We start from the raw sequence: 110,756 nt of genomic DNA on the forward strand, positions 1-110,756 counted from the left end.
AATCTTATATACTTTCAAAAACAGACTCGGTACTCAACTGTGACAATGGTATCATTGACGAGATCAAGATGATAACGCACGACTTGAGCAAGTAGTTCATGATGTCCGATGGTTTTACTGAAACCAGAACGGAATTCACAGTAAATGAGCACACGCTGGACTGTATCACACCGTAGAGCATGGGCAAGTAATCTTTAAAATAACAATATACATTATGTAACTGACATACAGACCCTTGTCATTGGATTGGTGGAACTTACTTCACGTGACATTCACTATTACTCCCATCCGCACAGGCGATCAAAAAGACCTATATTCGCCCATGGGAATAGCATTTCCCATTCAACAGTTAGGATCATCCTTGTTCCCAATGTTTTTGAGCAGTACAGCGCCGCCGCGCCGCTGCTAAAACAAAGCAGCACCTGTGCAAAAAGTTGTGATCCGATTTGTGCATTGTTGCTTCGCCTCGTGAGATGGAACAGTCCAAATTTTACCTTGCGATAATATTCCTCCCATTCCACTCTGAGCCACTCAATATTTGTATACTGAAGACTTGTGCCATTGTTGAATGGGGCCCAATTTCATAGAGCTGCTTAGCACACGAATTTGCTTAGCATGACATTTCTTCCTTGATAAAAACAAGTTACCAACCAAGTTTCCATATGTTGCATATTGCTTGTTACTGGTTAGCCTTGTCCAAGGCTCTCTACGCAAGCCCCGGCCCGCTCTGAATTCACGAACAGCATTAAATACTATACCGCACGGCACATAACAGTACTTGATACCGTGGGGTCGAAGCATGGCTTTTCGAGGTATCAACGAGGTTACAAGACAAGGTATCTTCCGGTCTTGTTTAGTAACCTCGTTGATACCTCAAAAACCCATGCTTCGACCCCACGGTATCAAGTAGTGTTATGTGCCGTGCGGTATAGTATCTATGCTGTTCGTGAATTCAGAGCGGGCCGATGCTTCATAGCTGTTGTTTGCTTATCCGGAAAATCAGGTGGAAATTTGGTTGGTAATCCTGTTTTTATCAAGGAAGAAATTTCACGTTAAGCAATTTTTTGTGCTTAGCAGCTCTATGATATCGGGCCCTGGTGGTATTCGGTCATTTTAGGATATCCTCAGCTGGTAAATCACCAACTACTGTCTACAATTCACACCGGGCCTTTGTTGTCGTTCTTGCCGCCACTCAATTCTCCTTAAACAAAATGTTTAGTTGTATAAATATACAAATTATATAGGCTATATTCTGTACCGCCGAACTAATTTTAAAGGCAGTGGACACTATTGGTAATTACTCAAAACAGTTATTGGTGACGAGTAATGGGGAGAGGTTGATGGTATAACACATTGTGAGAAACGGTTCCCTCTGAAGTGCCATAGTTTTCGAGAAAGAAGTAATTTTTCACGAATTTGATTTCGAGACCTCAGATTTAGAACTTGAGGTCTCGAAATCAAGCATCTAAACGCACACAACTTCGTGCGACAAGGGTTATTATTGAGCTCAAAATTTCACAGGTTTGTTAGGTTTATGCATAGGTATGTTGAGATACACCAACTGTGAAGACTAGTCTTTGACAATTACCAATAGTGTCCATTGTCTTTAAGCATGCCTACAAACAATTTCAATCAATCAATTAATCAATCATGAACAAATTATGTAGCACCTAAATCAAAGGTGTGCTCAAAGGCGAAGACGATGAACAAGAAGCAAAATACGCACCATTAAATATATGCCCAGAAAACACTGCTTGGCACCCAGGTAGGCCCACTCCGACCAACACCGCAACTTCTTGCAATGGCCTTTGAGAAGTTTATGTCACATTATATTTTGCAGATCGAAGTCACCGTCAGCTTTTCCGGGTAATGGGGTTGGGTTAACTATGCTCCGGGTAAATCACCAATCACGGGCAGTCAAAGATGTAATGTTTATGCGAAGTAATGGCGGATACTGCGCCTCGTATGTCATGTTTGGGCATCTCTCTTGTCCAAGCTCCGCCCACATTTCGAGAAACGTGACAACTAACTGTTTACCGATTTGTTTTTGAAAGTGTTCAAAGCTCTCATAACCCATCCTTATCGCGAAATGGGCACCAGGACAGTCAAGCCTGGAGCCATTGTGGTAGACGGCAACTCTTGATTTTGAAAGTTGGAAACCATCATCAAAACGCCAGAGTTTGGACTGTTTGACGTGTATCAGAATCGCAAGGTCAAAGGTAGGCCTATGTGTAACTATCGATGAAGAGTGTCAAAATAGTTATTGGTGGTTAATCTAGACTAGTTCAAGTTGACATTTCAGCTGAGTCTAAAAAGCAGGAAGATAAATACTATTTTTTAACATCAATTTTGAAGGCTTATAATGATTGCTTAATAAGACCTGAACAAGTTTGACATTACCGTTAAAGACACTGGTGATGATCCCTTGTTACATGTTTTACTGACATAGCATCTTTTAACAATTTCCATTTTAGACCAACTTCCTCAATATCCATTATATATGTAGATCTTTAACATTCACCTTTGCCCTCATTCCACAGAAGATCATACACAATGATTTCAATTTGTTTGAAAAACTCACACGTTTCCCCTGCCCGATAACAAGCCATAGGTTTTTTGGGGGACATTAGAGTTGGCATGTCATCGCGGCAGCATGGGTATAAAGACGCGAAGTATACAAATTGTGACAAACTTTCAATAAAATACATCTGCTATGTTTCCTCTAATTGTTTCTTTTTCTCCATGTTCGGAAATTACTTTTAAATCTCCTGACCCTTTTGAGACCCCGGATTTTTGCCTGAAAAAAAAAATACCATCCGCAAATTTAGAGTCAGCGTCCCAAAGTTTAATCCATCAACGTCATCAGGGATATGCCTACTTGGATCTGGATTTATTTGCAAGTTTGCTTCTAAGTTTTTTCCTCTCGTGTCGAGCCTTGCCTTAGTTTTTTGTTAACAAATTCCCATTTACCTCGTACATCTGGGATTATAGAAAACCTAGGTCTACTCCATTAATGTATTCCACCTTCTATGTATTATTTTCAATTACATTGAAATATGAGTTGTTCAAATTCCAGTGGACAAACCTTTTCCGGGATCTTTAGACCAGCTAAAGGCAAGTAACATAGCAGCATAGACAGTTCTTATGGCATAGATATTGATATTGATGTTGATGTTTTCCGCAATGATCTGGTTGTGTTACTCTCCGACTTTGATATGACTTCTACCGGTCTCGACTCTTGTGTGCAAAATTATGAGGTTATCCTTAGTAGTCTTTTGAAGAAGCATGCACCAGCTCGCACTAGATCTGTTCGTTTGAGACCTCATAGTCCTTGGTTTAATGATGCTATAAAGACTGCTAGAAAGCTGCGCAGAGTTCATGAGAGAAAATGGAGGCACTCAAGACTTGAGATTGATAGACAGTTGTATTGTAATCAAAGACAAAGGGTTAATGAATTAATTAATGTAGCTAAGATTGAATATTACTCCTCTCAAATTACAGATTGTTCAGGAGATCAGAAGAAACTATTTAAAGTTGTTGATGGGTTACTAAATCAAACAAAGGAAAAGCCTGTATTACCCAGTAGTGTATCAGATGCGGTTCTGGCAGATAGTTTTTCTAACCATTTCAGCAACAAAATTGTTAATATTCGTAGTATTTTCCCTGTAGCAACTAGTTCTACTATATTGCAGACTAACCATTTACCTGTGTGTGCTCGTGTAACAAAAATTTCCCAGTGTGAATCTGCTACTGTGACTGAGATTATAGCATTAATCAGTAGTTCTCCTTCTAAATCATGTGAACTGGACCCCATACCTACACATCTTCTTAAAAGGTGTATTAATGTTCTAGCACCTCTTATTACTACTATTGTGAACAAGTCCTTTGAGCAAGGTAATTTTCCAGACAGTCTTAAGACTGCTTACATTCGTCCCCTAATCAAGAAGCCAGGTTTAGATATTGAGACTTTTTCTAACTACAGACCGGTGGCTAATTTGAAGTTTGTTGGCAAAACCATTGAGCGCATAGTTGCCTCCGAATTGAATACTGTTATCTCTGACTCTGGCCTTGCTGATAAATTTTAATCAGCACTCAGGTCCAAGCATAGCACTGAATCGGCACTATTGCGGGTGCAAAATGACATTTTATGTGCTATGGATGAAGGCCATGTGACTGCCCTGATTCTGTTTGATTTAAGTGCGGCTTTTGACACCGTGGATCACACTATTTTGCTCAAGAGACTACGTGATATTATTGGTTTACAGGACAATGCCCTTAAATGGTGCCAATCATATTTGCAAAACAGACCACAACATGTACGCATTGGCAATTCCACATCGGACCCATTTGTTCATGATTTTTCAGACCCTCAGGGGTCGGTTCTTGGACCGCTGTGGTTCACGGTGTACTCCTACCCAGTTCATAGCATCATCCTGAAACACAAACTGAACTATCATGTATATGCTGATGACACTCAGTTGTATTTCTCTTTTAAACCATCCAAACATTTTGCTGATGAGAGCATCAGTCGTATTGAAACGTGTGTTGGTGAAATTCGTGTTTGGATGCAAGACAATTTCCTTAAACTTAATGATAACAAGACTGAGTTTATGATACTTGGTTCACGCCAACAACTCTCTAAAGTTACTATTCCCCATATGAATATAAGTGACTCCGAAGTAACCGCTGTTACCAAAGCTCGTAATCTCGGTGTGATCTTCGACTCTTCCATGACACTTAATTTACATACTTCTAGTATTGCACGTTTTACAACATTTCACATTCGTAATATAGGCAAAGTGAGGAAATATTTAACACAAAAAGCAACTGAGCAAATAGTCCACTCTGTCGTCGTTTCCAGACTTGACATGTGTAACTCACTTCTATATGGTCGTCCTAATACTCAAATTGAACGACTTATTCAGAGCGTATTCAGAACTATGCTGCTCGTGTTATCACCTTAAATAAAAAGTCCTGTCATATAACTCCGATTTTGAAAGAATTACACTGGTTACCCGTAAGCAGTAGAGTTAAGTATAAACTTCTGCTTTTTGTGTATAAATCACTCACCAACAATGCCCCTGCATATATTGATGATCTACTCAAACCATACAATCCTCCTCGCAAACTCCGGTCTTACAATTCTAGTCTCCTTATTGAGCCCATATCCAATCATTCATGGGGAGACCGATCTTTCTCACATGCTGCCCCACGCCTATTGAACAAATTGCCAGCACTAGTAAAATCATCTGTTTCTTTAATACAATTTAAGAAAAACCTTTAGACACATCTTTTCAACCAAGTATTTGATTTCTACCCTTCGATGTTTTCTTTGATATTGCATTTGTATTGTATTTCTCTTCAACATGTTCTGGATTTCTTCTTAGCTTAGGCTTACGTTTCAATTTTGGTTATTGTACATGTAAATATTATTCTTTGTACTTAGTGCCGTGAGCACTTTGATGGATTTGTGCGCTTTATAAGTTCTCATTATTATTATTATTATTATTATAGATTTTGTACGACTAAATGTATCAACTCAAATGTTTCAACAAAATCTAGCCTATTTTGAACCAGATGGTTATTTTGCAATGCTTTGCTTCTCCAGATGTTTATCTCAAACATCTTGATTACATTAATGTTTGGCTTCTGAAGCTATTTTTGTAGACCTGTTTATCAGAACATTGGTTTTTGGTGTGCCTCGAATTCGTTTTAGGGTCTGGGAAAAAAACAAACATAATGTTTAGCTTTACTTTTTTCCCCCAACAAATCTACAGTGCCCTGAGGTCAAATACCATGGCTGCATGCCAAAAACCGTGCTTGTATCTTTAAAGTCACAATTCCCTCAAACAATTGCCCATCTGCTCCGCTGAAAGTATGTACAAATACTGTAGCATTCTTTTCAGTTTGTGGTACAATCCACTAAACTTGTCTTAAACTATTTCCGTGACGTCAGTCTATTGTTGAAAATGTAGATTAGTTTTTACGAATCTACACTTCGTTACGAATCTACTCTTAAGTGTAGATTCGTAACATAATTTACAGTTGAGTGTAGATTCATTACAAGCTTTAGTAAATAGTTCAACTTGAAAATTACTGTCTTTCCAAACTGAAAGATAGCATGAAGTGAAACATAACTGAAAATATGTTATCTTTCAATTTACAAAAAAATTTTCCAGTCGAGAAAAATCACTTTAGTATCACATGTTTGTTTAGCTGAGGAAACTGACGTTGTACTCGATAATGTTGCAAGCACTTAAGTATGCCTGCTAATATTTTTTGTAAAATAGTTGTAAAATGTGACCAACCGTCGTTTGACAACGTATACGACATTAGATAGAAATTAGGTAGGCGTGTTGTTACCATCGAGAAATCCAATTCACTGAAACTGTTACATAACCAATGGGGGAACTAGTTTAAGTCGGAGAATAGACTATAAAGTGTAGATACGTGATAACAATGTACTCGCCTTCTGCTCGTACATTCCATTCACGAATCTACACTTTCTCGTACATTCTCCTTAACAGAATTTATAAGAATGTATCTATGGGAACCGTTCTAACAACAGCGTGTACTCGTTTTTGTTTGGACCATTGTGCACAGTTCTTTAATTAGTAGGCTACGAAAAGAGCACTTGCAAGCGACGTAGGCCTACATATTTTCCACGCTCGGGACACAGCAAGGCATCGATCATGTACTTCGTAATGTGTTTAATTATGGTGTGTGTACCTGTGTAAACCCATTCCAGAAGGAATGTAAGATGCTAGGAAAAGTATTATATTTGTTATTTGATTGGAACTAAATTATTATGGTCGGAGGAGTGTCAAAATAGTTATTGGTGGAAAATCTAGACTAGTTCAAGTTGACATCTCAACTGGGTCTAAATAGCTGGAAGTTAAATACTATTTTTAACACCAATGTTGATGGCTTAAAATGATTGCTTAATAAGACCTGAACAAGTTTGACATTGCCGGTAAAGTCACTGGTGATGACCCCTTTTTACATGTCTGTGTTTCCAATTTAAATTGAAACAATATTTCACAGTTTCTGCTACTTTTTTGGAAGTGAACGACGCCTTTTTTCAAAATTGTATACAATAATTATTATGCACTCACAAAGACAAACATTGTGAAAAGAAACTTGGCATGGATAACAGGGCAGTACCTGAGCTATAATCAAACAGAAAACATCCTCTTTGTTATGCACCTATTGTACTCGAGTTAATTATAATATTTTCTAATTCGTAATAATATCAACTAAAATTAAGAAGGACAATCAAATTCGGCCTTTACTTGAATAAGTTTACTTTAAAGACAGTGGACACTTTCGGTAAACAGTATTGTCCAAGTCCACACTTCGTGTATCACAACTTATTATAAAATAACAAACCTGTGAAAATTTAGGCTCGATCGGTCATCGGAGTGGGTAGAAAATAACGGGAAAACCCACCCTTTGTTTCCGCACGTTACGCCGTATCATGACATGTGTTTAAAATAAATCCGTAATTCTCGCTTTCGAGAATTGATATTATTTCAATGTTTTCTCAAAAAGTAAAGCATCCCATAGAATAATATTTAAAGAGAAGTCTTTCACCATTACCTTCTGTAAACCCTGTAAACTATTTGTAAATCTGTGATCTTTTTTTCTGTACCGAAAGTGTCCAATGGCTTTAAAGAATTGTCTCTCCTATCAGTTTGTGTTAATTCAATACGAAAAACCCAGATGTTTAGCTGGAAGCTTCAAACTGAAGGAGCAATATCTCTATTCATAATGTTCATCTTAGATAATCTAACATAAGTTATTAGGCAATCAATATCAAACTCAACTAAACTATCCCCGTACCTAACTACCCAGATAGAGCGAGGAGTATTCGTTTTCCCAGCCATCCTACATAAGCTCTAACTGTTCCGAGCTGTTTGGTGTACACTGCACAAACATCGGATTTGAAATATTGTTGTTGTTTTTTTGTGTGTGAAAGGACTTGCTCCAGTAAAACTTGTTTCCAACTATGAGCTCATCAGAAAGACTGTATATGAGAACATACATTTCCATGTTACAGCTTCCCCTCAGAGTTCGCATCCGAGGGTGAACTGAGAGAAGTCCTCCCCTTTTCAGAGAAAGGTTACCCCTCTGTTTACCCATGTATCAAATGGAAAAATCCTTCGATCCCAAGGAACCCGTCACTGACCTGAGTAACAAAACTTAGGGTTAGTGAACTCGTTGCATGACCATTCCAGACGCACTGTGAGTTAACTTTAACCTAATCAGGTGTCATCAAATCATAATAAGAGTTTAAAAACATCTTTGTAAAACTTAGCGGAAGTACTTTTCCATTCTCTCACATAGACACAGTTCATTATACAGGGGGACACTAAATATCTCAGCTTTAAAGACACTGGACACTATTGGTAGTTGTTAAAGACTAGTCTTCACAGTTAGTGTATCTCGACATATGCATAACGTAACAAACTTGTGAAAATTTATGCTCAATCGGTCGTCAAAGTTGCGAGATATTAATGAAAGAAAAAAACACACCCTTGTCGCATGAAGTTGCGTGCTTTCAGATGCTTAATCTGAGGTGTCGAAATCAAATTCGTGGAAAATTACTTCTTTCTCAAAAACTACGTCACTTCAGAGGGAGCTGTTTCTCTCACTCGTAATCAAGAAAGGTTTTATGATAATAATTATTTTGAGCAATTACCAATAGTTTCCACTGCCTTTAAGGGGTGCAATGAAAATAAAACCAACAAGGACTTTCAAAGTGCTTAACAATGTCCATTTTAGACCAACTTCTTCACTACCCATTGTATATGTAGACACTTTAACAATAACCTTTGCCCTCATTCCACAGAAGATCATACACAATGATTTCAACTTCAACCCTTACCCTAATCCTAGCGCATAAATCACGAGGTTCCCCCCCCCATAACAAGTCATAGGGTTTTTCTGGACATTAGTGTTGGCATGTCATCGCGTCAGCATGGGTACAAGACGCGAAGTATACAAACTGTGACAAACTTTCAATAAAATACATCTGCTATGTTTCCTCTAATTGTTTCTTTTTCTCCATGTTCAGAAATTATTTTTGCCTGAAAAACAAAACACCATCCGCAAATTTAATCAACGTCATCAGGGGTATGCCTGCTTGGATCTGGATTTATTTGCAAGTTTGCTTCTAAGTTTTTACCTCTCGTGTCGAGCCTTGCCTTAGTTTTTTGTTAACAAATTCCCATTTACCTCGTACATCTGGGATTATAGAAAATCTAGGTCTACTCCATTAATGTATTCCACCTTCTATGTATTATTTTCAATTACATTGAAATATGAGTTGTTCAAATTCCAGTGGCCGAACCTTTTCCGGGATCTTTAGACCAGCTAATTGGCAAGTAACGTAGCAGCATAGACAGTTCTTATGGCATAGATTTTGTACGATTAAATGTTTCAACTCAAATGTTTGAACAAAATCTAGCCTATTTTAAACCAGATGGTTATTTTGCTTCCTGGATAGAGTTGTTTACTTTGCGATGCTTTGCTTCTCCAGATGTTTATCTCAAACAACTTGATGACATTAATGTTTGGATTCTGAAGCTATTTTTGTAGACCGGTTAATGAAAACATGGGTGTTTGGTGTGCCTCGAATTCGTTTAGGGTCTGGGAAAAAAAACACATAATGTTTAGCTTTACAGTACCCTAAAGTCAAATACCATGGCTGCATGCCAAATACCATGCTTAAAGGCACAATTCCCTCAAACAATTGCCCATCTGCCCCGCTGAAAGTATGTACTGTAGCATTCCTTTCAGTTTGTAGTACAATCCACTTTCTTAAACTTGTCAGAATTTATAACAATGGCTCTATAAAAACCGTTCTAACAACAGCGTGTACTACCTCATTTTTGTTTGGACCTTTGTACACGGTACTTGGCTACGAGAAGAGCACTTGCAAGCAAGCCTACATATTTTCCAAACTCGGGACGCAGCAAGGCATCGAACAGTACTTCGCAATGTTTTTAATTCTGGTGTGTGTACCTGTGTAAATCTACTCATTCCAGAAGGTATGTAAGATACTATAATAAGTAAGATACCTTCGTTTGATTGGAATTCAAATAATGTTAAGTTTCTTAAAGGCAGTGGACACTATTGGCAATTACTCAAAATAATTATTATCATAAAACTTTTCTTGATTACGAGTAATTGGGAGATTTTGATAGTATAAAAACAGTTCCCTCTGAAGTGACGTAGTTTTCGAGAACGAAGTAATTTTCCACGAATTTGATTTCAAGACCTCAGATTTAGAATATGAGGTCTCGAAATCAACCATCTGAAAGCACACAACTTCGTGTGACCATGGTGTGACAAGGGTGTTTTTTCTTTCATTAATATCTCGCAACTTCGACGACCGATTGAGCTCAAAATTTCACAGGTTTGTTATTTCATATATATGTTGAGAGAGAGTATTCTTTGACAATTACCAATAGTGTCCAGTGTCTTTAAGGATCCTTTTTTTTATGTTTAAGGTTTTGTTTCTTTCTTCGTATTTTACATTTTCCGAAATTAAGTAAAAATAAAGACACTAATATAACCAGGGCACATTATCTAAGGGTTAACAACTCGAACTTATCGTGTACATGCTGTAAGACCAAGCCACACTGTAGCGTTAACGAAAACGATACCGATAACAACACATTCTATTGGTTGAAATGCTCCACGCAGAATACGCACACGCTCATTCAACCAATCGAGGGCGTGTAAAGTTAACAGTCTCGTTATCGAGGCCCGTGTGACCGGGTCTTTAGCTTTAAGGGTAACAGTACAAAAGGAAAACACATAAATCATGATCAAAACAAACAGTAGAGGATGTAAGTGCGGTATAATAATAACACGGACACGGCTCTTGCAGTGCCAATAATAGAGCTTATGTAAACTAAGTTGGTGAGCCAAAACTAATGCTCTTGGAACGCCCACAAGTTTAAGTACATTGCCAAAAAATGCAGGCAAGAGCAACAACTTATTGTGCGCTTCGATGAGTCGTAAATTGATTTCGTCAACCTAAGAATGTCAAAGGGAAGTCTAAAATGCTTTTAAATGGACTAAAAATTACTGAAACCGATTAGAAGAATGGAACATTGTGTTCACATTATAAAACGAAATTGAATGCATAAATATGCACATATTGACTGGCATAAGTCGGTAACTAGTGTGTACGTCTATTCCCCCGAGGGACTTTGAGTGACCAGAAGAGTGACCTATTTCCCGAGGCCAAAGGCCGAGGGAAATAGGTCGCTTTTCTGGTCATTCACAGGCCCGAGGGGAATAGACATCCCGCAAACGCGCGCGGGCGATCACTAGACTATAATTATAAGTTCATCCCACGGGACCGTGTTTCAGCCAACCAGAGTATAGAACAAGCAAGAGGTGTGTTATAATAAAATTAAGGCTAGTCCTAAACTAGGACGTGTAACTCGTCCTAACTCGAGGTAAGACTAGTCTAAACTCTTTCTTAAATCCATCCCTGGTGAACTAGGCTACTACTTTAATATGATGTTGGTACTCAATAATGAATTGTCTCTCTCTAAATTTGTTTGTTTATTTTACCGTTTATCTACTGTGAGTGTTTGAAAATTTTGAGCACATGCAGATTGTTCAAGGAAAGGCGAACGTAAAGAGGCTTATCGGTTTGATGAGAAAATGTTTACCTGAGGTGTTTTATTACAGTTTTGAGCCCGATTTCACAGAGCAGCTTAACGGTAAGCAAATTTTCGTGCTAACTGCATCAAACAAATTGCTTAGGTGTGAACGTATTTTAAATGTTTGCCAAAAAGAAACGGCAATTCTTGCGCGTTCGCCATGGATTTGTATTGTTACGTCATTCGTTTTCGTTCTGTAAGCGCCGAAAAGTTGTCATGCTTACAGTAGCAGCGCTATGAAATGGAAGTCGCAAAGTTAACACACAATCGGCCGTTAAAGGCAGTGGACACTATTGGTTGTTACTCAAAATATTAATAAGCAAAAAATCTTACTTGGTAACAAGTAATGGGGAGAGGTTGATGATATAAAACATTGTGAGAAACAGCTCACTCTAAAGTAACGTAGTTTTCGAGAAAGAAGTAGTTTTACACGAATTTGATTTCGAGACCTCAGAATGAGATGAGGTCTCGAAATCAACTTGAATCTGTAACACACAACTTCGTGTGAAAGGATGTTTTTTTCTTCCATTATTATCACACAACTTCGACGACCAATTGAGTTCAATGTTTTCACAGGTTTGTTATTTTATGAGTTTGTTGAGATACACTAAGTCAGAAGACTGGTCTTTGACAATTACCAGTAGTGTCCAGTGTCTTTAGGCAGCTCTATGAAATAGGGTTATGGTGAGAAAACCAGGCCTCAGGACGATCTGGATTGAACCAGTCACAACAAAACCATCTGTGTTATCGGTCGTAAGGATAACAAAAACAGACACAAAAAGCCCGGAAAACGCGGATCTGAAGTTGGTATAAGTGCAACTGAACCATGTTTTGGTTAATATAAAAAAAGTGAGAAACACGCGTGACAGGGCAAGCGGACACACATTATACAAACTTTGTTATTTAGGGAAAAGGGGAAGACCCGAAAATTTCCAGTTTCGTTCAAGTCTAATAAAACGGATGCACCTAAAGGAACATTCCAGAATTGTTTTTTGCTAACACTGCCAGCAACTGTTTTTTGCTAACAAAACAGTTGCTGGCAGTGTAAGCACTTTATGTGATCCATCACATACATAAACTGACAAACCTGTAGAGGCTTGAGATCGATCGGCCATCTGGGTCACGATAGAATAGTGAAAAAAACTATTACAAATAAAAATTTTGCATTGCATCGATGCCAAAATAAAAATGAACAAAACGCTCACTGAGCGATTAACTCCAAACGCGAAGTTGGATTATTTATTTCTCATCAAATATGACATTTCAGACAGAAGTATTTCAAGGGATGTATTAAACTATCATCATCATTAGACCGTGAAAGTTTAATGTAATTATGTGATCTTCACGATTTTTGTTTCTTACCAATTCTGTAACGTTCCTTTAAAATCCTTTTTTTTTTTTTATCTTTTTTTACGAAAAAGATTCACGAACAAGATTGACCAAACAATAAATTGGACAGAGTGCTTAATGAATTTGAATGACTCAAAACAAAATTGAACTATTAATTTAAAACGCAGTAACAACAGTAGGCAAAACAGCTTTAATTCGAACGCATGAAAATGAAATTGGCTGCTCATCATTTCCGAGTTTACGAGAAAAGTACATTATATCTGGGGTTTATTGAAGTTTGAGACAATTGTGCTACCTAAGTCTTTGCAAAAATGTAAAACATAATGGTGTGTCGGTTTCTTCCGTTTAAAAGATACCAAATGAACAATTGTTAAAATTGTTAAAACATTTTTAGAAGCATTTTTCGTTAATTTTGCTCTTTTGGGATTCGAGGCAAATTTGTGTGTATCTACTTGCCAGGTAGAGTTTGTTCTTGGAGAACTATCTTTCTTTATTCTGCTAGCGCGGAGTAGATTTATCGGATGTTCGGGAGACTCGGTTCTGAAAAGAACTGTCTTGCTTTAAAACTACTACCTGCACAAAGGGTATAGGAAATAGACTGGGACTGCTACTTTACTGAACTACCACGGAGTTAATTTTTAAATTGGTCTCAACATCGACCAGCTTGCTCTACTCATCGTCAGGAGACTGACTCTTCCCCAAACTTACGCATTTTTGAAAGGAAAGTTGAACGATTCTGCTCCATAAAATATCCTTTCTGGGCTTAGAAGGGGCGTCCCTCTTTCATGTGCCATCGTTTTTTTGTTTTTTTTTCTCTTTTTGCAGATAGTGACAGACATTTGATCAGCCCATCACAGGCCAAGTGCTGGCCAAGCAGCCAGCAGTATGACTTCTCCGTCATACGGCAAGCTGTCCAACTGCACTTTGATGAAGATCTGGCTGGTCTTCATCTTGAGCGTTGGAATATTCACCCTGGAACCGGGGCTAGCCAGTTTCATCCGGTTCAAGGCGGACACAGAATACGTCTACAACTTCCAGTCATCAACCGAACTGAAAACTTTTGAAAAACTCCTTGCCGAATGTAAGGTAATGATTTCATAAATTCAAATTCCAAGCTAAAGACACTACAGTCTCTGACAAATTAAAATATTAATACTAACTGGAAAACTATAATATAAACTGGAATAAATGAACTGTAATCTTTTCAACGTCTATGCTCTTACGTTTGATGTCCCAACTAACTCGCCATGTTGTACTGTTCATGAAGATTGGTTTTTTGGTGGTGAAAAGTCCTGATACTGAAGTTGGATTTCAACAAATCTACCTACGCGTTCACTCGGGTGCCATTACTAGCAGTAACAACAGAGGTAATTGTTATCATTTTTTTGGCATGCTTCCATTTTGAAGGCTCTGGGCACTTATGGTAACTCCTCAAAGTTAGCATACAAACTTTGGCGACGAGCAAAGGGGAGCTGTCGATAACATATTGTGAGAAACGGCTCCTTCTGGTGTAACGTAGTTTTCAGGAAAGAGGTAATTTTTCAATTCAATAATAAAACACTTGCTGAAGCCTTTTAATATGCATCTAAAAGGCGCACAGCTTCTCCTGTTATTACGATGACCAAATTTGGCCAACATTTTCACCGGTCTGTTATTTGATGCATGTTGGGGTACACCAAGTGAGAATACTTGTATTTAAGAAAAACGGGACTGAAACGCAATTAAAGTGAACAAAAAAAACAGTGACGACGAAGCTTCTCCCATTGTTGAGTTGAATGCATAACATAAAGTTCTTTCATGAAGTAGAAAGGCCGAACGGGGGAACAGATAAAATGATAAAGGATACTGTGTCAGCAAAATATATTATGAAGAATGTTAATGTTATTTGAGTGAAAAATTACCCCACTCAAAAACTACGTTACTTGGGAGGGAGTCGTTTCTCACAATACTTTACACTATCCACAGCTCTCCACTGCTCGTTACAGCAAAGTGTTTTATTGCCAACAATTATTTACAGTAATCACAAATTGTTGTTTAGTGTTACCAGTGCCTTTAAGAAAAACACGGAAAAACGAAACTAATTCAAATTTGGGGGGTCTGCAGGATAGTGCAATGAGCCCCCTGGTGATTATTAAATGAACATTGCAAAATTGTTGGCAGTGTAAGCACTTTATGTAACCCACCATATGCATAAACTGACAAACCTGTAGAAGTTTAAGATCGATCGGCCATCTGGGTCACGCGAGAATAGTGAAAACCGATTACAAAGTTTGCATTGCATCGATGCCAAAATAAAAATGAATAAAACGCTCACTGGGCGCTCACTGAGCGATAAACTCCAAACGCGAAAGTAGACCATTTATTTCTCATCAAATATGACATTTCAAACAGAAATATTTCAAGGGATGTTTCTACTATCATCATCACTAGACTGTATAAGATTTATGTAAATCTGTGATCTTCACGATTTTGGTTTTCTTACCCACTCTGTAGCGTTCCTTTAAATATTACCACCAGGCTTCCGTCTAATCCAAGGTCATTAGATCGATAAACAAACCTGCTTGAACGACCAGCTTGAATACCCGGTTGACAAAATTTCCGTGTTAGTTTCTATTTTTGTACAAAGTAAATGGGTTTGACCCTGAACTTGGAGCATTATTTTAGCTTCATGATTCCTATGTTATTTTTTAGCGAAGCCTTGTAGAGTCTGTTGTACAGAAAAAGTGGAGTTTGCTTCATTGCCAATGTTTTACCCATCAACCCTTTTTTCCCATTAAATGTTTGTTGGTATTTCTTTGGTTTTTCATTATACCCTTAAAGGCAGTGGACACTATTGGTAATTGTCAAAGACTAGCCTCCACAGTTGGTGTATCTCAACATATGCATAAAATAACAAACATGTGAAAACTTCAGCTCAATCGGTCATCGAAGTTGCGAGATATTAATGAAAGAAAAAAACACCCTTGTCACACGAAGTTGTGTGCGTTTAGATGGTTGATTTCGAGACCTCAAGTTCTAAATCCGAGGTCTCGAAATCAAATTCGTGGAAAATCACTTCTTTCTCGAAAACTATGGCACTTCAGAGGGAGCCGTTTCTCACAATGTTTGTTACCATCAACCTCTCCCCATTACTCGTCACCAAGAAAGGTTTTATGCTAATAATTATTTTGAGGTAATTACCAATAGTGTCCACTGCCTTTAATACACATAGTTTAAACATTTTTTTTTTCCAGATTAGAGAAAGTTGTCAAATGCGAACTAAATTTCTCACTTAATTCGTGGTCTTTCCGTTTTAGTTCTTTTGAAAGAGGAGCACGACTATGATGGATGGTAAGTTTGTCATCGAGAGGTTATCAACAACAAAATTATTGGAGCAATGATTTCCATCACTCACAACTGCATAGTTTTTAATCATAAATAGGCTGTCATTTCTTTCATTAAAGCATTCGTCTTCATCTTTTAAAGGCAGTGAACATTAGTGGTAATTGTCAAAGACTAGCCTTCTCAGTTGGTGTATCTCAACATATGCATAAAATAACAAACCTGTGAAAACTCAATCGGTCATCGAAGTTGCAAAATAATAATGAAAGCAAAAAACACCCCCTGTCACACGAAGTTGTGTGCGTTTAGATGGTTTCTCACAATGTTTTATACCATCAACCTCTCCCTGTTACTCGTCACCAAGAAAGGTTTTTATGCTAATAATTTTTTTGAGTAATTACCAATAGTGTCCACTGCCTTTAATATGATTTTTACAACAATATCATTCCTTAATCCATCGTCACTTTGTAAAAGCACCAGCTCACATTATTTTCCTATAAGACCGTTACATTCTTGATTCCCTAAAATTTGCAGTACTTCTTATAATTAATTTGTATTAGAATTAAGTAAAACCTTTTTTTTTACATGACGAAAAAATAACTACTGCCCCTTGCTTACTTACTTTGCCCCTTGCAAAGTTATGCAAAGTTAGGACGTGTCTAGGGGGCAGTGGGTGGTCCAAACAGTGTTTTTTTTTTTTTTTTTTTTTTTTTTAAGAAATGGACAACACTGTTTTGACAGTGAAGTGTAAGTTGACAAACTTCAAAATCTTCTTCAAATTTAGCAAGGGACCTCAGCGAAATTGCTGTCTTGTGCAAAGGGCCTGGAAGCCGAGTAAGGCTGAAATGATACCCAATGTATTGCTTTAAGTGAAAAGTAGGTCTTTAGGAAATATAAAAAAGGAAATATTATTTGTTTTTACTCGTCTGATGGGAAACGGGATGAAAGGGTGAATAAATCTGACGCTAAATTTACCAGTGGACCAAAATTGAAGAGTTGAAGCGTAACTTCTTTATTTCCGAGATCTAGCTTTCGTATTGTCTCCAGTGTATCTATGACAACAATGTATGAGGGTCATCGTTCTTTATCATTTAGACGTCAACAACTTTGGGACTTTCCCCTCTATTGTTTGTCTCAACATGGAAAAAGAATTGGGAACGGGAAATGAGATTACAATGCCCACCGCTTCCCGTGGGGATGTTTTGATTGCCCATTTTTCCTCAAGTGGTGCATCCCAGCATGTTCATAATAACAACCATGTAACCATGTAAAGTTTAAGCTCCATTGGTCATCGAACTTGACAGAAAAGTAGATTAATTTGTGTTCGTTTCTTACAATGTTTTATAGAAGGTCCTACTAACAAACCTTAAACCTAATACAGGGTACAGACTGAACAAAGAATTCCCTTGTAGGTCCATTCTTCCATTGTGTAAAATACCACTTAAAGGGCCTTTCATCTGTTTTTGTATTAATATTTTTACATAAAGATAGGAAGAACAAAGTTGAACTATGTTTGGCAACGTCAACCACTGCAAAACCTCTGTGTGTTATGTTATTACCATTTATTAAAATGTGTCTCTTTGAAAGGTTTTCATTCGAAATCAGCGAAAATGGAACGATTGGTCACGTGCGCTACCCGCGTGGTGAGAGTGAGCACGTGTTAGTTACCAAGAAGGGTATGGCGAGCCTATTGGCTGCAAATCTGCAGCATCCTCCCGATGACGAGGTATGCAATAATTTTATAATCTTATTGTTTTCCAGAATGTTACATTGCAACACTGCAACACATACAGCCGAATTTGTTACAAAAGTGATTCATGAAAGATAATAATAGTAAAACAGCGATCGCCTTGTTGCTCCCGCTGTCGTAGCCGGGCCATCAGTCGCAATGGATTTAGCTCTGATGTTTTTGATCAGCAGACTTCGGGTTCAAGTCCAGGTCTTTGTTCGTCTTTTGAGCAACCTACGTTGCTCTTCTTGGAGTGGTACTTAAAGACAGTCGTCTCGTAATGTGAAAGATAACACAATTACATTTATCGCATGCTAAGAGAAGGACGTTTCAAACAGTGGCTGCTTAATGCACCGCAGCAGCTTGTAATGTTTACAATGTATGACATAATGGGTTCCATAACTGAAAAACCTGGGCCCAATTTCATAGAACTGCTCAGCAAAAAAAAAAAAAAAATACTTACCAGAATAAGTTTACCAGCTAAATTACAATTCGACATGTACAATTATATAACTAGTATAACTGGTTTTGCTTAGCAGACACATCTAAAGCAATATTTTCTTCTTAAGCAGCTCTATGAAATTGGTCCAATAGTGATATTGATCTTTGAAACGCCTGTAGATCAAGCGCTGTATAAAAACTTATTATTGCAATTTTTTTGTGTATTGAACATGTACTCAGAATGATGGACCTGGTGAGTGGAGCTACGATTGCAACGAGACGGGTCACGAGGGTCATCATGAATCGTCATACAATGCCCGGATGTCAACGGGTAATGATGGCATCATCGTCTTCACCAAAACCAGACGAACACACCCGATACAATACGGGAAATCCAAACATCAAAAGGTAAGACAGTGTGACGTTTGACAGGGCAGAGCTGTTTATTGAGGGTGTTGCGGCATGGAGGGACCAGTTTTCTTTGGCCACGTGGCTGTTGGACGCCATTTTGTCTCCAGATAAAGCACAACCCAATGGACAGACTGTTCTGGCACCCCGTGTTCGCTCATGCGTTTCTTTGGGAACAAAATGGCTTCTAATCGCAAATTGTCGCAACTCTACCAATATACGGCTATGTGACAGGCATATGAAGGGCGACTTCTGTCGATCTTCAAAATAAGAAAAACAAATCCTTGCGTGGTTAAATAAAAAAAATAATGGCACAGCAGTTGTTGTTTTGTGGTGTTTGTTTCAACTCAACTGCTCAACACGTTGCAAATCTTTATCGAGACCTACAAGATAAATCAAAACTACGACAACAACGAATCACTTAGAAAATGTGTGAACATTGTTGGTCCTCCTTACGATGACTAGAGCAAGCTAGGAACTGACTCCGCGGTAGTGTAGTTAATTACGATCCTATAAGCTAAAGTAGTACTCCCAGCCATGTTACCACACCTTCCGCCCGGGTAGTAGTTAAAAAGCAGGACAATTATTTTCAGAACTGAGAAGTCTCCCGAACATCCGATAAATCTACTCCGCCGTAGTAGAATAACGCAAGACAGTTCTCTATAAAAAGAACCGACTCCACCTGGCAAGTTTATACACACATAGTGTAACTGCAAACCAAATAATTTTTATTGTTGGTATAGTTGCTTCACTGTGTTAATGTTTTTGGTTTTACAGGAGATTCATTACCACCCCGGTATGAAGCTACCGACACTCGTCAAGATTCTGGATCACTACGAAGCACCAAGAGAATCAACAAAAGAGTAAGTAACTTTAAAGATATGTATGCACAAATCTAAAAACTTTTAGGTTTTGTTGTATAACCACCACCTACTGCAAGTAAAACAGAAGCAAAAGCTGACTCGACGGTCTTGCAGATGAATGACGAAACACTACTCTAACCAATCGTGAACGCACATACGCAAGGTCACCCCCATTTGCGGATTAAAAATAGGGTCGATTTCACAAAGAACTTGGGAACAGCATTAATTTAAGACCATTTATAGGATACATTAAACACTTCGGGCAAGCCATAAGATAGGACGCTCGTCCTTAGTCTAGATAAAGACTATAGACTTAAAGACACTGGACACTATTGGTAATTATCAAATACCAGTCTTCCCTTGGTGTATCTCTACATATGCATAACATAACAAACCTGTAAAAATTTGAGCTCAATCGGTTGTCGAAATTGCGAGATAATAATGAAAGAAAAACACCCTTGTCACACGAAGTTGTGCGCTTTCATATGCTTGATTGCGAGACCTCAAATTCTAAATCTGAGGTCTCGAAATCAAATTCGTGGAGAATTGCTTCTTTCTCGAAAACTACATCACTTCAGAGGGATCCGTTTCTCACAATGTTTCAAACTATCAACCTCTCCTCATCACTCGTTACCAAGAAAGGTTTTATGCTAATAATTATTTTGAGTAATTACCATAGTGTCCACTGCCTTTAACTCTTTGTGAAATCCACCAGTCTTCTCTTATTCTCTTTACTGGAGATTTACCTTGTTGGGTCTAACAAAGCTTACCTTTCAAGGCTCATTGTTTCATGTGTAAAATTCCCTAAAGGGCAACCCCTTAATGAGCTCTGGGGAAAGTCACCTAAGTTCTCCCAATATTTGGACTTTTTTTTTTTTAGCGACGTATCCTTTGGCTTTTGGCTTGAAAACAAAGTGAGGGCTTACACCTGTCCCCCGTGTCATTTTCCCGGATTAATTTGTTTACATTCTCGTTGTTAATGCATAAGTTTCGTTATAATTGAATCGCTGCTTTTTCTGTTTTCAGGTTTCACGATCAATTTAAAGAGAATACAGTCGACGAAGGGTTCGGTAAGTTTTTACAATTTTTGTTCTAAATCTTTTGTTATTAACCATAAAAAAATTAGGCTGAAATTAAGTATTAAACTGTGCCTTTTGTCCATGTTTTTTTTTTCTATGGTTGAATAATTTGACACCACTTTTGCGGTTTGATTTAAATACATCTTGCCAATTGTCTTTGTTATAGACCTTCCAGCGATGCAAACTGTTTCAGATGGGCAGCTGACATTCGTGCGTGAGATATACTCCCCTTCTCTGGCTCCGCCCACGAATGGAGATCTTGTGACTGATACGATTCACACAAATAAGGTAAATATTGTGCAGTCATCCTAAATAAAAAATTGTACGATTTCATCTGATTTCTGCCAACACTTCCAAACTGATGTTAACATGCTGTGAACCTCTTAATAAAAGACAAATTTGTAATTAATATATATGCTTAAGACACTCGACACTATTGGTAATTTTTAAAGAGACCAGTCTTCTCGCTTGGTGTATCTCAACATATGCACAAAACAAAAACCTTTGAAAGTTTGAACTCAATTTGTCGTCGAAGTTGCGAGATAATAATGGAAGAAAAAACACACTTGTCACACGAAGTTGTGTGCTTTCAGATGCTTGAATTCGAGACCTCAAAATGAAATTAAATTCAAATATTTTAGTGAGAAATAACTTCTTTCTCGGAAACGACATTACTACAGAGGGAGCCGTTTCTCACAAGGTTTTACACTACCAACATCTCGCTAACAAGTAAGTTTTTATGCTTTGAGCATTTACCAATAGTATCCAGGGCCTTTAAAGTCGGCCTTGAAATTAAACAAAAAGCCTGAAACCATTTCAAGACATAAGTATCATAAGCCATACAGACATTAGAAGACAGAAATAAACTTATGCAAAGGGGACATTTGTCAATTGGCTGCATTTGCAAACCATTGTTCTCAATAAAGTGGTTTCAAAAAAAAAATCGCACTATATCTATTTTTTATGAAAATACAAATAATAGGAACATTTAAGAATTTTTTTTTTTTTTTTTTTGCAAACAAAGCAGAGGCTGGCAGTGTAAGTACTTTATTTAATCAATCATACATCAAAGTGACAAACCTTTAGATCGATCGGCCATCTGGCTCACGAGAAAATAGTGGGGAAATAAAACCGATTGCAATTTTTGCAAGACATCGATTTAAAAAAATCGCGCAATGGGCGATGAACTCCAAACGGGAATTATTTTTGGCTGTTTCTCATCAAATATGACATTTCAGACAGAATGGGAGACTTTCTGGGACGATAGAGGGTAGCAGACTTACCGGGTAAATCCATTGTTCTCAGAATTATGCGCATGTTCAGAACTACGTAACCAATGGAAATTTACCCGGTATGTCTGCTGCCACCTAGCGTTGGAAAGCCTCCTATTATTTTAAGGGATGGTTCTACTCTCATCATCATTAGACCTCCTAAGTTTCGTGTAAATCTGTGATCCTTCTTTTTATACTATGTTCATTTCAATGCTGCTTGTATGGTATCAACTATGTGGATAAACATTAGCCGAATTTTCAAGTTGTTTTGCCCATTTGAATTGTCGTTTTTTATTTTTTTATTTTGTGTTGCTGCAGTTTCCAGACGGCCATTCACTGATTGATGACATTACAACACTGAAGGACATGGTGTCTGGTAACTTGACTTGCATGAGGAACGCGCCACTTGAAGGTAGGCAAACTGTTATAGCTACTTCTATTCCATTTAAAATCATGTGGGCTCGATCTAAAGGGAATGTACACATTTGGTAATTACTCAAAACAAATGTTAACTTAAAACTGACTTGGTAACGAGCATTGGAGAGCTGTTGATAGTATAGCACATTGTGAGAAACGGCTCCCTCTGAAGTGACAAAGTTTTTGAGAAAGAGGTAATTTCTCACTAAAATATTAAAAGACTTCTAGCCAGAAGTCTTTTATTCCTAACTATGTTTGGTATTAACATAATGAAATTCTCTAAAACCAAACCTCTATTATTTAAAGGCATAACAGCCGCAAACCTATCTAACATTATATTATTTCGCAAAGAAACTCCTTCTTGGCAGAAAGCTGATTTGTGAATTATTTGTGATTTTAGTTGATGGAAGTCTGCACCTATATGCTCCCTTGGTTCAAAAGAGACTCATTACATTGTTATAAGGACAAGGTAATCTTTTAAGAAAATTACATCACAATGCAGATGTTTTCAAGCAGGCATCGTTGTGATCAACATGTCCTTAAAGGATTTGTGTACTTTTTCAAAATGTCCATAGATTTTTACATTAAACTTACAGGGTTTGAAGATGATGATAGTGGAAAGCTGTAGGTTTTGAAAAAATGAGTAAAACAATGTCATCAAAATACGTGTGTAAATGCTTAAAATAATGTTCGTCTCATGATTTATATGACATTGTTTTACTCATTTCCCAAAAACTTCAGCACCTCAGCACGTAATATTTTCAGGGAAACTTTCTGCTATCATTATCTTCAAACTGTGTAAGTTTAGTGTAAATCTGTGGACATTGTGTTACTTGTCCTTTAATATAACAATTATTATTATTAATTATTATTGTTTTAATCATACTTAAAGGTTACAGGGTAGCCACATCAGTGTCAAAACAGTGTTTTCCCTGGGGCCAGTTAGCAAAAAAAGACAACCCAATGACTCCGTTAAGACCCCAGTAGACTACATAAAAGGTAGTTTAGGTAGTGTACAAAATTAGTCTATGTCTTTTCAACCACACGCTAACCAAAGTGATAACGTTCTATGGCAGGGTCACACGAGCGGAGTCATTGCTACCAGGACCTCGTACACACCCTGATGTATAACATCGATGAACGGAAACTTGCTGAGATTGTCAAACCTTTGTATCAACTCCCACTCTCCAGGTATTTGCATTATAGCCTACTATCTAAACTTAATACAATGGGAGTCTTTTGGGACGCTTGGTGGCAGCAGACGTACTATGTAAAATCCGTTGTTCTCGGTAATGTTCTCAGAACTATGTAAACAATAGAAATTTACCTGGTAATTGTCTGCTGCCACCTAGCGTTCCAAAGTCTTCAAATTCAAGCATCTGAACGCCCACAACTTGTGCAACTTCGACAACCAATTGAGTTCAAATTTTCACAGGTGTGTTATTTTATGCATAATGTTGAGATACACCAAGTGAGAAGACCGCCTTTGACCAAAGGTGTCCAGTGCCTTTAAGTCTGAAAAAGCCATTTTTGTTCCCTTATTATAGACGCCATCGTGACAAGGAAGACAGGCTCAATATGTTAGATGCTGTAACCGCGTTGGAAACCGACTTCTCACAGTCTCTCCTGGCTGATCTCATCCTCCTGTCTCCAAAACCAAATAAAGACCTTGTGGAGAGACTACTCATTGCGTCTTCTGGATTCACTCGAGCTATATCAAAGGTATAGTAGCTTCATGTCGTAGTCTGTTTTCAAGGCGACTTGTGTATCTTTCAGACCATTAGCAGTGAACTGCTTTAAGACCATTAGCGGCGTAGTTTGTTTTCAAGGCTACGAAAGCTCTTTAGGATAGACCAGCAGGAGCCTCTGGGCAAGACCCGTTTCTTTTAGACAATAGTTCGGGCCCTGGCATCGTTTCCCCTTTGGTGAATTACTCTTGCTGCATCTTTTAATGTGTTTTGTGGTTCAGGGTACCAACAACACATGAACATTGATGAAACTTGAGTTTGGTCAATAACGCCTTTTGTATCCACTTACTTTGTTCCCTTGATTCATCTTCATTTCTCCACAGCATTATCTGGAAACCTTGGAAGATATTGTGTTCAACCCTCAACGTTTTCCAGGTGAGCCACTATTGTTCATTCATATTTACATCAATACTTAACTTGTACCCTATATACTTTCTCCAGATGGAGAACCACATAAACAATACAAATTAATTCATATATTACGCATGTCTAATGTAACCATTATATAGCTGTTCATAATTTGGCTCCGGTATATCTCCAAGACCTCATAGCCCTTCGTTCTTCTTCACTTTCATCAGCTACCCGACACCTTCGCTCTTTTTCAATCGCTCATTTCCAGCTTTCCCCGGGACCCCGCACCATGACACGCTATGGCGATCGGGCCTTTTCAGTCATAGCTCAAACACTCTGGAACAAGCTACCCACCCACATTCAAGCAGCTCCTTCATTTGACATTTTTAAATTTCAACTTTGGGGAACACGTTGGAACACGTTGCCTTGGATCGGTCGAGTTGGTCTTTGAAAAGCGTTCTGTAACCGTTTGTTATAAAATGCATATGGTCAGAAAGATATTGTAAAAGTAGAATACAATGATCTACACAATTATGCCTCGAAATTGCGTGGATTTCTTTTTACCTTGTTGACTTACACGGTCGGCCATTTATGGGAGTCAAAATGTGACTCCCTTAAATGGCCGACCGTGATAGTTCGCGACGTAAAAGGAAAACCGTGACATTTTGAGTGATACTTGTGTGGATCAGTACATTCTACTTTTAAAACAACTTTCTAACCATATGCATTTTGTAACAAACGGTTTCAAACGCTTTTAATAGACCAACTCGTCCGATCCAAGGCAACGTGTTCCTTTAAAAACCCATCTGTTTTGTCAATCTGGTTATAGCGCTTAGAAACATCCGTATTTAGCGCTCTATAAATGTAGTAACTGTTATTGTTTATTATTATATAAAGGCAGAGTCATAGATTGGTATGCTCATAAACGAGTGACCGTAACTTACTGGTTGAGACAAGCACTGTAGATGATGGCTTCAAGCCATGAAAATTTAGACTTCAAAACTGCTCAGGAAAGACCATCTGAGACTCATTTCATTTTGATTCGTTTCAGAGCCATTACGTCACTCAGAGACACAGCGAGTTGCTATGATGGTACTCGGTGCCTTAGCTGGTAACCTGTGGACTGCTGGATACAAATCCCAAGCCGAGGCGATCGTTGTGAAGATTGAGGACAAACTTGGTGTTCACGGTAGGTTTTTGTTAAGATGATCTTCCCGTCAAGGGAAAAATCAAGCTGGCGACAGCCAATTACTCTCTCAAACAAACAAACAAACAAACAAACAATCAAACAAACAAACAAACAAACAAACAAACAAACAAACAAACAAACAAACACTTATTTAACGTATTGTGCACGGTATAGTTTTTGTAAAAAGGAAAAGCCGAGTTAATTTTAAAATGTTCTTGCATACTAAAACACCTTAAACGGCACCCTCTGAAGTGCCATAGTTTTCGAGGAAGAAGTAGTTTTCCACGAACTTGATTTTGAGACCTCAGATTTAGAACTTGAGGTCTCGAAATCAACCATCTAAACTCATACAACTTCGTGTGACAAGGGTGTTTTTTTCTTTCATTATTACTTCGCAATTACGATGACCGATTGAGCTCAAATTTTCACAGGTTTGTTATTTTAGGCGTATGTGTTGAGATACACCAACTGTAAAGGCTAGTCTTTGACAATTACCAATAGTGTCCACTGCCTTTAAATTAATCATGGTGTCATCATCAGTCGTTATTTGATTCACCAGATCCATGGAGCTACAGTAAAACTGTTACAACTCTTTCCGAGGATGAACTGGACGAACTCCATCACAACACGGTAGCGTGTATTGAAGCTCTCGGCAATGCTGCCCTCCATCGTTCCTTTGCTCACATCCAAAGTTATACCAACTCGTCCACCACCCATCCTCTGCTGAAAAGAGCTGGTTTACACTCTATGAGAGACTACCACCACGACAAGGTAAGTAAGCTTTATATAATCTTCGTCGTGACACCATTTCCCCCATAGTATGAACTTTACTGGTTCTTTCTCATATCTTAAAAACTCTGATCATGAATTTGTTTGTCTCAGTATTTCAAGCACGATGTTTTCGGTATCCTTTTTTATCAGGCTGCAGGTATCCTCCTCAAGTCAGCACTGGATGAAGATGAAGACGAACATGTTCGATATGAGGCATCATTGCTTTACAAAGATCATCCAAACGGTGTCTACAAACATGCCTCAAAGTTTGTCAATCCAGAGGAGTAAGTAATATTTATCATTACTCTGATAAAAACATCAATACTTTATAAAGCCAGTGGACACTATAGGTAAATACTCAAAATAATTATTAGCATAAAACCTTACTTGGTGACGAGTAATGGGGAGAGGTTAATGGTATAAAACATTGTGAGAAACGGCTCCCTCTGAAGTGACATAGTTTTCGAGGAAGAAGTAATTTTCCAAGAATTTGATTTCGAGAACTCAGATTAAGAATTTGAGGTATCGAAATCAACCATCTAAAAGCACACAACTTCGTGTGACAAGGTTTTTTTTTCTTTCTTTATTATCTCACAACTTCGACTACCAATCGAGCTCAAATTTTCAAAGGTGAGAAGACTGGTCGTTGACAATATTACCATGGTGTCCAGTGTCTTTTAATACCTTGTTTAGGCTGTTCCGACCCGTTGAAGAAAAATCTCCTGGGAAATCTGGAAATTAAAGTGACATGGATTGGTATCTTCATGCAAACTTTCCTAGATACATGGGCTCCACCAACTCGTCCGAGTTGATGTCCACCGAGGGAGCGAGTTCCCCGTCCAGACGGCGAGTACGGCGTGGATTCTGGGAGGGGTTGCATTTTAAGTTGCCCAGCCCAGCATTCCAGTGGAAGAAGCTTATTGGGAGCCCTAAGACAGGTGCATTGTTTGGTTTAACTATCAGAAATGAGCTCGACATCAAAATAGGTGAGACCTAAATAATAATCCAGTCTTTCCATTATTGTATGTGTTGTTAAGTGTCCACTGCCTTTAAAATTTATGAATTTAGCTTTTAGGATCGTAAATAACTGTACTACCGCGGAGTCCGTTCTTAAATTTGTCTCATCGTTTCGACTAGCTTGCTCTAGTCATCGTCAGGAGACTGCAAAGCTTTTTGACGGCGCGTTTTTTTTCAAGATGGTTTTGTATCATGATTTCTTTATTTTTGTTTAAATGCCTTAGAAACTGTTTTGTCGTTGCAATCAAACTTATGGTAGGGTTACCGTTAGGTTATTTTAATTGCTTTGTTTTTATCCCATTTGTACCGGAGGTTTCCTATCATAAACATTGGTCAAGCAATACAGTTTTAAGAACCCAACATTTCAAATGTTGTTTCAATGTTGTTTTCAGCTCCCCTCAGTGGCCATCTTCGTTTAGACATTCTGGACGAGACTTATGCAACGGTGATAGTTGGTCTTGTGGATGAGAAACTGGATATCGCAAGAGCACGCTTCTGTTTCAACGGGCACATTGAGTACAATTTGAATATTCTACAGGTAAAAAGCCTACACATTGGTACAACCAAATGTTCAGTTTGCAGAGAAGACTAATGAATGTTTTTTTTGGTGGGGGGGGGGGGGTCGGGGTGGGGCTGGGGGCGGTCACAAGGGGAACATCATGTTGCAACTGTCACTTGTCAATTGTAAATTTCTTTTCGCAACATACTGGAAATCCTGGATTTCAAAATCAGGGACAATTTTGTTACTTTTCAAGACGCCTAAAAAAAGTCCATTGTGGTGGACTTAATAAACAGAAGTTTCAGATGTTACAAATCCGTCACTGGTGACACGTTGAAATTGTTCCTGTATAATTAGTACGCAATTGTTTTTGCAATTTTCCAATTAGGAGTTTGGGGTTGAACGCATCAAAGACCTAGTGAAACTCTATGATTTAATCATCGGGCAAGTTGTTGGAAACATCGTGAGGGCGGTAGACATCGTTGTTGACCTCTTCAATGGAGATACCAGTATCAACAAACTTTTTGATGACTTCGTTGAGGCACTTGAAAATATCCCGAGCCGCATCAGTGTAAGTGTGTTCCAAAATAAACTAAAGGAGAAAGTATAGCTGTCATCTCGTTCAAGCTCATTATCGTTTTTTGTATACCTTTTTAAAGGATTTGGGTACATTTTTCAAAATGTCCACAGATTCACATTAAACTTACAGGGTTTGAAGATAATGATAGTGGAAAGCTTCCCTTCAAATATTACTTACTGAGCTGCTGTAGTTTTTGAGAAATCAGTTAACAATGTCATGAAAATACGTTTTTAAATGGCTTAAATAATTTTCGTCTCATGAGACGAAAATTATTTTCATGACATTGTTTTTCTCATTTACCAAAAATTACAGCACCTCAGCACGTAATATTTTCAGGGAAGCTTTCTACTATCATTATCTTCAAACTGTGTAAGTTTAGTGTAAATCTGTGGACATTGTGTTTTATGTCCTACAAAAGTTACATAGACCATTTAAACGGTATAACAACATTCTAACATAGAGAGATTTGATAGCCCCCATAAAGGGTTGGCAGTGTGCCCAGTAGTCCTTTATCACGTTGATACCATCTCGGTCATGTTCCCTGTTTCCAATAACAATAATGAATGCTAACATTAATTGCACATGGCACCAGACTATTATTTCGTCCAGCCTCAGTTTGGTTTACAATGAGTTGGAATGGAGTAAAATCAAGATGACCACACCGCGATAAAGGTCTTTTGTGACCTGGGGGGGGGGGTTGATGTGTTTTGGATGACATTGGGCCCTAAGAAAATTGGTCCAGTTTGTTGAGAGGTGTAGGGACATTTTTCAAGATTGATGCTCGGGTGTTTGGAAAACACTCTGGTGTAGTGGTATTTTGACTTGGAGGAGGAATAACTCCACGGGCCCAGGGACTCCCTATATCAACTTGAGCAGGGGATTCAAGTTCAAGAGTCAATGTATAATTTTCCATGTTAGTGTCTTTAATCTACATTTCTTGTTGTAATGTCCAGGGTATGCGATCGGTGGCTGCCAATGCTGTTGCTAGACTCTCGCAGTTTGATCCGGATCAACTCCCGCCCTCAATCCGTGGCGTGATCAAAGTGGTCAACGATGCAGCTCAATTATTCAGTGATATAAAGACAGACGTCATGGAGTTCTACCAGGTAAGGTGGTCCTATTATAATAACAACTTTTATTTAATTTTAATTTTGAATTTGTTTTTGAAAAGAAATACCTGTGAGGTCAATAATAGTTATTTACTTCACTTTAATCCCTTTTTGTGTTAAAGACAAATTAGCAGTACACAGGGATTTAAACATTTCTTCCAAGTTTCTATACCTTCACAGCTGGAAAAAGAAATAAACGAGGATTGCAATTCTACACTTCCGCAAAAAAAAAAAAAAAAAAAAATTATAATAATAATAATAATAATAAAAATACACCGGCGACAGAAAGACAGTTAAGTGAGTGCCACCAAGCTAGTGCGTGCCGTAAAGAGGTTATTTTCATAGAGGGCAGTCAACATTCAAAGTACGAAAGGACAAGAAAATGAGACTCCTTTCTTTTCCAACGTAACTTTAAGCAAGTTTTACTGCCGGCCCTGTACCAAATATAACTAAATTTAACAATATCTGTTTTGAGACAAAAAATTAAAGTTGATTTCCATTGTTCTCTTCTATATATTTTACCACCAGGCTATCAGTGAGGCTATCACTGTGACCTTACCCTGGGCAGCCGAACAAATTATGCGGTCCATAACCAGTATTTCTAATACCATCGGAGATTTACTTAAGTCACCACTGAAGGCTATTGGAGACATATTTAAGGGAGTTATCAAGTGAGTCTTGAAAATCAATGTATTCAGCAAATCAACTTTCCCGGAAAGATATATACACTTGGATATATAGTACTCTGATAACGCAAAACACTAAGAACGGATCATGTTTTTAGGCACAGTGGTCGTGTTGGCGTAGTGGTATCTTGTCCTCGACCTCCACATCTAGGACCCCGGTTCGAATCCCGCCATGACTGCGACGGCTTTCCCTAAAGTAATTCTCTGGAGTTTCCTTTCGCATCTTAAACTGAAACGTTGCCTATTCTCTCCTTTTGGGTAATTGGCTAATACAGTGATTATTTAAGGTTTTTTTTTAACCCACACAGCGATGGATGTGTGCTAGCATTGTATACTCAGTACTTTCCTCATCGTCCTGTGAAATAAAATCACAGGCATATTACTCGGGTGTGAGTAAGTTCCCTTCGTGTAAAGAGTCCTTGGCTTTACAACCGGAATAAATTAAATGAAAAAGAAAATAATATGTTGATTCAATGCCACCCCCCTCTCTCTCGCTCTTTGAAAAAAAAATAAGCATAATATGACATAGCACGAGTTCCGAAACAATACAGCTTGTGTTTTTACCCATAAACTCGCGTTAAAAATACTTTAGTGAATTTATTCTTGAGTCCTGTAAAAAAAAAAAAAAACAGGTATTACCCATATTGAATACAAACCCCTGACCCCTGACCCCTGTCATTCTAGAGCAAATGTCATGCCACTTGACTACCGAGCTTGCCCTGTATCAAAGTGGCCAAGGAAATTGTTTTGCCTATCTGAATACGTTTTTCTTTTTTGAACAGTATCAAAACAGCCGTTGATGCAATAGTTGAGGCTAAGAAAGAGGTGGAGAGAGCAAGCTTCTTCAATGAGGGTATGTTAAAGAGAGGCTAATGATCAGCCGAGGATAACAGTTTGTATAACACCCCCTTACAAATATTCTGCCTTTTCATTGGTTTAGAGCGCGTCACATGATATGTCTCAGCTTTACTAGACGGTGGCCGTGTGACAGTGCATCGTTTGCCGGGTGATAGTGCATCGCTTGTCGTGTGATAGTCCAACGACTATCACTTGGTGTGCGGTACCCAGACGTCTTTTTACCGAACTCGAACCCAATCAGTTGTGCATCTGTGTATCTGAAACGCGCGTACGAACGTTAAGTGTACGAGGATGATAAATAGTATGTTGGGATGTTATATAACAAATTATTGACTGCTTTTACTCGTGCTATAATGGTTTTGCGCCTGGGGAAAATAGAACGCTCCGGGGAACACCTCGGGAGTCGTAGTTTTAACCATAGCACTCGAAGCAGTCAATATTTGTATACAATCACATGTTGTAAACTTAATGTGTTTCATTTTGCATTATTTGTTGCTGTGTGACATTTTCATTGAAAAGGTCAAAGACCGTACTGGTTTGATCTACCCAAAGTCATTGGCGACATGATCGAAGAATTGGCCATGCATCTTGGAAACATCAAGAGAGATCTCAAAGTGTGGGTTGATGAGGTTCAGAGTGCTGATGATCCCATCAAGAAGCTGACTGGGGGCGCCCTTGACTCGGTAAGATAAATTTCGAATGTAAAACTTGTAGAACAATGGTGTACTTGCTTGGTCTTTCAATAGACCTGTATTAATCATTGTAAACACAATACACATCGTATGATGACACCAATAGTTTGAATTCTCAATTCATATTAGGTCAGAGGTTGGCCTCAGGTTGGTTACGTTGGTTCGAGTTGGTTTGAGTAGAAATAACACCTTTAATAAAAGTGACATTTTTTAAAGCGCCATTACCGCAAGCGGCGCTCGTGGCACTACTGTACCACAAAAAAACACACCAATAAGCAAAGAAAGTATTATCACATAACTGGAAAATAGAGTAAAGAAAATACTTCTTTATGAAGATGAGGTTTTAGGCTGTTCTTGAATACGCCAAAATAGTTTGAAAGTGTCACAGTTTCACGCAGGGAGTTCCAAAGCCTCGGTGCTGCGCTCCGCAACTAACAAGCTTGCAACATGATAACAGTAAATATAAAGAAGAAATAATATAGTTTTTTTCTGAAATATTCATTTGAATCTTCGGGAATTGATTTGATTGCAAAACCACAGCACACCCTGAGGACTCAAGTAAAGGCAGAGATCGAGTCAATCTTGATGGATCTGATGGAACCATTTGAACCAATCAAAGAACTCCTGGCTCCATTCTTTGAGATCTACGACCTCGTCTTTAACAGCATCAAGGCAGTCAAGAAGGCTTACCAGACTCTCAAAGATTCGTAAGTTTGTGTGTGGTATCACCTTCTCTGTAAAGACTCTTAAAGGCAATGGACACTATTGGTAACTGTCAAAGACTAGCCTTCACAGTTGGTGTATCTCAACATATGCATAAAATAACAAACCTGTGAAAATTTGAGCTCAATCGGTCACCGAAGTTGCGAGATAATAATGAAAGGAGAAAACACCCTTGTCACACGAAGTTGTGTGCGTTTAGATGGTTGATTTCGAGACCTCAAGTTCTAAACTTGAGGTCTCGAAATCAAATTCGTGGAAAATTACTTCTTTCTCCAAAACTATGGCATTTCAGAGGGAGCTCTTTCTCGCAATGTGTTATACCACCAACCTTTCCCCATAACTTGTCACCAAGAAAGGTTTTATGCTAATAATTATTTTGAGTAATTACCAACTGCCCTCAAAAGTAAATTAAAAAGGAACGTTACGGAATTGGTAAGAAAAAAAATCGTGAAGATCACAGATTTACATTAAAAATCGTGAAGATCACAGATTTACATTAAACTTACACGGTCGAAAGATGATGATAGTGGAAAGTATCCCTTGAAATATTTCTGCCAGAAAAGTCATATTTGATGCGAAATAAATAACCTAGTTTCGCATTTGGAGTTTATCGCTCAGGGAGTGTTTTATTCATTTTTATTTTTGCATCAAATGTCATGCAAAATGTGTAATCGGTTTTTCACCATTTTCTTGTGATCCAGATGGCCGATCGATCCCAAACTTCTACAGGTTTGTCAGTTTTTGTATAATATGGTGAATTACATAACAAAAAAGTTGTGCTTACACTGCCAGCAACTGTTAGCAAAACCAATTCTGTAGTGTTCCTTTAAATCATGCCTCAGACGAATTGTTAATATCAGTCAATGAAATATGTATTTATTCGCAACGTTTCAGGACGGTCGTTATAGTAAACTGAAAAATTGGTTTAAGAGGGGAGTATGTTTGTACTCTTTACAATGTGTACACTAGTTTGATTCGATACCAAAGACACTTTACTAGAGTGGGACTCGAACCAACGACCTCTAGCTAGCCCTATACGGCGGTCTCGGGGTGAATTTGATCTTGGAAAGAGCACAAAGACACTTTACTAGAGTGGGACTCGAACCAACGACCTCTAGCTAGCCATATACGGCGGTCTCCCTAATGTCAATATGTTTATTCGGGGTGAATTTGAACTTGGAAAGAGCACCAAAATATTAAATTCAACTGGTACATACTTTTTACTTCGAGGTTTCATATTCTGTTTAGATACCAGAAGTCCCTATCTCTTGTAATGAAGCTATTCGGTCCGAAAGCCCACGAGGAGTTTCCGAGGAAGTACCGTTCACCGGGGTCCGGAGAGTGCGCCTCGGGTGGGTTCTATCCAACTGACTCGGCTGGATACTACGAGGATCAGGGCGTCGATCTGGAGATGCCTCAAGGAGCAAAGGTTGGTCAGTCACAATCTTTCAAATTGTAAAATAAATTTTGTTTGATTAATGACAACTTAACTAGTTTATGAATTAAAACACAATTATATAGGTGTTATTTGAACAACCTATGATGTTGATTTTGACAACGCCCATTGTGTTAATTTTAATACCCCAGTTTTTGCAGTTTACCAACTGAGCTATCCAGCTACATGTTGTGTTTTATAGTTTGTAAGTTTTTTAGTTCGGGGTGCCGGTCAAAAAGAAAACCATTCAACCTGTCACTACTGCAAATAGCCAGATATCACACATCACACCCAAAGTAAATGAAAACTTTACTCTTATTTTGAACAAAATAGTTTAATTGGAAACGAAAGCATTTTGGAATCGAAATAAGGTTTCATCATTAAAGACCGACTTTGTGGCCAGAATTTGTTTTGATGATTTCAAAAAGAATCTCTTCCGAACTTGGTTTGAGATGAACTAAATACAGTTTCCAACATCTAACCATACTTTCCAGTTCAAATCTTCGTCTTTATTGATGTGTTTTGTAGTTGGTGGCGCCCTTTTCTGGTGAGATCTACAGAACCCTCGGGAAGCCAAACCAGGTCACCCTTGAAGCGAAAGGAGGTTCATTCCGAGACATTAAGATATTCATTGATAACATTATACCCAACAACACACTATCAGAAACGCAATCAACGAGTGTAAGTACTAAGCTATGTTAACTATTCCTTGCATTTTGCCAGACACACGAAGGCATAAAGGCAACTTTAAGGCGTTGGTTACAATTAACAGTTATTTCGGGGACAGTTGTCACCTGCTCCTAGGGCTGAAACATGGTTTACCCCTTTACAGTCCATCTACGGATGTAGGCTTGGGTAACATCCATCAGAAGCCTGGCTTATAGAGCAGAAAGCACTACCTCCCCAACTTTTACGAAGCAATCACTGTTAAGTGTCTTGCTCAAGGACGGGGTCACGACCGGGACTCGAACCTACACTCTGCTTAGAGTTTAATCAATTAATGCTCTTAACCGCTAAGCCATGACACGCCACAAAGATCTACAAATTGTTCCATTCCCGATGTTTTTAGATTATGTGATTAGAAATAGGACATATGCAGGCTGGGGATACCCCCCCCCCCCCCACCACCCAAGTTTTAGCGATCATTAAGGGGATTTTGGCAATGGCAAGGAGGGTAAACATTACGAGAAAGAAAAACATATACTAAAAATTTGCTATTATGTTTGAATTCGTGTAAAAATCTGAGCAAATCAAACCATTTCCCTCTCAATAGAGTCCCATCATTTCAAATAACTATTCGGTGTATTTCCTGACACAGGTTATTGCCGGTACTGAGATTGGCAGAGTAGGAAGTGCCACAGCGTGTGCACCACCTAACTACATTCATTTATCAATGACGAAAAACAAACCAGACCGTCTAGCTTCAATTCTAGACAGTGCTCTTAACGACGACCCGACCGCTACGGACTTAGCAGCAAAAAAAGGTTACGTCGATCCCAGTAACTACCTGGCTAAACGACCATTGAAGATACCGAAATGGATACAAGAATGTGACGATTACAAACTAGTTTGGATGGTAGGGATCTTTCAGTAGGATTAAAAACTTTCCAGAAGACGATCAGAGCAAACTGATCGAAACTTCGAGTTGAAACCAACGGTTCTTTTTCAGAACCACCCCAACTCATAAATTACTATACTATTACTATTGCCAATGATCTTATTAAAATAACTTCTACTCTTTTTCTAGTCTTGATTTCACTAAAAAAGAGGCTGTTCTTAACAACAAATGCTAACAACATTTCTTTCGGAGTTATACTGTAACAATGTCACAACAAAAAGGCATACATTCCAAAATCATAACTCTGGCTTTGTACAACGGAGAGCTCCGTAACTACATTGTTTCCCTTCAAAAACAAAAACAGGGCAAAACTGTGAAGGCAGGATCTTTACTTGGAAGCAACAATAGGGAGGGTGAAATGATAGACACGAGTCCAAATCTGGGAGCTCCCCCATCAACCTCAACAGAAATGCCCGATCCAGCGAAGCAACCGCCCCCACGGCATTCAGCTCTTGGACAGGCTGTCACACCGAGTAAGACATGACATTCATCACCCGTTCTTGACAATATCAGTAAAATCGGTTTATTTGTCAGTCATCTCAAAGCGCTTATCAATTTATTTTTAAAGGTACGGTATACTCTTGGTAATTATCACATACTAATGATACATGACATAACAAATCTGTGAAACTTAGTGATCAAGTGATCATCGAACTTACAAGTTAACAATAAGAAAACAAAAGAACAAAAAACACCCGTGCTGTATAACATTGTTTGCCCTGAGATAAATTGATTTGAATTTTCTTTTCCATTTTCTGTCAGGTAGTCGGGATGAAACCCAAGAGGCCCTCGGCCTTCCACAGCCCAAAATCGGCTCTGGATCACCCTTCAAGAATTTCACTCTTCGGAACCTGAAGATAAGCTCCATCTTAGCATTTGCCCGCAAGCTCCATCTGGAGGATACAGCAGACGAACTGCTTAAAGTTGTCAAGACGATAGTCGTAAGTTTAACTGGAAACAAAATGAAAATATAAAAGTTACTCCTATTGTTATGACCCTTCCATGTTTTTTTTAATCAAACAAACCACAAAAATCCTCTATAAACATGTTTGATATAAAAAGACCCTAAAGGTCTAATGATTCAACACACATTATCAAGGCTGTAATAGTTGTTTAATCAATTTGCAAGTCGGATAAATATTTATTTGGTTTTCCATTAATTAGAAACTTGTGAGCGACAAGCCGTGTGTTCTTCCCGAGTCTATGACCAACGATGCTTTAAGGATTGAGCTTCAACAGAGAGGTCTGAGCTCACAAGGAGAGAGGAAGATGCTCCTCAAGCGATACAAAGAACCCGAAGACCGTAAATGTTTATGACTTTCAAATTGAACAGAAGTGATAACAGGACACTTATATCCTTTGAGCGGAAGAGAACATGGACCTTGGGGCTGGGATATATCCGTCTGTTATCACCCTAACTAACATTTGATCTTCATTTTTGTTTTTTTATTTTTTTGTTTTACAAGACTTATACATATTTGTTTTTAAATGCACCAGACCCTATACACAATACACCAAATAAACAAGAACTTTTAGTTTTTCTTTAAAACATTTTGTTTATAATTGAGATGAATTCAAAACAGTGTGAACCGTGAAAAAAAGGAGTAATTTTTGTACCGCCGAGTTATGGCTTGATACTATCTTAAGTGGTTAGCGTGCACAATAGAACAATCCTTAATTATGTGTTTAAGTGAAACAACACTCTTTTTTCACCCCGCCACAGGTTGTCCTCTACTTCAGGTCTCCCTACCTAAGAATGTATACTGTAAGATTGATGAGAGCTGCCTGGGTGTAGAATGTTGTATGAACATTAAACTCTTCATGGTGTCTCTGGCTTTCAAGGCATTCATGAGATTTGATCCCAGTGAGTTTCAGTTCATCATTGGTGTCAACTCGTGGAACTACACTGTTCAAATCCTGACGGCAGAGTGGGGTAAGTGGGAGTAATGGACCTGTTATATGCACGTGACGTCATTTTAAAAGTGCGTCCTCGTCAGGATTCGGCTGAAGCCCTGAGCACTAACGCGAAACACACACGCAATTGTCAAAGTGTTGTGTTGAAAGAAATCATTTAACAATATTACAGTTTTTGCATTTATTTTACTTTTTGACCCAAAGTGTTGATGTTTTTTTTTTTACCGAAAAGGTATTTATGAATGGGAATCAAAGTGTGTTGAATCGGTTTTCAACCAGTGGTTTTAACCCGCCGAGGCCTGGTTCCTGATAATTTACCTCGACTTCGTCTCGGTAAAATTATCAAGAACCAGGCCTCGTTGGGATTAAACCACTAGTTGAAAATCTCTTCACAACACATTGATTCCCTTATTAATATTAAGCTTGTGAACTTTGACAAAGCTTCGACTTGATAACGTAGCTTTGAAATTGCTAACAGCTCTTTCTAAAAGTGTGACTGCATTTTCTGCAGGTACCAAGTCTCACCATAGAACAGTGTTAATTTTGTATTTGGTGATTATTCAGGGAAACAATGGGAGGTTCCAGTCCCCTTTGATGTACCTTTTGTTGATGACATGAAACTTCATCTTAGGTAAGTATTTCTCGTAAAGTTAAATATGGTAAATGATTCAGCATAATAATAAAAGCTGTGTTAAACTTAAAGGAGCACGTTGCCTTGGATCGGTCGAGTTGGTCTTTGAAAAGCGTTTGTAACCGTTTGTTATAAAATGCATATGATTAGAAAGATATTTTAAAAAGGACAATATAATGATCCACACAAGTATCACTCGAAATTGCGTGGTTTTCCTTTTACCTCGTCGACTAATACGGTCGGCCATTTATGGGAGTCAAATTTTGAATGGCCGACCTTGTTAGTTCGCAAAGTTAAAGGAAAACCACGCAATTCCGAGGCAAATTTGTGTGGAACTTTCTACTTTTAAATCACCTTTCTAACCATATGCATTTTACAAACGGTTACAAACGCTTTTCAAAGACCAACTCGACCGATTCAATGCAACGTGTTCCTTTAAGCTATTTTTGATTGTACTGACTGTAAGTGACGTGGCCTTGCCTCTAAAATCTCGTATGTTTTGCACCAGAAACGAGTTTTGCACACTATACATGAATAGCAATTTTTCATTGTAATCAATTGAAGGTTCAGCGTTGAAAAGACAAGAACTCAACTTCTTGTCAGCATGAGCGTGGGTTTCTGCCCTGAGAGTGGGGACGCAGAGTGCCTGGAATTCCTCGATGTGCTTCAAGATTCCGCTGTACCACTTCCCATCTACAACCCTGATGGCACATTCACTTGGCCAGAAAGTAGGTCACATTAAATCATGATTCTAATACACTCTCGAACGTTTGTCTCAGTGGTGTAAAGCATTTATGAAACTGTTGCTGTTTGAACGAAACAATAGGCCTAGTTGTGAGATACATTTCGTAAAATAGTATGAATTGAACCCATAGGAGAGATGCAAGCTTTCTTAAACTCATCTCACATCTCTTCAAGACGATATCCCCTTTCTCAAGGGTTGACTTTCAGTAAGTCGAGAAAATTTACTCTCAAATGAAACATAGTTGCAGGATATTTTCGAAAATAGTATTGTATCTCGTCCGGAAGATACCACTTTTCCCAATTTCCCTAAGTAGTTTTCTATTACGCTTTATCTTCTCCAACTCGCCATCGATTTCCGTATTCAGTAATACTGGGACGCGTTGACTTGGGTCGGGTGAGCTGGTCTATGAAAAGCGTTTGGAAACATTTGTAAAATGCAAATGGATATAAAGTTGTTTTAAAAGTAGAATATAACGATCCACACAAATATGCCTCGAAAATGCACAGCTTCTTTATGCGTTGTGATCTAACACGGCACGCAAATGTGTAGTATAGAGTCCACACTTTTACACTTCACAAAATGGCCAACCGTGTAGTACGCGAAGTGTCTATTTAACGTGTCCCTTTAACTATTGATAAAACAGAACTGCTGAAGCTGTTTGTTTCTGTAATCCTCTTTTAGTTGACGTCGAGGAGTATTTCAGCCGTGGCAAGTTGAAGAAGTTTGTCAAAAAAACTGGAGAGGAGTTTCTTCGGGCAGGAACAGATGCAGCGATTGATTATGTTCTGAGAGAGATTGGCTTGGACAGAGTATGTTTTGTACTGCTTTCATATGTCTTCATAAATTCCTTGTGTTATGGGTTCAGATGTTTTTACCACCCTCAACCCTGCCAATGAAATTTTCTGCTTATTTGGGGCAAGAGAATAGTAGAACCTTCATGCATAATCATCATCATCCTTCGTCCTTGGACGGAATAGTAGAATCAGATTTGATGAAGTGGTGTCAGGTTGCTTTGTCCCTCATTAGTTGTTGGGTCTCGTTTGGACTGAGATTTGTGTATTTGGTGATGGTTCTGTGTAGCTCATTTTCCTCCTGCCGCAGTTTGGATGTCCGCCAACATTACAGGAACACTTGTGCTTGGTTTTGCCAAATTTGAATAATAGGAAACCTGTGCATCTTTCTTTTCCCCGTTTGTTAAAACAGAAACTTCTGGATGGAAAAGAACCTCGTCCAACACCAGCCAGTTTGAGCGACCCTCAGCTCATCGGTGCACTTGAAGGCAGGAATCTGAAAACAACAGGAAGTAGAGCTGAGAAAGAAAATAGGCTCTCTCGGGATGAACGTAGTAAGTTTGAAAAAGATGCAACCTTTCACAAGAGGGTTAATCACTTTTGTTGGTAACAGGTCTTCATGGGAGAAATTAAAGTTAGGTCAGATGTTTTTTTTTTTTTTTTTTTTTTTTGGGGGGTATACATTTTAACATATTTTTCTCCACGCAGGTTGTGAAACATTTACTCTACCAGCATTCTCCGGAAAGGTCGCCGAGATTGCCTACTGCTCAATCAGTGAGAACTGCCTCCGTATTGACTGCTGTCTAGAACTGAACATCAAAGTTTTAAAGTTCAAGTTCAGCCGCTCCTTCGAAGCATTCATTGACGTCAATGCGTGTGATTTCTCGATTACAATTGCCTTTCAGCATTTGCGGTACACCAAGTTGCTGTTGAGTTACGATTGGGGTGAGTGTTTATAAAAAGTACTGAGTAAAGTAGCTTTAGAGAAAATGTTTAGATTTGGATCAAGTGCAGCCATTTTTTCTTTATCAAGAAGATCATCACTGAAGGATGGAACACATTGTTGTGTAACTTGCTCGGTGGCCGGACACAGTCATTGTTATATTAGCTAAAATGACAGCAGAGGCAAACAAAAAGAGGTACCAATAGGCCGAGCCATCAGAAGAACTAAATTTTCAAAGTGTAACATTGGTATAATTTGGGTAAGCAATGTTGTTATAAAGGATTTGAGGCATTGCATGGTGAGGTATCAATATTTGGTTTGCGGTAACACCATGCGTGTATCTACTTGCCAGGTAGAGTTTGTTCTTAGTCTTTCTTTAGTCAACTACCGCGGAGTAGATTTATCGGACGTTCGGGAGACTTCTCAGTTCTTGCTCTAGCTTGCTGTAGTCATCGTCAGGTGACTAAAGCTAGCTAGTCGAAACGTTGAGACCAATTCAGAAACTGACTCAGTGACAGTGCATGTAATTACAATCCTTTAAAGATGCTATGTCAGATTTTTGGCCGATTTGACCCCAAAATGTTGATTTTAAATTCAAAAGGTATTTTGTTGGGGGTCGAGAAAGTTACAAGCTTTCATTTGAGCGATTGCTCGAAAAAGTCCGCCAATCATTAGTGAAATAAAGTGCTCAAAATTAGTTTTTGTCGAGATCCCGACAATATATCACATGACCAATTCTTATGTGTTTTATAAGAAACGTTGTAAATTTGTTTCATGGTTCCTGACCATTAAAAGTTAAAGGTTAAACTTGTTTCGTAAGAGCGGGTGATACTCTTTGAAATACCATTCACTCAAAAAAAAAACCCTGTTTTTTTATAGTTTGGGGCCAAAACTCTGACATAGCATCTTTAACCTAAAGTAGTAGAGAGAATTGATATAAGTACATACAGGGGCATTGCTTGGTAACATACAGCACAGGATAGATTGAGATGGAGAAGTGATAAAGAGGCTTTCCTCCTGCAGTGGAGTGAAACAGAATAGACGATGAGTAGTCCCAGCCAATTTTGTATTCCTTCCGCCCGGGTACTAGTCACAAAGCAGGACAGTTCGTTTGAGAAGCCTCCCGAACATCTGATAAATCTACTCCGCGTTTTCTTTTTTAATATAATAAAGAAAAACAGTTCGCTAGGAACACACTCTACCTGGCAAGTAGATACACATTTAGGGTGCTACCGCAAAACCAAAAATTAATATACAATGATATTGTGTTTTCTTTCAGGCGATGTGAAGCAACAGCAGATCGGACCATTTACACTGAGATACACAATCGATAAACTGGATGATGCAAAGCAGCTCAAGATTGACTTCGGAGCATCGGTTTGCCCCATCAACGGGGAGGAGTGCATCTTTGACATTGACATCATTCAGGACTACAGAGTGCCGATTCCATTCTGCAACTCCGACTTTTCACTTTCTCTGCCAGGTATGCATATAACTTTAATTATGGCATTATTGGTAAGGGTTCCCTACTTAATAAAAGTTTAACATTGTACCATGAGTTAAGAACCGAGTTTTAGGCGAAACAATGAAACCGTAAAATCCTAATAAATAAGTACCTGCAAACAAAATTTGCTATAAATCTAAATTCAAACACAAAAAAACCTTATATAGAATTACCAGACTAGTCAAAAGTGAGTTGAAATTAACAACTTTCATATTTGTTTCTTTTTTAATTGATATTGAGCCCAAAAAAATTTCTATCAGGTGCTTACAATTGTTTTGATTTTGTGTTTGTTTTGATACGCAGGGAAGAATAGCCTGACTGATTTTATTACTCAAGTTGGTCGAAATGCCGGTCAGCAAGCCATCAACATTCTCCTACAGTTTATTGGTCTGAGAGATAAGATTGACGATGGACCCTGTGCCTCCACAACTCAGGATGGTATGAACAAACAATCAAGTTTTCCATTTAAGGGTGGTTTTAAACACAATGTGCCAATTTTCTACGTAAGTTCACGTATTAGTTATGTATTTGTTTCTTTGGTTTTCTCCTTTTTCAACATTTTGTTCACAGTTTCCTTTCTATAGTTGAAAAGAAAGTTTAATGGTTCCTGAGCTTATATCTGTGTTCATTGTAAACCTTGCATTTGCATTTACGAATATTTTCAGTATTGCAACTTGCAATACAACTTATAAATGAATCAAAAAAGTACTTCTTAAATATTATTAGAATTATTTTTTTATAAAATAAAAACATAACGAAAAAATATATAACATAAACAAATAAATACTTTGTTTTGAACCAGTCTCATTCAATACTCGTTATTTTTTCAGTGTGCACTGACGTAACTCTCCCTCGTCTTCCAAGCACATTGACCTGTGACCTTTACGATCGCTGCCTCGGTGTGCGATGCTGTGTTGATCTGGATCTTCAAATCACTGTGTTATCAAGTAATGTATGGCTGGAACTTGATCCATGCGAGTTTTCACTATCCATGGGATTTGGAAAGTGGTCCATAACCTTCAAGATATTCGACTACCACTGGGGTGAGTATTTTGTAGCTAGTCATTATTATCAACAGATCAGTACAGGGGTTCTCTTCAGGGGGTTTATGCAAAGTTGAGTTGGGTGCATACAGATGCAAGTTTTGGCAAGGTTTAATTAAAGAGAAACCACTCAGAGAAATAATATCAAGTGAACAATACATGACTGACAATTAGAGAGAAAATAACATTGTTGGTAATTTGACCTTGGTATTGCAACTATTTGTATTAAGACGTGGTTTCTCTATGATACAAATTGACTCAAATAATGCCATTTCGAAACTAAGATGAATGGATAAACAAAGTATATCATTCGTTTATTATTGTTATCAGGCACCCAAGAGGAGCTAAAGATCGGCAAGGCCTTGACCCTGATTTACACCATCAACAAATTGACCGAAGACAAGGTGTTTGTGTTGGACCTGGCTCTGTCTCTTTGTCTTCCCGATTCGAGTTGTGATATAGCGCCCTCTATTGACATCTTGAAAGGAACGCGTGTACCTATTCCGTTATGCAATGAGAACGCAACATTCGCCCTTCCAGGTATGCAAATAAAGAGATGAATAGGTTTTTTAAGCTTAACTGTGAAATTGTTCCGCCCCAACTTGAGCTGCAGTCTCTACATAATTGGGATATCCCTCAGACTTCAGACCAATCAAAATAAACCCAGCTACGGTAGCTTTTAGTCACTGCATTTATCCAATGATTTCATTGTATCCAATGGATTCACTGGATCTGAGGTTCAGGCACCTGCCTTTATCCTTGCGGTTAAAGACAGGGGCCCAGTATACATAAGGGTATGATTCAGCTAGTGAGGATCAACCTAAGATATGGTAAACTGGTTCTTCAAACTTGGAATCTCTGTTAAGAAAATCTTAACACTTTGTGTTAATATTGATAATACATGTATTGTAGTTTATGCAAAAATAGAAGACAAAAAACACTTCAGTAAAAGATTAAACAACAGGCTCGTTAAAATGGAAATGTTGTCCATTTTTGTTTTACCATCACTAGGTCGTTTCGCACTATGATCACGAGGGTCTACATACTAGATGTGACTCAGAATGTTTCATCATCCTTAGCAAAGACAATTTTTATATCTTCATAGGATATGAAGACACCGGACACTACTGGTTTTTGTCAAAGACTAGTCTCCATAGTTGCTGTATCTCAACATAGGCATAAAATAACAAACCTGTGAAAATTTGAGTTCAGTTGATCGTCGAAGTTGCAAGATATTAATGAAAGAAAAAACACCCTTGTCGCACCATGGTCACACGAAGTTGTGTGCATTCAGATACTTTATGATTTCAAGACCTCAAATTCTAAATCTAAGGTCTCGAAATCAAATTCGTGAAAAATTACTTCTTTCTCGAAAACTACGTAACTTCAGAGCGAGCTGTTTCTCACAATGTTTTATACTATCAACCTCTCCCCATTACTCGTAATCAAGAAAGATTTTATGGTAATAATTAATTTGAGTAATTACCAATAGTGTCCTCTGACTTTAAAGACACTGGAAACTGTTAGTAACCCTTCAAAATAGTTGTTCGCTCTATAAAAGTTTGTTCTGGGTTTAATGATGCATATATCAAATGTAAACAGGTGATGGGACTGTGTCAGACTTCGTGAAGATGATGGGACAGAATGTAGCCGAGTCGGGTATCGATGCTGTGCTCACCGCTCTTGGCCTGTCAGTAAGTAAACCAGACTAAATGGTACAAGGAGACAATTTCCGTAGAAAAAATTTAATACCTTGTTATTTCAATTCATTTTCAATTCAATTCAATTCAATTCATTAAGGTTTATTAAAAAAAATCACAAAATACACGACAGAAGTTAAAAAGACTTAAATTGGCGTGTTTACATTCATTACTGTCAACAATGACAATAAACAAAAAAAAAACTGACTTAAAAGAAGAGAAGAAACGCTCCAGGCATGAATGCACAAAAAAGATAAAAATTGGACTAAACTTGGTAAACATTCGATAAAACTGATAATTCATTATTATTAAAAATTACACAAGACAACAAACTCTGACTTAACAAGGAGAAGAAACTGAAGGCATGAATGCACAAATTTAAAAAATTTGATCAAATTTGATAAACATTTGATAAAACTTAACCCAACTGTTAGAGATACTTGTTGATCAAGCCACAAATTGTGTAACTTTCAATTCAATTAGAATAATTTTAGTGTCAAGTAAAAAGACAACAAGAACAATTATTTACATATCTAAACATTGATGGAAGCTCCAAAACAGCTAAGAAAAAAACCCAGTTAAAATGGTAGAAATAGATTTACACCAACAATTTCACAGCGAGAAAAACAAATATGTAATGAGTATTTTAAAATAACCGTCACAAATAAATAAAGGCCTTCAAACTTTATAACAATCTAAACAAACTGAAGTTCAACCAAACCAAACCAGCAAAGACAGTTTAACCATTTAACTGACATATTACTCCGCCCATATCGCTGCATTGACCCCATTTCCATTGATTAGAACAAACAATTTAAATCTTATTGGAATGCAGAGTAAGCTCATACATCTCGTTTTCACGTACTATTTATTTGTAGAAGTTCATTGGTCAGGAGCCATGTGTTCGCCCGCAGGTCACACAGAATGGATGGCATAAAGGTAGGTTTGTGGAAAGTGAAAAGAGTCACCTTTAACGTTGATTTAAGATTCAAGTAAAATGGAAGCAAATTTTCTTAATTTTACACATGGTTTTGTTCACAAGTTGTAGATTTGGGATATCATCTACTAAACCTCATTACATTTCTGCAGTTTGTCCTAGAGATGTCAGACTTCCACATTTACCAAGACACCTCATCTGCACTCTTCCAGAGAAGTGCATGGGGTTCGATTGCTGTTTCGAGCTTCCAATTCCTGGACTGACCCCAATCAGCACCAATGTCTCCTTCATATTTGATCCTTGTAACTATAAGTTGTCACTCTGTCTGGGAAGCTGGAGTAAAGACCTACACATCCTCTCCTATCAGTGGGGTCAACAAGAAGAGGTCACCATTGGCAAGGCAGTGTCTTTCAGGTAATCAGTGTAGAAATAACGAAAGATATTTAAATGTTTCAGATATTAGTTTTTATTTGCTTACAATCAAACGTTAATTTGGTCCAATTTCCTCACAGTCTAACCATTGACAAGGTCGAGGAATCCTTCCAGATCAACTTGGATATGACCTTCTGCCTGGACGGTGACTGCACTCCAATCCCGATCCTCAGTGATGCCATCATCCCCATACCATTCTGTAATCCCAATGCCACCTTTGAGCTTCCTGGTGATGGAAGCTTTGCTGCACTAGCAAAGGACCTCGGAGGCAACGTCGGCGAGTTGGCGATCCAGGCTGGTCTACGTAAACTTGGAATTCAGGTTGGTGAATTAAATCAATGGACAGTGCTAACACAGTACTTTCCCAAGCTCTGTCAAAAACGAATCACAGGCATATTACTTTGGTGGGATTGAAACCTAAGTCAATTTGTGTTTTGGTTGGACGTGGTGTCCGCATTTTGTTTTGGGGACGACGGTAGTCCTCAATACTATTGGTAATTGTCAAAGACTAGCCTTCACAGTTAGTGTATCTCAACATATACATAACATAACAAACCTGTGAAAATTTGAGCTCAATCGGTCATCGAGATTGCGAGATAATAATGAAATAAAAAAACACCCTGTCACAAAAAGTTGTGTGCGTTTAGATGGTTGATTTCGAGACCTCAAGTTCTAAATCTTTGGTCTCAAAATCAAGTTCGTGGAAAATTACTTCTTTCTCGAAAACTATGGCACTTCAGAGGGAGCCGTTTTTCACAATGTATTGTACTATCAACCTCTCCCCATTACTCGTCACCAAGAAAGGTTTTATGCTAATAATTATTTTGAGTAACTACCAATAGTGGCCACTGCCTTTAAGCTGTGGCATAAATCAAGCTTAGTTTGTTATGTTTAGGCTATAATGTGTCCGAGTATAACGCATTTTATCGAAAAAGCGATGAAATTCTTTATACTCGGCATATTACTCCCTGTTGGTGTTAGCTCGCATGAGTCACGGGGAGACTTGTTATCCAGTCTAGGTTTTTCCCTATTAACACGATGCCATGTCGTGTGTGTGGTATTATGTATGGTAGTGTTGGGTATTCAGCAACCAATGGGAGCGTTGCTTATATAAGTTTGTGTTGGTTTGGTTTACATGGTTGACTTATTAGGATTGGTGTTGCAATTGAGTGGCTGAACGTTTGGCGGGAGCATAATTATTGTCACTTTGTCACAGCTCAATTTTGGAGTAACCGAGATTGCCTGGTAGCTAGGGGTAATTCGAATTCTATATTTAGCAGCGGGTACCGCAACTTAACTAAACTCAAAACTTATCTTAAGCAGCTTACCAAATTGTTTTGAAATTGTCATCAAGTTCGTCAATTTGTGGAACTGTTTAATCTTCAGGAATTTGCCATTAATCAGCAGTGTGACCTGACGATACTTGCTCGCGCCGAAAACAGTAAGTTATTTTTCTTCTTGAGATTACAGGTTTCTAAGCGATCATTATAAACAATAACAGTACATGGGCTCTTTTCTTAAGTTTACTCCTTTTATATATTTCCCTCACAACTTAAATATTAGGTATTATTTTAATAGGTGTTAAATTTGCATCGGGGATAGGCCCCAAAGAATGTTAATGTTGGTTTTACTCACCGATGTGTGCTAGCACTGCCGTCGATTTCACAAAACTCTTCCTAACTTAAGACTATTTACAGGACTTAGGACGAGTCCCAACCCTGCACGGTAGCATGCAGACCTTAAGATTAATCCTAACTCGAGATAAGACGAGTCCTAACTCTTTGTGAACTCGACCCCTGTATACTTAGTACTTTCCCGAGTTCTTTGAACAAAAACACAGGCATAAACTCGGGTGTGATTCGAACCGACGAGCTTTCATGGAGGTATTATTATATAAATAAAGCAATCTTACGTTTTTTCAACTACATCTGATATGTCTAATTCACTTTACTACAAGTTTATGTAGACACAAAATTTGTTTTCTTCTTAAATTAACAAGCCGTTCCGTCTTTCAACCCAATAGAATGCCCACTGATGAATAAACCACCTTCAACGAACATACTGACCTGCACAGTAGACGACCAGTGTCTTGGTATCCATTGCTGCGCCTCCTTGGATCTTATCTTCACTCGACTATCTACCACAGCTTGGGCCGTTCTAGACCCTTGCGAATTCGAGCTGTCTGTTGGTTTTGGATCTTGGACTAAAAGCTTGACTCTCTTCGAATATGACTGGGGTGTGGAAAAAACAGTTGACATTAGTGATGCTGTTCATTTAGAGTAAGTCAAAACTGCCTAATTAGAGATATTTAGATTTCTCACCTCTCCAAATCGAGTTTTAAGAAAATTCGTCAAACCTATGTGTTGTCAAACCCTTCGAAATAGTACCTGCAATTATGATGCGAAACTTTGAGCTGGAATAGCTTCCTCTGAAATTAATAACATTGGCTAGAAGATCAGCCATGCGGATGACTTTGAGTGCAGATCGTTTGCCAGAAACTAGAAATAAACGGACTGTCTAAAACGTGAGATATTGATCAAACTTTCAGAACTGGCTCTCATACTTTGTCATTTTTTTTCTCGTATAAACCAGGTTCACAGTTGACAAGCTGACAGCGCAGAAAGAATTCCTGATCGACCTCTCGGTGTCCCTGTGCATAGATGGCACCTGCACACCGATCAACCTGTTACAGGGAGCCCATGTACCCATCCCGATCTGTAACACAAATGCTACCTTCTCCCTACCAGGCGACGGTTCAATCGCTGGGTACCTGGACACTTTAGCAGGGGAAATAACTGATGTAGCTGTGGACTTGGTGCTTGACACTCTGGGGCTGAAGGTGACTTTAACCACTTTGTACAATCATAACTTTGTAATGGGCCAAGAGACATTTATAATACAACAACAATACTAATCAGATTTCAATGCCAACATTCAAACTGTAGAGAAAACATACATTTATATTTAAATTATTTTCTTTTTATAGAATTTCATACAAACGGACTCATGTGGTCTTCCTCCAGCAACTAGTGATGACGGCAAGTGTTAATGTTTTTTTCTAAATAAATGACAAACTGTTGCATATTTATAAATCCCATAACTCGTCAGAACAAACTCTTAACCGCATTTTTGAAAGTACATTTTAACACTAAGTGTCATCCTTACCAATAAAGCTACGTTCTATCTCCCGAAATCATTAGGTTGTCCAGTTCAGTTTCCCACTGGCCGACCCACAGTTTCCTGCCGTATAAACAGCCATTGCACAAGTCTGCACTGCTGTCTCAATTTAGACCTCAAAGTAACCCAGCTCAGCTCTAAGGCTTGGCTGGATATCGACCCTTGTGACTTCAAACTATCAATAGGAATGGGGATGTGGTACTTCAACATCTCACTGTTCTCGTATGAGTGGGGGAAGATGGAAAGATTCTCTATTGGACGAGCGATAAATGTGGAGTAAGTTTGTCAAAATAAGAGGAGTTTGATTATTAATTTTACCAACATCTGTCTTAGAAGCAGAAGCCTTAAAATTTGTTGAACACTAGCAATTGACAAGGAGGATTTCCAAAATATAATGCATTTTGTTTTAAGAAATTGGTCAAACAGTGAAGAAAATTAGCCATTTGGTTTTCCACCTGTTTTTGTGACTTAAATGACAGCTTCACGGTAACGTTCAAAAACAAATTGTCGGGTGATTGGGTCGCAACAACTGTTTTTGTTTTTATAAGAACTGATGTTGGCCGTGTGCCTTAAAACAGTTTGCCTTTCTTTTTTTTCCTTTTAGAAACGAGGTTTGCTTAATGCTCACTCATTATTACTGAATATTCTCACTGAAATCAGATTTTCCATTGAAAAACTGGATGCCTTAAAGGAGTACGAGATCGATCTTGCATTCTCTCTCCAAGTCGATGACGAGACTACGGACTTCCCCCTCATGGAGGCAAAGAGAATCCCTATTCCTATCTGTAACAACAACTTCTCCTTGGCTCTACCTGGTGACGGGTCTGTACGGGGATTCTTAGAGGAGCTTGGAGACACTGTGGGACAGTCGGCAATTGATTTGGTTTTGAGAAAGTTGAATTTATATGTGAGTTAAAACAAACAAATTTGTTACAACTTTCACCATTGTATCAATTCGAACGTTCAGTAAGATGTTTTAAGTGATTTTACTCTTGATTTTGTTTTTGCTTTCAATTTGCAAATTTTTCCAGGATGTTGTAATTGGGGGATCGTGTGAAATACCATCAGAATCGGCAAACAATGCACTAGGTAAAGTTTACTTATTAAGTATAACCAAAGTTAACTACCTTGGTTGAATTGACAAACAAGCACCAATACTATTTTGTTTAACTATTATTTGTTATGCAACAAAGAACATTCAAAGACTACAAATAATATCACAATTTTTCATCACTCATCACTCGGTGTTTTCTGACTTTCTATCTCCTGTCCACGATTTCAGCTTGCCCAATGATCTCCCTCCCCACCTTGGCGAACATCATCCAGTGTTCAATCGATGACCACTGTCTTGGCATTCAGTGCTGTGTAAACTTGAACTTTATCATCACCACACTCATGCTCCATGCTAGGATCAAAGTGGACCCATGTCACTTCCAGCTTCATGTGAACTTTGAAAGATGGGAACGTAACTTTACTCTGTTCAGTTACACTTGGGGAAAAGTGGAAAGGGAACCAATCGGTGATGTTGTGACTTTAAGGTGGGTAGGGACATTTTCATAATCTCTTTTAAATCAGATCACTGTTACAGTTGAATTAAAGAATGAACTAACAAGTAAATTTCAGTTCAGTTGATACTTTTTATGACATGTTGTCAATTTGTTTTGTAGCTATTCAGTTGATAAGCTAACGGAGAAGAAGGTATTTTCTGTTACACTTGATGTTGAACTGTGCATTGACAACGCATGCGTGACAACCTCCATCTTGGATCATGTCTGGGTCCCAATACCCATCTGTAATATCAACGCTGTTACATTCACCCTGCCAGGTGATGGTACGGTAGCTGGATTTATCAAGGACCTCGGAGGTCGTATTGGAGATTCAGCAGTTGACTTAGTTCTGGAGAAATATGGATTGAATGTAAGAATACTTTTGCTTTCGTTCATCTCGGTCAAAGTTTCCTTTCCAAGACAGTTACTTCTCCAAAACCATGATCAAACATTGGGGAAGCAACAAACAAGAAAAGCCCCTCTCTAATATTCGATACAGCTCTGCTGTGCCCTGATCAAGCTACGGCCAGATGCATGTCAAAGTCGTTCTCCATGTTTTGGGTTGAAAATCTATAAAATAAAAGCTGACACAAACATTCTAAATTAAAGAAGTTATCTTCTTGAATACCTCAACAACAAAACAATTTAAAAGAGGCGCAACCTCCAAAAGGTGTGGCCTGCTAGCAGGAAATAAAAGCATTTACTGATAACAAATGAATTATTGTTTTAGCAATTTCTCCAGATTGAACAGTGCGAGAGAGGAACACCGTACACCTTAAAAAGCAGTAAGTGTTCTTCAATATTATACGTATGTTTAATTTCATAATGACTTTTAAACGTATATTTGGCTTGAAATAACACAATGCGTGTGTGTCTACTTGCCAGGTAAAGTTTGTTCTTTGGAGAACTGTCTTGATATATTCTTCTACGCTGAGTAGATTTTTTTCGTACTTTTTTTTTTCAGGAGAATTTTTAAAAGTTTTCAATTCGGTTATGAATAGTAAAATCTGTGCAATGCCATTACGCTTTCCTTCTGAAGGTTGTCCAGGGGTCGACCTCGAACAACTTCCTGATTTCCTCTCATGTTCCCTCACCGAGTCCTGTCTTGGCATTACATGCTGTCTGGAGATGGACTTTAAGATCGTGACACGTACAGTCAATGCATGGCTCATCTTGGATCCCTGCAACTTCAACCTGTCCATCGGCTTTGGGAACTGGGAGCAAAGTATCACCTTATTCCACTATGCTATGGGTGACTACAGGGAGGAAGTTATTAACAGTGTGCTGAGTGTAAGGTAACTTTCACAAAACCTGTATACAATCAAACATGGTTGTAGACTCTATACTCGGGGAGGGGGATTTTGGACTGTATGGTCAACCCTTGAGTATAAATTGACCTTGGTTTCGAATACAAAAAAATGCTCTCAAAATCAACTCCGTCTTCTATTAACAGTTTCGATTTATGTTTCTGCTTGTTTTCTGTTTGAGAAGAACATGTATATTTTCTACAAACACGTGTTTTTTTCTTTATCTTTAACAAAGGTGGCGTGTCGACAAGTTAACTGTAGAGAAGCAGTTTGAGTTGTATTTACAGCTGGTCTTCTGTTTGGATGGGTCATGTAACACTGTGACTGTGTTTGAGGGTAGCCGTATTCTGATACCGCTGTGTAACACTGAAGATTCATTTGTTCTTCCCGGTTAGTGTTTTTATTTAATCTGGTGTCAAAGTATAAAGAACACATTGGCTATAATAAACATAGTTTTACCGTACTACTTTTATCCATTTTGTATAATCTCCACTTGTTAATGTAAGCCTTAAAGGCAGTGGACACTATTGGTAACTGTCAAAGACTAGCCTTCACAGTTGGTGTATCTCAACATAAGCATAAAATAACAAACATGTGAAAATTTGAGCTCAATCGGTCAACGAAGTTGCGAGTTAATAATGAAAGAAAAATAACCATTGTCACACGGAGATGTGTGTGTTTGGATGGTTGGTTTCGAGACCTCAAGTTCTAAACTTGAGGTCTCGAAATCAAATTCGTGGAAATTTACTTCTTTCTCGAAAACTATGGCACCTCAGAGGGAGCCGTTTCTCACAATGTTTTATACCATCAACCTCTCGTCACCAAGAAAGGTTTTATGCCAATAATTATTATGAGTAATTACCAATAGTGTCCACTGCTTTTAAAGATCATGACAATTCAAGATATATTTCTCATGTCCTTTTTATTCAGGAGATGGCACAGTATCGGGATTTCTTGAATATCTTGGCGGCAATATCGGACAATTTGCTATCGATGCAGCAATCCGACACCTGAATCTAGGCAGCTTCCTATCAGGGAAGGCATGCTCTAATTACAGACAGGGTATGTTGAGGATTTATGTTAAAATAGAGTTGTATGAGAAATACTTTTAAAGGCACCGGGCACCTTTGGTAATTGTCAAAGACCAATCTCCTAACTTGGTGTATCTCAACATATGCATAAAATAACAAACCTGTGAAAAAATTTAACTCCATTGGTCGTCAGAGTTGCGAGAGAATAACGGGAAGACCACCCTTGTCGCACAAGCTGTGTGCTTTCAGATGCTTGATTTCGAAACCTCAACTGAGGTCTCAAATTCAGTTCAGATAATTCTTTTAGTTGGAAATTCTTTTTTTATAAGAAACTAAGTTACTTCAGAGGGAGTCTTTTCTTACAATGTAGCATACTATTAACAGCTATCCATTACTCGTTACCGAATCTAACAATTGTTTTGAGTAATTTCCAATAGTGTCGGTGCCCTTTTAAATCAAAGTAACAGGTGATAATAATTGGTATCAATTAAGACACAATTCCCTTTTTTTCAAAAACTAAGTCACAATGTATTTTACTTCCACGTTAATTTTTGTTATAACGATATAATGTGAAGGCATCATAATGATGTGGGAACTTTTGTTGAATGGAACACATGTTAGATATCCAGTGTTTTTGTAAATTTCCCTATGTGATATTCTCCCCCGAAAAGATGTTTGTTCAAGTGCAACTGGTATCCTTGGCGACTGCTCAATCGTTGGGGAATTCTGCACAGAGCTCAGATGTTGCCTCGACTTGGATCTGAAGATAGCTGATGTCTCGGCCTCAGCGTGGTTTAAGTTTGACCCCTGTGACCTCACCTTCACTTTAGGTCTGGAGACTTGGATGTTTCATGGATCGGTCTTTACATATGAGTGGGGTAAGACAATCAAATTATGACCATACTTTCAGATTCTATGTTCAACTTTCCCTTTCCAAGCTCTAATGTTTCTAACCAATTACTCTCTGCGCCAACTCTCTTTTCAAAAGGTAGAATATATTACAATACATTGTGTTTTTATCTAATGATTTCGTTGTGTTAATAGGTGGAGAGACAATGGTTTCAATTGCTCCTGGATTGAATCTTAAGTAAGTGTTGAAAAACTCTCTCTGTTAAAAAGATGCAGTGCTTGAATTTAAAACATCCGTTAGACATTTATTCATGAAAAAAAATGCATGTAATAACCTTTCTTAAAGATATTTCTCAAAGATCACTCTGGTTGTACATTATGATCTTGTGTCTCTGAGCCAAAAAATACGGACAAACAAATAAGAAACAAACATTGTTTTGTTATTTTTTTTCAAGTGTTTCTCCAAATTTACATAACCATCTTAATCGCTTTTAATTTTCACAACTTACAGATATTCAATCACCAAACTCGATGAGTCCATGGAGTTGCAAGTAGACCTGACTCTAGAGTTCTGCGTCGATGAACTTTGTACCGACATCGATATTGTGCAGACCATACCTATCCCACTTTGCAATCAAGACTTCAGCAGTTATACATTCTCGGGTAAGTTTGTATTCAGTTCACTCAAAAGTCAATTCACAAAATGACAATGAAGTTCATAACAAAATATCTTAAATAGAGCATTTGATTGATGTAGTGTAATGTTGTATAAAATGTATTAACCTTGCACTGTCAAACAACCATTCACCAACAAGCTGGAGTTGACGACCTCTGTTTTACTGGACACTATTGTTAACAGTTAAAATAAAAACTTACCAAGAAACGAGCACGTGAGCTTGTTCAAATTAACACATTTTCAAGCCAAGCAAGCATTACTGACACTTTAATACAGCACTGTTTTTTTTTACACTTTACAGTTTACAGATTTATTTTCTTTATTCCCAGTTGATGGTTTCCTACAAACAGTGTCCGGACAAATCGTACAGGGAGTAACTGAGTTACTCTTAAATCAACTAGGCATCGACCCTGACTTCTTCAATGGTGATCCGTGTGTACAACCGAAGAGTATCCAGTCTTACCGAAGTAATTTCTCATTGTAACTAACTTTGAAATTAGTTCTAACCAAAAGGACAATTATCAGATGTCCTTCATCTTATTGACAGTTCATGGGTTACTGTTAGGAAAATTGTAAATACCTTAATTTAGCCTGTATTTATAAAACTTTATCAGCAACGTTAAAAAATGCACGATACGAAAGTATAATCATGAGTAATTCCTGTTTCAGATTGTCCAAACATGCAGCTTCCTGGTAACCTCGACTCGAGTGTACAATGTGAAATCCTGGAGTCCTGTTTTGGAATAAAGTGCTGTCTTGACGTGAACCTCGGACCACTCAATCACAGCTTCAGTGCCTCAATGGTGGTTGACCCTTGCCTTGGTCAGCTGAAGCTGCAGTTTGGTAACTGGAAGTACAGTAAATCACTGTCACAGTTGGACATTGGTGTCGATAAGGAGGTCACCATCGGAAACTTTGTATCGCTCATGTAAGATTCTTTATTTTCTTCTTTGCAAAAAAAAGTTGTAAATCGTAATTTGCTTTTAATTTGTTAAAATCAAGTTATAGAACTTCAACAAATATCTTCATGCCTTTGAAGAAGGTCCGGTTTGTATCGAAAGCTAAGGCCATCTACCCTACTCATTATAATAAAGCCGCATGTATATATTGTTTTGCTTTATAGATTCAAGTTGGAACTTTTTGATGGTAATATATCATCAAGTCTGTATATGGATGTATGTGTGGGTGATGTCTGCACGGGTCGAATCGTTCTACTGGATGAATCAATATCTCCACTTCCTCAGTGCTATTCCAATGGATCGATCTCATGGAGAAAGTTACCGGGTAATTGTGTTCTTATAAAATAATCCCTTCTTCAACAGTGACAGTCAGACAGTATGATTAATAGAAATATTAACAGATGTTAAATTCGCATCTGGAATAAAGAACATTCACTGTGGTCAAAGCCATATACAACGATGTGTGTTAGCACCGTATACTCAGTACTCTACCGAGCTCTGTGCACAAAATAGCAGGCATTATCTTGCAATTTTAGAGCATTGTCATACCAACTAGACCACCGAGATTGCCTGGGCCCAAAAATTTGCTTAGCACCACAATTTCTTCCTTGATAAAAACAGGATAACCAACCAAATTGTCGTTTGTTGCATATTGCTTGTTACATGTATTCAGCTGTTGTTTGCTTATCCTGAAAATCACGTGGAAATTTTGTTGGTAATTTTGTTTTTATCAAGGCAACAAATGTCATGCTAAGCAAATTTTTGTGCTAAGCAGCGCTATGAAATTGGGCCCTGGTAGCTATGAAGCAGTTCAATTCTATGTTTTAGTAGCGGGTTCTGCTGTAGAGATGTTTCTTCAATTCGATGCACGCCCCTAAAACATTATTTATTTTGTATATTTAAGAACTGACTTCGATTTCACAACTTGGCAATTTTGAAATTGGATTAGACGTTCTTGCGCAAGCTTTGGGACTGCCAACACGTCTACTATCGGATTTGTCATGTGTTGTCTTTCATACGAGTGGCTTCACAGGTAAGCTTCAAACAACTGTTATGCGATATTTTGGAGAGAAATTAGTTTAAAGGAACACGTTGCCTTGGATCGGACGAGTTGGTCTTTGAAAACCGTTTGTTATAAAATGCATACGATTAGAAAGATATTTTAAAAGTAGAATATAATGATACACACAAGTATCACTCGAAATTGCGTGGTTTTCCTTTTACCTCGTCGACTAACACGGTCGGCCATTTATGTGAGTCAAATATTTGACCCTCATAAATGCCCGACCGTGTTAGTTCGCAAAGTAAAAGGAAAACCGCGCAATTTCGAGGCAAATTTGTGTGGATCATTGTATTGTACTTTTAAAACATCTTTCTAACCATATGCATTTTATAACAAACGGTTACAAACACTTTTCAAAGACCAACTCGACCGATCCAAGGCAACGTGTTCCTTTAATAATTATCTTTATTTTATTTATTAATTATTTTGATGTAATGCCACATAGGTTGGTCAATGTCTCGTTGTTGTTTATATAAAAATAGTTTAAGTATGTACGACTGTATCATAGAGTATACCACAAAAACCTCTTTATTTTGTTCAACCAAATTATATAAGCAGTGGACACTATTGGTAATAATAACTCAAAATATTTAAAAGCATAAAACCTTCCTTGATTACGAGTAACGGGAAGAGGTTAGGAGTATAAAACATTGTGAGAGACGTCTGTGCGGCACCATAATGTAGCCCGAGCCCTAAAGGTTCGGGCTACATCTAGGTACAAGTTTGGGGCTACATTTAGGTCCGGGCTACATTTAGGTACATGTTTGGGGCTACATTTAGGTCCGGGCTAAATTTAGGTACAGGCTAAATTTAGGTACATGTACATAAACAAAAGAGTTATTTTCCAAAGATTGATTTTAAAACATCAGATTTAGAATTTGAGTCTCGAAATCAAGCATCTGAAAACACACAACTACTTGTGACAAGGTTTTTTTTCTTTCGTTAATATCTCGCGACCGATTGAGCTAACATTTTCACAGGTTTGTTATTTTGTGCATATATTGAGATACACCAAGTGAGAAGACTGGTCTTTGACAATTACCAATAGTGTCCAGTGTCTTTAAGCTCCATGTAATAATATTATGATCGAGCACCCTTTTCCTGATTGCGATGGATTTGTGTATATATTAAACAGGTTGTTCACTGATTATAAAAAATACTTGTTACTTCATCAGCACATACACAAATTTTGTGTAGATTGTTAGATGATTGTTATTTTGTATCACCCTTGTTTTTTCGTTCCAGTGTGTCCCCATCTGCCTGTACTACCCGTTCTTCCATCAGGTGGAGTTTGCCAGTATGCTGATACATGCCTTGGGGTAGAGTGTTGTTTATCAGCAGACATAGGCAGCACGACTCAGACTTTACGGGCGTGGTTGACTGTAGACCCATGTGAACTGACTGCGAGTGTAGGCTTTGAAAACTGGAGTTTCAATATTACACTCTTAAGGTGAAGTTTCTGCATAAAAGATGTCACTTTTATCCCTTTCGTCTTAAAAGGTTTACTCTAAACGAAGCTACACACCATGTACAATAATAATTATTTGCAACGGCTGCTCACTTTTTATATCTCCTAGGAATAATCTCAAGTTAGGAGTAGTCCCAACTCTTTGTGAACTCCTTGTTTAATTGCTTTTCTTGTAGTTACAAGTGGGGCAAGCAGATCAGAGAATCACTAAGTGATGTTGTCTCGATTTCATTCACCATTGACAAGACATCAAACAATCGGAACTTTGTGCTGTCACTCTCTGTTAAATTCTGCATCGCTGAGTTATGTGCTCCTGACATTATCATCTTAGATGGCTTCGTGGCACCGATTCCTTTCTGTAATGCAACGGGGACTCTGGAGTGGCCTCAGGATCTTGGTGAGTTAAATATGTTCATTCGTCATTCCAAAACGGAAAACATTCTCGAAACTAAATCCGAAGGGATGCATTCATTTTCTTCTACAAACACAAGTTAGTTTCTTCCGTATAAACAGACAAACTACAACGTTCGAAATTGTTTAAGCTAGAAAGATTACAATCAGGGTTGGTGATAACACTTTTAATGGCAAAACATGAACTTGTTCATCTTTTGTGTTTCCAAGGTGGTAGTGTTACAGATTATGCGAGCAGTCTGGTGGTTAACCGCCTGGGTGTTAGCACAGATGTCCTTCTACCTCAGTCATGTAGTGGTCCACCAGAACAGATTACATCTACGATCTCAGGTAAACAATTCCTGCGAAAGACAAACTTGTCACCTTTTTTTGAAGCTTAAAATGTGGCCCTTTTCTCAGTGATGTTCAAAACAGCCTAAAGCTTAGCATTTAGTCAAGGCACACGACCCCAAATGCCACGCAAAAAATAACCGCACTAGTCTTGTTTTCGTGCGTGAGTGCCGCTGCCGCGTGCGCCTTGACTAATATAAAGGCTTCCTCAAGGTTTGCTTTGAAACCAATTTTCAAATAAATAAGCCCAACCGATGATTGCTGTTTGTGTTTATCTCAGGTTGTGGTTCGCTCTCCGTTCCGTCCTCCATTGCGTCTTATTGTTCTCTGGATGAATCGTGTCTCGGGGTTGGTTGCTGCTTGACCCTTGACCTGGACATAGTTCAAAGGTCATTCTCAGTGTGGGTGAAACTCGATGTATGTGCCGGTAGATTCACCTTTGGTTTTGAGGAATGGAGTCACAGTGAAGTGTTAAACATAGCAACATTGCAAAGTAAGTCAATCTAAATGTCTTTTTATTGCACTCTCAAAAAGATAAATACGAATAGTAAACTTGCAGGTACAACTATGTGTAAAATCTCTTTTGTAGGAGTGTTGGCTCTGAAAAAGCCGGTTTGGTCTCGACGTTTCGAACAGTATACTCTGCTCGTCTTCGGGAGAAACAAAGTTTGTCCGATTATGGCTAGTAGATAACTCCTTTAGCAAACACAATATAATTAATCACGTTAACTTTATGTTATGCGGGAAAAAATGCCAAGATCAAAGAACAACAAATTAAACAGAAAAGAAAACAAGAAAGTGTCAATAATCTCCCCGAGTAGGCCTTTTGCAGAAATATTCTAACTTATTTTGTTTTTATTTGCTTTATTTGAAGCATATTCCCAGGAGAAAAATATCGGAAACGTTAAAATCAGGTAGGTGATATTTTCTCGAAATAAAAAGGACCGTAAATAAATCTAATTTTAATTTCACTGTTTTTTGTTTGTTTAAGAATAATAGGCCTACTACTATATATCGAAGTCACCAAACATTCTATTGCTTTTTGGTTGCTTTCTCTAGATATAATATAGAGCGCCCCCATGAGTCCGTCTATGATGTTGACCTTGACCTCGCTGTGTGCTGGCAAGGGAGATGCACTGATCCCATTGTGGTTCTTCAAGACACGTTGTTCTCTGCTTCACAATGTGGCCAGGAAGGAAGCAGTAGCAGGAGGAGGAGAAGAAGTGTTGACGATCTGTACGTTCAAAATACCGTTTACCTGCTGCAGCTAGACGGACTGTACATTTGGAAACATTTTTGTTTTGTTGAGATGCAATATAGAGCGCCCCCATGAGTCCATCTGTGACGTTCAAAATATCTTTGTAATGGTTGTGGCTAAGTTTGTTGATTCGAGTATAAGGTTTTCAAGTATTACCGAGTTGCATATGTCGCTCAATTCTAAACAACCAGTTTTAAAACCACTTGCCTCACTTAAAATTCGATGCCCTACCAAGATGACATTATTTTAAAAGTGGTGCACCAACCCTTGATTACCTGACGTCTTAATTAGACTGTGTCACTGTGTAAAGGGTATCCAAAACATGAATCTTAAACCAAAATGCATTAATAATAATTATTGAATACATGTTATTGTCGACACAAAAGTCAGAATACATGTGGTTATTGTAATGTTGAGCTTTTAAAAGGCGCTAGACACTATTGGTAATTACTCAAAATAATTATTAGCATGAAACCTTGTAACGAGTAATGGGGAGAGATTAGTATAAAACATTGTGAAAAAAAGGCTCCCTCTGAAGTGACGTAGTTTTCGAGAAAGAAGTAATTTTCCACGAATTTGATTTCGAGACCTCGGAATTAGTTTTTGAGTTCTCGAAATCAAGCATCTGAAATCACACAACTTCGTGTGACAAGGGTGTTTTCTTCTTCCATTATTCTCTCGCAACTTCGACGACCAATGAGCTCAAATTTGCACAGGTTTGTTATTGTATGCATATGTTGAGATACACCAAGTAAGAAGACTGGTCTTTGACAATTACCAATAGTGTCCAGTGTCTTTAAATCAATATCAACAATGTCGGTTTTTTTCTTGTTGACGACCATTATTTTGTAAGTTGTATTAATTTAATCACCGTGTATATTTAGATATCCTGTACAAAGATGTTAAATTTGAAAACAAGGGAGTACATTTTGTTTCACCATATAGAACCAATGATACAGGAGAGAATGGGAGCATCTTGGAAGATTTCGTCGCCAGCCCAGCTGATAGGGTTATTCAATATTTCAGGAAAATTCTTCAGTCAGATTCGCCAACACTTCCATCAGAAGAGAACATTATGACGAGACTTCAGCCAGAAAAAGATGTACCGCCAAGTGAGTGTTCTTGGTTAGTTTTGTTTAAAGGCAGTGGACACTATTGGTAATTGTCAAAGACGAGCATTCATAGTTGGTGTATCTCAACATATGCATAAAATAACAAACCGGTGAAAATTTGAGCTCAATCGGTCATCAAAGTTGCGAGCTAATAATGAAAGAAGAAAACACCCTTGTCACACGAAGTTGTGTGCGTTTAGATGGTTGATTTCGAGACCTCGAGTTCTAAACTTGAGGTCTCGAAATCAAATTCGTGGAAAATTACTTCTTTCTCCAAAACTATGGCACTTCAGAGGGAGCTGTTTCTCACAATGTTTTATACCACCACCATTACTTGTCTCCCCATTACTTGTCACCAAGAAAGGTTTTATGCTAATAATTATTTTGAGTAATTACCAATAATGTCCAATGCCTTTATAGAATTTGGGTATTTTTTCATAGATTTACATTTAACTTACAGGGTTTGAAGATAATGATAGTGGAAAGCTTCCCTTCAAATATTACTTACTGAGGTAAGTTTTTGAGAAATTAGTCAAACAATGTCATGAAAATATATTTGCAAATGCTTAAAATAATTTTGGTCTCATGAGACCAAAATTATTTCCATGACATTGTTTTACTCATTTCCCCAAAACTACAGCACCTCAGCACGTAATTATTTCAGGTAAGCTTTCTACTATCATTATCTTTAAACTGTGTAAGTTTAGTGTAAATCTGTGGACATTTGTGTTTGTTTGTCCTACAAAAAGTACATACACCCTTTAAAGGGTCTATGTACTTTTTCCTAACAAAAAACACAATGTCCACAGATTTATATTAAACTTACACAGTTTGAAGATTATGATAGTAGAAAGCTTCCCTTGAAATTTTACTTACTGAGGTGCTGTAGTATTTTAGAAATGAGTAAAAGTATTAATTTTCGTCTCAGTTTTAGCATGGTCATGAGACCAAAATTATTTTGTGACTTGTTTTACTCATTTCTCAAAAACTAGACAACCTTAGTTAGTATTATTTGAAGGGAAGCTTTCCACTATCATTATCGTTAAACCCTGTATGTAAATCTGTTGACATTTTGAAAAAGTACCCGAATCCTTTAAATGAAAGAGTAGTTTGGTAACTTTGAATTATTATGCAGCTGAAGTTTCAGAGTAAGTTACAGGCTTTTTAAGATTACAAAATAAAAACGCACAAGTGTTGCAGTGCTACTTAGTGACAATATCTTCGCACATAATATTTAAGGCAGAATGTTTGGACATTGAATCGATGTTCAGCAATAAAATTCTTGGGAAAAGTCTCGTCGGACGTTGAAAAATGTTAAACCCTATCATGAAATCGCCACCAGCTTTCTCAGTGGATCCTTTGCATTTTATAATAGTATAATAATTTATTGGATTCCGACTGCTAAAGTAATCGATACGAAATTGAGTTTGAGTGAATTTACCAGCTTGTTTCTTCTTTTTTTCGTACCAGGGGTAGCTGGATCTGGTACTGAAAGTCGTCGAGCTTTGGGCACCTTGATATTTGGGAACGAGGACAATACGCCAGTTCCATCAAGAAAAAGGAGAGACTTATCCGTTGCAGTAACATCTGGTAAGTTAAAAATACAAACAAATTAAAATAGGGCGCTGTTCGCACAGCTGACATGTATTGAAAGTACTGCTCCTTGTTAAAGTACTTCCAGCTCCTTTTAACATTTTTAATAATTTTAAGTCTTTTGTGGCATGTGTGCTTTTAACATATATTTATATTTTAAAAATATTTATTGTTGTGTTTGTATTATTCAAATACAATTCGGCGTTTTGTTGTGACTTTTTAAATGTTCCGAGCAGTATGAATTAGTTTTAAGCTTCATAAATTAACTAAATGTTAATTGGCCAATATTTATTTTTGTTTGTATTTGTATGCGACAGGTGGGGCTAGTTTGTTTGACCTCAACTTGACCCCTGGAGCCGACTCGGGCGCCTGGCAGGGTGATACGATCATTGGCGGTGGACTAACATGTAAGCTTTCCATTCTTTCTTTTGTTTACCTTTTTTTTTACCTGTGGATCTTCAAAACTAAAAACTTTAATAAACTTGGCCCAATTTCAAAAAAAAATGTAAGCAGCCAGTTTTGGGTTAACGGAGCTGCCCTAAGCAAAATTTATATTTCCATTAAGCTGTTTACCGTAAGCATGAGTAAATGCTGGCTATTCCATTGTTAGCACATGAGTGACATGACAAAGCAAATCATGGTGAAATACGTTTTATGTTTTTTTTACACGCAATTTTCACTACATTAAGCACCTCATATTGCTTACCGGTTAACAGCTTTATACAATTGGGCCCTGGTCGTTATGCATTTTTTGCTGGTCCAACTTGTCCAAATATTTTTGGGGGGCACATGCGATGATAGGGGAAACTAGTATGCATATTGTAAATATTATTCCTTTCTTTTCAAATTTACAAAGTGAAAGGTCTTGATGCTCTCGGTAATCGGATTGCGAACATGACGATTGGGGAGCTAGAGGCAATGCTGGATCTGCAAAACATCGACCTTTTTACTGTCGTTCAACTCATGAAAGATCTGCGATCTCTTTATCGAACCTTTGTAAGTGTTCTCCGTTTTAAACCTTATTCTTGTTTAATCCTTCAAAATTTACCGGTCAGTTTCCTGAAGTGGTTTATTATTTGATATTTAATTTTAAAAATCACAGGTCTTAAAGACACTGGACACTATCGGTAATTGTCAAAGACTAGTCTTCACAGTTCAACATATCATGCATAATATAACAAACCTGTAAAAGTTTGAGCTCAATCGGTCGTCGAAGAAATATTAATGAAAGACAGAACACCCTTGTCGCACCATGGTCACGAAGGTGTGTGCTTTCAGATGCTTGATTTTGAGACTTCAAACTCTAAATCTGAGGTCGCGAAATCAAATTCGTCGAAAATTCTCACAATGTTGTATACTATCAAGAGCTCCCCATTACTCGTTACAAAAGAAGGTTTTACTAATAATAATTATTTTGAGTAATTACCGATAGTGTCCACTGCCTTTAAATAGAAACACAAAATTATAAGTTGTTTTCTTCTCTAATTACTCACACAAGTGGTATATTATACAAATATTGACTGCTTCGAGTGCTATGGTTAAAACTACGACTCCCGAGGTGTTCCCCGGAGCATCTATTTGCCCGAGGCGCAGCCGAGAGAAAATGGAACAGTCCGGGGATCACCGAGGGGGTCGGAGTTTTAATCATAGCAATAGTTAAAGCAGTCAATATTGTTTTTTATAACACCCCAACAGACTATTTATCATCTCCGTACACCTAACGTTCGTACGCGCGTTTCAGATACACAGATGCACAACTGATTGGGTTCGAGGTGGGTAAAAATATGTCTGGTCACTGCACGCCATGTGCCAAAAAGAAGTTGACTGGTATTGGTGATTTTTTTTTAAACTAACAAATGACAAACAAAAGGTCCGTAAAGTAGATATATAACAATCACTCTCCTTTGTTTATATAAAAAAATGAACAAACTGATCAACTCCTAGTAAAGGAGCTATTTCTATTTTGATAAAGTAACTCATTTTGCAAGCTGTTCACGGAATGCTTTTTTAAACCCTGCTATACTTCCTTAGTTCTTAAGAATCAGTCGAGCTTTAACATTCCACGGACAGCTATAAACAGTGCTTTCAGTGATACAGGCATAACTTCTCTTATTAATTATCAATTAAGCCATCGAGATTGCCCGGGCAACTATAAAGAGGTTTCATTTTGTTCAGGTAAGCAGGAAAGAATGCATGTGTCGTGTGCTTCACTTTGGTTTTTAAGGCAGTGGACACTATTGGTAATTACTCAAAATAATTATTGGCATAAAACCTTTCTTGGTGACGAGTAATGGGGAGAGGTTGATAATATAATAATACATTGTGAGAAACGGCTCCCTCTGAAGTGCCATAGTTTTCGAGGCGGAAGTATTTTTCCACGATTTTGATTTCGAGACCTCAAATTTAGAACTTGAGGTCATGAAATCAACCATCTAAACCCACACAACTTCGTGGGACAAGGGTATTTTTTTCTTGCATTGATATCTCGCAAGTTCGATGACCGATTGACCTCAAATTTTCACAGGTTTGTTATTTTATGCTTGTGTTGAGATACACTAACTGTGAAGGCTAGTCTTTGACAATTACCAATAGTGTCCACTGCCTTTAAGTGCCAGTTGTTGTTTTGTTTTTAAATTATAAACCTTGGTCAACTTTGGGTTGACTCATACTGTATGATACTAGACAAATATCTGCAAAGCTCAGTACCCTTATGGTTGCCTTATGTTTGTTTATATTTCTGACAACAGATCAGCGAATTCATTGATGTAATTATGAACGGTAATGCACATGATGCGTTCAATCAATTTGACATCGTTCTGAGTGGGGTGATTCCATTTCCAAGAAGGGAATTAGTTTTCTTTCAACATGAATGGGAAACTTCAGTTGGTGGAATCATCATGTTAAGATTTAGTAAGTAGCTAGCCTGTCTCTTGCTCATGTAGTACCCTTTTCCCGCACCAAAAATCCATATCCTGTGTTTTAAGTTTCTAAAACCATTGGACACTTTCGGAACAGAAAAAAACAAAAATCACAGATTTACAAATAACTTACAGGGCCTACAGAAGGTAATGGTAAAAGACTTCTCTTGAAATATTATTCCTTGATATGCTTTACTTTTTGAGAAAACATTATAACAATTATCAATTCTCGATATCGAGAATTAAGGATTTATTTTAAACACATGTCATGACACGGCAAAACGTGCGGAAACAGAGATGGGTTTTCCCGTTATTCTCTCCTGACTCCGATGACCGATTGAGCCTAAATTTTCACAGGTTTATTATTTAATAAATAAGTTGTGATACACGAAGTGTGGGCCTTTGGAAAATACTGTTAACCGAAAGTGTCCACTGGCTTTAATATACTTTTATTTATTTTGGTTTTACACATATATGCCGATGTGTGTATAAGTAATACGCTTAGTACTTTTCCGAGTTCTGTAAAAAAGAAAACAAGAAAAGAAAAAGAAAAAAAAATCAAATTACTCGGGTGGTATTCAAACCCAATACCTGTGCATGTATAGAGCAGTGTCATACCAAATGAACCACTGAGATTTACCGGTAGCTAGAGGCAGTTCGAATCATATAGTTTTAGCAGCGGTTGTTGCTGTACTTTGTTCAGATGCATAATAAAAGGTATTTTATTATTTGAGTCATAAGTTACTTCTTTCGCAAACACTACGTTACTTCAGAGGGAGCCGTTTTTGCAATGTTTTATACTACCACAGCTCACTCCATTGCTCGTTACCAAGTAAACGAGTGTAAACCAATAGTGTCCAGTGCCTTTAAAAAAACGAAAGTGACCACGGTTGTAAAAGTAATGTGTTCTTCAATGCAATTTTTATTTTATTTTACCCGCATTAACAAAATAATGGGAGTGATTTGCTTTATATAGGAATCGAAGCTGGTGGGTTTTTCGACTTGAAGATACCCGTGTCAGTTGCCCTCGTGTCAATGAAAGCCAAGGTAATGTATCGTGCACTGGTGTGTTGAGATAAAGGTAACTATTATAATTAATGGTTACCCAACTTTTATGAGTCGTTTGTGTAGGGAGCAATGTAAAGAAACTATTTTTATAATTTTAGCCCCGAGTTATATTAATGCTGTCCTTTATTTAAATAAACTCAAATAAATATAAAGTAACAATATAATTATGAAATAGATGTGATAGCCTTAGTTTGTGTATAAACAGGGTGGTATAACACCAATGGTTGGTTGCTACGTTAGTGCAAGTGTTTCAATCGGCTTCATATTGTATGGCGAGCTGGAACTCAAGGCAGACGTCCTACACACAAGCTTTCCTACAACTGCAGAATTAATCTTTAGTAAATTCCCGCTGGATGTTGGGTAAGTCGTTGTTGTCGTTGTTGACGTTGCTGCACATAAAAACCTAACTCCCCTATTCGCCATGCCCTCATAAAGAATGATTAATATAATTTTGATTTTGCATACTGGCAGCTAAAATAGGTAAGAGGAAAACTGTTCACGACACCCCGGCAGAAACCTTTTTTTGTGTGTGTTAAGTTTACCCTTCCAAAGTAGAAATTATGGTATATTCCCGGAAAGTTTACATGATTCTTTTTAAAGACACTGGACACTATTGGTAATTGTCAAAGACCAGACTTCTCACGTGGTGTATTTCAACATAAGCATAAAATAATAAACCTGTGAAAATTTGAGCTCAATTGGCTGTCGAAGTTGCGAGATAAAATGAAAGAAAAAAACACCCTAGGTCACTAGAAGTTTTGTGTGAAAAATACTTCTTTCTCGTAAACTACGTCCCTTAAAGACACTGGACACTATTGGTAATTGTCAAAGACTAGCCTTCACAGTTAGTGAAGCATAAAAAAGCACAAAATAACAAACCTGTAAAAAATTAAGCTCAATCGGATGTCGAAGTTGCGAGATATTAATGAAAGAAAAAAAACACCCTTGTCGCACCATGGTCACATGAAGTTGTGTGCGTTTAGATGGTTGATGTTTTATACCCTCAACCTCTCCCCATTACTCGTTACCAAGTAAGGGTTTTTGCTAATAATTAGTTTGAGTAATTACCAATAGTGTCCACTACCTTTAATTGACAATATCCAAAGTTGTATGTTTCTATATTTGCCTTTAATCTCCAAGTCTGTGTTTGTCATCCTTAGACTCAGATTGGACATAGTGATGATCCCCTTAATAATCCGTCTGTCAGGTAAAGTCACACTGAGTATCCCTTTCTTCGGTATAAAGAAGACGCTCTACAAGAAGGATCTGTGGCGCTACCAAGCCAACCCTATCCATTCAAATATTTTCAATACTCGCACCAAAGAGCCTGATGAGTCTCCGCCAGAGATTATGGTCTACTCCACACCTGTTGTAAGTCACGTAAAATCTTGGTTTTTTTTTTCTCAGCGTCAATGCAGATAACTTTTCTTCTGAATGATTTGTTTTATAAATGGCCATATTGGAAACTTTTTTTAATTTTTTACCAAGAATACACAAGTTTATTGAGTCCATTATTTATTAAAGGACAACCCTGATGAAACTACTAGCTGCTCACGGGGTACCATTGCGGCTTTTCCAATCCATCAATACTGTACTACTGTATTTTAAATTATGTGGAAATGGAAACACATCTTGAAGCAAAAATGAAATGAATGAATTTTGGAACAACACTTAATTTGATATACAAATTGACATTAATTTTCCAAATGTAGAATGAACCATCCTCATCAGTTCAAAACGCAACACAGGGCTAGATAGCTCCAGTTAGCAGAGTGCCGACACTTTAAATAAGAGGTTACAGGTTCAAGTCCACCTATGGTCAATTGTCTTTTCTTCGACTCAAAATTATTACTAGATTTTACATTCAAATTGGATTTTGTTTTTTACACTAAAGCATATGGGCAAAAGGTCTAAGTTGCATCTCCTAAACTATGCAATTCACTCCCTAATAGCATACAAGAAAGTAGTCTTGGTTCAAGACTCTCCTGGATTTGTCACAACAGGGCGCGCTATCACCCCCAACGCGCTATCAACCACGAACCGCTATCACCCGAGAACCGCTATCACAGGAGAGTCTTGGCACATTCGTTAAATCTCCCCCCCCCCAAAAAAAAAGGGGCGGGCTCTGCGGGAAACCTACGCACGCGCATTATGTTTCCCCCCGATTTTGGGGGGAGAATTAACGAATGTTCCAAGACTCTCCTGTGATAGCGGTTCGTGGTTGATAGCGCGTTGGGGGTGATAGCGCGCTTTCTTGTTACAAATCCAGGAGAGTCCTGAACCAAGACAAGAAATCTGCTCTCTAGAGCAGGTTCAAGTTGAAGCTCTCTGGGTAATTGTCTTTTGTTCTCCTCGAAATCAATATTAGATTTTACATTCCATTGGATTTTTGTCTATTCCTAAAGGAGGACCCCCACTCCGGAAAGAGGTCAGTAAACATTGCAGAGCCAACCAGCCATTGCAGCGTTGAGCAGGTGCCTGGTCTAGACTACACAGAGCCCGCCTTTCAACTTGAGGTGGTCGCTGCTGATGACAAGAGTCTAGTGACGTTTTTCTATCAGGTTGGGACGGTACCTGGAGGGAGTGACGTACTCCCTGAGACAGAATATGGAGGACCATCAGCCATCATTTCACAGGTGATGATGCCTTGAGAATCACAACCGAGCCTTAGCTTAATTTGGTTCAAACCAGTGATCATTTTGCCCCCATTTTCTTTTAGATTAAAGTTAGTATCTTATCTTTTTGCCAACTCCAGAGGTATCTGAGACAGTTGTTTCATAATGATAGAACCGCTGCTCTGCACCTTACCTTGAAAACACCAATTTCAAACGCTGTACAAAACATTTGAGTATATTTAGTGACAAATCATTCTCTATTAATTTGACACGAGCCTGTTTCAATTTCAATTTTAATTTCAATATTGGTTCATTTTCATATAAAAATACAAGACCAAATAAAAAGTCATAGACTAATGGCATTTGGTTAACAATAAAATTACATCAAAAATCCAATACAAGTTAACATGATAAGACAATAATTATTATTAAAAATATTACTATAGTGGTTTATTTTACTTAATTTAGTCTGATTTTTAAGCCTGAAAGTTTTAAAGATTTGTTTGCATCCTGTTCTGTCCACAGACCCTACTCGGTGGCCACCCACTTCACTTCACTGTCTACGCCATGAACAACGGTGGAGGTACCTCAACCGCAACCTGCAGCCTGCCGACCTTTGACGTCACCCTCCCAACGGGTCGTATTACTCCTGACTTCACTTCCACCAGTCACCCACACATCCTTCGTGCCTCAGCAGTGGTGTATGATGACTCTGTCATTTTGATGCAGAAAGAAGGAGTTGGGTTTGGACCCGAGATCTGGGGTGATCAGATTGTACCCTGGCACACGATTGACGTCACAGAGCGAGAACAACTTGGAACCTCAAGTAACTATAACAAAGACATATGTCACTTTCTCTTGACAATTTCATGCAATTACAAAATCGGCTTTACTCATGTAAACGTAAGGCCCTGAAAGATTGCAAAACATGTTCAGGGGTGGATTTCACAAAGAGTAGGACTAGTCTTATCTCGAGTTTAGGACGAGTTACTAGTCCTAACTTAGGACTAGCTGTACGTTTTTGGTATCTCTTAGGACTAGTCCTAAAGTTTGGACTAGTCCTAACTCTTTGTGAAATCCACCCCAGCTTTGGTTGCAATCGACCCATAAGCAACTGGTGGTTGAACTATTTGACTCAATGAGATATAATATACCGAACTGTTCATATATTTGTGGTCATAGCAAAACAGAAAAAGAATGTTTTAAAATACTCATGTCTAATTATTTATCATTTTTCAATCACTTGTTACAGTCAACGACTTTCACTATTTTACCACCGCCAAGAAAGGACGCCTCATCTCAACACCAACATCAACCATCACTCACATTAATCCTAACTTCTGTGCCCGTGACTGCCTCGCTCTTCCAGAGACAAAGTGTCTAAGTATCAACTATGACTACGATTCCAAGATGTGTGAACTCCTTGAAGAGATCGAGGGCCATGGGGTCGAAGTTCATGAGGTACATGTTGCTATAGATTTGTATAATTTAATATTTATACAGTAAGTTTTCAGGCTAAAACTACACATCGATGTGTTTATCCTTACCAATGCTGAATATACCTTTAACAAGTAACTGTACCTTGTAAGTATAATGTTGTTCCTGCTGATTTGTTTGCATTTTGAATCAAGTTTGACAAGTTCACTCATTATGAGCGTCTCGGTATTGGACACGCTGTTGAGTTTAACCACGAGTCCCTCCTGCTCGATCACAACAACATCTACTACTTCAACATTGAGCTCCTGAACTATGTAGCGTATGAGAACATCGTGTCATCTGTGGGTATCGTGGCAGACTTTACAGCTCCAGAGCCTGGTTTGATCGGCAATGCATCGAGGGACGAGGTGGTACATGAGTCGTGTGTTCAGTTTACTCCTGATGAATGGGAGAGACGATGTATTGAGGAAACACCTCTTGATAATCATAGGTAAGCCAAGAAACCTCGATACTTCTGCTTTGGTCCAGGGAAAACTAAACAGAGAATTTGGTTGGGTTTTGCGTGATCTTGGTTAAATCCAACTGGGTTCCCAGTTAAACCAAATAGTCTCAGACCAACCGCGACCGTATTTAAATAAATTTGGGATCCCGGAAAATTAAAACTTGTGTCCCGGTCTGTCAAACCCGAATCCCGGGGGAAATCCAACGTGTTAAAATTGACTTTGCATATACACTGGTCCAGTGGACCAATCATCATGTTGTTCCAGTGAGCTATGTCCCCACATGGGCAGTAAACGGCAGTGCCTATATTATGCGCAAAGCACAAAGGTTTATGCAATCATAAACGTTTGATTTTTGAGGAAGTTTCAAAGTCTTTTTTAGGAATGTGTTCTTTCAAAAGTCTCTTATCTACTAAGACCGCATAATTATGTAGTGTTATCCCCATGTTAGAGTTAAACGTAAAGGCAGGACATTTCTTGCTTTATACGTACATAAAATGTACGTGTCTAGTGTTTTTCTTTTTTCTTTTTTGTATATAAGATACATTATCGATGGGCCTGGTTCAATGACTGTCTTCAATGGTGAGATGGAATTGGTGGACATGCTGTATACAAGAAGCAATGGCTACATGGCAGGTAACCTGACTAAATAGATCAATGCTAAACCATCTTTTTTGAAGATTTTTACAAAAGTTAAAAATATAGAATCTGTAGTTTTAAATTTAGATCGCTTTTATATCACTTTCTCTCATTTGTAAACTGCTGATTTGTAGCAGAATTTGTAAATGTGTTTTTACTTCTTATCTAAGCAAACTGGGATGGTATCCATGATAACGAGACTGGTATCCATGGCTACACTTGGTCCATTGGTTACAACGTGTGTAATGATGACGTCAGCAGCCATATAGATCCTCATGCACACCTGTTTGATGAATCACAATGGCACCACCAGGGACTGGTAGTCAACGTCAATCTTCCAGGTAGATCTTCATCTAATCCATTTGGAAATAACACCTTACAATTCTGGAGCATGTTTGGGAACCTTGGGTTGCCTTGTCCGTAGACCATGCATGACGTAATTTGAGTATGGCGCCCTCACCTAGAGACCAAAGGGAGTTTGTTCATTGGCCAACCCTGTGCGTTGTGCGAACAAATCTGTGGGTTTTGTTTCCAACATAATTATATCTTCAAATATGTCACATTTCAAGTGAGATAACGGCTTGCATTGATTCATCATCGGTTCACCTGTAAAAAGAATTCACAAGGTCAATGGGAGACTTTTAGGGACACTAGGCAGCAGCAGACTCACCAGTAAATCCATTCTCGGCAAATATGCGCATGCTAAGAATTACGTCAACAATTGAATTTTACATTGCAGGTCTGCTGCCACTTAGCGTTCTTAAGTCTCCCATTACATAACATGCGTGATTGAAAACGAGCACCCAAAAATGCTCAAAAAGTTCAGATATGTAAAAACGGGCAATTCATCTGTTTTGACTAGAAGCAGTATTGCACATTTTCTGCAAATAGTGATGCGAGTAAAGGGAGGAAAGTATTTGAACATTTTGCAAGTTTTTTGTCTATTTTTTATCTACCCAGATGGTGCCTATTTTATCAGCGTACGTGCACTCAATAAGGTGGAGTTTGGCGGCCCGATGGCACTGACTGTATGCCACAGCATGCCCCTCATCATTGATAACACTCCGCCAATAATTGACAGCATTAGTAACATCACTTATGAATCATCGATTGGAAGAATTGCATTGCAAGTTAACGCAAGGTGAATTTGTGTTTAGAAAATCTCAGAAGTTTAATTATTCACTGTAAAGTTGTCAATGTTCAATCTAGTTAATTGCTAGAAATTACTGTACAGTCTACTGACAAATTTTCTCAAAAAAAAAAAAATCTTGAGGTCAGGTGAAATGATTGTTTACTTCTCGAGAATTAAAGCATTTTAGGACGCACAGCTTTTCTAACCGAGACACAAAAAAAATAACTAGAGTTGGACTGGATTATCTGGATTGACATGCCATGTTTTTATCAACTGAGTTTGAGCTATAGTATTAGCGGTCTCACCTAGTTTGGCAATATTGTTGATGGAGCTTTAAGTCACAAGCCATACCATCTGTAACTGCCTTCAGCCAACTGCATCCAATATAACGATACAATTTGGGAAAACAGCAGCAGAGGGTTAAATTTGAGGTGATGTTTGTTTTTGTGATAACTATCAAGTACTAAACCAGAAACAACATTAAATCATTTACAGCGATCCTGATTCTCATCTGTTTGAGTACCACGTGGCAGCCGGAAGATCACCGAGGGATATATCTCTGCATGACTGGGAAGCCCTCGCTGTTACTCAACAACTCATCATCGACTTCAAGATTCCAAATGGCATACCATGCTGGCTGATCGTCAGAGCTGTCAATAATGGTACTAAGTTACAGCTAAAAATACACCAGCTTAAGTAGTAGTCCAAGCCAATTCATTATACCTTCCGCCCGGGGAGTAGTAAAATAGCGGGGCATTTGTTTTCAAAACTGAGCCGTCTCCCGAACATCCGATAAATCTACTCCGCGGTATAGAATAAAGAAATACAGTTCTCTAAGAACAAACTGTACCTTGCAAGTAGATGGTGTTACCGCAAACCAAATATATATTTCAAAATAAACCACATAATATGCAAAGTAAATTGTTGTACTAGGTGCTGGTGTCAATTACAAATAACTGATACCCTATTGGCATTATCGTGGCAATATACGTAGATGATCAGAGGGTTGGCTGTGTTAAATCCAAGTCACAATCGAACTGCCTGTCATTCTCTTGTATTTTTCCTCTCCGTAGTTGACCTTCGAACTGTAGAGCATGCTGATGAACCATTATTAGTTGATGACACGCCACCAATTGCTGGAGACTTACTCGACGGACCCTATGCAGGACGAGATCTTGTTTTCACTAAAGATAGGAATGAGGTAATCAGGGAATTCCACTAACTTCATATTAATGTTTTGTACAGGGAGACTTCCATCAACATCTTTTGTATTATTTTGTTAGTTTGTACTACCCTTTCCAGTAAATCTGGTTAACAATTTTGACACACATTACCGTTAAGTTTATGTAGCCAGATAGACCTTTAGTAATCTCTGTAGCTAAGAAGTTGTTTAAATGAAGTCTCTTATAACAACACACTTTCATTCCATGTTTCAGTTTGTGTACAAATTTGTCTCCACGACCGTAACTAAATCAAAGGACTATTTATCTTAAATAAGCCTGGCACAGGTTTAGTATTTTAAACAAAATTGGTCGTTGTCTATTCTATCTGTTAATGTGACGTGTTCATTTCTTTAACAGATTTGTGGAAACTGGTACAACTGGTTTGATCCCGAATCTGGAATTTCCTCGTACCTTTGGGCCGTTGGAACCCAACCTCTAACGAGCAACGTCGTGAACTTTGTCAAAGTGTCTCGCCGAGAGCATGGGACCTGCTCCGGGTATGTCACCCTCCAGCACGGCGAGACCTACTACTCAACGCTTGTAGCATTCCACGGTGGTTATGATAAGTTGAATGTCTCGGCTTCATCAAATGGAGGTGATTTTTTTTCACTGCATTTTATGCTAATCTCAATGCAGATAATGGGAGACTTTGAGGCGCTAGGTGGCAGCAGACTTACCAGGAAAATTTCCATTGTTTACGTAGTTCTGAGCATGCGTACATAACCGAGAACAATGGATTTTACCTGTTAAGTCTGCTGCCACCAAGCGTCCTGACCTCATTAAATTTACTTTGGAAGAAATCTGTATTTTATTTCCGATATTTCATTAATCCTGCCAGACCTTAGCCTTTACTCAAGGCGCACGCAGCACCCCCTACCCGATGTCAAACACGACATCAGATATCACGCACGAAAAAAGACCAGCGCGAGCGTGTGCCTTGATTAAATAAAGGCTAGCCAGACCCATGCAACTGTATTAGCTACGTGCAGTGTCAGCAGAGAGTGACCCTCATAAAAATTCAAACATTAAATACAAAAAAAATTCTTACTCAAATACTTTAAGCAAAACCTTGCCACATAGGAGAAATATGTACAGCTTATTTTCTCGAATGAATTAAAATTCAAGACAATTTAAAAAGAAATAAATGGTGGTTCACTTCCTCAAAACTTCTTTGAAAGTTTAGTTTTTTTAAAGTTAAAAACTTTCTCCTATGTTCTGCAAGTGACTGTTGATCTAACTCCACCCGTCCAAGGAAGCGTCTACGACGGCCTCCTTCCAGGCCCAACGGACCTGGAATTCTCTTCCAAACCAGCCACAGTGTCGGCTCAGTGGCAGGGATTCTCTGATCCTGAGTCTGGTATCGAAGACTACCAAGTCACAGTCTACCGTAAACATAGTGACAGGTAGGTCTTGTGAAGAGAAAAAGTCGAAATGTAATGTCTGTTGTGAAGAGAAGAAGTTGACTAAATTACTGTTGTTTTGGCAAATAGGGACTCCAACCAGCTAGGTTCTACACAGGTAATGGGCAAACCTTAGTCAACCTAAAATATGTACAATAAATGTGCGACGGCAGGTTCTTTTGTTTTGCAAATGTATTTAATCCCAGAACAAAAGGTTGTCACATTGACCCCTGTGATAACTTTCTTGGTTCAAAATATGGATCGGTCTTATATGATAAGTGACGATGATGCAAATCATGAGACGAACTGTATGACGTGCATGACCTCACCCCAGTGAGTGTAAGCTGGCAAGTGGTGTGGTAGACTAAAAATTCATTCAGACCCCAGTGCAGCGCCTGCAATGTGGTCACTCCTTAACAAGATCTGATCTACTTGTGGTTAAAGGGGCAGTCTGCTTTAAGCCATGTAAGTCTTTAAAAGTTTTAAACAATGCGACAGTAGGGACAAAACACATTTGTCACAAATGTTTAATTACCTTCAAGACAAATGATTGAATACGACATGTCTGATTTTAAATACAAAACACAAGTCAACATAGTTTTTATTTTATTTTTATTCATTTTGTCAGTGAAAATGCAACCAATGACTTTGAGGTTATCCATGAAGCCGAGTCAGTTGGTAATGACGTCTCTTTAATCGAGTGGCATCATTTCCATCTACACCACAAGGATCAGGTGTACGTCAATCTACGTACAATCAACCAGGCTGTCAATCACATTGATACTCCAACCAATGGATTCCTGGTGGATTTGACTCCTCCTATGCTACGATCCCTTGGAGACGGGCTTGTTGTTGGACAGGATGCAGACTTCCAGGTTGGTTTATAGAATATTTTGTGAACTCACCAATTTCTACTTCAGTTCTCATTAATGTCTGATTGAGATCCAATTCTTCCCTAAGGGTAACTGGTGAACTGAATGAACAAATGCTATACATGGTATGTACTTGGGTGTCGTGCACTTGGTTTAAACTCTGGTGGTTAAGTCATTAGGGTGTGGGTTCGAGTCCCAGTTACGGTACTTTGTGTCCATGAGCAAGACACTTAACTATACCTCCTGTGTTCATGGGCTGATTAAGCTTGATATGCTACATATTTGGCAGCACAGGGTGTATCTTTCCAATGGCCCAGTGACCAGGGGTATTTACTGTTGGAGGACCATGAGCGTCACATAGGAACAGTTCAACCAGAGATCGATTTAACACAAATGTTATAACTGAAATTTACACACAAAGAGATAAGATTGATGTTGAGTTGATCTTAAAGTTTGAATCAATCATAACTGCTAAGTGAGATGTCACAATACAAATTAATATCTAAATGTTTTAAAGGTAAATCCTGGTGTTTTTGGAAATCAAGCTATGTGCTCGATGTAACCCTAACACACAAGTTATACGTCTTATGTATATTGCCTTAATTATATTTATCGATTACTACAGACACACAGTGATAGCCTTGCTGTTCACTGGAGCTACTTTGATGACGAATCCGGCATTGCTTTGTTTGAGTTGGCTATCTACGAAATGAGACATGGTAAAAAACGAAAGATTTTCCCAGCAGGTAACGTTTTAACTATTATCTTATGACAAGAACAAACTTTAACAAATCAAAATCAAACCGTTGTATTTGTTTTTAAAGTTTTCATTTAAGAGGGCTATTTGAATTGTCAACCAACAAGATTCAATCAACAAGCGCTCAAACCTCGTTTACATAACTTTTTATCCATTTATCTGATGTATGAGCAGTATTTTTTGTCACCTTTCAGACTTGGATCTAAACACACGACACTTCCATGGCCTGCCTGTTATTTTTTTTTCATAAAAAAAAACATCGTTAGTGCTTACACAATCATATATAAAGTAATACAAAGACAAAAAAAAATATCCCTATTTTGCCAAATTCAAATTCTTACCAATGTATTTCTTCGACTGTTGAGCACCACCTTTTTGTTTCAGACTTGGATCCAAATAGCTTTGAGCCGTTATTAGACGTTACTACCGAATCCCACGTGCAAAGTGGATTGTCACTTCGTGCAGGTGCCATCTATATCACACGAATCAAGGCACGAAACCAGGCTAAACTGATAGCATCACATGAGACGAGTGGTATCAGGGTAGACCCTACCCCACCTGTGGTAGGTGCATATTGTTATCATCAGACTGCCATCTAATTGACAGTTAGAAATACTCACTACAATAACTATTTTAAAGATGCAAAATTCCTCACACTTTTTAAGCAGGTCACAACTATTCAACACTTTGTTGAGACCAAAATCTTCTGAACATCAATTTAAGCTTTTTTTACCGGTTCATACAACTTTAAAGTAAGTATTGAAAGTTATTGTTAAAACTTAAAATCAAACTTTCCACAGACGTGTTTACGATCCCGATCTTGTTTGATGGCAATTAAGCACTTTATGTAACACACCATAAAGTGTAGAAGATTTGGATTGATCGGCCATCTGGGTCACGAGAACATTTTGAAAAACGATAACACATTTTGCATAATGTCAAAAAAAAAATATATATATAAATTTAATTTCAATTTCAATTTTTCAATTTTTGAAGAAAAAAAAACGCTCAATGAGCAATAAACTCCAAACGGGAATATGACATTTCAGACAGAAATATTTCAAGGGATGTTCTCTTCTATCATAATTATTAGAACGTGGAAGATTTACGTGAATGATCTTAGACGAGTTGTTTTTCTTACAAACTCTGTAATGTTCCTTTAACTTTGAAGATGAGATACGTACGAGGTGGGAATCTTGATGGAGGGGCTGAAGAAGTTATCAATGGATTCTTAATCCAGAACAGCCTCTCTACCATTAAGGCATCTTGGCTTGGAGTTGATGGTCAAAGCGGTATTAAGAACTACTGGGTCGCAGTTGGAACAGCTTCAAGTAAGACTCAGTGCTTTGAATTTTAGTAGAATTCAAGATCTCTTGAATGAGCTCAAATTGTACAAAGCAAAGTAACATACATGCAAAATTGTTTTGCTCAAATTGTGCAGAACAAGGCAATTTCTACAAAGGGTAAGTAACACAAAGCTTGGTGGGCTTATGCAATAGAACGATGGACCCCACGAATATTTCTTTGTTTAACTATGGAGGAATGTAAAAAAAAAAAAAAAAAAAAAAAACTACCGTTGAAGTCTTTGTCTTGGTGTTTGTTTGAATTTTAGGGATGTTCGGAGGATTGGTTTTAAAAAAACTGGCCACCTTTGGTAATTGTCAAAGACCAGTCTTCTAACTTGGTGTATCTCAACAAATGCATCAAAAACAAACCTGTGAAAATTTGATCACAATTGGTCGTCGAAGTTGCGAGAAAAAAAAATGGAAGAAAAAAAACCTTGTCACACGAAGTTGTGTGCTTTCGGATGGTTGATTTCGAGACCTCACGCGCGACGTAGTGACTTCTTGTTTTCTTGCGAATTAACTTATATTCCATACCATATCCTTTTTATTCCAATTTATCATGGGTCAATTTAATGAAACTCGTATTTTGAGATTGCATTCAGACATTTTCTAACTCTTTTTCCTTAATGGAGTGTATTATAACTCGACAAGTTGTCACCCATTGTCTTCCTTATAGATGCTGAAGACATCAAACAGTTCACAGCCCTAGGGCCAACAAGGAATGGTGTCCTGCTGAACCTTGACCTCCAACTCACTGACCAATCAACGTGTAATGATGAAGAGTTTACTGCGAACTGCCGCCCTGTCTATTACGTATGCGTGAAAGGCGAGAATGGTGCGGGTGCGTTCAGTGACGTCTATTGCTCCTCGCCAATCAGAATCGTAGAAGAGGATCAGACAGGTGTGTGAATTATAAGCAAACACTAATCGCCGAGGGAGGTTTGCGAAGCTGCATCGTGCAAAATGGGCTTTATTCAACTCATATCAATCAATTTAATCTTTCACATCTTTTGAGATGTAAAAGATTAAATTGATTAAAAGTTCACGAAATTGTTGACAATTATACTTAAAAGTATAATTGTCAACAATTTCGTGAATTGCAAGACACTATAAACGGTTTGTACCCTCTTTTCCAAATTGCAGGAAACTGCAACTTCATGTTCAAACATTTTATTCATATCTTGTTTAGTATAACTTGTTCTTCGATGTTGTCCATAATAGGTTATATAACAGACGGACCAACCATGTTTCAAGATACAGACTATCAGCATGAGAGAACAACTGTTACTATTTGGTTCGATAATTTTGAGGTAAAATTTTGATGCATAATAACATGTTTATGTGTAAATTTGAGGTTTACAAAAAGTATACTTTTACTATAAAAAAAGTTTCTCCTCTAGTTTTATATATCAAATTCTTATATAGCGCATTTCACAATAACCGTATCAATGCTCTTTACATTAGTGCCCTGGTCATGGGGCCAATAACATCCCTGTAATGTTTCTCAGCTCCCTTGGGAGTATACAGCCCTGAGCTGTCTGTAAGGCGTTTGTGGCTTTTTCATACACCACAATATCAACCTCGCAGGTACCCATTTATACCCCTGGGTGAAGAGAAGCAATTATAGTAAAGTATCTTGCTCAAGGACACAAGTGTCACGACCAAGATTCGAACCCACACTCCGATGAATCAGCACCAGAACTTGAATTCGATGCTCTTAACCACTCGGCCATGACACTCTACTAGTTATGATGTGAACAATTTAAAATAGTTGTTTATTTTTACAGAGCCAGTTGCATGGTATATCTTCCTATGAGTGGGCAGTCGGTACGACCCCTGGAGGAGAGGACATTCAACCGTTGACCTCAGATGGAGTAGTGCCCGGAAGTGACCCTGATGTACCAGGTAATCGTATCCGGCTGCTTGATATTCTTCTTCTTGTAAAACTAACTTTGACAAATGATGTGCTTGGCATCAATGTATGTATCAAATTAAAAGACCACTGTGACGCTATACAGTTTCAAGTCAAGATTTCTTTCTTTCTACTTATCTTGTGTGTTCAACATCTTACATAGATAAGCAAAACAATAAGCACAGAGGATGGATGGAAAATAGTTACTCTATGGTAACAAAAATAAAGAGAGTCTGTCAGATTAAGCCGATCTTGTAGAAGACAGTCTAGGTTGGTTTAACCTTGCTCAAGGCAGTCGCATTATTCACTCCTACAAGACGCCGCTGTAAACCCACCTGTATACACTGTGCTTACTGTGTGTATTCACACCGCACGACCCAACCGTCATACACTGTCACATCGCTCAACGCACGACGCACGACTACTGTGCACCAGTCATCCGCACTCGTACCACTAACCCGCATGCGGAGGCCGCTAGTCGACGCATGCGGATAGCGTACGGGGGCGTCGTGTTACGCATAGTGTATACGGGTGGGTTTTTATACAGCGGTCTTTTTTTTATACAGCGGTCTTTTTTCGGAGTGAATAATTCGACTGCCTTGAGCAAGGCTAAGGTAGGTAGACTACAAAGGAATCAAGAAAAACAGGTGACAAAATTATTTTCATGTGTTTTATATTTTGTGTTTAACAGGTCTTGCTGGCCAGGGTAAGGCACAGTCTCCACTTCCTCTCCAGCATGGTGTGACGTATTACAGCACTGTCCGTGCCATCACCAATGGTGACAGTGTCTTAGAAACTGTCTCCAATGGTTTTACAGTAGATGTTACACCGCCAAACATTAACATCACTGACTTTGGTCAATATGATACAACTGTTGATTTGGTGAGTGGAAGTGAGATTCAGAATTGAAAACAAAACTCGTAATTTATTGATCTTTTGTTGTGTATTGTTAAATGTTTTGTTTGAAACTTACACAAAAGTTACTTCTCTGTTTTATAAAACAATTTAAAAATCATTAAGCTTGTTAGTTATGAGGACCTTTCTTTTTCGGCTGTTTTATTTGTTGCAAATTTCTTTAGGGCTTTGGTGGTGTCAAACTCTATCAATTCACCGATGATTTTATCGATGCCAAGTGGAATGTGGAAGACTCAGAAAGTAACCTCATTGCAACATACTTTTCCGTGGGACAGTATGCAGGAGCTAGTGATGTGTTTCTTCAGACACAAACTAAAAAATCATACGTTCCGTCGGGTTTGGTAACCCCTGCGTACAAAGGTGATTTAATTTAAAAAATTAAATATATAACAATCCTGTCCTCTAGAAACATTGTATGTCTCGAACAAGTTCATTTAGGCAGATTATTTTGTCTTGCCTTAAATATTGCGCTGATGAAGTAAGCGTTGTTTTGAAATTCCTACTATATATCTTAGCATGGTGTCCCTGTTAATGTTCATGTGTGTGACCTCTTTAAGAAAAATTACAACACTGCTAGTAACTGGGATTTTTTTTTTTTATGTCAGGTTTGCCGAATATTCTGACTGTCCATGCCATCAACAGTGTTGGACTGAAGCAAACAGTTTATACTACCAGTTTAACTGTAGATACCACACCGCCAGGTGCTGGTCAGGTATGTATCCTGAGTGCAAACTATTCAACCATTGGACATGCAGGAACAGCTGCACGGGTTGTTCATAGGCCCTTTTGTAATCCACAGATTCAGCTCAGGCTAACTTGGCCCCGTGGTTGTTTTGAAAATTGCACGTGCTTTGCGTATGCGCTCAGGGCTTTAGACGCAAAAACGAAACCTGAAGCCGAAGCGGTTCAAAAAGGTGCCATAGAGTTAAGAGCTGTCCTAATGGCTTATACTTTGTCTCTCTCTCTGCCAGGTCATGTGCCCATCTTTCTTACACGCAAACAGCGCCCTCAAGTGCAGCTGGACTGATTTCCTGGATGGCGAGTCAGGAATTGAGTCTGTAAGGTTTCGTGTCGGGACTGCAGAGGGTCTGAATGATGTGTTTATGTCGGACAAATTACCTGGCTATATGACGCACTACAGTGCCACAGGTAAGAACAATAAAGATAAATTTTTGTTGTACTATAATTTTCCTTAATTGGGTATTCTGCCAACACCGTCTTACCTTTGAATAAATCACAAATTTGTTTTCATGAAACAATTGCTTTTCTTGTCTGTGTTTGTTATTTGAACTTTGTTGTTTGTGCTTAAACTCGGCAACCCTGTCTAGACAATATGATGCTTTAATAAGAAGGATATTTGATTATTATTGTTATTTTTTTCAGATTTAGACTTGATGCATAACAAACTGTACTATGTCACCATTGAGGCTTTTAACGCAGTCAGCCAAAGTACATTCGCCTTCTCTGAACCCATTGAAATCGATGACACCCCGCCCTCACATGGTGTTGTGGTGGAACTTCCTGGTGTTCATAAATTGAGCCAGAACGATCTAGAGAGGCAGCCAAGCTGGGATTGCAGTAACATGGATAACTGCTTAGAGCTGGATGGAGAGTGTTTGGAGTCCATCACCCAGATTCAGATCCTCTGGGAACCCTTCAAAGATGAAGATACTCGGATCTCTAAATATGAAGTAGCATTAGGCACCACACCGGGAGGAACTCAGATCAAATCGTTCTATGAGGTGGATAGGTACCAGACTTCAGAGCTTATAACCAATCTTGATTTAAGTGATGTGCGAAGAGTCTATGCGTCAGTGAGAGGGTACAATAAAGCTGGTTTGACCAGCACGGCAGTCTCAAATGGCATCTTCGTCAGTCGATTTAGTGCAGGACTTCAGCCGCTAAGACCTTTCACAATCAAAGATGGAGTCACTTCTAATGACCTCAAAGACCGGGACTTTCAGACATCTTTGAATGAACTAAGTGCTTCTTGGGACTTCAGTGGAGACCCTTGTCCAATCAGGGAGTACGAGTGGGCTATTTATAGAATTGACGAAGTGGAAATTCAGCCGTTGACAGATGTGGGAGGTATCTATTAAAACCAACCTTTTATGAGTTGGGATAAAATACTTCCTGTCAAATTTGGCCTTAAAAATAAAGTTAACAATTTGATTGTTTGTAGAAGCTTAGGACAAACCCTTTCTACTACTTCCAATCCCTTTACCCCACGCTGTACCTTTTGTATTCGTGTTTTTCTTGTTTTATTTTATATGTTGGCCAAAAACACCGACATTTAATCTTTCTTTGGATACATTCAGCGTTACCTGGTTTTATGCTGGCGGATGGTTTACTAAGTATACAATGTTTTTGATTCAAATACACTTTTTAACACAGACCGTACTTCAGGTACAAACACATTCATTGAAATGATGGACGGCGAGACCTACTACACCGTGGTGCGGGCAACCAACGCTCTGAACATACCCATCACACTCCGCTCTGATGGAATCACCGTGAAACGAGACCCACTGATACCTGGTCAAGTTTACGATGGTCTCCTTGCAGGCTTTGATCTAACCTACCAGAAAGAAACTGACACCATATCGGCAAGCTGGAGTGGCTTTGGTCAAGGAATGCCCATACAGGAGACTGTTGAATATACAGGTAAATTCCTGGTCACTAAAGCCCTTTTCACACGACAGACATAACAAGGGTCCCTTGCGAAATTTTAGCATGTTGCGAAGTTTTATGGACACTGGTTTGAGCACAAAGGCCACACTGAGACATTATGTCGTTCATTGAATTGTTATTTAACATACTTAACATTTTTTTCTGGTATAACTTAAGGGAATGCTGAGATGATCAAAGACCATGTTACAGAACAGGCTGTTGACTATTACGAGGTTGCAGTGGGCACCGATCGTCGCTACCCAAAGACTAGAGACAACACAGTACCCTTCACTAATGTTGGTCAGAACACATCGGTCACCTTCAATAACCTTGATCTACAGGCTGCTACGTACTATGTGACGGTCAAAGGTCATAGTGCAAGCTTCTCTGCTGCTGAGGTCACGTCAAGTGGGATAACTGCTGGTGTGGATAGTGAAGTTTTTGGTTAGTTGGTGTTCGTCCAGTATTCCTTTCCACTTTGCTGTATTTTTACATTGTTAACTTTGATTCTGCAGGCATTAGTTTTAGTCAATTTTCATAATAGTCATTTCTTGGCATTTTGATAAAGGAACGATCCGATTATTTTAAATAGCGCAGAATTTGTTAAAAGGTCAGATCAATTTTGTTTTTGTCCAACCAGCTACGGAGGTTAAAATGCCAGAGTTCGTCAATTCACTCTCCGAAGTCAAACTCCAATGGGAAGAATTCGACTCGACCTTCCCCATCCTACTCTACTATGTCGGCCTGGGCAATGCCGCTTCGGCTACTGTGTCACCAGAGAACATGGACTGTTTGGACATGCTTCTAGCAACGGATGAAGCCAAGACTACGTTTAATGAAAGAAAGATGCATTTTATTGGCAAGGATACCTATCAGGAGATCAAAGGACTGAGTCTTGAGCAAGAAGGTTCATACTTCGTGACGGTTCTTGGTGAGTTATACTTCATTGTAAACTAACGTCTTTCCTTGCAGTCGTTCCCAAGTCACTCATTGGTTTATGTTGGTGTATTGGGGGTTTGGGAAACCCTTTGTGGGGTATTTTCCACAATATTGAACGATGGACCCCACAATGGAACCCATTGTTCAAACTAGACCCCACAAGAAAATTATTACATCTTCATTATTCAAGCAGTGAATGATTCCAATAAAGCATTTTTATGTTTAAATCTTTTTCTATTTAAGGAATGAACGAAGGAGGGCAGTGTAACTCTTCTACTAGTCACTTCTCGGTTGATATTACTCCGCCCATTGAGGGGCGCCTTCGTGCTGGACCTTTCTATGGCATGGTCAGTATTTTTGACAATGATCAAAGTTATCTTAAATAATAGCGGAAGCAATATTTTGATATATAAGTGCAGATACATAAAGGATATGACGAAGTAAAAAATATATCCTTTATTACGAAACCCTTCTTCATTATCGACCCGCACAGAGAAGGTTGCAACATTTGGGTTTAACTATTATACTATTTTATTCATTTCCCCACCATATCCCAATTAAAATAATAGAAGTTTAATAAATCCAGCACAGTTGCCATTTGAAATTGTATTTTCAAATTACATCAGATCAAATGATACAGCGGGTCGCTGGATTGAGGGCTCACCATTCATTATTATTTTTAATTTGTTTTTAAAGACTACTCTTCACAGTTGGTGTATCTCAACCTATGCATAAAATAACAAGCCTGTGAAAATTTGAGCTCAATCGGTCGTCGAAGTTGCGAGATAATAATGAAATAAAAAAACACCCTTGTGATGCTTGATCAGATGCTTGATTTCGAGACCTCAAATTATAAATCTGAGGTCTCGAAATCAAATTCGTGGAAAATTACTTCTTTCTCAAAACTACATTACTTCAGAAGGACTGAGCCGTTTCTCACAATGTTTTATACCATCAACCTCTCCCCATAATCCCCCTCTCCTTGTAATCAAGTAAGGTTTTATGATAATAATTATTTTGAGTATGGGTACTTCTATTTTGGAGAATGGTTATTTCACCGAATACCTAAAACAATTAAAATTTGAATCAAAAACAGTTTGTGCTGAAATATTCTTTCATTTTGACTCCTATCAATGCTATTATTTTGTTTTCGTGACAGCTGGTGACTTACACAGCAAGCACCGAGTCCATTCATGCGGTATGGGAGGACTACATAGATGAAGAAAGTGGAATTAAATCCTTCAATATCCGTCTTCTAGAGGCTGCCTCTTGTAGAGTGGAAGACAGCGGTAACCTAACTTCAGTTCCTGGTCAGGAATGGATGGTTCTTGGCCCGGGTATCTCAGAGTTTACGTATGTAGAGTTGAGTTTAGTGGTACGTTGGTGTGTTTTTCCTCTCCACCTTATATCTTTACCAAACAGTATTTGAACTTAGATTAGAGCAAAATGTTTTTGTTTAAATGCTCGCATGCTTGGGCAAATGTTCAAATGCAAACACAAACGACACGGTCAGTCTTGTCTAATTATACTGAAACTATGATAGCATTAATAACTGATCTTTAAAAAGAGTTTCCCTTGCTGTTTAGACGCAAAAAAAAAATGGTTGGTCTTGTCTGATTAAACTGAAGTATGATAAGAACCAAAAATGGATCAGCTATGGATCTCATTAAAAGTCAATAAGCTTTCCTTGCTGTAGACTAAATCGTCATCATGTTATTCTCCTAAACCAACCACCCGTATTGACTTTGGTTGACTTTGTGTCTGATTAATAATAATGTTGCTGTTACTCAAGAAATAATAAGAAAAGCTAATAATATATCTCGTATTGCCTTGCTGTACTAAATTGTTACAAATTTGTTCTTGTCCTAGACCAACCACCCGTATTTTGTTGAGCTAAAAGCCGTGAACCGTGCAGGGGATGGCACTGCAACCAAAGTAGGACCAATCTTTGTGGATCTATCACAGCCCAGTTCTGGATTGGTTGTGGATGGAGACGACTTCATGATGGACCTGACTGATGCGTATAGTAGAAGCCAAGTCACTGGTGAGTACAGAACGAATCCTTAAGATTGTAATCTATTCATTTTATGTTGAACTATATGGTGACAGAAAAAGTTTCTGAAATGGCATGAACTTGAAGTTACTTTTACACTGTTTTCAAGAATTGTCGGTGCAAACATTTTCTAATTCAATTCGAATTCAATATTGGTTTATTTTCATATAAAAATACAAGACCAAATAAAAAGTCATAGACTAATGGCATTTGGTTAACAATAAAATTACATCAAAAATATATGTACAAATTTGCATAAGACAATAATTATTATTAAAAATATTAATATAGTTAAATAGACAAACAGGAATTGGGAAAACAGCTATGGACATGCGGGGGAACTTGAGGACACAATATAAAAACAAAAAAGGGAGTTTAAAACAAAACAGCAACATTCTGTAGGCAAGGGAGGTTTGGACACAACGTGAATACAAAGGGAATGAGACGGAGCGGTTATCATGAACTAATTGAGTTAAGCATCTGGAGCATTGAGGGGACTGGCGAGTTTTTGTATCTCTGAGTTTTTATCTGAAGGTGTTCTAGTTGCCTGGTGTTTCTTAAAGTATGCTCTGACAAATAATTAAATTTACGTTCTGGGGGGGAGGAGATGGCGATGATTATCAGAAGTGAGCAGAGATTTGGCAAATTTAAGAACTAGGTGTTTACGCATTTCATTCAATGATTCAAGTCTAAAAAAATTCAAGTGATCAAGATAAGACAAAATATTCGGATAAGCAATAATACGCAAAGCCCTTTTTTGAACTTTTTCAATAAGCTTGTATTTCATATAAGCTTGTGATTCCCGATGACCAAACAGCAACACCAGATTCGAGTAATGGGCGAATGTATAGTTCAATAAATAACAATGAGGTCATTGGCTTGAACTTGATTTTTCTTTAATTTACTGAGTATGTTAAGTCGTCGTGAAGCCATACTGACAATCTGTTGAACTTGTTGGTCCCATTTGACATTATTTTAAATAGTAATCCCAAGAAGCTTCAGTGACGAGACAGCTTCAAGTTGCAGACCATTGACATGCAGCTGAATGGATGAAACCGGATTTCTTAGAAAAGAAATCTGCATTACCATACATTTGGAAGGATTCAGTTTCATATCATTAACATCACACCAATGCACAAGTTCATTAACACCAGATTGTAAGTTTGACTGTTCACCTCTGGGAACAACCTCAACCACACTGAGATCATCCACATACTTCCATCGATGTTGGATATCATTGGCAGCATCATTGACCATGGCCAAAAAAGAGGATTGGTCCCAACTTTGTGCCCTGTGGGACACCGCATGTCAGTAAAATACTGAGCGTTAAATAATTATATTCATCTGAATGAACGCTGCATTATGTTTGAAGTTGTTATCTTGTCGTAATACCAGTTAGTATTCGATCACACAAATTTATCATTGATAAATTAATTTAATACCAACCTACATTGTATACATTAGACAAGTACTTCTGTATTTGACCACAAAATGTTTTCCATGATTCCATGTATCCTTTTAATCGGGACAAATCTTACATTAGCCCGACCCAGAGGGTCCACCCTGCCCTCAATTATAACTCATTTTAACGTCAACCTGACGTAGTGACCCCCCCTCCTCCCTAACCCATCAGCACAATATTAGATTACTTTAAATGTTCACGATTCCATTATCCTTTATCCTAGGAACAATCTTACACCAGCCAAACCCAGAAGGTCCACCCTGCCCTCTGACAGATACTTCGTTCACTGATCCAAAGTGGCAGGCCTTGGATTTCAACGGACTATGGAACATGAGGATTGACAACTGGGATATAGAGTACCACAATCAACAGGTACGATACATGAAACTCCGGTGAACACCTGGGGGCCAATTCCATAGAGCTGCTTAAGCAAACAATTTGCTTAAGCACGAACATAGCTCGCTTATTTTACACATGTTACTTGCCAAATTGTTATGCCATATACATTGCTTGTGACTGGTATTTAGCTGTTGTTTACTTAGCATAACAACTGAGTGGACTCTTGGCCGGTAATCCGATTTTACTAAGCAAGGATTTTTTCGCTTAAGCAAACTTTTTCGCTTAAGCAGCTCTATGAAATTTGGCCCTGAAATTAACCAGCATGATAAGCACTCTGTCATAATATTTGTTGCCCTAATATTTGTGTCAGTTCGGTGTGTCATACTTTTTAAAATCCATGCACTGTTCTGTACACTCCAATATTTAATCATCTCTATATTTTAATACGCATAATTTATTGTCTGTATTTTTTATAAACATGTATGCCATTTGTTGGCGGGGCTGGGAGGGCACATCGTTTTGATTACAGTTTTGTTTAAACTGTTGCCTTACCCTTGGCGGCCCTACAAACAAAGATCATCCGAAGATTGGAAATAAAATAACGAAAGAAAATATACTTTTGTCTAATTTGATTGGGTTTTAACTGAACATTCTCTTGTCGAAACTTGTTCACTTGTAAAGCAGTTCAGGCCAGAATAATGGTATTTTAACAAATGCTTTTCAAGTATTTCTTTGAGTTGCTTAGTATAGATAATCATGTCAGTGTCTACCTCATTTGTGTTGTTAAACATACTCTGTTTCAATATTATTATTAGCACTAGGTGAATAAGATTGGATTAGAAGAGTAATTATAGAAACATTAATTGTGAAACTTGAGCCGTCATTTTATAAAGAGTTTTAAAGATTCAGTTGCATAAGTACAAACTACCAATGATACGAGTCTTCAAGTTAAACGCAACATTGTATCAATTTATTGCTTTTCTTAGATATCTGCATCGGATGAAAGTGTGTTTCTGAAGATGGAGCGAGATACACGGGAACCTCGTATGCTCTCCGGAGCGTATGTCATAAATGCACAAATTGTCCGGAGCTCTGAATACGAGGTAAACGTTCATCATCAGGGGAAGTGGGAAGAATCAAGTTTTATAATTTTATTAGGCGTTGTGATCTTCGAGAAGTTTTTAGTTCGGTGTCTCGGGCAAACTTCCATATTTTTTGCACAGATAGTCATACAGTCAAGAAACCCCTTCAAGTTTACATTTGTATAATAAAGGGATACGATTTAAAAGTATGTAAAGTCTGAATAAATCGAGAGAAAAATATAAGCATTTCAAGTGCATATGAAAAGAACCTGGGAACTGATTATTATTATTATTTTATTTGCCATAACAGTACAACACAAAATACAAGACAAAATACCCCGAGATGGACAAGGGACAACAAAAGCAAGATCTGTTGCCCCACATCTGGGGTACACAATAAAATTAATAGAGATTTAACATAATATAGAACACAAAGCAATAATAAAAGCAGATTACTATACAACCAATAGTAAATAATAAAATATCTAATAAGAATTTTAAAAAAAATTATATCCACAACACATGATTTAATCCGTGAAACCTAATTTAATACATTTGGATCCTGACTTCATCTACAGAACATGGTGTTCTAAATTTAGAAAAAGGAAGATCAATGGAGTTTGCGGTGAAGAAATTGTGACTAGATTTTTTTTCCGTGAAACCAATTCTGAAAATACACCAAGCACACTTCTCTAAAAAAGGAGGAACTTTGAAGATGGGTGGATTTTAACAAAAAAATAAACACAACCTTAGATAAAGAAACGGTTTTAAATCTGCCAGTTTTGGACATTTTTCTTGTTCAGTTTGATCTGATGGCTGCATCATCAGACCTTCATAGCGTCACAAGTATTTTGTTCTGGGATGGTCCAGACAGAGTGGTCGGAGAGTACGACTTTGGTGGAGCTGAGAATTGGCAAGAAGGGATATGCCAGTGTTGTTATGCAATACCCTTCAATCAGGTAATGCGTTTTTTTCTAGGTATAACCAGCAATCAAATTGTAATAGACCTCTTGCATGTGACGTTTGTGTTCCCTTTTCAGGTTGCTTAATTTTATTGGTAGTGTTAAAGGAACACGTTGCCTTGGATCGGTCGAGTTGGTCTTTGAAAAGCGTTTGTAACCGTTTGTTATAAAATGCGTATGATTAGAAAGATGTTTTCAAAGTAGAATATAATGATCCACACAAGTATCACTCGACATTGCGTGGTTTTCTTTTTACCTCGTCGACAAACAAGGTCGGCCATGTGGGAGTCAAATTGTTGACTCCTTTAATGGCCGACCGTGGTAGTTCTCAAAGTAAAAGAAAAAACACGCAATTTCGAGGTAAATGTGTGTGGATCATTGTATTATACTTTTAAAACATCTTTCTAACCATATGCATTTTAAAACAAATGGTTACAACGGTTTTCTAAGACCAACTCGACCGATCCAAGGCAACGTGTTCCTCTAAAGTGTTTGAGTCGACAAATAGTTGGATCAGCCCCTACCTGCTTGTGTACTCATTTTCTTTCAAATCATTACAAGTGAATAGTTTTTGCATTGCCATCTCTAACTTGAGAATGAAGCATGAGTTTTAATGGTGTAAATCTTTTTTTTTTTTTTTTTACATCAGTCTGATTGCCCTGATTGTAACTGCAAAGATTTCCTGGGAATAGACGATTCAACCTCTGCTTACTCGTCAGTTAACAGCACAACAATTGATTTGGTGACTACAGAAACGGCAGACATAACCACTGCTGATGAAGCGGCAGACATGACCACTGCTGATGAAGCGGCAGACATGACCACTGCTGATGAAGCGGCAGACATGACCACTGCTGATGAAGCGGCAGACATGACCACTGCTGATGAAGCGGCAGACATGACCACTGCTGATGAAGCGGCAGACATGACCACTGCTGATGAAGCGACAGACATGACCACTGCTGATGAAGCGGCAGACATGACCACTGCTGATGAAGCGGCAGACATGACCACTGTGAACTCAACTCAAGTTCACACGAAAGAAGTTAAAAATGTGACACGAAAACTGTGGACCATTCGTAAGAAAGATGCAGTTGGTGACGGCATTTCTGATGAAGTTGGCGGCAGATGGACTAAACAGAGAGCATGTGGTCTGCAACTGCATCCAAGTAAGTCACTTTTTCTTCAATTCTATCAATGTGACAGGCATGCCAGTGGGCCAATAATATGTAGACTTACTCCTAAGTTGAAAGGCTGGCTACACATTGAGCCAGTGGTCTCCAATTGCATCCAAATTTAGTAAAAATTTATTCAGAACTCTTGTTTTTTCTTATATCCTATCATTGCGAAAGGCATGCCATTGTGATAAACATGTAGACTTACTCCTACGTTTAGTATCGTGACTGTGAAATTAAATGTTGGTGTGTTCAGCGTGTAGACTCAACTTCAATGTTTAAATTTTTGATGGCAAACATCGTCCACTTTGTGTATTGACCTATCGTAAAATAAGTGCATAAATGTTTCAAGGTTTTTACAACAGCTATCAATATCAGAGCGCCGGTTGTTGCAGATTTGTTGTTTCCATTTGTTTTAACACGTTTTAAATTTCCATTTTTACTCATTCTATTTTTTTTCTTCTATAGATGGCAACGCATCACAGTTAGTGTTGTGGTGTCGCCATTTTGAAGATGAATGGCCGATGACGTCACAGTCTGTAGATCTTGACTTTGACCCATCCATGGAGGAACACCACTACTCTATTCACTTCAGTGTCATGCCACTTGATGCAAAAGAGGTACATTTATTTGTAACAAAGGGTTGTAAAATCGCTCCGCTCTCTGTCGCAATTAATAACAACTTTTTGCCATTTTGAGTTACTGTTTGGAAACATCGGTTTCGAGTAAACATTTACCATTCAACTTTCTATCAGGAAACTGATGAGAAACTTAACACTATCAATTCGCATTTGTATTAGTTGAAAACTATATAATTTTCGTATTTTAACGGATTTCTTCATAGATGTTCAATGGATGACATGGTATACAAACTCGACATTATTGTTTTTGAAAAGTTATAATAATTGTTGACATGACGGGCAACCATTTTTGATATGTCTAGTTTAGCAGTAAGCTTTTATTCCAAAACATTGTTGATAGGACAAGTGTTCATTAAATATCTGCATCATTTTTAACTTTGCTTTAATGGATGACACGCTGTATATATCTCAAAATCTGGACAAGTTTTTAACATTTCTGACGTGAAGAGCGGTCACTTTCTGTACAAGATGCAAGTGACTTTCGTTTGTTTTTTTCTTTCTTATTTTTGTTTATGTTCTGACAGGACGAGTGGTCATTTAATGTGTACATCGATGGCAATCTTCTCTCTTCTTTGACCGGTATCCCTGTCATGTCTTCATCCACCAAACTCATCCTTCATGTCTTCAACAAAGATAACTATGTGGCTGATCTAGATGACGCCTTCAACCCACCTACTGCTACAACAACCATCAAAAATCTAATGTAATATAGTTGTGTCTTTGTTTAATATATTCATATATTCGGCTAACACATTATGAATGGACTATTCTTCTCTATGCACAGTCTGACAAAGCTGTATCACTTATCCATAATTATTGTGTAGCATAATAAACTTGATAAAGACTGAAATAGAATAATGAATACAACAACTCATTTGCTTATACAGGATGCCTCCAGATGCTAGTAGGCTCTGCCGTTATGGGTTACCATTCAGAGCGGGTACCAGTCCAGTTTCCAGATATTTCGCTGGTGTTGGTAGTGAAGCGGGAAAAACAAACATTGTGGCGTATGAGGAGGTATGTTTGGCCTACTTAAAATGAGGGATCTCTAGTAATATTGTTAATTATTTGTTACCAATATTGCTGCTGCTGTTGCTGCTGCTGTTGCTGTGGCTGCTGTTGTTTGTTGTTTGATGTTTGTTGTTTGATGATGTATGTTGGTTGTTGGTTGTTGTTTGTTGTTTATTGTTTGTTGTTTGTTTGTTGTTTGTTGTTTGTTGTTTGTTGTTTGTTGTTTGTTGTTTGTTGTTTGTTGTTTGTTGTTTGTTGTTTGTTGTTTGTTGTTTGTTGTTTGTTGTTTAAGACAAACAATATGTTTTAAATTATTCCAGATTTCCCGGCCGTGTGTACCGTGTATCAATCCATGTGATTGGTACCAGTGTAATCAGTCATGCTCCATGGAGGAAAGCTCCATTACATTCACACTCACCAACCTGGCTCTGCCGAAGCTGGAAGTCCTAAACACCACAAGGAACGACACAAATAATACTTCATCTGCTACTGGGGAGGATGGCTTACCCTCTCCTTTCTTCCTGACAGGTATAGGTGGTTCGGTAATAATTATAAATAGATTAGTGAGAGACTTAGGGTATGGAGAAATAATTATGAACATGTGGTGGTGTTGAACCATAAAAATGTTCTACAGATCTGTGAAACTTCCCCAACGTCATGATGCACTTTACATTACTATGGGTGTTATTTCTTATGTATCTCCTCTGTTTTGTATCTCCTCTGTTAAGGAATTTTGTACAATATTATGGTCTTGATAATAGGTCAATCATGTTCAACCCTCAGATACCTTCTGAAAAAAAGTCAATCTGCCTCAGTTGTTTTTTTAATCGATTTTTGATTTTCGTCTTATGTTTAATATAGGCTTTAAAACTATTCCCCGACAACCATAGCATGTACGTCTCGCTTCTTCGGACATTGTAAAAATTAATAACACAGGCGCGTGAACTAAACTATTCTGAAATAACGAAACTACCAAACACCCTCATGAAAACCACATGTAAGTAATAATTGATTTAAGTTTAACTCTGGATGTGTCACTCCTCAGTTAAGTGTGTCCTAGGGAACGGACAAGAGGCGTCTTCATCTTCGAACGGTTTCTACATTGACGATACACCAGCAAAGCTTGATGTCTTATTCTACGTGGATATCAATCGCAACGCGTATGAACCAACAGAGTTCCAGTCTTCAAATTCAACAATCAAGGTCTTGTGGAGTTTCATTGACATGCAAAGTCAAGTTAAGGTACTCAATTTATCTTTCTCTGTATTGATAATATTGCTTATTTTTCACTTTTACTCGAGGGTTGGGATTTCGGCAGGTTTTCGGACTCGGTGTGGCTGATAGCCAAGCAGTAAAGCCCGGTTCATACTTCATGCGAATGCGTATGCGGAGCGAATTTGACGTGAATTTGACATCACAACCCTCCTTTCGCAGCGATATTTGCAAGTGTGTTGAGCAAAGTTGAACTGCTGCGAATTTTTCTTTGCGAATTTGTGACGTCAACATTCGTATCGCATTCGCACTCGCAGGAAGAATGAACCGGGCTTTAGACTATATATTTTTATTTATTATTATTTTTGCATTGTGACGTTTCTGTTTTGGTTTCCGTGTTCCTTTTAATGCCTTGGATTGTTGTGCTTGTATTTTGGGGGTTAAAATAATAAAAAATAACTAGAAAAAAAAGTGTATTTCAACCGATTGACTTTGCAGAGAAATTGTTATTGATTTTATAATCTGATTCTGACGATGTGTTATGATCGTTCCCATCATTCAGGAACATTATTGGGCCATTGGAACGTCAAGAGGTGCTGTGGACTTACAAGACTTTGTCAATGTTGGATTGAACCAGACAGCTTACAATAGCAACTTGGAAGGACAACTACAACACAATACATCATACTACGTGACTGTCAAGTGCATCAATGGAGCTGGATTGGAGACTGTGGTAGAATCTGATGGTAGGTAACGAGCAAAGACATAGGCAATGGCAAATTCCTTCATTCCGAAAATATTTTCTGACCAGGGATCTTTGGAATGCATTCGTTTATTCACTCATGTATGGCTCTTAAATTTTACTAATTTCATCACTCCAGGTGTGACGGTTCTCTTTGAGAAACCCTTCCTGGATGATCTACACCCCTGTCAGTTTAATGTAAATCTGTGGATATTGTGTTTTGTGTCCTACGAAAAGTACCCAGACCCTTTAACTTGAACCCTTGTTTCACTCCAGGTGTAACGGTCCTCTTTGAGAAACCCTCGGTGGATGATGTCAACACCACCTCCATGTTTAGTCAGAAGTTTGAAGAGGAAGTTTATCCACCTGACGTGCAGAAGAATGACGACCCAACAAAGACAGGAACCTCCTGGTCCAAACCTGAAGATGAGTCCATCGATCGATATGGTACAACTGTTTTCAGTGTAAAAAGAACTACGACTCTGGCCAAAATGCTTGGGCCACCCCCTGTCCACTTCCCCTGTCAATAAACATTCTTTCACCCGTTCCCCTCTCAATTGACTGGAACGCAAAAGAAGACCGTAAAACAATGCAGAAGAAGGCCGTGAAACAATGAGAACCAACATTGAAAGGGGGCAGTGGAGCCCCCAACGAGAAATGGTCGGGATTGCAGGCTTATATAATATTAATATGATGGTGTTCATAAAAGAATAAGCCAGCACCAATCTAATGATAATAGCAGTAAAGCCAAACATGAATTGCTATCAGGGGCTTAGGGGAATCAACATTGAATTATTGTAGTTTCAAAAACAAAAAGATTTGTGTAAAAAAATGTAACCAAATCATTTTTTTTGGACAGAGTACTGTGTCAGCAGCACAGCAGAGAGATTGGATGACATCGTCCCCTGTATGGTGGTAGGCACCAACGCATCCGGTTCGGTGGCTATAAAAGATAAGATGATTATTGTTACGGCTGATGACAGAGAGGAGGTGTACAACCTCACTGACTTCCAAGCTAATCGAGAAGACAGCAATGAGATAACAAGCCAGCAAGATGCCAAATTTAACATGGAACCTGGAAAGTAAGTCAATTCAAATTATACAAGCTGTCAAACAAGTAAATTACGGGTGCTATAAATCCCGAATGAACATTATTTATCCCTGATGCAAAATGTCCATATTTTAAATCGCTGCGGTACCCGCTGCAAAAATATAGTATTTGAACTGCCTCACTGCTCTAGAATTGCAAAGGTCGTGGGTTCGAATCCCACCCGAGTAAAATGTCTGTGATTTTGTTCAACAGAGCTCGCTCGGGAAGTACTGAGTATACAGTGCTAATACACATCGGTAAAAATCAAAAGTCATACTCCTCATCCCATTGCAAATTTCCATCTTTTAACAAGTAAATTTCGGTGTTTTTAGAATCATTAATTATTTGTTCAAAAATCCTGTAGATGTTACCAAATGATTGTCATCGATGCACTGAGAAACATTACATGTAAAACAGAGTCTCAGTCTCCTTCCCAGGCAACCTATTTATACCATAACTATGCATGATGTGGGTAATCGGGTACGATCTTTATATTAATGTCCGTGTGTGTGTCCCTCCCCCTCCCCCCTCCCCTCCAACTCTCCCCACCCTCCCCACCTCTCTCTCTCTCCCCCTCTCTCTCTCTTTTGGACGTCTACAGAGATTTTGTATGTCTATTTTGCCCATACATTGCTTATGTTTTTTTTGTAGATGTCTGTACTCTTGGATGAAGATGTGTAATTCTGCACTACTCTGTCAAACACTGCCAGCAGGAACGACCACTGTTTTAGGTGAACTTTTCTTTTAAGATGAGCACTTTTTCAAATGGACAGCAGAATGTGGTTTCTTTATATGACCTTGTATTCCCGTATCTTTTTTGTTTTCTCTTAACCTAATATTTTTCAGTAACGACAGTTTTTTTTGGCGAGCTTGGGAAGTTAATTATATTGAAGTTACTTTATTGTGCTTTCTTCTGTAATAATAAGTAATCACTTCTCTCGAAGTATTAACGGTGTTTCTGGATACTTCTGTTATTTGTAGGAGAGAATGACGTAATGATGACGTCATCAAAGGGTACGGATCTCGTTCTTGTGTCTCCACAGAGTTTGAGAAGACGTCAACGAAGGGCACTGGACAATCGTTTCGAGTTCTCTATTTCTACAACCGGTGGTAAAAATATGAAGAAATATACAATAAGCATCAAAATATTGTCATATATGCGACCCTTTTGAAAATAATATCTTCTTTCTTCTTTTCATATGTCTCCCAGGTCTCCAGCAGGGTGGCTCAATAATTATTGGTCTGCTGGATGGGAATAAAACCAATGAGGATTTTACATCTGACGCTAATCCGGATTATGTATCCTACATCAGTAATCCCCTGGACACCATACAGAAGACATCAAGGCGTCTTAGAAAAAGGTTTCTTACTCTTATTCTTATTTTATTTTGTTTTTATTTTTGTTTTCCTTTTTTTAATTTGCAAAAAAAAAAAAAACTGTAACCGTGAAAATTGTATGTTTTACCCTCACGATCAAGTTTTCTTGTTTTTATTTGAACACAGTTATTTTTGTGTAATTTGTACCAGCAGTACCACGGCTCTGTCAAGAAAAACGTTATTATTATTATTATCATTATTGTTATTATTATTATTATTATTAATATTATTATTATTTATTTGCCATAACAGTACAAAACAAAATACATTGACAATATACCCCGAGATGGACAAGGGGTATAAGACTATTCGAGACACATTTAAAAACAAAACTATAAATTGTTAACTTCCAGGATACGGTTTGTGTATGAGCCTCTCTTTTACGTGACCAGCCTGGGGCAGATCGAGCTCCAGGGTCCAATGATCATCAACCTAACTCTCAACACACCAGGAAATTGGACAGAGGCAAAACCCAGACTCATTTTTTGGGACAGTGGTAACGTTGACTTTTTGATTCAATCCTACACAAAAAAAGCAAATTGCCTTTTGTAGAAATTTTCTTGAAAATCTCACTTTAATGACAGTCTAAACTAGAACATTTATGATTGATAATCTCTGACAAGGGGAGCTTTAAATTTGCTGGGTGGAGAGAAAAATACTTCCCTAACGGAGTTTCAACACGGGTTCACGTGTGAGGTTCAGCGTATCAGACAGAGGTATTGACAAAAGAACATAGTAGAAATACTCTAAAACTCACAGCTAAGCCTCTATTTGTTTGTTTCAGATAATTCTGAGTGGCGAGATGTCGCTAAAACATGCAGTGATGTGGATCGGCTGACGTACAACGAGGGAGACAGTCTGCTCAGTGTTGAGGTATTCCAGTCCCTCTAAACAATCATGTTTTAGGGAATGTACACGTTTGGTAATTGTCAAAGACCAGTCTTCTCACTTGGTGTATCCCAACATAAGCATAAAATAACAAGCCTGTGAAAATATGAGCTAAGTTGGTCATCGAAGTTGTGAGAAAATGACGAGAGAAAAACCACCCTTGCTGGACGAATTTGTGTGCTTTCAGATAGGAATAAAAGACTTTTGGCTACTACAGAAGTATTTTATTATTTTAGTGAGAAATTACCCTTTTCTTAAAATCTATGCCACTTCAGAGGGAGCCGTGTCTCACCAAGTTTTATACTGTCAACAGCTCTCCAATGCTCGCTACCAAGTCAGTTTTAAAGTTGATATTTGTTTTGAGTAATTACCAAACGTGTACCTTCCCTTTAAAACAGAGTAACTCGGAAAAGTGTTATATAATTTAACTGGCCCTAACAACCCTTTAAAATGATTTTTGGGGATTACAATCAAGTTAATGCAGAACAACAAAAGTCCGGATGGTACCCTCATTTTATGTCCATATTGGTTGACTGTATGACTCAAAGATGAGAGAAAAATAAGCTATAGGATACAACATCGTACAACCATCTTAATTGTTGTGTACAATCCTTTTACTGTTGTGTTGATTTTAGCTTTAATATTATCATATACGTATTTGTATTTTTAGTCTTGTTATGTATGTCAGATGCTGAGGATCTCGACATATAGGGTGAGGTGCTGCTCTCACCTCCACTTTTTGTCCTGTTAATTACTTAACTAATTTTCGTTTGAGTTTATTTTGTTTCCTCCTTGATGGTTTTGTTTACTTTATTCATAAATTGTCTTCTAAGTAGTTATTAACTGAACGTTCTGTGTTAAGGTTACATGGTAGCCTTTTACGTAATGTATTTTTATTTTGTGTATTTTTATTTTGCGCTTTGCTTGAGGTCGAACATAAAGCATTCATAAATACCCCTTCTTCATATGACTATTATTCTTTTTTTAAAACCGATTGTTTCCAAGCTAAGACTGGAAAAGAAACTAATTTGACCTCTGTGATGAATGCGGTTAAAAATAATACTCGTTGCAAGAGTTGTCAGTTGATGTGAATCGGAAGAACAATTCGGCAGCTTTAAATCACTTGCGTGATTCGTACCGTCCCAGGTTTGTGCAACTAGGGGAAGGACCCCAGCAGCAGGGGGTCGTCAACGACGCGCTACAGAGGAACCTTCTTTCTTCAGCCACGAGACGGAGTTTGCATTGGCAGATGTCCTCAATACCATCCCAAACGACCCGCCAGAAATCACAAATCCCGTGGGCATCTTCACAATGGATGAAGACAAAGGTAGATCGAAGATGCATCCCGTACCAATTTCACAAAAGATCAGCATTGCGATTTTACAGCGAAAACAATCGCTTGCAAAATGGAAATAGAAATCAAACAAGAAGATGTTTAAGTTATATGAAGCAGTAAGTTTGAAAAGTACAGTGTATATTTAGCCAAAGATTATCAGTTCATATACTTTTGTTGCAGTCACCCTGATCAATGTTGTCACACATTTTTATATTTGTTTTGCAGGCACACTGGAATACTCTTTTGAGGCTTCAGACCCTGACGATGATGTCTTGGTTTTTGAGCTGGGTCTTGATAAAGAGACGACACTAGGTTCAGCAACCATCACTGAGGATGGTGTCTTCTCTTTTACACCGTGTCCTGACTGCAATGGCGAATTCACTTTCCAACTCATTTGTAAGTGTCGTGGCCGAGTGGTTATAAGCACCGAATTCAAACTCTGCTGTTACTGATGGGTTCGAATCCCCAGCCGTGACACTTGTTTCCTTAAGCAAGACACTTAACCATTGCTTCGTCCTTCGGATCGGATGTAAAGCCGTTAGTCCCATGTGTTGTGTAACGCATGTAAAATAACCCAGTGCACTTATCAAAAAGAGAAGGGGTTTGCCCCGTTGTTCCTGGCTGTGGCTGCTGTATGCGCCGTAGCACCTTGTAAACCCTTATAAAGGTGCTAACTAATTGGGTCTCAAAATTAATCACTGCAATAACCTATCTGTCTGAAAGTTTGTGTAAACTCAGCGCCTTAAGTACCTTGTTTGGTAGATACGTGCAACATATAAGACTTCGATGTTATTATTATTATTATTAAGTGGAAGAATTCGAAAACCAATGAAGAGTAAGCTGATTTATACAAAACCAATGTAGCCCGGAAGCCTTTAAAAAGTGTTTTTCCTCCGGTCCTTACACAAATATGGGGATCTCCTTTTTAGCTTAATGTAAAGACATTCTTGATTGTTTTTATTTGTTTTTGATTCCGACCCTAAGTGAGAGAGATACAGACCTTGGTTGAGATCGAACCTCTGACTACTGTTGTTGATGTCTCAATGGAGGTCAACCCAGTCAATGACAATCCATACTCTTATGTTGCTCTGAAGGAAGACGTGGCTGGTAATGGACGGCACACAACGGTAAGTAGATTTTTATTTATTTTTGTTTTTCTTTTTGGTGTGGCTGTTTTGGTTTGGCATTCTAGAGCAGTTTAAATGGAGGGCGCTGATTGGCCCATGGAATTCCGCTCGCTGGAAATTCTGTGCCCCCCCCCCCCCCCCCATACTGAAAATTAAATGGGCTTGAGAAGGATGATTCAAAAGAAGGCGCTATCAGAAGTAGTTTGTATGTTTTTTACACTGGTTCTTTTAAAACTACCACCACAGCACATACACGATCAACTTGATGAGTTGTGTCACTGCACAATGTGAACTCCTTGCCACTGACGTCTGATGTCTTAAAATCAGAGAGCGCTCACTGAGGTCGAAGGAAGTTGGAAATTGCGGTCTATGAAGGGGGTTTTATTCATCATCATAAAAAAAAAACACTTAAACTGTGCATTTCATTTAAAGGCAGTGGACACTTGGTAATTACTCAAATAATTATTAGCATAAAACCTTACTCGGTGTCGAGTAATGTAATGGGGAGAGGTTGATGGTATAAAACATTGTGAGAAACGGCTACCTCTGAAGTGACATACTTTTCGAGAATTTTCAACGAATTTGATTTCGAGACCTCAAATTTTATTGTCGACGCAAAAGTCAGAATACATGTAGTTATTGTAAAGTTGAGCTTTTAAAAGCACTAGACACTATTGGTAATTACCCAAAATAATTATTGAAAACCTTGTAACGAGTAATGGGGAGAGGTTGATAGTAAACAACATTGTGAGAAACGGCTCTCTCTGAAGTAACGTAGTTTTCGGGAATGAAGTAATTTTCCAAGAATTTGATTTCGAGACCTCGGAATTAGTTTTTGAGGTCTCGAAATCAACCATCTAAAAGCACACAACTTCGTGTGACAAGGGTGTTTTTTCTTTCGTTATTATCTCGCAACTTCGACGACCAGTTGAGTTCAAATTTTCACAGGTTTGTTATTTTATGCATATGTTGAGATACACCAAGTGAGCAGACTGGTCTTCGGCAATTACCAATAGTGTCCAGTGTCTTTAAACTACATGCAGTAAAACTTTTCAGGATGAACGGTACTTTTACCAAAATGTATACAATTGGAATTTGAATGAAAACTTTGTTATTCTACTAATCATCTACACTCTTTTAAATAATTATACCTTTCAACGACAGCTAATAGTCGAGCAGAACACAGGAGCCAACATTGCCTACAAAGACCTGGTGGTCATGATTGGTGCCTATGACGTTGACATCAATGATAACTTGACGCTTCTTATTCAACCACCAACCTATGGTGTCCTTACCATGAGAGATGAGGTTAGATCAATCCCGCTGAGGCAGAACTGTAGTCAACTTTCTCGTAATATCACAAGTCAAGAGAATGTACTTCCGTGTGGGTTGGAGACACCTCAAGAACCGGTGAGGATTTTAGTTGTTCTCTCAAATTAAATCTTCAAATAAATAGCAATACAACCAACACAACGAACGTAAGACTCATAAGGAGATTTTGTGCACAGAGTGACAGACAAATTTTTCAGAGAATGGATTAAAGACACTGGACACCTTTGGTAATTGTCAAAGACCAGTCTTCTCACTTGGTGTATCTCAACATATGCATAAATTAACAAACCTGTAAAAAGTTGAGCTTAATTGGTCGTCGAAGTTGCGAGATAACTATGAAAAAAAGACACCCTTGTCAAAAGAAGTTGTGTGCTTTCAGATGCTTGATTTCGAGACCTCAAAATCTATAGGCTATTTCTGAGATCTCGAAAATAAAATTCGTGGAAAATTACTTCATTCTCGAAAACTACGTCACTTCACAAGGAGCTGTTTCTCACCATGTTTTGTACTATCAACCTCTCCTCATTACTCGTTACCAAGTGAGATTTTATGCAATAATTATTTTGAGTAATTACCAATAGTGTCCACTGCCTTTAAAACAACTTGCCATATTTCAACTAAAAAGCTATTTCAACTAACTTCGTTAATAGAAAGTGACAACATAATGATACCGAATCTTTTTAAATTCAGCTGGGTATTTTGTTCAATTCCTGATTAATGCGCTTACTGGTAAACTGACTATATCCTACATCATGCACTAGTATAACTACGACTCCATAATAACCATTTTGAGAATAAATCTATGGTGTGGAGACATCTTTGAGTTGAGAAGGCTTCAATCAGATCATTGAGTTAGGATTCCATGTTTTTGAGAGTGCCTTAAAGAAGTCTTGTTTTGGTTTGTATTTCAGGAGAAGATGAGTTGGGTATCATCTACGTTTAGCTACGCCCCTAATCACAACTTCCATGGAAAGGATATTGTCCTAGTCTTGAGTGAGGATAAATCAGGCGCGGTGTCTCAACTACTGACGATAGAGATTGCAGTCTTGATAAATCCTTGCATCAATGGGGGAGTTTGCGGAGGTATGTACATACATTTCAAAGAACGATGCTTAACATTAAAGGGATGGTACAACTAAATTTCAGTCTCAGTGCAGCTTGTAGCTTTCGAGATAGATTCAATAAAATACACACATGTTTATTAGTAAATGGGTTTACAACAGATTAAGATAAGTGTCCACATTTTTGAGGCAATGAATACACAGAGGTTGTTCTTTGTAACTGCTGAGTTTAAGACGCCAACTTTTAGCAGACATACATGATGCGACACCTAGTAATTTATTTCCCCTAACGAAACTACCCTTTGAATAGTTATAATAAATAATGTGTCGGGAAAGGGGTTACTACATTTTAATCTTATGATGTTGAGATTGTCCATGGTTGATTACTTTCGACAGGTCTTCAAAGCTGTTATAGTTGTTGCAAAACACATCAACTTTTCAAGGGTTAAAGGTTTTTATTAATTCAAAAATTGGGGCGTGGAAGATGAGACATTGCAGACAGAAGAATTCTTAATATCGGGGAGTTTTGGACACGAAGAATCAGCAATCATCCAAATAGCCTCAGAGCGTCTTCTCTCACCTAACCTTCGAATTCAATTATGATAACCGTGTTTAACAAAAGGGTTTCTTTTTGTTTTTATGATGCTGATGAGTACATCCAAGGCTTCTTGCTTTCGAGATCTCCTTTTAAAAAAACGGACAATAGCTGGCAATCTATTCCTGATGGATGATACCCAAGCCTACATCCGTATGGACTGTGTGAAGGGGTAACCATGTTTCAGCCCCAGGAGTAGGTGGCAAAGGCCCATTAAAAAGATAGTTTATTGTAGGCCACACCTGTTTGGCTACTTGCGTAAACAATAACTAATAATAATCACATCAAATGAAGATCAAGAGAGAATTTGGACAGGTTTGAAGACATTCTAATCTCTACTCCCTCAGGACCTGCTGATGATCCAGACTGCACTTCCCCAGATCGCAGTTCTAGTTTTGATTCTTATTTCTGCATCTGTGAATCGGGATGGGTTGGTGACTTCTGTGAAATTGACTATGACGAATGCACATCTGCACCATGTGAATTCCCATTTGTCTGCTACGATCTCTTCAATGGATTTGAATGTGCATGCCCACTATTCGACCCAATGTGTGCGGAGAATGACTCGAGGTCAGAGTTTATCTATAGATACTTCTTTGTTCAGTTTATGATTTAATTAAAATGGACAAACTATCGGTGTAGAGAATCAAAACAATAAGAATATTTTACACGGATATCTCTGACAAAGCAAGCCATGCAGTTTTTGTAATCCTAAACTTAGTAAAGAATGAAGAAAGTTAAGAATATACTGTCCTATATAATTTAAAGGACACACAATAAACCTTTCTAATCAAACAACTTGCCACAACATGAATACAAAACGATAACCGCTGTACGGCAAACCTATTCATGCAGAAGCTTTAAACATTGTTTATTAATTGTGTATCATATTTGAATTGCTTTTACTGATTCTGAAGTAAACCTGACTCATTTTGCTTGATTGTTTGTCTCACCATTATTATGGTAACATTGACAAGTAAAAGAAAAACTATATATCAAGCAACAAACCACAAGCGAATGCAACTGGGTAAATTTCAATTAGGGTTGAACAAAGAAAATACTTTACTAAAAAAATATCTTTTGTTTACGCTTTTCAAATTCCTTCATCAAATCAACTAAAATCAACTTTAAAGGCAGTGACACTATTGGTAATTACTCAAAATAATTGTAAGCATAAAAAATTACTTGGTAACAAGCAATGGAGAGCTGTTGATAGTATAAAACATTGTGAGAAACGGCTCCCTCTGAAGTAACGAAGTTTTTTTAGAAAGAAGTAATTTTCCTCTAACATATTACTTGATTTCGAGACCTTAGAATTAGATTTAGAGGTCCTGAAATCAAGCATCTGAAAGCACACAACTTTGTGTGAAAAGGGTGGTTTTTCTTCCATTATTATCTCGCAACTTCGACGACCAGTATTGAGTTCAAATTTTCACAGCAATATGTTGAGAAACACCAAGTGAGGAGACTGGTCTTTGACAATAATTTACCAAAGGTGTCCAGTGTTTTTAATTGACCTAAACTGTTAGTACGAACGTAACTTTACCTTTTTTAAATACTGTTTTAGAGTCAAGATTGTGATTGGCGTTACCTGCACTGTGTTTGGATTGTTTCTGGTTGCTCTGGTTATTTTCGTCTTGTACAAGAAGCGCTATGTTAAAACGTAAGTGAAATCATCATACTCCCGAAACAGTATTCAATACAAGTAAACGTTTTGAAAGTGTACACATTTAGTTGACTAACTACAAAACCAGAAACCGTTTTAAACATCTTTAAAATATTTGTATTAAGTTTCTAAGTTGGATACTTTTGGGACGCTTGGTGGCAGCAGACTAACCAGGTATTAATATTACATTGTTCTCAGTAATCTGCGCGTGCTCAGAACTACGTAAACAGTGGAAATTTACCTGGTAAGTCTGCTGCCACCTAGCGTTCCAAAGTCTCCCATTGACTTATGTCAACAACATTTTGAAAGCGATTTTATTTGTTTTATTTGTGCTTTAGATACGACATGAATCCCTACACAGATAATGCAGAGCAAGTTGCACGGATACGGGCGGAATGTTACACATTCCGAAAACTTGATTCTGCTGATGATTTCCAAGAAAGGCCATCGTCTGTTCCTTCGGCCGTTTTAACAAGCACCACCCAGTCAGAAACAGAACAAGATACACTCTTGGTTGCTGAGGAAGTCCCCGTAAATGATATTTCAATTTCCGAAGAACCTCACGCCATGTCCACTGCAGGACTTTCGTCAGAGAGCCCCATCGAAGCTGGGAAAGGGGTTGAGACCACGGTTCCAAAAGGTGACATGAGTCCTGGAGATCGAGCCATTGTCCAGACGAACAGTGAGATGAATAATGCTCCAGTAAGCTCTGCAAGACTGAAAGAAATTCTTGAGGTCAATGACACGGCGGAGTGGTCCAGGTTCTCGACAGATGGTCCAAGTTCATCAGACGAGGAGACGGCTCAGACTCCGATTCAGGTATAAAAAGTGGAAGTTGTTTCTTTAGCATTATCCTCAATAAAACAAAACACAAATTCTTAAGACCTTTTTCATGACAAGTATAAATATAAAAGGAGGTTTGTGCTTATACGTTCATACTCCAATTTTGTTACTGTTATTCCATTTTTTTTTTCGCAGCTTTCTGGATATCTGGTCAGCACTCAACACGATGAGCTGACTCCTGAAATCCTTGAAGAAACGAAGCTGTAGAATGGTTCATCTTAAGATAACTCATGGTCATAGGTCAACGTCAGGATATTGTTCACACATATTAAATCATTGAAGTAAAACACAACAAGATATTTGTTATAGTGTGAGCCTTAAATAAAAACAGTAAACAAAAATAGCAACAATTGGGTCCAATTTGGAGTGCCTTTGGGATGAGTACGTTCAGATGCATAAACAAAATAAATTGATTATCACAATAAATTTAAACAAATTTGTAACAAACGTTATTTTGGTGTTAAAATTTTGACATTTTAAACTTAATACCACGAAAAAGATGGATTGCTAGTTTCCTATCAATATTTTTTGTAAAATAAAACAAGCTTTGTATTTTAATAATTGGGTGTTAGATCAAAATATTATTAGGTTCTTTTGGTGAACTTATAAGGAATAGGGCTTTCCCATTTTGTAAATTAATAGCACAAATATTGCACAAGTGGAAATGGTAGCTGATTTTAGTGTTGATTGTTAGTGGAATGTTTGTGTCTTCCAATTAATTAGAATTAATTGTGCACCGTATGATGTATTTCGAAATTGGGGGTACGTTCGTGTGTTGCAGATGGTGTTGAATTAGAAATATAACGCATTTTTTGCAACTCTAAATAATGTACATTCTCTTGCGATACTACGTACAATTTAGAACATTGTACGCAGATCTTTACTCTATTACGCAGAATGTCATACACACTTTGTGTGTAATTGGCTACGAATAGGCTTATTATTTTTAATTAAAAGGATCAAACTCACGTTAGACATAAGTTTGCAGTTCAAAATATAAAAGTTTGTTTAGCTTTTTATTATTATTAATGTGTACAAATAAAGAATGAAGAACCAAACAGTTTTATTTTACGTTATACTTCACCAATAGTTGAACTTTACCCTCTCAGTTCGAACATGATATCGGGGAACGAAAAAGAGTCACTTTTAGATGTAAAGGTTGTTGGAAGATGCGATTTTAATGCGTTTTTACGAGAAGGTTTAACTATGATGCATGGTGGTGACGGGACACGTATTGTTTTAACTCGTAGTAGCAGGTCAGGGTGTAACAGTTGAAACTATACTAATTACACGAATTTGTGTTAGTTCGCGTACAACGTTATCGATGCCGATTTAGATACGACATTTTCCACTTTTCTGATCCACTTTTCTGTTCACCTCTGGTTTTATAAAATAAAAATGCAAATAATCTTTTAATTATTAAAATTAAGTTGTGCTTTCGTACTGTTACACATATTTTTGTATAATTGTTACGATAAAGTAATCATCACAATACAGTGCAAAACAATAACAACGAATCAAGTCCCTAATATAATTACCCGCTAAAGGTTTTGACAGTAAACAATAATTTTATTTAAATTGTCTGTATAAAGGGCGTGATATGGTTTTGACAACCAAATACAAAAATGCACGGTGATGTTTTTTGTTTAAACATAATTGGTATCCCCGATGCAAATTTAACATCTATTATATCGTTGCGGTACCCACTGCCAAAACATAGGATTCGAACTGCCTCTAGCTGCCGGGCAACCTCGGTAGTCTAGTTGGTAAGACACTGCTCTAGAATTGCAAGGGTCGTGGGTTCGAATCCCACCCGAGTAACATGCCTGTGATATTTTTTTCACAGGACTCGGGAAAGTACTGAGTATACAGTGCTAACACACATCGGTGTATGGGTAAAAACCAAAATTAATATAATTGGTAACAAAAAATGAGATTAAAATATAGTTGTTAATTGTAATCAAAGAAGACTAATTATTATTGGTGTGTACGTAAACATTTCTTGTTGATGTTTTATTTTAGCCTAACCCGTGTTCAGAGACTGGTTCACAACAGGGCGTAAGATTAACTAATATGAATTTAAGGTGACACAATTTCTTTTTAACTACACATGGCCAGTGTCAATACTGAATAATGCTTATTCAATTTTCCTAAAGCACTTAAAGGCAGTGGACACTAATGGTAATTGTCAAAGACTAGCCTTTACAGTTAGTGTATCTCAACATATACATAAATAACAAACCTGTGAAAATTTGATCTCAATCGGTCATCGAACTTGCGAGATAAGAATGAAAGAAAAAACACCCTTATCACACGAAGTTGTGTGCGTTAAGATGGTTGATTTCGAGACCTCAAGTTCTAAACTTGAGGTCTCGAAATCAAATTCGTGGAAAATTACTTCTTTCTTGAAAACTACGTTACTTCAGAGGGAGCTGTTGCTCACAATATTTTATACTGTCAACTTCTCCCCATTCCTCGTCACCATAAAAGGTTTTATGCTAATTATTTTGAGTAATTACCAATAGTGTCCACTGCCTTTAAACCATTGGACACTTTCTGAACAGAACAAAATAAATTAAAAGTTCACTTACAAATAACTTACAGGGTTTACAGAAGGTAATGGTGAAAGACTTCCCTTGAAATATTATTCCATGAAATGCTTTACCTATTGAGAAAACATTAAAACAATATCAATTTTCGAAAATCGAGAACAAAGGATTTATTTTAAACGCATGTCATGACACGGCGAAACAATTGCGGAAACAATGATGGGTTTTCCCGTTATTTTCTCCCGACTCGGATAACCGATTGAGCCTAATTCACAGGTTTGTTATTAATTTTTATATATATTATAAGTTGGTACACGAAGTATGGGCCTTTGTACAACTGTTTACCGATGTTGTGTGATTGCTTTAATTAAAGGCACTCTGGTAATTATAACTCAAAATATTCGCAAAAAAAAACTTGCTTGGCAAACAGCCGCACACTGCAACGGGGAAATTTGATATAAAGAGCAAGACGGATGTAAGTTGTTGAGAAAGAAACAATTTTTCACTAAGAAAATTGGATGTGAGAAAGCAAGCCTGAAGGAGTCCCTCTGGCATGTGAAAGCACACAATCAAATGTTTTTTCTTTCATTTTTGTGTATGCAAACTTCGA

General features: G+C 38.1%; 1 protein-coding gene across 3 annotated transcripts; it reads left to right on the top strand.

Moving 5' to 3' along the window:
* Positions 1-2,101: 2,101 nt before the first annotated feature.
* LOC117298318 lies at positions 2,102-108,161 on the top strand. Of its 3 annotated transcripts, XM_033781498.1 has the most exons (134): positions 2,102-2,219; positions 13,860-14,120; positions 14,302-14,401; positions 16,331-16,364; positions 17,943-18,081; positions 18,766-18,933; positions 19,711-19,796; positions 20,823-20,866; positions 21,042-21,163; positions 22,465-22,558; positions 23,640-23,754; positions 24,111-24,285; positions 24,635-24,686; positions 25,714-25,851; positions 26,411-26,622; positions 26,773-26,906; positions 27,403-27,608; positions 28,032-28,177; positions 28,527-28,709; positions 29,672-29,824; positions 30,356-30,498; positions 31,296-31,366; positions 31,891-32,054; positions 32,604-32,770; positions 34,035-34,215; positions 34,750-34,902; positions 35,540-35,797; positions 36,144-36,312; positions 36,602-36,780; positions 37,004-37,142; positions 37,563-37,772; positions 38,318-38,384; positions 38,949-39,112; positions 39,811-39,938; positions 40,333-40,474; positions 40,629-40,865; positions 42,143-42,346; positions 42,671-42,805; positions 43,198-43,410; positions 43,741-43,950; positions 45,013-45,104; positions 45,989-46,049; positions 46,200-46,461; positions 46,560-46,800; positions 47,866-47,920; positions 48,503-48,758; positions 49,072-49,318; positions 49,466-49,517; positions 49,680-49,932; positions 50,317-50,563; positions 50,688-50,745; positions 50,939-51,194; positions 51,324-51,573; positions 51,934-51,988; positions 52,243-52,498; positions 52,746-52,900; positions 53,441-53,572; positions 54,213-54,419; positions 54,586-54,628; positions 54,902-55,053; positions 55,396-55,533; positions 55,736-55,994; positions 56,190-56,350; positions 56,930-57,058; positions 58,334-58,538; positions 58,733-58,953; positions 59,178-59,297; positions 59,578-59,790; positions 60,172-60,211; positions 60,357-60,533; positions 61,501-61,667; positions 63,138-63,257; positions 63,578-63,667; positions 64,117-64,256; positions 66,008-66,170; positions 67,155-67,225; positions 67,452-67,606; positions 68,407-68,617; positions 69,652-69,882; positions 70,387-70,687; positions 71,114-71,322; positions 71,493-71,788; positions 72,340-72,434; positions 72,608-72,778; positions 73,398-73,578; positions 74,065-74,231; positions 74,643-74,770; positions 75,150-75,387; positions 76,015-76,195; positions 76,821-77,067; positions 77,690-77,810; positions 78,206-78,384; positions 78,993-79,152; positions 79,844-80,068; positions 80,389-80,477; positions 80,955-81,072; positions 81,771-81,961; positions 82,159-82,354; positions 82,600-82,706; positions 82,966-83,143; positions 83,378-84,082; positions 84,389-84,658; positions 84,842-85,108; positions 85,305-85,595; positions 85,847-85,950; positions 86,763-86,978; positions 87,473-87,647; positions 89,342-89,490; positions 90,444-90,560; positions 91,343-91,498; positions 92,151-92,426; positions 92,508-92,670; positions 93,145-93,296; positions 93,842-94,020; positions 94,205-94,334; positions 94,649-94,856; positions 95,374-95,570; positions 96,103-96,286; positions 96,559-96,729; positions 97,142-97,364; positions 98,024-98,103; positions 98,354-98,482; positions 98,583-98,733; positions 99,103-99,245; positions 99,534-99,622; positions 100,784-100,964; positions 101,199-101,369; positions 101,958-102,100; positions 103,265-103,510; positions 104,344-104,515; positions 105,436-105,658; positions 106,656-106,751; positions 107,093-107,573; positions 107,733-108,161. In XM_033781498.1, exons 2-134 carry the CDS (start codon positions 13,920-13,922, stop codon positions 107,802-107,804), a joined length of 22,665 nt encoding a protein of 7,554 aa, XP_033637389.1. In that variant the 5' UTR covers positions 2,102-2,219; positions 13,860-13,919; the 3' UTR covers positions 107,805-108,161. The 3 variants fall into 3 exon arrangements, with proteins under 3 accessions (XP_033637389.1, XP_033637387.1, XP_033637388.1); XM_033781496.1 differs by having other exon boundaries at positions 92,151-92,670; XM_033781497.1 differs by lacking the exon at positions 2,102-2,219 and adding an exon at positions 9,987-10,052 and having other exon boundaries at positions 92,151-92,670.
* Positions 108,162-110,756: the final 2,595 nt, after the last annotated feature.

The sequence above is a fragment of the Asterias rubens genome, chromosome 13 (assembly GCF_902459465.1).
Source record: "Asterias rubens chromosome 13, eAstRub1.3, whole genome shotgun sequence".
Lineage (NCBI taxonomy): Eukaryota > Metazoa > Echinodermata > Asteroidea > Forcipulatida > Asteriidae > Asterias > Asterias rubens.

Excerpts from the sequence above, each read along its gene's own strand:
- LOC117298318 (XM_033781496.1), top strand. The coding sequence starts at position 13,920 with ATGACTTCTCCGTCATACGGCAAGCTGTCCAACTGCACTTTGATGAAG. Across the intron at positions 60,534-61,500 it reads AGAAGAAGTGTTGACGATCT|AACCAATGATACAGGAGAGA; the intron begins GTACGTTCAAAA and ends TTCACCATATAG. Across the intron at positions 61,668-63,137 it reads AGAAAAAGATGTACCGCCAA|GGGTAGCTGGATCTGGTACT; the intron begins GTGAGTGTTCTT and ends TTTTCGTACCAG.